The sequence below is a fragment of the Castanea sativa genome, chromosome 11, assembly GCF_040712315.1.
Source record: "Castanea sativa cultivar Marrone di Chiusa Pesio chromosome 11, ASM4071231v1".
NCBI classification, from domain to species: Eukaryota; Viridiplantae; Streptophyta; class Magnoliopsida; order Fagales; family Fagaceae; genus Castanea; species Castanea sativa.
This window is the reverse complement of record NC_134023.1, coordinates 62534796-62678974: the sequence shown is the minus strand read 5'-3', so window position 1 is coordinate 62678974 and position 144179 is coordinate 62534796. Positions and strand designations below refer to the sequence as shown.

Sequence of the window (144179 nt, the reverse complement as noted above, 5' to 3'; positions counted from 1 at the left end):
TGAACTAGCTGAGGGAAAATAAAACAACTAACATTGAGAGACATTTGAGAGGACTTTTGACATTTTTAAAGGCTGGAAAATAATTTAAAAAGTGAAAAAATCTAACATAAAAAAGTTGCTTTTAACTTTATGCATAAACTTTGAAAGCTGTCAACTTTATTGGTTGTTTAAAGAGGCTGAAAGTAAATCCATTGGCTGGCTTCAGTTGGACGCACCAAGAAAGAGGAAAGAGAGAGTTAATCAGAGAGAAAGAGAATGCTAGAGGAAAGAGAGAAAGAGAACGCCGGAGAAAAGAGAAAGTAAATTTGAAAGAGAGAAAGAGAACGCCAGTTTTGCAAGTGAAGATCATGCGAGTGACGCTGGTGAGTGGAGAGATGAGAGAGTCAGAATGTTTTTTTTTTCCTTCTTCTTTTTCTTGTTTCGGTCCGGTATGCATTTACCGGCCGAAATGCGGTATTTTTTCCGTTATGGCCGGAACGATACGGTATGGCTGGTATTTAAACCGGAACAAAACATCCATGTTTCTGTACCGGCAGAGCTATCAGAACAGTAAATATCGACTGTACCGGCTGGTACGGTATGAAATCAACTTCCTTGGTAGCAACTGGTGCTTACATATGCATCAATCTACAGCCGTGATAATATATATATATATATATATATATATGTATATAATAAATAAAAAGACTCCTTTTCAAAAAAGAAACAATATTTTGAAAAGATCCAGTGGCTCCAGGATTAATTATCAGGGTGTTCCTCGGTGGGCTTGCTCTGTTACAATTTTTTTTTTCAGATTCTCTGTTACAATTTTTTCTTTTTTAGATTTAAGTTCGAATTTTTTTTAGCTTTTTCTTTTTGCGTGAAAGCAATGTTATGAATACCGTTTTGGACCATGTTTCGGTTTGTTTAGTGGAACGGAATATTTCAATACAGATCTATTTCGACGTACCGTTTCAGGGTGTTTCGGGGTTTTTAAAAAAATTAAAAATAATATATATTTATATTTTCTTATACAACATAAAATTATTGATCTAAATAAATAAACCTCAAATAAAACAAATCATTTAGTTTTTCTTTTTTGACACTCAAATCATTTAGTTATTACATAACAATTACTGTTTTAGAATATTAAAACATAAATATGTAATTAAATAATGAAAAACAACAACAAAAAATAGTACAATAAGAGTGTATATATGTATATCATATTGGGAAGAGGCAAGACTCAATAAATAAGTTTGAAAGAATATTTTGTTAGCTTTTTGAGTTTTGTCACGTGGGTGGGGTTAGCAATCTAAAAGTCTAAAAAACAAACTAAAGAAAAAACTTGACAAAGCAAAAACTAGAGTAAAAAAAGAAAGAAGAGGTAGACTAGCAGAACGTCTGAGACGAAGCAAAGAAGACGAAAAGGAAGAAGAAGAAAGGGTGACCTTTGCAATAGCTGGATTTAGGCATTCAACGCAAGTAATGACATGTTGTGCTGACAAGTTTGTCAGTTTAAGAGTTTTTCTTTTTTTCTTCTAAAAACTGGTACCAGCCAAAATGTAACAAATAATCTACCAAAATTTAATTTTATTGGCATAAAAAATTTTTGAGAGTGTTCCTAATTTTTTTTGAGGGTGTTCCTAATTTTTTTTAAAGGTAGAAAAATAAATTTTTTTTATTATATATATATATATATATATATATATATATAAAATAAAAAAAAATAAAATTTAGGTCAGGGTGGTCCTGGGACCACCCTGACCTATATGTGGTGCCGCCAGTGAAAAGATCACAACAGATTGTAGCAACTTGTGTTTTGATATCAATCACTCTGCAGTCATGATTAAAAAAAAAAAGACTTTTCAAAAAAGAAACAATATAAACATTGCTAGTGCTGGCAGGGAAGTCAAATATGTAAACACATACAGTCCAGTACGTGAAGGGTCTAGAGTCATAATCTCCATAAAGACCTATTTCTCCAAACAAATATATTTGTAAAAAAATGGATATTATTAGTAATTCAATTTTTTGCATGCACCTAAAAGAAAAGGTGATGTTGAAATTATATATACCATCATGCCAGCTTCAATGTTATCTAGGTTTGCACCTGTTGGGAAATTTAGACCCCGGTTGATAGAATTAACAAGTTTTAAACCCAAGTTGTTAATTAGATTGATTATGAATAAACCTTGTTAAAACACATAAACATCAATATCATGTCAATATCATGTGTAGTGGAAAAGTAAATAAAACAAGATATGATGACCCAAGAAAACCAATAAAACAAACTAGTTTCACATTAAAAAACCTGGGGGGGGGGAAACCTTCTTGAAAAGCAATTCACTATAGTAAAGAAAAGTTTCAGATCTAGTACAAAACTTTTGTCCCTAGACTCTACAATCCCCGTAGATGAACTTACAGCAGAAACCTTCTACTGCTTCAGAACCTCTAAACTCTTCAATATATGAACGCCACACTTTTGATGCACGAATCCCAATACGTGACTAAGTTCTTTTCACGAATCCCAGTACATGACTCACTCACCAACTTGAGGAAGAAGAATGTTGGCTGCAAAGTTTTTCACTTCGTCAGCACTTGGTTACAAAACCCTAAGACACAAAGACGCAGTAGCTTCTTTCAGAGAGAATAAGGCATCGGTCACCTTTCAAAGAGAATAAGGCATCAGTCACCTTTTGCATATGTTCTCCTTGTATTCTCATATGTGACGGCCTTTAAAATAAGCCTTATATATACCTATGGTTGTGAGAAAAGAAACCCTATACATACATGTCAGCGCGGGCCGAAAATTAGATCTAAAAATTCTGATTTCGTAATTCTTGATAGATAGCTATCTGTCAATAGCTGTCAAGACCTCGATAGATAGTTATTTGTCGAGAGCTATCAAGACTCATTAAATCTCGATAAATAGCTATCTGTTGACAGCTGTCGAGCTATCTATCTAGCTTTAATGAACAACTTCTCTTCACTTGTTTCTTGGTCCAATCTTCATGGCTTTAATACTAGACTTGAACAACATGTTTCTTGAAGTACTAAACTCATCCTAGATCTACCCAATTACAAGTAAAGTGTGTTTTGTCAAAGGATTAGCCAATTACATAAAATATGTCCTTAATAGCATCTTTACTATCAAAACCTCTAATCCAGAATTGAGACAAGCTGAACTCGTTTGGCGCCTGGGTTTGGGGTTTCCACACGTTTATTTTTGCATTCATTCCATAATACCTATCTCCTTCTTCACTAAGTATTCCATACTAGAAACTCAACCAGGAAAATAAGGTTGTGAATGTCGATTTGAGTTCTTCATTATAGTAGATACCATTGAGCTCAAATCTATTAATTATATGGTTAAAAATTAATTTTACCTCATAGATACTTTGAACGATATCATTAGGGGTGGTATGGTGTTTTTTCCTTCCATAATTTGTTGCAGGGCTTGCCCTTAATAAATCTTCTTCTTTAGTTCTTCTTATGGGAATGGTTCCATCCGGGCACCTTCCATTCAAATGCCATAGCTGAGTAATTTGGGCTTGGAGTTTGAAGAGATGTTGTTGCTCACATCGAATGAAAGCCCTTTTGGGTAAAAATTGTTGGATATATTTCAACAATTTACTTTGTGATTAAGCAAAAGGGAATAACATATAAATCTAATAATAAGCAATAACACAAAAAGGATGTGATAGGAAAAACTAATAAATAGATACTGCTTATATAAAAAGAAATCTACAATATAATTAAAAACTCACAAACCAAATGCGTGAAGAATGAATGATTCAAATCAAGCTATGTGTTTGACACAATCTCCTTAAAGCAGATTTTGCCCCTCACACAATTACTGTAGTGCTTTGAAACTCATGAACATCTGCCTCCTAGGATAAAATGATCTACAGCACCAAAAAAAAAGAAAAAAAGCACACAAGTTCATGCTCTACAAACTACTCAATGTCTCTTTCTCTCTCTTTGACACAAAATGAAATGCACAAAATATTCTCTCTAGGAGATTTTTCTGGAAAAAAAAAAATCTATGAATGAAGGACTATGAAAAATTATACGTTACTGAACAGGCTTTCTATTTTAGTAATAACTGTTGTGCATAGACTAACTGATTCAAAAATTAAAATAATAAAATATTATTATCTAGACAAGTAGGCCCAGTCCACATATGCCAAAAGCCCAACCCAATGCCCAACTAATGAGCATATAAACTCATGTATTATCTCTTTCCTTTCCTATGTGGAACTCAAGATTTTTATCACTTTTAATAACATCTTCAAGTAAAAATAGAAAATATCAATTTCTTATTCACTCTATTGCTATTGTCCAACAAAAGCTTGGTCTCATCTATGGCATTTGGCATATATACCAACGCAAACCCAACCCAACCCATACCAAATGTACAATAAGTATCAAATTATTCGCGATACCAAATGAAATATAGTTAATTAAACTAGTCACTTGAAATATGCCACCAAGAGGTCCCTCACCTGCTCGGAATCTGCCACCCTCTCCTACTTCAAATCCAGGGTGGTCACACCCATAATATATGTTCCTTGTAATAGAAATCTTAAATGACCAGAAAAGCCTTATGTATACTTCGTGTTAAGTACAAAAATATGCTTTTAAAAATTAGGAAAATTATTTAAAGTGATACTACGCACTCTAGGAAACATCCCAAAATTGAGTAGGGATGTTTATTCTAACTTTTAAATCGAAACTTATAATATGAAAAATTTTACTATAATTAGTAAATTCAATAAATAGAGGCCTAAACGAAGGACTTTGGTTGAGACGTTGTAAAAGTCATTACCATGGTTCTATGAATGTTAAATATCCTTACGCCGATTCTTTTGAGAATACCAAGTTTCATGTGATTTGTTACCAATTTTGAGGATTTCTACTAATGTCTTTTTACCTTTTTTATTTCTTGAAATCGACTTAAGACATCTCTAAGGTCATGGAAAACCTGAGTTGTCCATTTTCATCAGTCATGAAAGCGTGAATATGGTGGTAAAATCCATATTTAGTTGACCATTAACGGTTTGATAATGAAAGCATCAACGTAGTGGCAAATTCCATTCATATTCTCAAGTATATGCGTTCACCCCAGTTTGGCAGGTATCAAAATGTACAAACCAAACTTTTTACTATTATCAGGGAAGGTCAATATGCCTGTTCTTAAAAAGAAAAAATAATAACAAAAAACAGAATTTCATCGGAATGACATACAAGTACACAACAAATCCAGTCTCTGAAAATGGACCCATTATGGCTAGATATATCAACTACAACAACTTGCTAGCAACAAAAAAAAAAATGTAAAGACACAAGCCTTGGTGTAGATATGAAAATATACATTTTTGTTACATTATGTTATTTTCTTGAGGATTATAATCTTGATGAATGATGAACATCAAGAACAGAATTTTGAGATCCAGAGAAACAGATAAATGTCTCACGAAATTACTTACTAAATTATAGATCCACTCTTAAATAGTAAAAAAATCTGAAACAATAATATACTAGAAGCGCACTAGATATTTTGGTCATCCATGCCTCGTGAACTTTTCAGTTGAAAGTAGCCAGTTTTTGCAACACTGAAGTAATCAGCATTGATCCATCTTTTGCGACTTCTTATTTTGGAATGAAAGATTCTTTACAGAAACAGCGACAGCATAAAATATCGAGGCTGCAAAGTAGGCAAAGAAGCCAAAAAAAAAATGAAGTAATAATGAAGTGGACAAATTAAGAAGAAAAGAAATTTGTGTTACTGATTTATTTCATTATTTATTTTACTTTTTTGTAGTGTCTTGAACTATTGGTTTTATTAGAAAAATTCGTGTTGATGATGAAAAAAAAAAAAGAGTAACCTTTTTTGGTGAATATTAAATTGAGATGATGATGATATAGTTCAATAAATAATAATCTTACCATTTCTCAGTTAAAGTTCTCTCATGTTCGCGGCCAAGGTTAACACTTTGCTTCGGCTCCCCTTTATTTTCTGTGACTTGACTTTCTGTTGGTTGTTTTTTGGTGGCATAATTTAGTACAAGAATACCAGGAAATCTTGTCTAGAACATAATATAATCAACTTAGTACTACATGAAAATGTGAATGTGTGTGTGTGTGTGTGTGTGAGAGAGAGAGAGAGAGAGAGACAAGGATGGACAAGACCTGATGACTGTGGCTGGTGCTTGTCACTTGCATCTTGCTGCTCTTTCTGCTGCTCCATTTTAAAGCAAAAGCAACACTAAAGCTTGTCAAAGATGTATTTCCACACAACTGAGTTTCTTCTTGACACTTTAGAGTGTATAAAATATATATGCATTCAAGTGGGTGAAGGAATTTCACTGTGGAGGGCTTGCTTTCCCTTTTGGCTATTGTTTCACAGCTAGCTAGCATTTTATTCTCTTTTTTCATCACGTTCTAGAATCAGAATCTAATGTTAATCTCAATTAGATTGGACATAATGCATATAAAATACATCTACAGAAAACAATATGGGGAATTATATTCTAGCCCTTATCATTTTGTCTAGCTATCAAACCCCTCAAAATTAATTAAGAGCACTTTCGTACATTTATGAATAATTGATAATTCTATGTTCACCTTTCTTCTTTTTCTTTCTTTTACTTTTACTACCAACAAGTTTGAGAGAGATATTTCATTTCTAATAAATTTGGATTTAGAATACATACCCTCAAGGCTCAACTCAAATGTCTTTTTCCATTTTTAAGTGCACCAAAATGGATCGAAGTGGACTGAAGTAGACCAAATGGACCAAATTAGAGTGAATGGACTGCTAACTGATATAGCTCAATAGGAGCATAACAATAATAAATGTTATATTTATGCTTTTAAATATTAAATAATATATATTTAATATTTTGCGTGCTAAAATATCCTCACACAAATTCTTAAACTCTCTAAAATACCTTTATCTTTTAGTTAGATAATTTTAAATTTAAAAACACAAACTAGTTGAAATAATAATTTACTATTTTTTAAAAGTTCCTAAGTTTTAGGCTTCCAAACTTTTATCAACTCTCACACAGAGAAAAGTCCTAAAAATTAAAACACTATCTCTATCTCACTTTTAAACATTATTTCACTAAATCCAAAATAATAAATAATAATAAAAAGTCTCATTGCACACGCAAAGCATGTATGATGAGGCTAGTGTGTGTATATGTGTGTGTGTGTGTGTGTGTGTGTGTGTGTGTGTGTATTGAAAGCTCAAATAGTGTAAAAAACTATAGTTTGTTTAGACCTCCAATTTTAAAAACAATGCTTAATTGCTTTTACTCTAACTTATCTAAGTGCATAACAAGAGTAAATGATACACAATAACCGAAACAACTCTCTAAGCCATAACCACAAGCAAACAACAATAAATATAAAGCTTAAAGAGTAAGGGAAGAGAGATGCAAATACAAGATAACACTGAGATGTGTTATCAAAAAGGAAATCAAAGTACTCAACAAAAAACCTCTCCGCGGCCCTTCAAGCCAAAATCAATCCACTAGTGAATAAAGCTGAAGTACATAAATATCAAAAAGACCCTCCAAGCCTAATCTACCTGTACAATACACCATTAAGGCATGGAAGAATGTATAAGTGGTTGGATCTAAACCTTACATGTGGAACAGCTGTGAGAAAGGGGAGAGGAAGCATTGGTTAAGAGATTTTGTCTTAGTTAGTGCTAAAGGCGTGACTGCCTTATGAAGGAAATGAGATTTGCACCTAACATGGTACTCAAGTATTCACCAAAAAGGGAGATAGTGACTTTCTAAGGTCAGTGGCTATAAGGATAGCACTTATTGGTTGAATGCATGATGGGCCACCTCAAAGACACATATATCAATCACAGTACTCCTAATGCCCCTCTCAATGTCCAAGACTTGTCTCCTAAGTAGTGGCAAAGTCACCTACCTACGGGCCCCAATGCCACGTTGGCACAGTTCTTATCCTTTAGGCAACAGATAATATCACAGCTGTGAAGAGGTCTAAAATAGAATATGATGACTTGACACATGTCTTTGTACTCAGCCAAATTCCTCGGAGTATAAGAGGAACATGCAATTGTGCTATTAAGGCAAGAACCCAAGAAGATATTTTGAGAAGAGAGTAGAGAGTTGGTAGGAAAGAAAGACAACCTGATTGTAAGAAATTGGTCTCTTTTTACACATAATACAAGCAGAACATAGCAAGAATGTTACTTTCTTGCTCAAATCGTGGTTTTTTATCCCTTTTTTAGGGTTTTACACATACATCCTGTGTTTCTTTAGTAATCAGTTTCTTCTTATTTAAATGTGTGTCTTTTTCATGTCCTACCATCACTTTCTTTTTCTTATTTGAATGTCATGTCAAAGCTAGCATCTTTTCAAGCTTTTTCATGTAGATGTACTATTAGATAACTTATTTCACTTCTCTATATAAGCTCAAATGTAACTTGCACATACACTACCCAATACTTGAACCCTCCAAATTCCAGCTACCAATGAGCTTCACCAAGCTATTTCTTCACTAGTTCTCTAGATCCCGCAATTAGCTCCAAATTGCATCCACCATTCAACGGCTTCTTCCAATGCTTCTCACACTACCAAATCTTCTCTCAACACTCAGAATGGGTGAGATAAGCATTTGAGCTTAGGACCTCTTAAGGATTTGTAATTGAAGAGGTAGGAATAGAATAAAACTTAAGAGAAATTGTGTAGATGATTGTGGGTTTATTATCTCTCACTCTCAAGTGTATTTCTAAGGTTTTCTCTCTCAAAAGCTCCTTACAATTTCGTGGGTAATGTGGGCTTATATAGTGTTGATAAAGAAATGAGAAAAACACATTTCAAAAAGGTTCAAGCAATGAGTTACGTGGGTCACTTGCAACTTGGCCTGAGTCGCGAAGGGACTTACAAAATACAGCCTGGCAGAAACTATTCAAATTTCAGCATGTGCTTCTCACGTAGTCTTTCGCGAGTTGTCCACTGGCAAACCAGTCACGAACTTCACTTTTTTCCATGATTTTAAAAACCAAACCGGAGGCAAAACTGAATTTGCCACCGGTTCCTAGTTTCACCAATTTTAGGCCTTTTTCTCAAACCGAACTAGCCTCCAGTTCCCAGTTCCCAATTCAACTGGTCAGACCAGCCGGTCTGGTCTAGTTTTTAAAACATAGCTTTTACACAAATTTTCACCAAACTCTCACACTCAACCCTTGCATTAAATCCCACAAAAATACAGGGAAATGATTGAACAAAATACAAACAAATTTGACACGGAATTAAAGTCAACAAAACATAGTTGTAAATCACAACTCCACATTTATTTTCTATTTTCAATGTCAGTGGTAAAGACGATGTATTATTAACACAAATAATGTGCAAACATAAGAATAATGTATCATTCTTGGAATATTATCAGTGCATGTAATCTTACACTTTACAATCTTTTCTTATATTTTGAAACTAGAACAAATTCAAACACAAACCACACCCAATCTAATAGCATAAGACTATATTAACACAATATGTTTTACAATTATTGAATCGTTATGTTTTTATTAATTTTTATTGGGACCCACCACTTAATTGTTCTAAATATTGTAAAGAAAGTTGTGCTATTATTATTATTATTATTATTATTATTATTATTATTATTATTAAGTTAACTTGCTTGTATTAGTATTGTTGCTTACTAGCTTATGAGCACAGCTTTTTTTTTTTTTTTTGAGAATCTTATTAGCACAACTTGAGATGATATGTTTCTCAAACAAAAAAAAAATTGAGATGAGATGACTTGAAAATAAAATGAAATAACTTCTTAACAATGACAATACAATTATTTATTATCATTAAAGGCCTTAATAATCCGCTAAAACAAGTCCTTTATAACGAGAATCTAGATTTGCCAGTTTCTAAGTTTCTGTGTAATTCTGAATTCTGATTCTTTTTCTTAGATATGAGATCAGAAGAGTGGCATGAAACAAGAAGTTCTTCCACTTTAAAAAAGATACATGCAAGGGAAGGAACCTTGGAATGGAATGTGAAACTCCACTTTAAAATTATCAAAATAGAAACATGAAACTCCAACCTACCCTATCGTTTATTCTGTTCTCTCTCATGATCAACTTGCTGACCTATTCATTGCTGACCTATTCACTGAGTCACAACCCTTGGTTGTACTACTTGTACTTTTGTTTATTCTATTCTCTATCATGCTCTAGTTAATGGAAAATTTTTACACTAATCATTGTTGCACATATTGAGCTATACACAATAATTGAAAACACAATTTCAGTTACAATTGTGAAATAGTATTTTCAGTTATGTCCCATACACGCAGTATGTAACTATCAGCATTCTATATATTATATAGATCTTCTCATACATAAATATGCATTTTTTTAATTTGTTATAAATACCACATAAATGCCCCTCCTCTTTCCCAAGACTCGAACTAGGTCCCCATGTTCCCCATGCGTTGTTGAGTTAGCGGAAGCTCTAAAACTAGATTGTTGAACAAAAGACTGAACAATAAACTTTTATTTAAAACTTGACTCTTTGAATTACAACACTTTACAAGCACTAATGCTTGATACCCATACACTAACACAAGTGCACTATAAATACGGCACTTACTCACCAAATACACTTGCACACACCTCACTTCTAGACACCTACACACACTAGCTCTTGACTCTATTTCACTCTACACACTTGCTACCTATGGCACACACTTCACCACCTCATACAACTTCACACATCTCTCACTTGGTGCTTTATGACACACTTCCCTTCACACCATTCCATCTATTTATACTAGATGTATGTCAGTTAGGAAACCGACTTGAAGCTTCTAGCATCTCCCTTTTTATTGGCATTAAATTAATTCCATTCTCCTACCTTCTAGACACCTTATAAATTTGTGGCTGAAATTCACTAGTGTAAGGAAGCTTTTAGAGAAATGTCTTGGAGAGAATTCCAGAAAGAGAGCAAGAGAGAAATGTTTGGAATTAGAGAGAAATTTCTAGAGAGAGATTGTGTGAGAAGTTCTAGAAGTTTCTAGAGAATTCCGGAGAGAAGCAAGTTGAGTGAAACTCTAGAAATTTCTAGAAACAAGAGAGTTAGTGTTGATTTCTAACATGCGTACCATCCAGCACAATAATATATTATTTGCATAATGTGAGACAAAAAATAGCATAAGCCATATCATGACTGTGGTTTTATAAATTCCCTTGAGGACACCAAAGTTCAGACAATTTTACTACTAGTAGCTTCAAGTATTCCCATTAATGTCTTTCACCCTTCCTAACTTCTAACATTGCGACTAATTAATATGATCTATGAAGTCATGGAAAATTTGACCTGTCCAATTTATATCAGTCATGAAAGCATAAATTTAATTAGTGGTAAAATCCATATTGAGTTGGCTCTTGTCCCTTAACTGTTTTGATAATAAAAGCATCAATGTAGTGCCAAATTCATATTCTTTCCTCTATTTGAAAGAGCCAGGAAGTCAATTGAGGGGACAAAGTAATGGACAAAAGAAATTCATGATAATTCAAAATAATTGTTAGGTTCTAAAAGTTTAGAACAATTGGCAAACCGTAAGCGCAAACTTGGTTAGGTATAGATCTTAGAGTCTATAGAGCTTATTAGACAATGCTCAAGATAGTACAAGTCAGAACACAAGAACATACAAACTGCAGAAAAAAGAATTCAAATTCAGTGAAATTCGACCGATCAAAAATTAGATCTAACCGATCGAAAATTGCAAACATAAAATTTCTACAGAATTTTATTTCAACCCAAACTCTGCTTAAACGTTTTGGGTTTCAAGTGAAACACTTCTAGTATATAAAAGAAAACTCTAACTACATTTTCAGAGCTTTTTGAGAGACTTTGGAGGTGCTCTTGTGAGATCCAAAAATCATTCTCATATCATTAGATCTGGTAGATCTGAAGCTGCTGCAACAAGTTCAACAACTGCTGATGAACTAAACCTTCAAGGGTGGTCTTGGAGTCACAAACTGGAGAGTTTGTGTTGCTAAATATTTGAGTAGAATCACAAAGTCATAAGCAAGGTGGCTTGTGTTGGTGTAAATCCAAGGAGAGAATGAGTCTGTGGATTCAGAACTTGCACGTGGTCGTGTCAGTAAGTTACTACTGGAGGTAGTAATAGATTTAGAGTTAACTATGATTGTAAAAACTCCAACTCTCTTATTGTGGATTTGTTTTACTTTAAGGATGGCTAGGTCAAATCATCTTCAAGTTTTTATCTCGAAATTGGTTTTCCTGGGTCATCATATCATGTGTTATTTACTTTTCCGCATCTTTGCATAATATGATATATTTGTGTTTAACCTAGATCTGAATAATTAATCTAAGTAATTACTTGGTTAATATATTAGGTTAAACAATCTGGTTTAAGGGATCTAAACGAACACACAATAATATTCATTTAGTATTAACAAATTCTACCAACAAATAAAAAGAAACTAAATGATTGTTTCTTATACATTACATTTTTTTTTTTTTTTTGTTGCTCAGATTAATTATGGTTACTAGCTGAAAAATTGTGTCCAAAAAACTTGGAGAAAGGAATATATCAGAGCATATCTTTATAGCGTGATTAGCCATGAGGGGTCCCTTAGAATATTTGAGTGCACTGTAGTCGGTTGCCTCATCCTGCCCTAACACCAACATATATATATAGGCTATGAATTATGAAACCAACATAAAGAAAAAGAAAAAAAAAAAAAAAGTTATTACATCTCAATCAGTCTTAGATTGTTTCGATTTTCAAAACAAAAAACTGATCTGAATTCAAACGAAAATTTTGGGTCGTTCAATTTTCTCGAGTATTTCTAATACAATATAAAAAGTCACAATTTTTTCTATAATTATTTGATAGACTATAATTAACTATCTATTATTTTCACATAAACTAATTATTTTTTCTCCATTCAGACTGTCACATAGACAATTGTGTCAAAAATTATGTGTTTTATTTCGTGGTTTTAGAATTTTTGTTTTCTCTCCTTTAACATGTGGGATTATAGAGGTCTATTTTCCAAGGTGTTCACAGCCTTCCTTTTTTTTTTTTTTTTTTTTTGAATACAGCCTTACTTTAGTTAGTCATTCATTTTTGAAACTTAGGAGCCGTTCGGTAGAATAATTTAACAAAATGTTTTCAATTTTTAAACAACATTACATGCATTTCCACACACTTTTTCACCCACACATATTTCCAAAAAATACAAACAATATTACTAAAATAACGTTATCAAACGGCCCATTAGAGCATTCACAGTGGGCCTTTCAAATGCCAAATGTAAGATACATTTGGCATTCAGGCCCACAATATGCCCAGCAACGGAAGGGTCCAAATGCCAAAGACCAAAATTTTTTTGGCATAGTGCTACAGTACCATCTTATTTGTGAGATGGTATTGTAGCTGAATGGTATAAAAAATAATAATTTTTTAATTCTCTCTCTCCCCTTTTTAACCCGAAATTTCTCTCTCCTCTCTCATTATTTCTCTTTCTTTTCTCTCTCTTCCCTCTCTCTTTCTCATCTGCTTTCTCTTCTCTTCAGATCCAAACACCATCCTCCTCCCAAATCCAAATTCACACATCAATGATCAAACCTAAACAAAACCACATCAGAGACACCATCAAGCATCATCCCTCTCCTCTCACGTGTTTTGTGTTCTGGGTTTGGGAGTTTCGAGTTTTGGGTTTTTTTTTTTTCTGTTGTGTCTGCTGCCTATAGAAGAGATGGGTATGGCTGAGATTGGTTCATTTTTTCTAGTGGGTTGCGATCCTCTCTCGTGTTTTGTGTTCTGGGTTTTGGAGTTCCGAGTTTTGGGTTCTGTGATTTTTTTTTTTTTTCCTGTTGTGACTGATGCCTATAGAAGAGGTGGGTATGGCTGAGATTGGTTCATTTTTTCTGGTGGGTTGCAATCCGAGTCGTGTTTTGGGTTTTCTGGTGGACGGTGTGATAGGTTTCCGACGTGGTTTGCCAGTGTAAATCTGGGATTTGCTTACCGTGGGTTTGGGTTTTGCTTGCAGTGGGTCTGCTCACCGTGGGTCTTTTTTTTTTTTCTTTGGTGGTGGGTTTGTGTGGGCCACGGTGGATCATGGTGTGGTTAAGGTGTGGGTCACGGTGGTTGTGGGTTGTGTCGTTTTGGTGGTGCTGGGTGGCGGTGGGTTGCTATGTTTTTTTTTTTTTTTTGTGGTGTTGATGGTCTGGGTGTTTTTTTTTTTTTTTTTTGGTGTTGACGGTAGAATATGGGTTGCTGGTGGTTTCAGGTGTGTGTAGTGCAGGCAGTGATGGTGTTGTGGGATATATTATTTTATTGTGTAGAAATATTATTTTGATAAAAAGGTAAAATAATATAATTTTGGGATGTTGGGTGTATTGTAAAATGGTATTGTATAATTGATAAAGTAGCTTTTTAGAATGGTAAAATATGATAGAATTTAGAATCTAGCTGGATGCTCTTAGCCTTCCATGAGAAGTCTAAAAGCTTCAAGGTGAAACAACCTTTTGACCGGTGACTATCATAGTTCATAATAATGCTGCATATATATATTAAAAAAGTGATAAAATTTTAGAAAATTTTCACTAATTTTCATCTAAGTTTATTATTGATATTATTTTTTTATTTACTATTACTGCTCCATGCCATCATTCCTTTTTTCCGATTAGAGATATCAAGCCCCATCTTTAGCGTGCAAGCAAGAATATTACTTGTACAAGTTTATCAACCATAATTTAATATATTATTTGTCTAAGGTTTAGTTAGCCTTTATAAATAGGCTATATTGGGGACATTGTACTATATAGTGTTAAAATCAAAGATGTATTCATCTAAGGTTAAATTTTGTAGAAGTAAGTTGTCAGGTCGAACCAAATAACTCGTGTTTTCTCTCTTTCCTTTCATATGCTCTCTCTACAATATTTTCAATTTTCCTTTAATTTTAACACACTTTCCCTATGAATAATATAAACAACCTTTAGACAAACAAAAATTATGATACTAACTTATGGATAGAATTCACCCTTGAAAACCGACTTGGAAGAGTGTTGTGAGCACCTAATACTGCTTAATTAGGTGGTAGTATTTGGGCTCCCAATTTATTTTTATGCGAGCTATATCACGATCCTATCAATTGGGCTCTAAACTTCGCCTGGTTTGTCTTCTCCAAGCCTTAATTCAAAACACTCTCTCTAGTTTCCCTCAGTTCTCCAGTGTTTCCCTGTGTTTTTCTCTCTGTATCTCACTCTCCAAAGATTTTCCAACCCCCTTCTACTCACCCTCTTTCAATTTTATAGTCTCTTGTTAGTGAGGTCATCATTATTATGCTCCAACTTCTCACGTATTGTCACGCCCCAAACCCGAAAGGGGCCCAAAGCATGAGGAAAAAAAAATCTCAAAGGTATCTGTAGATTTTGTTCCTTTGGCAATTCAATCCAGATAAAATCATATCAAGTTACCAACATCAAGAGTTATCATAATAATTTCATTAAATATACTCTCAAAGTAAGTCAGAGCTCTATGCAATAAATACAATGACCATTGGTCACAAAAGAATGGAGGTCTGAATAAATAATTACATATCATCAACTTGTCCCATTAGTGGAACTAAAGGCATAACCACTATTAGATACAAAAGAATTGGGTCAAGCCTACTCTAAGTTATACATTATCAATTATCTCCATCACAAAAGTCAGCCTCCATCAGCAGTTAGTCTAACTACTACTAGCCACCAAAAAGTTGTCTCAAACGATAGTTGCCTATTCTGAAAAAGTTTGTAAAATAAAGGAAATGAGACAGAGCCCAGTAAGTAGCATAATTAATGGAACTAAAGGCATAACTACTATTAGATACAAAAGAATTGGGTCAAGCCTACTCTAAGTTATACATCATCAATTATCTCCATCACAAAAGTCAGCCTCCATCAGCAGTTAGTCTAACTATTGCTAGCCACCAAAAAGTTGTCTCAAACAATAGTTGCCTATTCTGAAAAAGTTTGTAAAATAAAGGAAATGAGACAAAGCCGAGTAAGTAGCATAATTAATGGGGGAGGGAGAAATGCAAGTTTCATGATAATGAACATTTTACAGACATGCTATTTGGGAATTTCCATTTGAATTCTGCAAAATAAATTTCCTTAACATCATGACAAGAATGATAGGCATATTGTAGCACAAAGCTTCCCAAAGTAACTATGAAACTACATATTATTCATTGTGAGCCATAAAATATCCAATACCATTTCAAATCCAAAAACCTCACCCTAGGCCACATGACAAGCTCGTCACACAGACGGGGTAATCACCAATATCATGGCACAATGACAAAACCACATCAAAATCTCACAAGTTAAAGTATTTGATATACACAGTTCACTTCCAAGTAGTTTCATAAAATATTTCAATAACCAAATAGTCACAATATTCTGAAAGTCCTCTAAACTATTTCTTATCATAAATATTTTGCAAGAATTTCCCAAATAATACAAGCTAAGATAAAGCATCTTTAGAATTTGCAAATAATGTAATAAATTCATAAAACCCAAGAATTATATCAAGATGCTTATCTCTTCCATACCAACAAATCATGTATTTCCCCATATGCAATATTAAACATATGCGCTTTTCATATATAATAGGGTCACAACACAGTACTTTTTAAGAAAACATAGTTTCACAAATAATTTTTCAAAATGTGTTTGACCCAAAAATAACGTTTATGCAACATGGTTATTTTACAAAAATATCCCATTAAAAAGCTACTTACCTTGCAACCCACAAAAAGCTTAGTTCCAAAACTCCAGAGGAGATTAGGTAGGACCTAAACAATACCAAACAAACCTATCACGATAAGCATATGGCTTGACATTTTATCTAGTTACGAATTTTAAATCGCTAGATAAGAAATTAATTAGGCAAGCCTAAGTACTTAACCTCACAAATAATGTATTTCACTTCCAAAGTTTATCAACAATTTCATTTACAAGGCTTAGACTTCAATTTATAATCATGTCATTCAAAGCCTCTTCTTTACCATAAGAGATCCCAATACTTTATGAATTTCTTCCTCAATATAGACGTCATTTTCAAGAGACCCACAAAACAACAACATATATAACAATACCCACCATTACAAACCCTAAATGTAAATCCTCCACTAGCTCCAAATACACAATAAAAATTAGATTCATCAACCATATCACATTAGAAAGCCAAAACTTCCAAATCTTCACCACTTAGCTAACCACCATTGCAAAAATCATAAACCCACTCATCAAATACATCCACCAAGACTAAAACCCATACATAAAAACACATAAATATCACTTCTAATAATCAAAAATCACATGGGTATTATTATTAAAGCTTAGATAAACATAACCTCAAGCAAAAGCATATAAACCCACCAAAAATATTAGAAATTTTTACCTCAAATAGTAGAGATGAGTGAGCCTTACCTTTTTCCTATGGAGCTTTTCAATGATCTTGCTGAAAAATGGTGGTGGAAGTGGTGAGGAGTGGTACCAGCGGGAGAGTAAGGGAGTGAAGAGAGGAGAGTTTGTGAGGAAAAAGAAAAGAAAAGAAACTTGTTAAAGACCCCTAGGTTGACCTGCCAAATAAGGAGGGATTTTTGTGAGTGTGTGGTGTGTGGTTGGGAAATGAGGGGTAGGTGGGTCACGTGGCTCCTAAAAAAAAAATCTGATCTCCTTTTTTTTTTTGGCTAGGCCATTACACATATTCCCACGTTCATCAAAATCCGAAGGGATCCTCACAACTTTAAAAGATTCCCTTGGAACTTGTTCCAGATGCCAAATAGTATTCAGTAGTGAATTTCCCCAATGACACTACTAGCCCTCAGTTACCGACCTCACTATGTGCGCGTCCTATCTCGACTTCCCTCGTTACTGGTCAATGTTTAAGCCGACCACTTAAGACTTCCTCGAGAAGTTGTCCCTTTGACCTGTCATCCCAATTTTAGGGTTGGACTCACTGTGATAAGGCTCGGAGTTAACTCCCTCCAAGCGTACCATACTTAGTTCCTCTAATGGGCCTTGGGCCCTATTTTGGGTTCTGATTAAGTGGGCTTGCACAGGCCTTTTGGGCCCAATCCCCCACAAGTGTAAATGAACTCTAGGTTAAATTGCACCTTCTTCACTTATAAATTTTAGGTAAAACCATAAAAGTTGAATTCATGAATTCAAAACTCATTGAATAAGTGTATAACTTACCCTTTCTCAAAAAAAAAAAAAAAGTGTATAACTTACCCATAAAAAAATTACATGTCACATTTATTCTTTTATTTTCAAAATCAGTGGTAATGAGGTAGTAACACATTTAATGTTCAAACATGAGAACAATGTATCATTCTTGGATTAACAATGTACGTAATTTTATATTTTGCACAACCTTTTCTTATATTTTGAAACCATGACTAATTCAAACACAAACCCCACCCAATCTAATAGACTTATTAGACTATTAGATTGCATTGATAGACTTATTATTAGGACCAAAGTAATCCTGTAAGTACTCAATATTTTTTACAATTGTTGAGTTGTCATATTGTTATTGATTCTTATTGGGACCTACCATTAAAATTATTTTATAGTTTATCATTTACAACTTGACACCTTAATGATTCTAAAAATTGTGACTTTAGACTTATTGTTTTTTTTTTTTTATAATGAGTAATGCTATTATAGTCACAAATTATTTTATAACATTTTTACAAACTATTGTTGGACTCAAGATAGGAAACGTCTCAAAACTGAAAAGAGTTATTCTAACTCATAAATCAAGTTATAATAAAATGAAAAAAAAAATCACTATAAATAGTAAATTCATTAAAACGGTGGCCTAAACAAAGGATTTGGTTGAAAAGCGGCATAGGTCATGAAAGCATTGCAACTTAAGTCAACAATTAATGATTCTACTATATGCTCAGAGGATTTCTAGTAATGTCCTTTTACCTTTCAAACTTCTTACATTGCAACTTAAGACAACAATGACAATCTCTGAGGTAATGGAAAATTTGAGCTGTTCATTTTATATCAGTAAAATCCATATTGAATTGGCTTTTGTCGTCTTACTGGTTTGACAATAATAGCATCAATGTTGTGATAAATTCATATTCTTTTAGTATGTTCACCTCTGTTTGGCAGGTGTGTGTGTGTATATATATATATCAGAATTTACCAACCAAACTTTTATAATTAGCAGGGATGGTTAATGTGCCTGTACTGTTTAAGAAACCACCAATTCTTAGATATGAAAATACTTGTTTTTGTTACATTATAATGTTATTAAACTCTAGGTCATTGTTATTATTTGATTCAAGACTAATTTGAATATGTTGATTGTAGTCCAAGTAGTCTCTCCCCACCTTTTTTAAGAGGCTGTCTTAGGTTCAATGCATGAGTCAAAGTGGCTCAATGATGGGAATGCTTTTACTTATTCTACTGTTTTCCTTTAATCAAGTTTTCTGACTATATATAGTAGGAGCATATTTTAGTAAACCTAGGATCATCATAAATTTTGGATTCCTTAAACATAGTGGCATTTTCCCTTAATTGTTACTTTTGCAAAGTGGAGTTGATTATGATCCTTTGTCTTTGTCGGCCAGTGTAAGTAACTTTCAGCGAGTATGTGTTAACTAGCAAATGCAAGAGAATTTCAAAAATAAGCTAACAAGTTTCAGGAGACTTGGACATCTAAAAGCACAAATTAAGCCCCAAATTCGTTCTTCATTGCAAACATGTTTAGGGGATATTTGCTTGTGAAAAACTTTCAAGCTTGTGAGTGGCAGAATCTCATAAGATTTGAACGTACCCTATATATATATACATATCAATCTAATTGTTTAGTGGAAATCCTACCTCTAAGCTGTGTATTTCTACCATTTGCCTTTAATAAGTACGTCAAAATACTGGGGGCATGTTTTAGAAAACCAGTTTCTCCATCAAATCCTTGTAAATTCTGCTCCATATATTATGCAATACGATTCAATTTATGCATTTCTTGAAAGGGGTTTGCACTTTACAGTCATGGTGCCCAAATCGAATGTCCCATTTATTTAATTTTTTTTTTTTAATCTTGTTATAATAAATGGGAATGTCCAAGAGACAATGTTTCTCTCCCTCAACAGGGGAATTCAAGAGAGTGTTCGTTCCATTTTTCTGGCTCCCTAGGAAACACCCTCCACAAGTGATGTCCTATCCTACTGAATCGTTGGAAAACTCTACGGTGGCAGTGTTGATCAATGAGACCACACGGCAATGGAATGAGGAGCTGATCGATGGAGTTTTTGCTTGTAATGAAGCCGCCTTGATCAAAAAAATCTCACTTGGACGTGTAGCTTCAGAGGACGTGGTGATATGGCCATGCACTCATGATGGTAGGTACACTTGTAAATCGGGGTATGGATTATTGAAATATGAAGCCGAGCTGCAATCCTCCCAACACCTCACAAAGCTGGATTCAACACTTTGGAATGGCATTTGGTTTTAGGAAGATGGGTGCAGATTCGGGTTAGGGCGAGGATGCAGTGTGACAACTCGACAATTTTTGAAAAAGTAAGGTACGGGATAGCAAGATACGTTTATTAATAAATTATTAAATATATTTTTAATTTTATTTTCTATATATTACTAAACATATTTTTTCATATAAAGGAAAACATATATCAATTTAAAAACAATAATAGATTAAAATAACCTTTGGGATCAATTTAATATTTATAACTAATATTTAGGGGGTAAATTTAGCAAATTATTATTATTTTTTAATGATAAGTAATTATTTAAATTGATACAATTACTCAATTTTTTGGCTATTATTAAGCTAAATGATATAAATTGTTGAATTTAATATAGTATTTAAAAAATCATAATAAAAATATTTAAATGTGGAGGTTTTATTATAAATAAACAAATGTGTTAGGTATTTATAAATAAGGCAGCTTCCAAGAACCTCCATTGCCAAGTCCCACCACTACCCACATGCATTGCTTTATTAATATCACATTCCAAGGCTCTATTTGAAAGTCTACATATCTGACACCTCCCTGTCTTCTTCTTCTTCTTCTTCATTTTTTTTTTCTTCTTCTTGCCTCACAAATCATTTGGTAACAGATCTTTCTTCTTCTCCTTCCCTTTTTTTTTTCCTCACAAATCTTTTGGTAGCAGATCTTTCCTTTTCCTTTTCTTATTCGTACAGAATCAGACCGAATTGGGGTTGTTTTTCGGCAGATTTTGGCGGATTTCAGCCGGTTTCAGCCCAAATCGGTGCGAACTGGGGGCCCAAAAAAAACAAAGAAAGGAAAAGAAGTGGCGAATCAGCACGTCGAGTGCGAATAGGCGCATTGAAACGAGTCGGGTGCGGGTGCGGCAGCCCTGGAGCCACACCCGTGCTTCCCAGATTTGGTCTCTCCCAAGTGCCAAACAAAGTGAAGAAGTTGATGTGGCGTGCCTGCCGAAACGCTTTGCCAACAAAAGTAAGCCTAGTGCGAAGGACAATCATTGATGACCATCTTTGTGACCGCTACCATGAAGAACATGAAACTCTATTTCATGCTCTCTAGCTGTGCAAGGAGGCCGACGTGGTCTAGGCTGATCTCGAGTTTATATATGGTCTTGTAGGAGGCATGTTCATTTCCTTAACTTCAAAGAACTATTATCTTAGATGATTGTGCAACAAAAGAGTGCTGAGCTCTTTGCTATGACTGCATGGTCGTTTTGGACTCAAAGAAATCAAGTCCAGCTAAACCAAGCAGCCAGTGTTGTCCACCATATTGCCCAACTGTCCAAGGATAAGCATCCCGAGTTCCTAGCCTGCCAGTCAACTTCAACAGCTTCATCAATTGAGAGACACGCACGAAGTAGAAGCAGAAATTTTTGGGAAGCTCCTCCGGCGGACATGGTGAAGATTAACTTAGACGGGGCTGTCTTCTCCGGTGAGAACAAGTCTGGTATCGGCGTGGTGATAAGTGACTGCTTGGGCTTGGTAATTGCTTCTTGCTCTAAGATAGTCCAACAAGCCTATAACAACTCTGAAATTGAAGCACTAGCTGCAACTACGGCTTTGTCTTTCACTGCTAACATTGGCATAAACAAAGCGATCTTCAAGGGCAACTTCTTGGTGGTTATGAAAGAACTAAATGAACATGATGCTCTGCTATCCTCTATAGGCCCTTGGATTAAAGATGCAAAGACCTACGCCAATAGTTTTTTTCAATTACTATACTCTCATACAAGGAGAGAATGTAATAGTTAAGCTCATAATCTAGCAAAATATGCGATTGATATTCTAAATTTTTGTTGTGGATAGAAGATGTTTCACCATATGTTATGACTTTTAATTTATAGGCTGATTTAGCCGGGCTAGTTGGGTGCATTTCACCTCTTTCCCCACAAACAAACAAAAAAAAAATTGTCCTTGAGTAGCCTAAAAGCTTTAAGGCCAACCCTTTTGACCGGCCGATGACTATTATGAGATTGCTTTGCTTTTCTTGACTAAAGATGGTGGTTGAAACTGCACAAAAACAACCAATTAAGCGTGGCCATCATACATACATACATACATACATATATATATATACACACACATATTGTGATATATATTCACGCGTCTCCGGCCCACATGGAACCATGACATTTGAGGCGATCAAGAGATGCATCCTCCTTAGTTTTCTTCTACTTACTGACCCTATTTCTTGCATGGAGCTTGTTTTTCACCGGTGAGAGTAGCGCCTTTTTCTTCCAAATTTTATATTGTTTGACATGTATATATCTAGAGGTTGTAGCCTGTAGTTTCACATTTATTTTGTTTATGTTTTCTGTGTGAACTATAGAAAGGGAGGTTGGTTTATTTTAGGAGGGGGGGAGGGGGGGTACCATATGACTCAAATTGTGAGAATTAATTAGCTCTCATTTTGGATGGATAGAGTTCTAAACATTCTTTGATGGTTCTCAAAATTTACAAATTAAGTTTTTTTATTGTTCTTGGTGTTTCAAATCAACGATTTTAATTAGACCTTAAAGTCTCAAAAACAAGTTCTATTAGTCCTTCTGCCTAATTTCATTAATTTCTATGTGGACGTTGCTAATATATTAATGGAGTAATAAGATGGCCTATTTTTAATGAGAGGACATCTAGGGGCCGTTTGGTAACGTTGTTCTAATAACGTTGTTTGTATTTTTTGGAAATACGTGTAGATAAAAAAGTATGTGAAAATACATGTAATGTTATTTAAAAACTGAAAACATGTGTTTAAACATATATGCCACTATTTTTTTCATTTCCAATTTTTATTTGAAAATAGGAGGAATAAACACACACACAAACAAACTACACAGTACACAATTGATGGACCCAACTGGCCAACCCCAGAGGTGGCTCTAAGTGTTGGTGAGGGTGGTCCTCACTTGAAAAAATATATATACCTTAAAAAGAGATTAATTTAATGAAAGTGACAAATTGTAGGTAATAAATTGTAAATTACATTTGAGTTAATTGTCAAGAAAATAAATAATCTGATGTGATGCCCCAAATTGTTCGGATTTGATTAGATTGTGTGCATGTGTTGTATTGCATGAGCGTGTATTAAATCCCACATCAAGCAAGCCTTAATGTCTACTCTCTCTCTTTTTCTTTTTCTTTTTCTTTTTTTAGATAGTTTTAACCTATAGCGTCGGCTCCTGATAATAGCCATTTTATTATCAAACCAAGACACCAATTAGTTTTTGATATAGGTGGGGTAGCGGGAATTGAACCCCAGATCTCTTATTCAACCATCAGAGATTTTACCAGTTGAGTTAATTAGAATCCACCTTTAATTTCTACTTGATTAATGCTTTTAGTATAAAACTTAGATAGTTGTACTTTTCAAGTACTAGCGTTACACCTACCCTAGCCTTTCCCATAAGGGGGAATATCAACGATGTTTCTTAATTAACAACAACAACAACAACAACAACAACAACAACAACAACAACAACAAAAAAAAAAAAAAAAAAAAAAAAAACTCCTTCACCCCCAAAAACAAAAATAAAAATAAACACTTTATTGGATAAAATTTAGTTACAAAATTGGTTGTAGCCTTTGTGGGGAGTAAAATGACTCAAGCGGGCATTTAGGCCTTTGGGTTCTAGCAAGGAAGGCCGATCTGTTCTTGAGCTAAGAATTTGTTAGTACTGCGAATCGGCCCATACGCCGAGGGTCCCAGGATACAGCCGAGGGTGAGTTTCTTCTCGGACAGACCCAAGAGAACTCGGAGATTCACTACGAAGGTCAAGGCAGAATTCTAGAAAGACTGTTGGTTAAAAGGGGGAAACCCTGAACCTTCTAGATACACCGGTGTTAGAAAAATATCAAGAGCAAAGGTTGCCACCTCCACATTAAAGACTCTGCACCTACCTCCCTGGCCGCATTAATGGGGAAGTGACCCCTGAACAGTAGAGCTAAAACTTCTGGTCACTATTCAAATGCACTAAGAAAAGAAATATCTAAGGGGGAGGGGGTTTGAGCAACACGTAGATAAAATATCAGGAAAAGAAGTATTTAAGGGGGGTGAAGGCCAAAGAAAAAGGTGCCAGTCTGTAACCAAGAAAGAAATTAAGAATTGTAATTTTTAAGAAAGAAAGAGAAATAATACAGAAGTGGTCCTCGGCTCACGTCCGAGGAGGTCCATCGGCAATTATCATTTATTATTTACAAGTGTTTGCACACTATATCCTGTTATTAAGTTCTCAGTACCTCTAATCTAGATTTCAAGCCAACGCTCTACAAATTTCATTGTTTAAGGCTCATTGGGCCTGAGCCCATAATTGTCTTTGGGTCCAAGTGTAATTGTGCACTTACAATTGGCGCCGTATGTGAGAAATCTAGTCTGGAAGGAGCTGGGATACTATGGCAGGCCTAGGTTCTCACCATGCAAAATCACAGGGATCACAACCGGAGGATCTTTTCAAGCGTCTTGAGCGTCGAATGGATCGAGAGGGAAGCGTCCATACAGAATACCCTAGGGCTAGCCATACTCATGGCGGGGGTAGCACCACCCACGAGGATGGTGCTAAAGCCATGCAGAAAGAGATTAATTGTTTGAAAAGAAAGCTGCGCCGCGCCAAACGTAAGCCTTCACCGTCCTCACCTAATCCTTCTTCAGTGGAGGTCCGGGGAGGTAGTTACAGCTCGAGGTCATACTCACCCCCCAGCGTAATGTCCTCTTGTGAGGAGGACCACCCGCCAGCTCGCAGACGTAAGAAACTTCCTTCCAGGGGCTTGGGGAACGATGCTATGAGTCGAGCGTTGCACCAACTCTCCAAATCTCCATTCTCACGGAGGATTGAGAAGGGGAGGCTCTCCAAGAGGTTCACCCAGCCCACCTTTACCATCTACAATGGCCGAACTGATCCGGTGGAGCACGTGAGTCACTTTAACCAGAGGATGGCGGTGCACTCTCATAACGAGACCCTGATGTGTAAAGTTTTCCCCTCTAGCTTGGGACCTGTTGCTATGAGGTGGTTCAACGGCCTTAAATCGGGGTCTGTAGGTTCGTTTGGGGAGCTTACTAGAGCATTCGCTTCACGGTTTATTACATGTTGTAGAGTGCCTCGGCCATTGAACTCGTTGTTATCCATGACCATGAGGGAAGGGGAGACGTTGAAAGCATACTCCGACCGGTACTGGGAGATGTTTAACAAGATAGATGGTGATTTTGATGAGGTGGCGCTCAATACCTTTAAGGTAGGTCTTCCTACTGATCACGATTTGAGGAAGTCCTTGACCAAAAAGCCCGTCCGCAGCGTACGTCGCCTCATGAATCGTATTGATGAATACAAAAGGGTAGAGGAAGACCAACAGCAAGGAAAGGGTAAGGAGAAGGTTATCCCGCAGGAGAGAAGGGATTTCAGATCGGACAGATACCATAACAACAAGCCAAGGAGAGATTACATCGGGCAGTCCAGCTCGGCAACACCTCAGGCCGTGAACACTGTGTTCCGAGAACCAGTACACCAATTACTGGAGAAAGTTCGTAAGGAACCCTTCTTCAGGTGGCCTAGTAAGATGGCAGGAGACCCCGCGAAGAGGAATCAAAACCTCTTTTATCAGTACCATCAGGACGTGGGCCACACTACCAAGAATTGTCGGACCCTTTGGAACCACTTGGAGCAGCTTGTCAGTGAAGGAAAACTGAAGCAGCACTTGTGTCAACCTAGTGGGCAGGGCAGTCAATCCGGCTCGAACAATCAGAAGAATAATCCATCTCGGCCGGCATTGGGAACAATTAACGTTATCTTCGCTGCACCTGGCAGGACCGGCTCAGGCCCCACTAGGGTGATGGTGGTTTCCCATTCCCAAGCCGAAGAGGCAGGCTGCAGGCCGAAGAGGCAGGCTGCAGGCCGAAGAGGTTGAAGGTGACTTTACCGGTCTTGGGATTTTCAGAGGAGGATAAGGTTGGTACCATTCAACCCCATGACGATGCTCTTGTGGTCACTCTCAGGATAGGGAATTATGATATGAAGAAGGTGTTAATTGATCAGGGCAGTGGTGTAGATATCATGTACCCTGATTTATTTAAGGGGCTAAGATTGAAGCTGGAAGATCTTACTCCTTATGACTCGCCACTCATAAGCTTTGAAGGAAGGGCCGTTGTGCTGAAGGGACAGATTCGTTTGCCCGTTCAATCTGGCTCAGAAACGGTTGAGGTGAATTTCATTATGGTCGACGCGTACTCCCCATATACAGCCATCCTCGCCAGGCCATGGCTGCACGCTCTGGGAGCCGTCTCCTCTACCTTGCATGTTAAGGTTAAGTTCCCCTCTGGGGAATATGTTGAAGAGATCCTCGGCAGCCAATCGGTGGCCAGACAATGCATATCGGCCGCAGTGCTTCATCAGACAGAAGTCGAGTCATCGGCTTTACTCATCAAGGACTCATAGCAATTAACAGCTCCGGATGCCCCTGGAGCGGTGACAGGAGAGGAGACTCTTTGTGAGGAGTTAGAGAAGTTTTTGATAGCGGATGACCCAGAGAGGTTCTTCCAAGTTAGCATACGTTTGCCACACCAGGAGAAGATGGAGTTGTTGGAATTTCTGAAAGGCAATATTGATATTTTTGCGTGGGACCCTTATAAGGCTCCAGGCGTAGATCCGAACTTCATTTGTCATCATTTAAATGTCAACCCCGCCATTGTTCCGAGAAGGCAGCCATCTCGGCGTTCTTCCAAGGAACATTCCGAGGCTGTCAAGGAGGAGGTGCTCAAACTCAAGAGGGTTGGGGCTATTAAAGAAGTTTTCTACCCCGAATGGTTGGCGCATACGGTTGTGGTCAAAAAGAAGAATGGAACGTGGAGAGTATGTGTGGATTTCACAGATTTGAATAAGGCCTGCCCCAAGGATTCATTCTCAATGTCGCGTATTCATCAACTTGTGGATGCCACTATCGGACATCCTCATATGAGTTTTTTGGATGCCTTCCAGGGTTACCATCAGATTCCATTGGCATTGGAAAATCAAGAGAAGACTGCTTTCATTACTCCAACAGGGAACTACCACTATAAGGTCATGCCGTTTGGGTTGAAGAATGCTGGGGCTACCTACCAAAGGATGATGACCAGAATGTTCGAACAAAAGCTAGGGAAGACGATTGAGGTATATATGGATGATATGGTGGTGAAGAGTAAAACAATACCTTCACACGTGAAAGATCTGGCCGACACCTTCCAGGTGCTAAGAAAGTACAAGTTGCGCCTTAACGCCTCAAAGTGCTCTTTTGGCATGGGATCTGGAAAGTTCTTGGGATATATGATTACTCATAGAGGCATAGAGGTAAACCCAGCGCAGGTCAAGGCTATTCAGGATTTGCAGCCGCCTCAGAACCCAAAAGAAATCCAGAAATTGACCGGAATGATTGCCGCACTGAGCAGATTTATCTCTCGGTCAGCTGACCGGTGCCGTCCTTTCTTCCAATTATTGAATAAATGGAAAGGGTTTCAATGGACCGAGGACTGCGTGTTAGCCTTCCAACAGCTTAAGCAATATCTTTCTCGGCCACCCATTTTGTCTCGCCCCGAGGCGGACAAGGTCTTGTTTGCTTATCTGGCAGTGACCGTCCACGCGGTCAGCCTGGTCCTCATAAGGGATGAAAGCGGGGTGCAAAGACTGGTCTACTACGTTAGTAAGTCTTTGAATAAGGCTGAGGTGCGCTATCTACTCTTGGAGAAAACACTTTTGGCCATAGTTCATGCTACGCGAAAACTTCCTCATTATTTCCAGTCCCACACTGTGGTGGTTCTGACCCAATTGCCTCTCAAGGCGGTGTTACGCAGCACCGATTACTCTGGCAGGGTGGCAAAGTGGGGAACCATTTTGGGAGCCTTTGACGTTAAATACAGGCCTCGCACCTCGGTGAAGGGCCAGGTCCTTGCTGACTTGGTGGTAGAGTTTACCGAACCATTGCTAGAAAAACTCTAAAAGAAGCACACATGGATGAAAAATCAGTTGGTGTGATCACAGCCGCAGCACCTCCGACTTGGAAAGTGTATGTGGATGGGGCAGCTAATTAGAGAGGGTCTGGTGTTGGACTTATCCTGATATCCCCTGAGGGAATTGTCTTCGAAAAATCTTTGAGATTGGCGTTCTCGGCTACTAATAATGAGGCCGAGTACGAAGCAGTCTTGGTGGGCATGAGTATGGTATATAGGATGGGTGGAAAGGAAGTTTATGTGTTCTCGGATTCTCAATTAGTGGTCGGCCAGGTCACGGGGACCATGGAGGCTAGGGACCCAAGAATGCAAGAATACTTGGCCCAAGTCAAACGTCAGCAAGCTAAATTCGATTCCTTTGTCTTGTCTCACATCTCTAGGAGTGGAAACACCCATGCAGATTCTTTGGCCACGTTAGCAACGTCTTCGGCTCAGAGTTTGCCCAGGATTATCCTCATAGAGGATTTGCTAGAGCCAACTCTTATTGCTGCCAACGCAGCTCGCATCCATCTGATAAGGCCTGGACCCAGTTGGATTGACCCGGTCATATCTTTTCTTAAAAACGACATCCTTCCTAAGGACAAGTTTGAAACAGATAAGATACGTCGAAAGGCGCCACGTTTCTAGTTGTCCGAAGATCAGAAACTGTATAAACGATCCTTCTCGGGACCGTACTTGTTATGTGTACACCCGGAATCAACGGAAGCACTTTTGGAAGAACTGCATGAAGGGATTTATGGAAGCCACACTAGGGGAAGATCCTTAGCCCACAGAGCTCTGACTCAGAGCTATTGGTGGCCCAATATGCAGAGGGAGGCTCAGGATTATGCTCGAAAATGTGATCAATGCCAGAGGTTCGCCCCTAATATTTATCAACCTGAAGGGGTTCTCAACCCTCTCTCCAGTCCTTGGCCTTTTGTACAATGGGGGTTGGACATAGTGGGGTCATTTCCGAGGGCTGCAGGAAACAAAAGATGGCTTCTCGTGGGGACAGACTACTTCACTAAATGGGTTGAGGCCGAGCCCTTAGCAAATATCAAAGACGTTGATTCCAAGAAGTTTGTCTGGAAAAACATCGTCACTAGATTCGGTATACCACACACACTTATCTCAGACAATGGCGTTCAATTCAACAGCAAGGCTTTTAGGAAATATTGTGGTGATATGGGCATCATAAATAGATACTCCACCCCAGCTTATCCTCAGGGAAATGGGCAAGCCGAGGCCGTTAACAAGGTCATAGTCAATGGGCTCAAGAAAAGGTTGGACGATGCGAAAGGCAGATGGGTAGAAGAACTCCCACATGTTCTGTGGACGTATCGGACTACACCGCGCAGGTCCACAGGAGAAACGCCATTCTCTATGACTTATGGAGTCGAGGCGGTGATACCTCTAGAATCTGGTTTTCCCACCCTGAAGACGAGTTCTTTTAGCCCGGAGAATAACGATGGCCTCTTGGAGAAAGGTCTTGATTTAGTTGAGGAACGGCGTGAGGCAGCTATGGTCCAATGGCTTATTATCAACAGAAGCTTAAATGGGAATATGATGCCCACGTGAAGCTAAGGCCACTCGCACCTGGAGATCTTGTACTAAGAAAAGTTGTGGGTACTTCTAAGAACCCAGCTTGGGGTAAGCTAGGACCAAACTGGGAGGGCCCCTATTGCATTGTTTCAGTAGCAGGCATAAGGTCGTATCGGCTAGCTGACCTAGATGAAAGAATTGTACCACGCCCATGGAATGTAAATAACCTTCGAAGGTATTATTATTAATAAAATATGCTTTTGTTAGTTAACAGTTCAAAGTTATAAATACCTCAGGGGCTTGCAGTTACTATTCTTAAGTGTCAAACAGAAACTTGGTTAAGTATGGTCCTCGGACCACAAACCTTGTGGAAATTAATATCTTGTCATTTGTTAAACAGAACCTTAGTTATGCCGGGTCCTCGGACCTCCTACTTTGGGAAAATTAACATTTGAAGTTACTATTCTTAAGTGTCAAACAGAAACTTGGTTAAGTATGGTCCTCGGACCACAAACCTTGTGGAAATTGATATCTTGTCATTTGTTAAACAGAACCTTAGTTATGCTGAGTCCTCGGACCTCCTACTTTGGGGAAATTAACATTTGAAGTTACTATTCTTAAGTGTCAAACAGAAACTTGGTTAAGTATGGTCCTCGGACCACAAACCTTGTGGAAATTGATATCTTATCATTTGTTAAACAGAACCTTAGTTATGCCGGGTCCTCGGACCTCCTACTTTGGGGAAATTAACATTTGAAGTTACTATTCTTAAGTGTCAAACAGAAACTTGGTTAAGTACGGTCCTCGGACCACAAACCTTGTGAAAATTGATACCTTATCATTTGTTAAACAGAGCTTTGATATCTTATTATTTAGACATTGTTCTTATTCTTATCACATATTTTGTGGAAGTCAAATACTTTACCATCTCTTAAATTGAATCTTAAGGTAAGCAGTTGTAAATATCGAAACAAAGACTCTGTAAGGTATGATCTTCGAACCTTACACTCTACTAAAATTGATATCTCGGATTACAAAGTTTAACTATTATGTGGGCTTTCTAAGTAAGGCACTGCATACATCTAAGCTAAGTTAGTTTTTGCCAGATTCTTGAATGATATACTTTGCAAAGCAAGTGTGCATACGGCTGTTTAGAAGTTATAATTGTTTGACTGAGTGGAGTTAGACTTATTTATTCCATTCTTTCTTTAGCTACGTGCTAGTAAGAACTTTCATGACAAGCATAAACAGGATAAAGTCAAGTCAATACAACATGAATGAAAGTTGAATAAAAATTGTTCTTCATTAATTATAAGCATAATACATCACTATATAAAGAAACTGCAAGTACAAAAAAAAAATCCTATGCTAGGCCCTAAGCTTTGGGAGAGGGGTCTTGGAGGGAGCTGCTGCCAGCCTCTATGCTCTTCAGCTCCAACTCAAAGGCAGACAAGACTTGTTTCCCTTTGTCCGTTGGAGGAAGGATAGGCTCCACATTCTGGCTTTGCTCCTGCTCGGCAGCTTCACACCCGTCCTTCTCTTTGTGGAAACCTTCAGGTTCTGTAGGATCAGGAACGAGTTTTAGCACCACGGAAGGAGGGGCAGGAGAGGCAACAACAGGAAGGTCTTCTATCTCCTGTATGTCTAGGGGAAGCCAAACGTTCTCGGGCTTTCTCAGCTCGGAAGCTTGAGGAACCCCTGCTGGGTTCAAGGCCTCTCCCCAGACCTGTTGACAGTACTCTCGGCACAAGGCTGCAAAGGCTTCTGTCAACAACTCCTGCGTTGCAGTTACTCCCTCCTGATAGCTGGCCTGCTTAGTGGCCTCCAATGAGCGCTTGTGGGTGCGAGCCTCCTCCTTCATCCACGTAAGCTCCTTCTCCAAGTCAGAGCGTGCCCATTGGACTTGGGAGAGCTCGTCGTCCTTTTGGCGAAGAAGCTTACGCTGCCCCTCCACTTGGTTATCCATCGTCCTTAAGCTGGCCTCGGCACCATCTTTCTCTCTTTTTAGATCGGCCAGCTGCGATGTGATCTTCCCATTTTCTGCTAGGGCCTGGCGTAGGGACATTTCTATCTCTTGCCGTAGCTCTTGCTCCATTCCAGCTCGCTTCCGAGAATCCTCCACGAACTTCTCAGCCGCGAAAACTTCTTGGATGGCCTGCAAAAATGTCAGGGGGTTAAATGTGATAAAGTGTTTACAAATGAACCTAAAGTATAAGTGTGAGGTGGAACTTACCAGAGCTAAATCCCTTTTCAATGAAAGGAACAGCTGCGGCTGGCTCATCTTCTCCAAGGCTTCCATGTCCTTGGGCAGCAAAAGAGGACGCTCCAACGCCTCGGCCAGGTGGAGGGAATGGCCTTGTTGGAACAACCGGATGTTAGACTGGAGGGGAATTGGCGCTCCATCCAGTCTCAGTTCGGGAGACCACATAGCTGGTGCTCGGCACACCTCGGCCATGTCTCTGATCTCCCCGCTTTCAACTGAACAGGCGCGCCCTTTGCCCTTGTCCAGCTTTCGCTGCTGAGCCGGCGATGGTTGCTGTTTCAGCTTCTTTTGCTTCTCGCCACCAGCCCCCTCGACCTCCACCTTCCTTTTCTTCTTCGGATCGTCGGCAGGAGGCTTGGGGTCGGCAGGAGGAGGGGGTGGTGGCAAGGCAGGGGGAGCTTAGGATCCCCTCGTCCCCTTTCTGGCAACTTTCTCTCCTCTCGCGGTCAGGAGGTCCTTAAGCACGTCCATGTCCTCTTCAATAGAGCTGTCGTCTAGACGTGCTATCACTAGACCGGCTATCCCAGAGGTCTCGGCGGCTTCCTCTTCCTCGTCGAAAAGGACGACAAATGGGCTTCTACGAGGCCTTTGGGCGTCTTCAAGTTGAAACTTATCTATCTCCTCGTCCAACGTGTTCGACGAAGACACTTGCTCCTCTAGGACAACTGTTGCCTAAGAGTGCGTGGCAAGGGGGATTGCCGCAATGGTCTGTGTGTACAGTATAGTGTGGGGGTCGTCAGGAATGTCGTGGTCGGCTAAGAAGTGCGGTCTGGCCACTTGAATCCTTCTTCGCCTCCGGTCACCCGCAACGATGGCGTTCTCAATCTCCTGGAAGTCCGAGGAGATAGGGTCGTACCCTAATATCAAATGCGCCGCTCTCTGTTGCAAGTCTTCACTCACGAACACCTCTGAGCGTAGCACTCGATTCAAATCGGCAACGTTGCAATGGCTCAGGCGCAGGCGGACGTATTGTTTATCTGCAAAGAAAGACACCAAAACAGACAAACGTGGTCAAATTTGTAGGAAATGTAATAAGTTAAAATGCTTAGTAAATGTAAATGGACATTTTAAGATGTTTAGATGGAGCTATAGGGCGGGAAGTTAGATCCTAAGGAGTCACACCTGGATCTCCCCACTCGACTGGGCAGTGGGGGCCGTCGTGCCAGTTGCCTGAGGCGATGAGGTAGTCATCCTTCATGCCTTTATTGGACTTAGGCAAACAAGAAATCAACCTAACTACGCTAGAGCGGGATTTTATGTAATAGCCTACCCCTGTAAGTTTATGGCATTCGTAGATAAAGGCGACGTCATGCCAGGTAAGGTTCAGACCCATCTACTCGTTTAGAGCGTCAACGCTTCCTAAGACTTTAAAGACGTTGGGAGCACACTGGTCGGGGCACAACCGGTGGTTGCGGAGGTATTCCCTGGTCACACTTTTCATAGGGAGGGTCATCCCACCTTCTATGAAGGCAATCATGGGAATGATAACCTCTCCCGTTTTCCTAGACCCAGTCACGGCTTCCGCCGGACAGTATTTTAAACCTACGCCGCTGGGAATGTGGTATTTGGCTCTGAAACCTTCCATCCCAGCGGCGGTGTCAACTAAACACTTAAATCTACCCATCAGAAAGGAACGAAAGACTAAGTTTTAAGGGAAAGAATGGTTAAGATGGGAGCCGAGGACAGGATCCGAGGAGAATAGGTTAAAGAAAAAGAATAGGAACTTACAAGTTTGAAGTTGTGCGAGTTTCCACGGATTTCTGCAGAGAAAAGGTGATTACTGATGTTTTGATGGGATTAGCCCCTGAAGAATTAAATGAAGGCGCAGGTTCCCAAAGCGTCACGACGTGCAGAAAGCGGCCTCGAAATTGCATTCGTCCCACCCAAATTTTCAGGGGGTAACAAAGGTCGTTAGATGCTCATCTCACCGTTGAACGTGGGGGACAAGGTGTAACTTACGGTAATAAATGCGCGCGATTTTGAAAATAAAACCGCCAAATGGCATCCTCTGGAACACAAAGCGATCTCCACACGCGCAGTTATTTACAAAACGTGTGGGGTAAGTTCTCGTTGGATCAAAACCCTATTTTTCTCCTCGGATGCTGAAAAATAGAGTTTTGAGGGGCTATTGTGGGGAGTAAAAGGACCCAAGCGGGCATTTGGGCCTTTGGGCTCTAGCAAGGAGGGCCGATTTGTTCTTAAGCTAAGAATTTGTTAGTACTGCGAATCGGCCCATACGCCGAAGGTCCGAGGATACAGCCGAGAGTGAGTTTCTCCTCGGACAGACCCAAGAGAACTCGGAGATTCACTACGAAGGTCAAGGCAGAATTCTGGAAAGACTGTTGGTTAAAAGGGGGAAACCTTGAACCTTCTAGATACACCGGTGTTAGAAAAATATCAAGAGCAAAGGCTGCCACCTCCATATTAAAGACTCTGCACCTACCTCCCTGGCCGCATTAATGGGGAAGTGGCCCCTGAACAGTAGAGCTGAAACTTCTGGTCACTATTCAAAGGCACTAAGAAAAGAAATATCTAAGGGGGAGGGGGTTTGAGCAACACGTGGATAAAACATCAGGAAAAGAAGTATTTAAGGGGGTTGAAGGCCAAAGAAAAAGGGGCCAGTTTGTAACCAAGAAAGAAATTAAGAATTGTAATCTTTAAGAAAGAAAGAGAAATAATACAGAAGTGGTCATCGGCTCACGTCCGAGGAGGTCCATCAGCAATTATCATTTATTATTTACAAGTGTTTGCACACTATATCCTGTTATTAAGTTCTCAGTACCTCTAATCTAGATTTCAAGCCCACGCTCTACAAATTTCATTGTTTAAGGCTCATTGGACCTGAGCCCATAATTGTCTTTGGGTCCAGGTGCAATTGTGCACTTACAGCCTTAAGCTACGACCTTATTTAATAAAATAAAAATTAATATATATTTTGAAAATCTAACCGTTAAATTGCATGTTCTTTATGCTCTTAATACACATGTTAAATTTCGTGTCAATCAGATATTATTTACTATATGATTTATAAACATATATTTTATGCATAATTCTAAACTATAAAAACTTGCAATTAAACAGTTTATTGATGAAATAGTTATTAATCTTTAATTTTCTAGAAATTTTGTAAACATGAAAAATATAAGAAAAATATGTAATCCAATAATGAATTTGTCAAAATTCACCTCCAATAACAAATAAATATTGAGTAATGTTGTAACCTTAGGCTACAATTAATTTTTTTGGTAAACTTTGTCCCAATTTATTTACCTGAAAAAAAAAACAAAAACAAAAAAAAAACAACTAAACCATAATTAATTTATTGATTGACTCTTATGACTAATTAATATTTATTTATTTTGGTTGAGGATTTTATCAAATGAATATAATTAAAGTTTTTTAGGATACAGATATAACATGACATCATTTTATTAGACAAACTAAATACGTGTGACAAGCTTACGTGGTACTTAAACAAAAATAACATGACATCATTTTAGGGATAAAATCTAAATTCTGAAAGATAAGGATGGAAAATCCAAAAATTTCAAACTTTAAGAGCATTGTTTATACTTAAGCCTACCATAAATATTGTTTTTGTAATATGACTTGTTATGCTATAAATAGTATACGATCATGAGATGCCATGTCTTGGCCTACTTCAAAAAATTTATTGGTATCTTGGCCTGACGATGAGAGCAATATTATCATGGAACAGGCATTATAAATGGAAATTTTATGATTTCTATAATAAATAATAAATAAAAATAGACGCAATAAGGAATGATACTCATAAAACCATCATTAAATCATATTGGCGGGCACCTGAATCTTTGCTATGTGGAAGCTCATTTTATGTTATAGTACTTTAATCGTTCTTCTACAAGCATAACAAAATCTCACAAAATTTTAATTTTATACTATATGTCTATCCATTATAGATCAAAATTAAATTAAATAAAAAATATATATGATACCGAAAACCACCATAACTCAAAACAAGGATGTTATGAAAATGTTGTGAAATTTTGTTGTATACTTAGACTTTCAAATAGAGATGAGATTGAAAATAATAATGTTTACAAACAATTGTGTTACCAATCATCTAAAAAAATTTCTGCTTATTAAGTGGTTGAAATTCTTTAATTATATTTATTGCTACCTCAATTTGTAAGTTTCATATAGAAATTGTTTTCGTAGATTTAACATTTTCCTAAATATAATATAGAACAACGTGAAACATGAAAGTCCGCTACTCATGATTTAATTATTCCAAAGGCCTAAAAAGGTATCCACTACTAAGATGCTAAGAGAGATTGACAATGGAAAATGCAACTATAAGAAAAGTTATGAGAAACTTTTTCTAGAATAATTTTTATAATTTCAGTATATTATACTATAAAAAAAAAATCATTAGAAGAACATTAAATTTTTTTCCTAAAAAATAGTCAAAAAAACAAAATGATGAGATCATGATAATATCTTTTTAGATGATTTCACATGCCATGCATGCGTGGCGTAAAATTAAAGTAAATAATTAAATAAATCCAGCCCTTGAAATTGTAAAATCTCTTGGCTAAAATTTATAATAAGAAAAAAAAAATCATCAGAAGACACTATTACAGGCAGTAAGCAGCTGAATTTTGAGACCATAAGAAACAGATAAATGTCCCAAAAAACCTACTCAATCTTAGATCCACTTCGGCAAAGTGGATATATACTCTCAAATAATAGAATACTAGCTATAGCTTAATATATATGTCTCATTCATGCGCCTTCTGAACTTTCTGTTGAAAGTTGCAAGTTTGTGCAAACCCAAAGTTTATTTTAGCTTAACATCTCAGCAATCTTTACAGCAATCTTTACAGAGACAGCAACAGAATAAATAAAAGAGGCTGCAAAGTGGACAACAGAGAATAAAAAAAAAATTGAAGTAATAGCAAATTATGATATAAATGCCCTATGTTAACTGATAAGACTAAATAGGTATGGTACATACCCCAAAAAAATGTGTATAATAAAGATCTTCTATATAATCATACAGTGAAGTAAGAAATAGTTGTATATTGAAAGGTCTTATACAAGGAGTCCCTCGAAAAAGAGTTCAAATCTTCTATCTCACTTTTCCTGCTCCACTCTATACTCCATCAATAAAAATTTGCTACGTGTTCATTTAATTAATTAAATACTATCATTATTGACTTATTAATGCTACCGTTATTAATTAATAGTAGTATTTAATTAATTAGATGAATACGTGGCAAGTTTTTATTGGTGAAGTATAGAATGGAGCAGAAAAAGTGAAACAGAAGATTTGGACTCCTCGAAAAATTGTGTGTTAATTAAGGAAGAAAGAAATTAAAGAGAGAGTAACATTAGTTTTGGATGTTAAATTGAAATGATCATGATTCTATAGCTATGATGGTGGCTTGCCATTTCTTAATAAAACTTCTGTTGTGATCTTCACAACCAGTCTGTCCTTCACTTCCTGTTGGTGTTTTTAAGGCATAGTTCAGCAGTCCAAGCAATTCAGGAAATTATTTATTCAAAAATATAAAATATTTATACAGAAATAGAAATATAGAAAAAGAGAGAAAGATGGACAAGACCTTGTTGAGGGAATTGTAGCGGTCTTCTGGATTTTGGCTCCATTAGTCCTATCTTGAAAGAACCGGGGGTGCTATGCTTTAGCCAGAAGGGGATCAATACAAGTGCAAGAACCGGTTGGAAAGCTTTTGTTGTTATTTATAAATTTTCTTCCAGAGAACTTTATTCTGCTCTTCAGTTTTGATGTACCAGCAAGCACAAATGTAGGGGAGTGAGTACAAGTTACCCACTTTAAAAATATCCTTTATCACTAAAAGAATAAAATTTAAGCTTTATTTGTGAACTTACTTTGTTAATTAGGGTCAAAACTTTATTTTGATGGTTTGGTATTACTTATTTTTATGGTTTATTATTTTGCTTAAAAATAAATAAAATGAAGGTTTTTGTTAACTAAGAGCACATTCATGTTGGTGAGCTATATTTTTTAGTTTTTAACAACTCAAAAAACTACTTTATTTATTTTAACATCTCATTTTAAAATTCACTCAATTTTATTTCAGTAACCACTTCATTTAAATAATCTTCCCTTTTATTCTTTCTGAGCAATATTCATTAGTTTTTTCTCTTGCACAATTTTTAGCCTCCATTCACTTGGTTTTCTAGGCGTACCTGTACAGGTTTGTGTGTGCATTACCTTTATATATATATATATATATATATATATATATATATATATATATATATATATATATATATATATATATATACACACTTTTAGGTGAACTTGTACTGGTTTGCCTTTGAGAGAATGAGAAATGCATTCCGGGAAGAAATACGTATTTTTATATGTGAGTTCGGTTTTGTTTAGGTGGTTTTATATGTATTTTTCTGATCTGTTAACGGGAAGATATACGAAAAAAAAAAAAAAAAAAAAAAGAAGAAGGAAAGAAAACAATATTATAATTGATGATGCCATTAAAATAGTATATTTTGGTTTTACTCTTAAGCTACAGTGCGCTGCATAGATGGCAATTCACTGTAGCTTAAAAAGTTATATATTTTAGTAATAGCTTTACTAATGCAATCTCATTTTTGAGATGGTTGTTAAAAATAGTAATTTGACAATTTGGCACCACTAACACTAATGTTTGGACCAAAGAGCAGAGGTTTTAAGGTGTATTTAATATTTATTAAATGATGTTTTATACATTTATGTATATATTCAGAAAAAATACATAAAATCCAATTGTTGGCATTTTTTTTATTAAAGAGCCCAAATAAAGGAATAATTGACAAGTGCATTGCAATATTATTCCTTAACATTTACCCTTAAAAAATTATTTATAAATAAAATAAAATAATATACTTATAAAATTTTGAAGAAGACCTAATTGTGGGTGGTGTGTGTCACTTGCATGCTATTGCACCAGTCATTTTAGAGTAGTTTTGAAATCCAAGAAAATTAATTATATTAGGCTCCGAAGAGCATAGAGACTTTAGTACTAACTCATTCCTTTCACAATAATGATGATTCCATCGTGAACATAATTACCTGGACTTTTATATATAAGGCTTTTGACTAATGGGACACATTCTAACCCTATATATATAATTTGTTCAGTGATTTTTTTTTTTTTTTTTTGTGATCAGTTTTTATAAATAAATAATATATCAAAAATACTATGGTGTATTGAAGGAATTTCAGCAAGGAGGTAGCTGCTTTATTCTATGGTGTTGGCTAATGTTCACAGCTATAGCTTTATCTCATCTTTCCTCTAATTAGAGAATCAGAATCTAATATTGTTAAATTCTCAATCAGATTAGACATAACATACATAAAATACATCTTTAATTACATGATATTAAGAATCATATTCTAGCGATATCAGGGCTGCGCTACATGCTTCTCATGGGGTTCAAATATATATAATATTTTTTTTTACTATTTAACTTATCTTTAAAAATATTTTTCACATCCTAATCACATATCAACTTAGTTTAAAACTAAATAACACAAATCATTCAATCCTAAAACCAAACAACAACACATATCACAACCAATCCTTCAAAATTAATAGCAAAACTTGTTGAATATAGTTTTTTTACATAACTCATCTAGTCATCTGAACGTACGTTTACTGTCAAATATATATATATAGTTGTCACATTTTTTTTTAATTTCCAAATGGAGTGAAAAGATGAGGTATTAACTATAAACTCAAATAATGTGCAAATGTGAAAATAGCATATTATTCTTGGATTGCCGATATACTCTTGCTCTTACATCTTTCTTTTTTTCTTTTTTTCTTTTTTCTTTTCTTTTTTTTTTTCTTTTTTAAATTTTTTGGTGGAATAAGGATAAATTTTATTCAAAAGAAATAGAGGAGTGATCAAGAAAACCTGTCTAACAGCATACAAGGACCTAAAAAGAAGGCCAATAGACAAAATTATAGGCCAGCCCATTAAGGGAGTTGGGGGCAAGAGAAAGATTAATGTTCCATATATACTTCCATGCACAAATTGAAATTGGGGCAAGGTGTACTATTAAATTTTCCATGCACAACCTTTCCTTTTATTTTTTATTTACCCAAGCCATCCGATGTCATGATATATATTATCCGCTTTGGAAGTGACACAAAGCCTCATTCCTCACGTTTTTAAAATGTCATCTCTCTCCAATTAGAGTCCAAGGTCTTCCATATATAAGGCTAAGGACATCTCCAATCCCCCTTGACCTAGGCAACGAATAACTTAATCAAGATTTGGTTCCCTCTCACCTCATCTCACATAAGGGATCTTTTGACTTTTTGGGTCTCCACTATTAGTACTACTCAAACAACAAAATGAATGTTTGAATTTCTTTTTTTCTTTTTCTTTTTTATTAATAACACGTATTAGTTTTAAAGAAAATGTTATTTTGTTATATTTCAGTGGAGAGGACAATTTAGAAATTGTGTGCAAAACTTCCAAAAGTTAAAGGAAAAATATATTACACACTTGTGTAATAAACTCTCCCCAAAGCTAAAACCTGTAAGAAAGTTGCTTGTAGCTTATATGATCAGAACATGATACGCCATACAAATAAAATAAAATAACATCGATCTTATACGGCATCGTTATTATTAGCATTTTACACGTGCCATGCTAAGAAGCCATAGTTAAAATATATAATGTATCTTAATTTTAAAGAACCTAAACTTTTTTATTACTTTTACTTTTATAAACTTTTTAATTCAATTTTTTGTTTTGAAAATGTGGTCTTTTATGTGGGCACCACATTGTGTGATGCATTTTTATGATAAGAAAACCGTACAAAACCACACCACACTGCACCCATATATATTTATTTATTTTATATTAAATATATATTAATAAATTACTATTATATGAAGTAAGTGACCAACCTAGTGTTAGTACATTCTAGTTTCACGTCAAAACGACTTTGTTTCGGTTAAATACAAAATCAAATGTTCAAAATATCATTCACTTCTCCATCTCTCACTCTCACAAAATCAAAAGTTCAAAAGTTTAATATTATTTTGTTGTTTTGTATATACTATATATATTTGTGGTACTTTTAGTTTACTATCAATTTGTAATGGATTTCTTTTTTGTTTTGTATATATTTGTGTTACTTTCATAATTATTAATAGTAAATTAGACATTGTTCATGACATCCTGACAAATATATCATCCTAAAACTAACCAAACTGCATCTTATACACCGCATCGACCCGCACTACACCGCACATGTAACCTCAAAATAGGTATAGTATGGTTATGGTTCTGGTCAGACTGCAATGCAAAGTGCAGTATTTAAAATGGCTCAAAACCACACCAAACTACAATGTGAACACCCCTATTTGTAATGGTTCTATAGTTCTAATTCTTTTTTATGCATAGATGAGATTAAAAGAAATAATGGCGAGAGAGACAAATTCCAAATTTAGAAACAAGTAGTTGTTAACTTGTGCATAATGTACGGGAAATTTGTACAACAAAAAATATATATATATATATATATATATATATATATATATGTATATATATATATATATGTATGTATGTATGTATGTATGTATGTATGCATGCATGTGTAAATTGGGAGCTCAGAATAAAATGTGAAACTCCAATATACTCATTCATAAAACCATTATTCTTTCATAGTGGATGAGTGCCTAAGCAATTGAATCAAATTTTGCCATTTGGAAGCTTGGTTTTTTAAGTTCTGATAATTATTTGTGATGAGATTGAATATAATAACAATAAAATGACAGATAAAGGCATGAAACATGAAATTCCACTACTCTTGGTCTTAATTAAACCGAAAAAAGTTTGCAATACTCAAAAGATATTAGGAGAGAACGAGAAATGCAAAACGCAACTATAAGAAAAGTTATGAGAATAGTTTTAGAATAAACACTATAATATCATTAAATACTGTTTCAATACTAGTGGAACAATTTTATAAAGAAGAGAATGAAAAAAATAAAATGATGAGATCATGAGAATGTTTTTGGATGATTTCGTATGTCATGACGTAAACTTAAAATAAATAACTACTTATTAGGGCCTTCGTAATGAGTTCCCTATGGGCACATCTGTAGTTATATATAATTATATGTTGGATCTTACAGGATTTAAGCGTCCTATTACCTCTGCTATTCCCACCTATTGTGACAAGAAAAGTGTCATCTTCCACAAACGGGCCAAGTATATCATCGTCCTTAGGGCTCTATAGTCTATAGATTTTATTTTGTTTTCTCTCGTGATCAACTTGCTACTTATTCGCGGATTCAGTTAATTCAACTAGTAAAATTTCTTATGGTTAAATAAAAGATCTGGAGTTCAATCCCTAACTACATCAAAAATCATTTGATGTCATGGTTCAATAATAAATAACTATCATCAAAAGTGGACGCTGCTTATTCACTGAATGACAACCAATTCCTTCCCTAACTCAGGCAGGCAAGTTATGAGGAGGCACCATCCAACTCAACTCACTTTGATGGTGTACTTTCTATTTTACTATAACTAGTAGTACCCCCACGTTGTACTGCTACTGGATGCTCTGGACTCTTTATAGATATTCTCCTACAGTATTATGTATTCTACAATATATAAAATCACATTCTCTCAGCTCCAACCAGTCAAGAAAGCACGGATATAGGAAGCATCAACGTGCTGATAAATTCATATCCTTTCAGTACGTACATTGGTTCACCTCAAGCGGGCAGGTGTCAAAATTTACACGCCAAATAAACTTTTACATTTAACAGAGAAGGTTAATGTGCCAGTTCTTTCAGAAAAGGGATGGCCCATTTCCTCAAACAACATACTGATTACTGAAAATCTAGTTCTCTGAAAATGGATCCAATATGGCTAGAGATATCAGCTACAACACTAGCAAAAAAAATAAAAACGCAACACTTTTAATTAAAAATACATATGTTAATTTCAGAAGGAATATAATTAACCTTGATGATGATCAAGAACAGAACTTTGAGAACAAAGAAACAGAGATAAATATCCCACAAAATTACTTACTAAATTATAAATACACTCGTGCAAAGTGAATACTCTCTTACACGATAAAATACTAGTAGCACCCTAGATATGGCTCATGCATGCCTTGTGAACTCTTCAGTTGAAAAACTTGAAAGTAGCAAGTTTATGCAACCCTGAAGTAATCAGCAGCCACCTTTGCGCGCGATTTCTTATTTTTCAACAACGGATTGTTTACGGAAACAGCCACAGTATAAAAGATGGCTGCAAATTGGACAGAGAAGAAACAAAAAAATGAAGTAATATACAGTAAAGTTACTAAAGTATATATAACATGATATACTGAAATAAATATTTTTATTAAGTACTGAAAGATCTTGTTCTTTTTTTTTCTTTTCTTCTTTTTTGTAGTATCTTGAATTATTGGATTTAATAAAAGAGTGTGTTCGTGATGTAAAAATAAAATAGTTTAATGGTGAATTAATCTTAAATTGAAAGAATTATGGTGATGTTGATGATGATGATGATGATGATGATGATATAATTTTAATAATAATAAGCTTACCATTTTTTAGTAAAAGTTTTGCCATGGCCATGTTCAAGCTTCACGTTTTGCCTCTCTTTCTTTTGTGTAACTTTACTTCCTGTTGGGTGTTTATTGGGGCATAATACAACTTTAGTCCAAGCAGTCCATGAAATCATTTATGCAAAGCATAAAATATTCAACTTAGTACTGCATGTGCATGAACATGTGTGTGTGTGTGTGTGTGTGTGTGTGAGTTAGTGAGTGAGGGAGAGAGGCAAGACCTGGTTTGTGCTTGTCACTTGCATCTTGCTGCTCTTTCTGCTGTGCCATTTTAAAGCAAAAGCAAACACTAATGCTTGTGAAAGATGTATTAAATCTTACACAACTGAGTTTCTTCTTGCCATTTGGAGTGTGTATATATATGCATTCAAATGGGTGAAGGAATTTCACTGTGGAGGAGCTAATGTTTCACAGCTAGCTAGATTTGTTCTCATCTTCTGACGTTCTAGAATCAGAATCTAAAGTTGGTCTCAATTAGATTAGACATAATGCATATAAAATACTTCTTTAGGAAACAATATGGGAATTATGTTATACCTCAAAACTATGTGCACAACTAATTGGTTAGAGATATGTATAATTGATAATTCTATGTTCATTTTTCTTATTTTCTTTTATTGTCAATTGTTACAGATTCTGTTAGTTCAACTAATACCTCCTTTATAAGTTTTAAGTAGAGGGTAAAGTCATGGGTCCAAGATCCATTGACAAAAAAAAAAAAAAAATTAGAGTCATCACATTTATTTTCTATTTTCAAAACCAGTGATAAAGATGAGGTATTAACACAAATAAGGATAGTGCCACTGAAATCATAAGGTTATAATAATAAAATGGTTAACTTTTAATTGCTTGAATAGTAGCTCATGAGCACAACATGAGATACCTTAAAAAAAATTATAAGATAACTTCTTAACAAAGATAGCATAATTAGAATAGTATTGAAGGCCTTAAGAGAATCCAGATACGCCAGTTTCTAAGTTTGCTCTATAGTTCTGAAGCTTTTTAAACAAGAGATGAGATAACAAGAATGAATGGCATGAAACACAAGATTCCACTACTTAGAAGAAGATATGGAAGAGAGATTGGGACCTTGGAATGGAATGTGAAACTCCACTTCAAAATTATTAAAATAGGCACATGAAACCTCATGGTTTAGAATATATACTGCTTGCATTATCATCCGAAGAATATATTTTTACAAAAAGAAAACACTAAAATCTTGATGAGAATCTCATTAATTACTCCATAATACTTTTTCTAGCAAGTAATTACTACATAATACATGACATGACAAGCCAAACCGGGAAAAAATAAGAGGACAAGTAGGGTTTGATCCTTCTTGCCTTGACCATATAGTTGACTGATTGTTGAAATTGATTTCTTTTACATGAACCTATTGTTTTCCCACTTAATTTTGTGTAGGTTCCGAAGTTGGAATTTGATAATAATTCTCCATCAAGTCGTAACACAAACTTTTTTAGCTCCCTTTTAGAGTGAAACCAAACAGAAAAACAAGCTATTTCTCTAGAAATGTTTTATGCCTAAACAAACTATATCAACCTTATCTTCAATGTTTCCATCTATTTTTTGTGCTAGTACATTTATTGCAAATAAGAAACAAGTTTTAGGCCCCCAAGACCAGCAAAGCTCTCTCGATTAATGTAACTTTAAAATACAGGAGAACTAGAGCACTGAAACTAAACCTTTTAAACCATACTAGATGATGTCCCACGCAATGCGTGAATACTTTATAATTTTATTTTCAAATAATTTGTAACTAATTTTTATGACGCATATAAAATGTCTAATCTTGTGGTATAATATTTACACAATTAGCTTCAATTATCTTATTTATTAAAAAAGAGGAAAATAAAAAAGAAACATAAATTACTATGCATAACATAATCTATAGCCAAATGCTCTAAGAAATTATCCTTTGGCACCAAGACCAAGTCTTCTACTTGGAACTCTCATCGTGTATTTCTCCAGAATTTATAGAATACATACCAAGACCTAATACCCTAAAAATGTCCCACGCATAAGGGACATTTTTGCCACTATGAATTTTCAATCCAAGTGTTGCAAATATGTCTTCAGTTATAAAAGCATTGCCTATGTAGTAATCAAACACCATAGTTAAGGCCTAAAAGAAAATTCAAAAAAGGAGGCGGTGAATTTTCATTCATAGATCAACTTTATTGCAATCATGATCCAAGTTGGAGTACTAATAGATTCATAAAGAATTTCACATGGTCAAGAAAAGCAGCGGTAGTGATAAAATTTGATAGTAATTTTTTCAAAAATACTCAAAAGAATGTCATATGCTAAGTTGCAACTATTGGAATTGGTTCATAGTCTAGAACTATAATAATAATAATAATAATAATAATAATAATAATATAAAAATTAAAGAATCAGTAGTTACACTAACTTTTTAGGTTGCTTGACAAAACTTAAGAGGATAAAAAAATAATTGAAGTGAGATAGGCATGCCAAGAGGATAAAAAATTAATTTTATAACCTTCTGTGGATAGGCATGCCAACCCTCCATCTTGAGCAACACTTGATGCACAACTGATTGAAGTGAGATAGGTGCAAACAATGCAATCTTTGGGAATTTGTTTGAGTCTTTGGGGACCATGATCCAACCAAGGTAAAATAAATAATAAACAAAAAAGTTCAAAGATTGAAAGGATAAGAGCTAAGATTAATCATTTCAGTTTATAAAATATTTATGGCCCTTTTGGTAAAAGATTTCTAGTAACATTGTTTAAGTTTTGTGAAAATGTGTGGGTGAAAAAGTGTTTGAAAATACGTGTTATGGTGTTTAAACAACAGTTTTCATTGTTTAAACACCGTTACCAAACGGGGCCTTAAAGAGCGTAAGTATTAATGACAAAATTGATAATATGAATCTAGCAAGCTCTAACATACCTCAAACAAAAAATTATGATAATTTCTAAGGCAACTGTAAAACACATGAAAATTTTGAGTAGGGAAAAGAATAGGCAGTAAAAAATAGATAAAAGGCATAAAACATAAGGATTTTTTTTTTTTATGGTGAAGGGCTCCAGAAATTTGGCTAAGAGATGAAATTTTTTTACTTAAGACCAACTATAACATTATTTATGTTGGGTTCTACTTCTTGCAAAATAATGACCAACTGTTAATAACTTAATACACTACTTAACCTCACCTACAGTAGCGATACATAATAAGAAGCTTGACACTTAGCTTGGGGTTTTTTGGCAGTTATGGTGTGTAGTTATATATGATTTTGTAGTATTAGTTCTTACTCCATTGTCCTACGCCTCTGCATATGTTGTATTAAATACACTACCTTAGACTTCTAGTTATGTACCTACACTTATCTTACATGACTAATGTCATGGACCCAAGATCATTGCCAATTACCTAGAGCCTGGGACAACTCTACCTGCACAAAAAAAAATAATAATAAAAATTAAAAATAAAAAAATAACTTGAGCCTTTACTTTCTTCTTAACACTGAAGTATTTGTTCCTCAAATTTTATATGTCATGAGTAGATTATGTGTTTGGCTTTAATCCTTGATCTGTGGGATCCATTTGTATTTACAAAAATCTGGATATGGATTAACAGAAATTATGTTTCTTTGTTTCAAAAAAAAAAAAGTTTCTTTTTGATTTCTTTTTTAAAGAATTTAACTACACCATAAAAAATTTATAAAATAAAAAACCCAAACCGTTTTCTTAAAGAATTTAACTACACAATAAAAAATTTATGAAATAAAAAAACCCCAAATGCAAGTTCTCTTACTACCTTGACGGGTCAACCGTTTGGCTTGAGGTTGATCTTATGGGTCGGACCTATATTCCTGGAATCATTCCAAATATTAAAAGACCACATAGAAACCCAAAATTCAAAATCATTTAATTTTGAAAATTTGCAGCAAAAATTTTTAAGATGCTACAAGTAATAATCATTTTTTTTCTAAAAAAGGAGATGAGAAAGAGAAAGAGCATAACAATTTAGTTTTAGAGAAACAGAGTGAGAGATTTAGGGACCTGTTGAAATTGATGTCATGCCAAGCATGGAGAACATCTCCGTAGTGGAATTGTGGACCTTTGAAGTCATACACGAAATCCTTTAAGATTGAGATTCAACCACATAATTCTGGAAAGATTGGTTTTTTAGTTGTCTGACCAAATGTATGGGAAATAGAGGAGATTGAGACAGAAATGAGAAGGGTCAAAACTCAAAATTGCAAGAGGTAAAAATAATTGAGCTTGTGTAATTAAGGAGATGTTTGGATTTCATAAGACACATACTTGAAATGTTATTTTGAGTTTAAACGTTATTTTGTAATCAATTGAGAAACTTTAAACGTGATTTTGATCTTTTATTGTCAATTGAGAGAGAGGGGTAAGGAGTAATAACAGATAAGGTACAATAAATTTTAACCAAAAAAAAAAAACTAGATGGCTTAAATAAAAGAGCTAACCATAGAAAGCGTCACTTGGCAGAACCTCATGCGGGAGAGCATGAGGTCTTTGCTTATATATATATATATATATATATATATATATATATATATATATATTGATTGAACCCTGTAAGTCGGGTGCAAGGCCTCCCAACAGTCGACTCCCCTAGCATAACCATGCAATGTGGAATCAATGAGAAATCAATCAATTAGATAGAGTTCAAGATATCAAACACAACAGTTTCCCTGAGTGAAATGGCTAGCTTATAAAAAATATACATTGACATTTCAACAATTTCTATAGATAAGTCACAGATTTCCAGTTGTAACCAAGTTGCCAACTGAAGGCTTGACCACAAAATCTCTCTCGAACTTGTATACTAGACTACTAGTGCTTGGATGGCGATCGGGAAGAAACAACGGAACCAAAAACACATGAACCTCAGTAACAAGCCCACTTGCTCATTCTTTTTCCCTCCTGATTAATTCTTCCCTTACATTAGTGAATAAACAAGATTACAAAGCATCTGAACAGGAAGAAGAAGAGGCAATCACGCAAGGAGGTGTATCACACTTCAATGATAAGGCGGTCATCATTCATTCCAGGGGGTGACAACGGTGGAACAGCCGCTTCATAAAAGGCAGCAGATTCAATTTCCAAGACCCTCCTAGCAGTGGCCTGATGCTCTCTACTTCTACCAATCCTTCTTGAGGGCAGGGATTCAGAGGCAGCAGCTCTGGATGAGTTACTACTAACAATGGACGATAAAAATTTGTCCTTTGAAATAGCTGTTGGGGCAGATGCAATAACAGAGCTGAAGACACCAGACTCCCTTAATCCTTGTATTATGACCTGAAAAATATAGCAAGAGACAATTGAAAAAATGTATGTATATATATATATATATGGACAAATAAGAGAAACCAGCACAGCAAAATAGCAATAACAGTATAGAAATAGTAATAGTAATATAAATGGTTTAATAAAGAGGTGGATGCTGGAGCAGGGGGCCAGAGTGGGGAAAATCAGCAATGGTGTGCAGCAGTACTGGCATCAAATGGAAGAAAATTGATCTATTTCATTTATTAAGTAGGATCAATTTATATTTCAAAGAGTCAAAATATTTTTTACTATTAATTTTAAACAAATGACCCAGTTACTCCTTTTTTATAACTTGCTAGTAACAACAATGGGGAAGGGGGGATTTGAGCCTTGGTTGTCTCCGATTGAAACGCCCAAAGATGGCAATTGAGCTACAAGGCTCTTGGCTCAAATGACCTGATTTCTATTATTATATTTTGGACGACAAATTTCATCATCCAATTCAAATCATGGAACCAGTTGATTACTAATCATATCCAAATGCAACCCCCCCCCCCCCCCCCCTTCCCAACCAAAAAAAAAATTGTAGAATCATGCTTACCATTGGAGCATATATGCGAGTTAAAACGCCCTTCCTCAGTAGTTTCATTTTTACATCTTTGTCACCCCACACAATGTGTTCCCGGTACCTAGTAGAACAGAATGGCCAAAATATATATGAATTTATGAAAAGCAAGGAAAAAGTTATGCTCATGTCAAGAGTTCTTTTAGAGATCTCAGATTTGAATTTAAGGGATTGCAATGGGTTCAAAGTGAAAACAGATCATGAAGATGGGGCAAAGAAAATGAATTTCTCCATTTAAAAATTTACCAGTTCAGCATCTCCTCCTCTGTTGCAGTAGAAGCAATTATGAATGCCTGCAATGCATTATGTTCTCTCAGTATAATGAAGGTTTCATCAAAACGAAATGCAATCCAAAAAAAAAAAACAAAATCAAGTACTGGCAACAAGGATTCTTCTTACAAATCAACCCCTAATTTGGCATTGACCTGAGTTTCAAGAGATTAAAACAAGCCTACAGATTTCCAGGATGCAGGCCCCCAATTGTTAACATTCAAATGGCAAACACTCATCAAAACCAATAAAGATAAATGCCTTGTCCAATAGTAACATTCAAAACCTCCTTTTCCAGGATTTTATAATTAATTAACAACTATGCATATAAGCAACCACTAATTCACAGGTCAATCCAACATTTCCACACAAATTGTTTCACATTAAATTATCATGAGTCTTAACATTCAGTTATATACTTATATCTTGTTAGTTGTTACATCATCAAGGTCCTTTTCCTTACAACAACTTCTGGTAGGCTTCAAAAATTTCCCAGCTACTTCAATTCATGTAGTTTGTCCTCCCTTTCTATATTAAGTCCTTCCAAAATGCTAATTAGCACCTCCTAGTGGAACATTACTGCTTTACATTGCACATGGACTATCTAGATCAGTTACAAAGTATTACACACCTAAAATACTGATTTCATGTTCCCATATCCTGTTGTTTCTACTTTTTACTTATTATGATTGTTTAATAGTACTATTAATGAACAAAAAAAATTGAATAAGAGAAATCACTGGACTCACAGCTCTATCAAATTCCAACATAAAGCATCTTTTGACATCCTCCTTTGTAGGCTTGCAGCCACACCGATCACGCCTAGAGGTCAAGTCTGAAAATTTGGAATACGTGTAGTGTAGAACAGCAGCCTCCTCCAATTTTATCTCACTAGTAGTAGCCATTGCATGCATAAAGTATTGACATCAGAAATCCAATAATAAAGATTGTTAGGGTCATGATACTGATTTTTTTTTTTTCCTCCAGTATGAAATTAACATACTTTGGGGTTTTCATATAATTATGCCATCTGTGTGCACCATTAGGACGAAGATGATCTTGAATCCGAGCAGCTGATTTCCCATTTCCATAAGTCAAAAAGTAGTTTGGATTACCACGAGTAGCATCCTTGTACATGCCAAAATATGTGTCCTTTGGAAGATGGTCATAATTTCTCTTGAACATCGATATCTGTTTGCATAGATACAAGAACAAGACAAACATCAAATACTATACAGGTATCCTCAAAGACAAGCAAACATAATGCCACAATATTTTCCTAGACAACAAAATAAACCTCCAACACATCTGTTACCTAACTATGGTATAGAATAAATTTAGGTGAACACCTAGTTACTAAAAAACCTCGTTCTATTTAATTGGAAGCTGCACATTATAAATTTCTTACCATGTGCTCATTTCCCTAACCAAACCCCACCCACCATCTATCCACCAATATGCCCTCCAATCAACAAATGTCATGATTCGTCTCTTTTGAAGCTTAAGCATTGCATTTGTATATCATAAACTTATCAAAGTGTCTCTCTAATAAAGATTATCACATTAACTGCATTACTTTACCAGTGGAGCTCAATGCAAAAATTGCACATAGATAAATATAGAGATAAATCAATATCAAAAAACATAATAAAAAGTCACAAGGTATAATGATTATCAAATCCAGTGTTCCCTTTCTGGAGCCTTCAAAACAAAAAATATTCACAATCAAACTTCCCCATGTGTCAAGCTGAAACCTGCAGAGAACCCAATTGAAAATACCAAACGTGCAAAAATTTCACAAGATATCATTTTTGCAACATGAGTAATGGTAATGGATCATACACCTAGTTGGAGCTACACACGCAACCAAATAAGAGTAAAGTTTTTTTGATAAGTAAAAATACTAAGTAAACCAAATAAGAGTAAACTACTTTGACGTTTGTGATTTTGTGATTCTGGAATACATGTCAATTGCTAAGGTCTTTGAAATTTGACATAAGAAACACATCTTTATGGTTACATAACAAGCAACTATATTGAAGAAGACCAAACTTTGGTCAAATAATAAATTATCACTTAATGGTTTTTCACCTAACTCTGATATACTAGCCAAAGTATTGAATGTTTAAAGAACCATCATCTCCAAACAAGCTTTGTCCCAGATTGAATTCATTACATAATCACGTATGGATGATCCACTGCCTTCACCTATCTTTTGACAACCATAGTATCTTCACCTTCAACTGCCTAATATTTTAAAGCACTTTAACTAGCTTATACAATCCAATCTGATACAAAATATCGTGCCCATGCACTCCACATAAAATATTTTACCAAACCAGAGAACTAGTTTCTAAGAAATGATGCAACTAACAAACTCTAATGTCAACAGGCTCTATGGAAAGAAGGGTTAGTAGTTCTTTAGGCACAAAGGTAAGTCCACGTCAAAATTCTAAAACTTGTGACATTCCAAAGTCCCTTGGTATATTCAATAGAAAAATGGGTTTACTATCGTAAACACAATGTACTTTCTTATCAATAAAACTTCGATTACCAATCAAATATATATATATATATATATATATATATATATATATATATATTCAATAGAAAAATGGATCGTCAACTCCATCAAGTTAGATATAAAATTATGTAATTAAATATAAATGTGATAACCATGTTCCTGTGCAGGTCAATTGATCAAGAAAACATTATTGGCTTCTAGGCATTCTAACTGTCACATAGTCCACAAATTTATGACTTTGTCATGACAATGGACATGGAAACATTATATATTTGAGTCTAATTCACTAAAGGAAACAAACAATAACAAACATGAAACGCTATTTATAAAGGCCAAGATTTTCATTATGAATAAACAGGAAATTTTATCTTGGCCAAGATATCCCATTCCCTTCAGACATCTACAATCAAACTTAATGAACCAAGTGAATGAAAGGACAGTGAATGATAAGGGAAGTTTACCTCACTAAAAGGGTCCTTGATATCCTCTCGTTCAACGCTGCTCTCCTAAAGAAACAAATACCACAATCAGTTGTAATTCAAGTAATGAATGCCACAGCTCATTGTTGAAGGGAGTACAGAAGAATGACAAGACCAGAATATGCTACCATCTTCAACAAGGCCCCTAACTATAAGTTATCACTAATATATCATTATAACAAATCTAAATACTTCACTCACATAGTTAGGAAATATAACCATATCCACATTCCCAGGCACATCAAGCAGCAGCTGCCTCAGTGAATACTCCCGAGCATCAGCTGGGTGTAATAACTCATCAGTGTCAAGATGAATTATCCAGTCCATGCCAGCATCCTGATATTTTAATACGCAAGAGACTATATTGAGAAAAATTAACTCGGGACAGACTTGTCAAAACAAAGAGGAATGAGATACAGGAGAATATTATCTTTCATACCCGGGCCATTACAATAGCCATCTCCATATTGAGAGATTGCTTCACAAACAGCTCATAATTGCAAGGCTTGTAAAAGAAACTTGAAAGCCATGTCTCATTCCAAATCCGGCTGATGGTCCCCGAAAAAAACAGGAAAATAAATGAATAATTAAGACACATTATACACACACACACACACACATGCGTGTGTGTGGATATATATATAATTAAAAGAAATCATGTAAACAATTAAAGAGAGGTGATAGAAGATATACTTCAATGTTTAATAATTAAGGAAGTTAATTGTATCAAATGCCGGAACATTTAAAGTTGCTTACATCAAATACAGAAATAATGTTCCAGCAAAAAGAAAGAAACATAGGGGGAAGCAAAAATGTGAATGGTCTAAAGTGTCTAGAAAACTAATGAAACATAGAAGAAAGACTACTAAATATTCATATGATTAATACTAGGAGAAAACTGTAACTCTCTATCTTTTTCTTTATAAGTAATGAATATTTTATTGAAAACAAAACAAACCCCAGTACAATGGAAATGTACTATGGGAGCAATACAATCAAGAACCCAAATCACAATGATCCAGCAAATCAGGAATAGAAAAACATGAAAAAGTTGTCTAATGCTTTAAGAACAACATACTAGTGAGGAAAAAACTATGAAACGATAGCCTACAGTAAGCTTCAATTCAATCATATGTGATTTGAAAGTAACAGTGATCAAACCTCTTAGCCTGTTGTTCCTCCAGCTCTCTTGTTCTATATATCACTTTTACTCCCTGAGAAAACAATATGAAAATCATGCTCAAAGAGGCTCAAAGAAAAAACATAATATAAACCAAAGTAGAACAACTTCATTTTGAAAAGTTAGCAAACCAAAAGGTCAACTTAAATGAATGTCAAGCAGTCAGAGCAGAGGATATATATCAACTTACTGGGATAGATTCCAGAACTTTAGATACAGCCGGAGATGCAGCCTTTCCCTCCACAAAAAGAAAAAAGGTTGAGACTCCAATAACCTTATGAAAAAACATCCATGGCAAGATCTGCTCTAAACCAGCTGAAGTACTTGTCGTAATACATATCTGCAAGTTTAGAAGCAAACTGCACAAAGTTATAACCAATCATTTAATTCAGTGTTAACTGTACAGATATAAGAAAGTTATTTGCATTGACTTCAACAAAAAAATCCATCGTCCAATAATTTGCTTTATTGAATCCATAATATGACCATAAGAAGTAGAAATAGTAACTTGGAACCGTTTTTTTATATAAATAATAGTAACTTTGAACAATCGGACGCAAATACCAATTTCCAAAAAGCAAAGTCCTAGATTAGATCAATCCAACCATCAATATTAGACCTCTTAACAAATTCTCTATCTCCTACTATCACAGCAATCAAAACATTTAATGGTTAACACTGAAGTTATCATATTTACCAAAGGCCACCAAATAATCATTTTAAAACAGATCCCAGAGTCAGAATTTTTCCATTGTTCACAGACCAGAACCAATTAGACAAGCTGCCACTCAAACAAGCATTAATACACTAATAACCTCCGTTAGTTTTTACAACCAAGAGAAAATAAAGCAAAATCAACACTTTGTTTCCATTTTCTTACAGTCGATGTTCTCAGACACTCATCAACCAGACAAACAGTTTCCTGTCAGTCAAAGATCCTTGTAGCTCAACTAGCACCTCCTAGTGTTTTTGACATAATGTATAGGGTTCAAATCCCCTTCCCCATTGTAACTATTGGGGGAAAAAATCTAGCAGTATTCACTAAAATCCAGTCCACAAAATGCAAAACCCAGAATCAGACAAAATTGTCTTGCAAAGTTTAATACCAAAGTGCTAAGACCAAGTCCAAGTTCAATACTAATTCACAAATCCCACTACCAAATAGTCTACCAAATCACTAGAATCTCCAATGTATGACTTCACATTCACAAATCCAAATTCTTTTCTCAATATACATTCAAAAACCCCAAGCCACATTAAATCAGACCAAAATTCACTGAACCCACAATTTATTATCCATGCTAAATCACAAAGAAAACTCCCAAACTTGAATCCCAATGCACAAACCCACCACAAATGAACCATAAAAAATCACACCCACTTCTCAGTTTCTACTTTCTAGTAAACTTTTAAAATCTCAAAGAACAATGTGATTCAATTCTAAAAGAGGGAAAATTCTCCAATTTGGATTAATTAGAACTCAAAAAGAATTAGAATCCAAATCTTTTTTCAAATTTCAAATCTATCTCCAAAATTCAAAGGCTCACTAAGCAATGCCTACTCAGAAACTAAGATAAATAGAATAATACATGATTTAAACCCAAACAAATGCAATCTCTCACAAAAGGCTAGCACACAACACGGCATATGTGACAGACAAAACTATGGCCAGACTACATAAATAACATAGAAGCAAACAAAATTGTTAAGTAGGAAATGCACCTATTAGTCAAAGATTCTATGTAATTTACTCCAAATTATATCAAACCAACATTGGCTGGCAGATTGTAGCAGAGGTTGCAGTGACATGACATCATTTGTTAGTAGCATGACCCTAAGAGCCCAAAACACAGTTTCTCATTCTGATCACAAGCTATGTAAAACTCTGTGATTCTTTTTCTTTTTCTTTTTTTTAATAACATTAACAATGCTTCAACCATTGTTAATGACAAGGTTGAATTTACTTTTTTATTAGTCTTAACATAATTTAAATCTAGGATTTATTTAACATTTGCCATAGCAGGATGCAGATGCTTCAAGGACAGGGTAGAAGTTTTCTCTCCTGTATTTATGCATCTCATAATGACATTGAAAGAAGGGCTTCGTGGAATAGTTTGGGCCCAAGAGATGTGAGGAAACCGCTGCATAAGACTGTCTCACAAGATACTTTTCCATTCTAGGGATGAAGAAATCATGTTGCACTCAATTAAAATAAGAAATCAAAAACAGAGTTAAATGCAGAAATGGGTTTAAAAGATCAGTTGATAGTGCAGCATTATGCAGAGTATGGGGGTTTCCCGAAAGTATGCTCGAAGGAAAGGCACAATGAGTAAATAGTGCTGAGATTTCAGTTTTGTATTGATAGAGTTTCAGATTGTAAACAGTAGAGCAGATTTTGTTTGTTTGGTTACTTATCTGTTTCTGGTGTATTCAGTTGAGTGGATTTTGTTTTGAACAGTGTTTCTTCAGGCACTTTAAGGCTGTATAGTGTACATGTTCTGATTGGTTTTTAAGTCAATAAATATCATCTCATTCATCAAAAAGAGAGATCCCCAGAAAATCAATCCAAAATATCACTAAGAACCGAACTTTATTTCTGTTTGAACCAGTACAAACCCGATTCACAGAAAGAAAACCCCTGAAACAGATTAACCCCAAAACCAAAACATAACTGCAAGTCAAAGTTTTGGTCTTTGATAGGAGCAGCAGTTAAAACTTCCAAGCACAATACTGAATCCCTAGAAAAATGCATCATAAAAAGCAAAACCCAGAAACAGATCAAAGCCCAAAACCAATCCCATACCCCCCCTAAAATCCAATCCACAAAATCCAAAACCCAGAAACACATCAACCTCAAAAACCAAACTTTCAAAATGAGTCAAAACTTTTTTCCCTAAATTGTTGCAGCACCCAACATTTCCAAGCACAATACCAAAACCCCACTAAAATTCAATCCATAAAAAGCAAAACCCAGAAACAGATCAGCCCCAAAACCAAAATTTTAACAAGAGTCAAACTGTTAGTCTTAGATTGAAGCAGCACTCAAAATTTCTAAGCACAATACCAATCCACCAATAAACTTTTATCCATAAAAAGTAAATCCCAGAACCAAAATATTAAACTTTTTGGTCTAAAATTGAAGCAGCACTCAAAATTCCCAAGCACAATACTAAAACACCACCAAAATCCAATCCACAAAATAAATAAAACAAAGCAAACCCAATAACAAATCAACCACAAAACCATAAAATTTCACATAAAAACCGAACCTTAGGCTTGAGACTGGACAAGTCATCGAACTCCCATCCATGGTAGTAAGGAAACGAAGGAGTCAAGCCTTGACGAAGACTGGCACAGTCAGAGGAGGAGGAGGACTGGTGCTGGTGAGCGGTGGGAGAGAGAGGAGAAGGGTCCATCCCAGGGAACAAGTGTTGGGACCCTGGTGGGGCCCAGCGAGTGGTGGGGTCGGTGATGCCTCCACGCCATTGGAGGACGAAAGCCAAGGCGGCGAGAGTGAGAGGAAGAACCGTGAGGAGGAGGAGGAGCTTGGAGGAGATCGAAGATGATGGTGTTGAACGCAGCAACAATTGCTGGTGGCTATTGTTGGCCATCTTTTCAAAACATACAAACACAGAGAGAGAGAGAGAGAAGTCAAGTTTCAGTTTGAGGAGCTAAACGAAAGTTTAAAACTTGGAAGTGAAGGGACAGACACGAGTAGAAAGTGACATGTGAATGTGAATGTAGGCTGTACCTTTTTGTTGCTCTTTGTTGTTGTCGTTGAGGTTGGTTGTTTTTTTTTTTCTTTTCTTTTCTTTTCTTTTTTTTTTTTCTTTTTTTAGGAAACTGTTGAAAGATTATAATCATAAATTCAGTATCTGGGGAGTAATCAGTAGTTAATTAATTACTAAATTTGTTCATATGGCATTATTATTATGATTTTTTTTTTTGTAAAATACAAACCCTGAGATCTTGATTAATGTCAGTCAATTAAGTCTAAAACTTTTTTAAACTATTGGGGTTCGGGAGTCCTAATCACTCTTCAAGAAATGATGAGTAAAATTTAAGGATCAAGTTGAGTTTAGGGATCAAATTAGTCAATTTTGAAAAATAACCCAAATTTCAGAAGTATTAATGGTATTTTACCCTTTTTTAAATTATTATTCAATAGTTGCAAGCATAGTTTTAAACACCAAATTAGTCGGTTCAATTAGGAACCAAACCTTAATTAAAAACAATGGAAAATTCAAGTAAAAATCAATCGGAACCCAAGAATTGGTTTTTAAAACCATAGTTACAAGTTATAAAATCGGTGAAGATTTGAAACCTAATTCTCCTTTTAGCCGATAAAGAAGAGCATATTGTGCATGTAGAGCTTCTAAATAGAAAAAGCTATGCACGTAGAGAGGAAAATTTGAATTAAGACCAAAGTTCACTTATTTAGTTGTTAAAAAACAGCCAACAGCAAGGTATTATGTGTTATTTAGTGGGAACCATTGTTGCTATTAAGAGATAAATGAAAATTTGTCAAATGTTACTAAATGGAAATTACATGGAATATTCAAGAGCTAATTACATGTCGAAATTTTTTTTTTTTTTTAATTTTAAGTGATACAAGCTATGTAAGTAAATATTGTCGGATGTTACCTAAATTAAAATATTTTTGGCAAGTTGAATGATGTCATATGTCTCTTTTAAAACAAGACTTTGAGTTTATCCATTTATTTATTTATTTATTTTATACAAGATAGAATTCTACTCTAACCTAATCTAAGTGTATATGTGTGTAAAGCTCCCTCCTGGAGACTTGAACTCCGGTTCTTACCTCCCATACCCCACAAGCACTTATAGTTGTGGAGTGACCATCGCACCAAGGGGATGCGGTGGTTATCCATTTAAATTATGACAAGTGTAGATAATAAAAAAAACAATTATGTGTCATTAAGCCTCTTCATGACTTCTTTCAATAGGTACTTATTGATCTTATGAGGCATTTATCAATTTCAATTGTTTAGGGGGTGTTTGGTAAAGTAGTTTGAGATTAAATTTTTGTAATTTTTTGAAATATGTATGGGTAAAAAAATGTGTGTAATGTTGTTTAAAATGTGAAAATATGAGTTTGGGATTACTCACCAAACAAGGCCTTAATTTCCAAATTTGAAATTTTGTGTTTACAATGTTACTAACTTACAAGAGACATTGAATTATATGTTTGTTAATTAAATTTATGATGAGATTTAATGGTGTATTGAATTAATTTCTTATATGATAGGTGATCTATTATTAATGTAAGAGAAATGAACATTTTTAAGAGTATTGAATATTTTCATGGGGAAAAAAAGTATAGGTTGATCTATTATTTTGTTTGGTTTGAATTTGATGGCCACAACAAATATATGCCCATCAATCAGGATTAAATGTTTTGTTACTGAAAATTTAAAGATTGATGTAGCATTTTAAATGGATGGTACACCAAGAAGCCTGTAACTCAAATGGTTGACATTTTTTGTTAATTCTATGAAATTCAATATTTAAATCCTTCCTCTCCCATTGTAATTATCAATTTTTTTAAAAAAAAAAATTGGTATATCAAGTTATCAACTAATTAAAAATTGGGGCAAAAAAAAAAAAGAGCTTTGGGGTAAAGCTTTTGTGCAATGATTTCCGGACCAAACTAAACCCTTCAATCTTCTTTTCTTTTTTTTTGAAACAGAAACATTTCATTCAATTAATTAGAAAAATTAGCATCTTGGTACAAAGTTTCCCTAGCTATTGGAGGTACATCTTCCATCCAATACATATCATCACTAATATTCCTTGCAAATTGAGCTAACACATGAGCCACCCTAGTCCCCCCTCTCCTAGTACATTCAATCCTTGCCCATTGCAAATTTCTAATCAAATGATGAATATCCCCAATTATATTCCCAAGCATTGACTGATCATCCTTCAGAACTGAAATAGCTTTCATGACAGAGCTATTATCTCCTTCAGTGACTAATTCAAAGAAGCCAACATCCACGACAAACTCAATGGCTTTTCTACATGCAAGTAATTCAACCTCCTCACTGCAAAATACCTCAAGTCCCTTAACTGCCATGGCTGCCATAACCTCACCTTTTTCATTCTGAATGACTGCTCCAAATCTAGAACTGTTGAGGGTCGAAAACAATGCTGCATCAAAATTAATCTTGAAGATCGACTGTGGAGGGGGCTACCAGGTATCCCAATTAGGCTACATTACTTGTTCAGTTCCCATAAGGTCTATTGCAGTCCAAAAATCCTCAAGAAACTCTCTTGCACGATTGTTCAACCACCCCAGATCATGAAACTTACCGCCATGCACAACCCTATTCCTTTGATTCCAAATCAACCATGCTTGGACTATCACTACCTCCATTTCTTGTGACTTAACCCGATCCAGCAAGTAGTTCATTAATTGAAGCATATCAGCCATGTTCGAACCTCCTTTCTGCAGAATTTTCAAGTTTCCAGCCCACACATCCTTAGCTGCATCACATTCCCAAAGAGCATGGACAGCTGATTCTGAAATTCTCAGACAAATTGGGCACATTGCATCATCAATTATTCTTCTCTTTGACAGATTCAACTTTGTTGGCAAAATATGTTGGATAATTTTATAAAAAAATATAATATTTATTCTAATACTCATTTATGTTAATTGAGAAAATCAATTATTCCTTAATGTCAAATACGTTGATTGTTAAATTTTGAAATTTAAATATAATTCAAAATTTGAATAGCTTTTGTCAAAGGTTTTAATTAGGAAATTTCTGAAAATTAATGTGAATTTTAATACCATATATTGCCATCTTTTAGTATACTTTCCTTTATAAACTTTTGCTTTAAAGCATTTCTTTTAATATATTTAATGGTAACGTTATAGATAGAAAGTATCAGATATTGTACAACTATATATTTATATAAATTATTATTGATGGGTTATAGCATTATATATTGCTTTATATTCTTGGTTGTAATTATTGTGTAGAGTCAAGGTTTCAAAGGAAATAATTATTTGATATCTAAATGACAGCCACGTTAAGGGCTGTTATTTTGTTTTTAATGGTATTATGACACTAAAAGACAAACTTGATTTTGTCTATTAACTTACCTTACCTCAACTTATATACTTTGGCAAAAGGTTTTGACTGGTTTATATATATATATATATATATATATATATAGGAATAGTCCATTTTTTGAAATTAGGGTACTCACTTTCATCTATAGGGGAGACTTGGTATATATCATTACATGTTGGCCTTTGTGCTTAGCCGGACTAGAAGAAACAGCATCTTTGAAAGTGAATACTTTTACCCTTGAGTAAATACTTGAGTGAATGGTGCTTTGGTGTATTGAGCCAAAGAAATCAAAAAGTGATACAATTACCTTGTATCAATGATAGAATGTTTTTTGGGAAAATAAGAGTAAATATATATATATATATATATATATATATATAAAGAAAGCTATTGATCACACATTGATTTCAATAATTTTATGACCATTTAAAATTTTAAAGATAGCAAACATATTTTTTTTTTTTGGCTAAGGACAAGCAACATGTGTAGATATATATTAGGACTGTCCACCTAACTCGTATACTCGACCAACTTGAGCAACCCGCCCGAGCCCGAATTGGAAATCGCCAGAACCGACACTTCGACAGTCGGTGGCGGGTGGCCGCCCACAGAACCCGACACCTTCGGGTCGATTGGCGGGTTTCCTTTCCCAAAACCCGAGCAACCCGACCCGATCATAAACCCAAAAACCTCCAGCGATATTCAAAGGATTTTCGACGAAAATTTTCAAAGACTGGCGGTATTGGAGTTCTCTGGCGAAGGTTACTTGAAATCCCATCAGATCCGGCGAGATCTCGTCGAGATCCGGTGCAATCTTGACATGATTTGGTCAGATCTCGTTGAGATCCAACACAATCTTGTCGTGATTTGGTCAGATCTCGACGAATCTGGCCAAAATAACATCACCGGCGATACAACCCGAAACCCGATCGTTCAACCCAAAACCTGACGAGACCCAAACCGCTAGATCCGACTAGCTTTCCGAGTCGGTTTCGGTTTCCGATTTCACTCACCCGTAAGTATCAGGTCAAGTCCGGGTTGGGCACAAACCCGACCCGGCCCAACCCGTGGACACCCCTAATATATATATGGAAAGAAATAAAAGTTTGAGACACACATATTTTTATTTTTGAATTACAAAGCTGCAAACTTTTCAAAAACAACTTTTTTTTTTCTTAAGCACTTGTCATCTATTGCTTCTTACTACTCACAAAAATATTTTATCTTTTACAAAATTTTTTGGGAAAAGAAAGTACTATAGAGAGTTTATATCCTACAAGCAGTGTAAGCTCACAAGGATAATCAGCAAAGGTAGCTGGACTGTTGTATCCTGAAAACAATTTGCATAAACTATTTGTTTAATTACATCGGATATACCGTAGACGACACGATTTATCTCAAAACAGTGACTAGATCCACACCTCATCTCTGCCACTTTTTTTTGGTAAAATCAAATTGTGTAATTTCAAAGGAAAATTTAGGTATTATCTCTCCTTTATTTCCAATAAAATATCATTGCAAGCTCTCCGCCCAAACACTTGAATCTTATTTGGAATTCGAAGCTTCCAAAGTGCAGGCCAAATTCCCTTCAAAATTCAATTGCCCATATACATAATTTATTAGCCAAAATGTATTTTATAATTTGTGAGTTTGGGATTTCAATGCATCCCTTTCAAAATAACAATATTTTCGCGTTGATTAACTTCAATATTCTAATGCATACGGACATAAGGATAAGTTAAAACTATAAAACTTACGTGGTATAATTTGCAAGTTCTTGTTTTTTTTTTTTTTTTTTTTTCTCATTAAAAATTTGCCTAATACCTTAAAACACACACACACACAATTTGCTTGAAAAGTCAATAGGTAATGTATATAAGTTTTGATTGGATGGATTTATGGATTCTAGATTCATTTAGTAATATGGTATTGAAGAGATAAATAAATACTTTAAGAAGACCAGAGACCTTTAAGTAGTTAATATAATATATAAAGACACTTTTAACTCATAATGCCTAAGCCCAATGAGTATAAACTCAATTATGTTATATTAACATAAAAAAAGAACTATTCATTATTCTTGTCATTATTCAATGTGAGACTTCACTCATGTTTGTGCACTCAGCATGCATGATGCATGACTTTATTGTAATTTTGATATTTGGGTGATGGTTGAGGGTAAATATTATGGATATGATTCTATGAATGTTACAATTGAGAGGGATTAGGGAGCAGTATGAGCGAGATGAGGGACTCTACACCAAACTAATGAGAAAATAGGACTCAGTCAAATCTTTGATAGGATTTCATTACAGATTGGTTTGAATGAAATTCGTTCAATCTTCAAATTCAATCCACAATGTAAAGGTTTAGAAGATCCTACGTGTGTGCCATTGATTATATGACACATTAGTATTCACATGACCAATAGAAATAACTTTCATATGATAAAAAATACACCAAAGTTATCATCTAAATCAGCACGTATTGAGGTGAAGGAATTTTCTTAACTTAATTTGTCCTTTGATCTATACCTATGGATAGAGAAAGAAGGAGAAAGAGGGCTTCAAATTCAGATACCCACTTTATTTTTAATAGTCTCATTCTTTGTCGTGTACTCTTTATCGAACATGGCCAACCAATCCAAATCCTCAAACTCAAAGCCACGAACCCAATTTCCAGATCCCCATTATTCTTATTGTTCCTTAGGTTATGTACAAAATCCAGTTACTTTTAATGGGTATAATATGATTGTGATTATTGTTTTTTCTTTTGTTGGAATGTTCCTGGATTTTTCGTTCAGGGAAGGAAGAAGGACTTCAGCATGCCAATATAGCTAATCAATCATCTTGTTGGTATTCAAGAGAGTTAGATGTTCCTATCTCAGAAGAAGAAGAAGAAGAAGAAAAAGAAATGACAATTTTTTTTTTATTTTTTTTAGAATTAAATAAACATAATATAATAAAAGGGTCTTGTCAATGGACATTTGTTGATGGACCATTTTATGAATTTTTTTATTCTTTTTTTATGAGGAATATAAAAAGTTGTAAATAAAAATAGTTACACATATTTAGGGCATCTGTTAACTTTTCTCTATAATAAAATATTCATAACACAAGAGAATCACATATGAGTATGGATTTTGAAGTCCAATGTAGTATGGAGAGAGAGAGAGAGAGAGATGAACACCATTCATCATTACAGGTTGGATTGGATTGGATCAGGTTTATTGCATATTCGTCATCTCATCTAGTCACTCTTAGGTGTTGGGAGTGTTGATCCGCTGCCATTCAAAACAGGCCGCATTAATGAGAAAGAATACTCTTCCAATCATTGAGTAGATTGCTTGTTTTTGCACCAAATATAGTGGCAAGTGGTGACAACAAGGCCAAATCTTATGATGTGAACATGATTTAGCAAAGAGATAAGGGTTCCGAGGAAGGGCAAGGCACAACATACAAGAGGGATTTCATTCAAATTGGTCTTCTTGGTTGTGTGTATTTCCATTCAAAATCGAATGGATCTAATCTAAAAGGGCAAGGCAAGGCACATCATAGAAACCGATATCTAATCTATATCTCATTGGACATGTGATTTCCCAATCGGCATCCAATCTATATCCATTCAAAATCGAATGGATCTTTATTAGAATCAGTACGTCATTTGAGCCCTATTAATTAATTATTATCGACAAACATGGAAAAAGCCTACTAAGAAAATAAACAGAGGAATCAATCTGAAATTATTATTGGTTCACTACTTTATAAATTGCACAATGAGTGCTCTGTTTCATATAATGAGTGTGAGTAAAAGAGGTTTAAAGTTTGTGTTGTGTATCCAAGAGTTATGCCTTTTTGGATATACATCACTGTAAGTTTATTTAAAAAACTTTTTGTCATTCTTCCCGTGTGTGTTAAAAATACTTAGTATTTTTTTTTAAAAAAAAAACTAGCTTCTAATCTAACTAACTATCCATTATAATTAATGCGCATAACGTAACTAACAACACTAACACTAATATTCGAGTGACCTAGTTGGTAAGATACTAAGCCAACAAGTCTTAAGTCTTGGTTTAAAGCCTCAAATAACTAGTTGTGTGTTGGTGCTCTTTATATTCCATCTCCATCACAAACGGTTGACCAAAAAAATAAGCGAGTTCTTCACATAAACTGGGAGTATGAGGTCTTGCTTGGTAACAAGTAAGTTGTTACTATGGTCACGCCCAAGTAAGGAAGCCATAGTAGTTACCCTCCTCTACCCATTTTTTTATTACCCAAAAAAAAAAAAAACTAACAACACTAACCAATCCATATCTTTAATAGCAGGTTGATTACACCTACAACTAAAATACTCTAATCTAAATGTATATGTGTGTGAAGTTCCTTCCTCGAAATTTGAACCCTAGTCCTTATCTCCCACACCTCACAAGTACTTATATTTGTGGAGTGACCATTACAATAAGGGCATGCGGTAGTATTTACCTCTTAACTCAATCATACACACATGTGACACCGCTTAAACTGCACGTGATGATGCACGCAACTTGTAGTATTACAAATGGATGGAAACACGACATTACACAATAAGAGTGATATGAAACTTTAAGATAAGAAAGCTGTAAATTGTAAGTTTTCATGATTGTAAAGCTTGTGCATCTCCTCTCGCTTGCGTTTTTTTCGATGAACAATCTCTTGCTTGTGTTTAATAATAATTGTTCGCCATATATATAAACTATTATTTGGTTAAAAGATGAATGTTTGTTGCCACATATTATAACATTGTTGAGGGCAACATTAAAACAACCTCGTAAGTACAAGAATACACAAAAAAACAACCTCGAAAAAGTGAAAATTGCTTTCTATTATAAAAAAAATGGGAGTAAAAAATAATCTTAGGGTCCGTTTGGATGCAGCTGAAAATTGAAAAATATTATAGCAAAATAATTTTTTACTGTGTGAAAAACACTGTTCACTGGCCTAAATTCACTTTTTATGGCCAATGAAGAGTGAACGGTACGCGTCCCAGCAAAAAAAAAAAAAAAAAAAAGCTAAAACGCAGACGTGCGCGTTTCAACTATATCCAAACCCTCTCTTAATATCATGTTTCATTATTTTTATCATTACTAATAAAATTGAAGGCCACTTACAAAAACTCATGTTAGTGTAGCTTATAATTTTGAAACTCCATCATTCAGACATTCAATACAATAGAGGATAATTTTGAAAATGCATAATAATAATGAAATTTATTTATTTATTATTTTTAATCATCTTCAAAATCATGCAGCACATGAACTTTTGATAAGTTATCTTAATAGAATCTTAGATAAGTTATTAGTACAATGAAGTACTCAAACCTATTCACAAATAGAGTGGCTTCATTTTATTTTTTATTGATGAAATATATAGAGTTGCTTCATGGTGTTGCAATAACCTTTTAATATATAGGAGATTACAAATTTAAAAGGGTATATTTAGAGTGGAAGAAAATAAGACGAAGAAAAATAGTATATTCACTTTATTTTGAGAAAATAAGTAGTATATTTACTCCAACATGTGTATGTGATACCTAATCTCATCCTCTCCTCTTTTCATGCATTGCTTATAGTATAGTATACCCCATAAAAAGAAAAAAAAACAATAAAAAAGACAACTCCTTGTTTTTGTCATGAAATCCTATAATTCTTTTTTTTTTTTTTGAGAAACGAAGTCCTATAATTCTTGACAAAAAAAAAAAAAACCCAAAAGACCAAAAAGAAAATAAAAGTAATTTTTTTTAATTTTTTGTTTCAACTGTTGTAAACTTGTAATAAGTATTAACTTGTGTTGTGTCTATGCGGTATCCAAACACAGACCAAACTCTCGCTCTCTCTCTCTCTCTCTCTCTCTCTCTCTCTCAAAGTATATAAATAAATATGTATAATAGAAAGACTCAACCCTAACCCACCAAACAAACCACAAAAATTTCCCATCTTCTCTCTCTCTCTTTTGGTCTCTGTTTGCAAACATTGCAGTGTAATGCTTGAACTTGTGGAAGGAAGAAGAGAGGGTTCTTTTGTTAAATGCTCTCTCTCTCTAACCACAATTCCTCACTCTTCTCTCTTCTTTTCATGTCTTCAATCGACGCTTCTCTCTCCTCTGTTCCCTCAGGGTCTCCTTGTTTCAATACCCTTTTAGACTTTTGCCCTTGTTCTCTCTCCTCCTCTTCTTCTATAGAAAGCTCCTACTTTGCTCTCAAATCCACTTTTCATATCACAATTTTGGGTTCTGATTTCTGTGTTTCCGCCCCACAAAGATGACTGACTCTAAGGTGAGTTTTTCTTGTTTTGTTTGGTGGGTTTTGCTTTTTATTTATTTATTTATTTAAAGTGTGGATTTTCATGTGGGGTTTGTGTTTTTGCTATGTGGGTGTCTTTGTTTTTGTTGGTTTCTGGTTGAATTAAGAAGTTTTAGATTGTGGGCTGTTGTGTCTTTGAGGTTTAGTTGGAAGAAAGATTGGATTTTTATATGTTGTTTTCAATGTTTGAATTGTGGATTAGCTCATGCATGATAGGAAATATGATGTGTCTCTAAGGTTTTGCTCTTGGTAAGTTTTGTTTGGTAAGAAAAAGAGTAGAAACATTGTAGTTTTTATGTTATGGAGTAGTTATTGTATGAATTGAAACTATGTGCGTGTGTTTGGTTTAGCTGTTGCTTGAGTTTTGTTGATTAAAAAGTTCTGAAATTTACTAATTTTGGTTGTTGGTTGCCTCTATGATGAGATGCAATTGTTCACAAGTCTATAGAAATTTTGATTGAGTTTATGTTTAATGGTGTAATGGCACTATGTTTTAATCAAGAGAGAAAGCTCTAGTTGTTTTTTGTGATGTTTTCTTGGCCCGGTTTTTTTTTTTTACATGGATGCTTAAATTGTGAATTAAAATTGTGTAGAGGTCAGAAAAATGCAATCTGTTGCTCTGAAGTTCTCAGTTATTGATACGTGTTAAAAATAAGGCCGAGCTTTCAATGTACTTATATGTGAACGTTGATACTTCAAATTATAGTAAATCTGAAGTGGTTTTGGAGATTAAATTTGAAGAAGTGTTTCTTTTGTTTAGGGAGCTTTTTTGTTTACATTTGTTATGCCATAGAGCCTGCAAATTTACATTTGGTTCACCCATTGAGAAAAGAAACAAACAAAAATTGTAAAGCAACCTCTTTTACTAGTATTTAGGCATTAGCTTCTATTATATTTGTATGTAGTAATGGAAGTTAGTGGCAAGATGAAAGCTATGCATGTGGTATCTTTCAATCTTTGTGCATTGCAAATAAACTGATTGGTGTAAAATGCAATTCTGTTCTGAGACACTGTATGTTTAAGAATTAGTGTCAGATGTGCAAGTGGAAAATCAGTTGATTTCTTGGGTGAATTCATCCTGCTTGGGTAATGATTCAGAGAATTATAGTTAGGATTTTAATGTTTATTACCTGCTGGAATTTTTCCTCCTTGTAATGCAACTCTCCTGCTTCATTTTTTCTTAAAATATTATGCATCAGGCATGAGTAAACAGTTGTTACAAGAAGTAGGTCTTGAATGCAGATTTAGTTTATAGCTTCACCTACCTATTTGAATTTTCCATGATATGAATACTTTGCAATATTGCTGGCAACTGATTATGTGATGCATGTTTGAATGCTGATTTTTTTGTGCGGTTTGTGAAGTTATCATGGTTATGTGACACATGTTTGAATACTGATTATGTGACGCATGTTTCTAATGTTGTTTTTCTGGTGGCTTTTGCTGTCTGTAGAAGGTACTAGTGTTTGGATCATTCACTGAAGATGAAACCAGGTCATTGCTGCTAAAGCCGTCATCTGGCAAAGCTGAAAAGCCGGTGCAGAAGAAAGAATTACGATTTGGATCAGTGGATTTTATTGCTGGAAAACCTTTGGGTGGTCTTCATGGTGAATCAAGCAGACAACTGGATTCCTCAAAAGGGTCAAATGGTCTTCTGTCCTCACCTATGCTGAAGAAGGACAATGAACCGAAGAGTGTTAAAATACTAACCAATCATTTTCCAGGAGTTCTTGGAACTCCAAAAGAAAATGGAAGCGTTGACAGTTCCACCCACGGCTCCTCTCATATTAATGGTGTGGATGAAGTAAAAGCTGATGGTACTGATTTGATTTCGATGCATACATCCCAGAATGAAGATGGTCTCTTGAATCAATTTTCGAGTTTGAAATTGCAGAACCCAGAGGAAAATGGAGTTCTCAGTGATTCATCTGTAGTTGTGGATGACAATGACTTACAGAAGGCATCTAATGGACCTGTTAATTCTTGCAGAGACATATCACCTAGAGGTTTAATTAACTCAGGGAATTTATGTTTTCTTAATGCGACTCTGCAGGCTCTCCTAGCCTGTTCTCCTTTTATTCAGCTTTTGCAGGAATTGAGAACTCGTAAAATCCCCAAGGTCTATTATCTTGATGCAATGTGTTTTATTACTTCTTTCTGCCTCTAAAACATATTATGTGAATCAATCTTGTTTTTGTCATTATGATCAAAATATACTAAACCAACATAACTAATCTGTTCTCATTTTGTACTTTGATTTTTTAGGTTGGCTATCCAACATTAACTGCGTTTGCAGAGTTCATTGCTGATTTTGACATGCCAAATGATTCAAGCTTAAAGAAAGATGCCAAAAGGCCTACCATGTTTGAAGGGGTTCTTAAAATTTTTACTCCAGATGTGCCGAGTAGCATCTCCGGCAGAGCAAGGTATGTGCATGTTCTGTGTCAGTACTTGTTCCTTCTATCTAATAATCTTAAGCCTTGCTTGGTTACTGTATATTAAGACTGGATTGGATAAAATTATCTATATTCAATTTTTGTCACGACAATTCGGATTGGATATGAAAATTCTTTTGGATATTTTAATCCTCCACATGGCATATACATCGATACTATAGGGATGTAGTCTTATTAAATACAGCTGGTGGGGATACTATAGATTCCTTATTAGTTTGTCTTAAAGCTGCAATTGGTCAAACTTGAGGTCACTGCTGACGGGTCAAGATTGCCGCTGGCCTCTAAATTTTTCCACTGGTGGTCAATCATTGGCCACTTGAGTTCACTGTTGATGACCAACTGCTGCCTGACAGCCAACCACCAGTAAGTTCTTTTCTTGCCCCTCCCTTCTTTTAAATCCTTTCCGCCACCAATAACTAATCATTTGAGTTTAATTTAACTGAACCTTAGCCCAATCCAGCAAATACAGCACGCCACAATTCAAATGCAAGCCTTTATAAACTGCGTGCGAAACACAAGATTAATCTTGTTTGTGATTGAGAACTGTTTAGCTAGCCAAAAATACAAAAAACAACAAAGTGGTGTCATTTATGTTGCACCATGTATGGACTTGGATTGTCTAACGGCAACTTTTTCTAATTAAGATAGGATAATAGGGCATGGAAATACTCCCTCTGTTTGTTGGTGCTCTATTCCATTTTGGGTTGACCCAAAATGTTGTCCGTTTTGAAAAGTCAATAAATGAAATTCCTAACTTGCCCTTTACGTTTTATTTAAAAAATTAATACCATTCTTTCTCTAAACTTTAAATTAATGAGTGTAGTTTTGGAAACTCTTACCTTTTTTACTAAATGACAGCGCAATTAATTGAGTTCCCTACAAAATTGGATTTTCTAAATAGAACCAACAATATGGGACAAAGGTAGTAATGTTTTTATAAATTTATGACAAAAATAGATAATTGGACACTTGGATTAACTTTGTTGTCATTCTAAGGGAGTTCTTTTCTCGCCTGCCCTCATCTTCTTTTCTATTGTAATTTTTTCCTTCGGTCATATCTTGCACTGAGTTGTCATATTTAAATTAATAGAATAACCAAGTGACATATCTGCCATCTTTTTGTCCCTTTTGGCATGCTTACTGTTAAAATGTGGGGCTTTCTCAAGGTGGGCCTATTACATGGTCACTGGTAAGTTTGTTGGAGAATTATCATGATTGATGTGACACGACTCATTTTACAGGTTCCCATGCTAGTTAGGATTCTCTGTCTCTTTTCTTCTACTTTTTACTTGAGCACCTTTACTAGTTAAAAAACTTGTCGAAATATTGCTTCTCTGAGTGGTTTATTGTTATTAAGCTGTCATTTCCAAATATAGTCACTTTGAGTTGTTTATTGCTGTTATCTAGCTTTCTTTCTAGAGAATAAGAGATTAGATACAGATTATTGAGAAGCCAAAGAGCTTTAGAAAAAGTAGCACCCCCCCTCCCTCAAGAATGGGTGGAAGTTGAGGTTGTAGGTTCACAACCCACCAAGTATATATCTTAACAATAAAAAAACGATGCACAAGTTGAGAAAAATAGAAGTTAATAGGCCACTGGTAGGTAATCTTAATTTTCATCTGGCTGATTTAGTGTACATTGGTATGAACCCAGGGAAGAAAGAAAAAAGGCTATATAACATTCAGTTGTTACAAAATAGAATTTGAAATTGTATCTTAAATTTTGCATGCTTAGCATCTTTCATTCCTGGTATCTATCTGTTGCTATCATATGCAATTTTATTGTGTTTTGATATTTGTGATTGATTTAAGTTGGTCTCTGGTGTTGTCTTTTTAGGCAGGAAGATGCTCAGGAGTTTCTTAGCTTCATCATGGATCGTATGCATGATGAGTTACTTAAACTTGAAGGACAGTCTTCAAGCATTAATGGGAATAAATCATCTGTAGTTTCTTCTGCTGAAGATGATGAATGGGAGACAGTTGGTCGAAAGAACAAATCGGCTGTGACAAGAACTCAAAGTTTTGTTCCTTCAGAACTAAGTGATATATTTGGAGGACAGTTGAGAAGTTTGGTGAAGGCATCAGGTAGGGCATCATCATTTATGCAACTACAATTGAATATTTCTTTTTCTTCTAGCTTACTCTGCTCTAATGCTATAAATACTCTCTCATTTTTCTCATTTATATTTTGTGTGTTAAATTATAGCCGACATTATATATATAAAAAAAAAAAAAAAGGAAAAAAAAGTTATGTGGAACACAAAGATCATTTAATACAATGTGTTTCCACTCAAAAAATCATTTGTATGAAGTGAGCTAAAGTGAACGCAAAATTCTGCATGCTATATAACTTTACTATAACTATGCCAAATGCAATGGTCTCTAACATGTGTGTCTATTGTATTCAACTGGTTGATCTTAGATAACTAGGTGGTTTTGCTTCATCAAGTTCAGATGATTAGTTAACATATGATTTTTCAATTATATTTACAAAGGTTTTGAACTATAATTTTCTTCATCTATGTTGAATGTCTCACTCCTAGTCTCTTAATAGCTTGATCACAAAAGAAGTGATCTCTTTACCGGCGAAGTAAATATCTATGATCGTTTTATTTTTGCCAACTTTCCTCTTATTATTGTGGAAAAGAATTAGTTCTCTTTTAATGGTTTACAAACATTCCAAACCCCCCACCCAAAAAAAAAAGACGAAAGGAATTAAGAAATGCTTTAGCCTTACCACGAGGAATGTACTCCATCTTGTGCATATATCATATATGACAGATTACTTTTAAATTTTTGTGTGGAACTTGGGAGTCAAATACCTTGCTCTATTTTTTGTATTGAGTTTTGATGCATACTTTTCATGATGTGTGGAGCAGGAAAAAAACCTTCTGCTACTGTACAACCATTTCTCTTGCTGCACCTTGATATTTATCCTGAAGCAGTTCGAACTATTGAGGATGCACTTCATTCATTTTCTGTGCCAGAATCTCTTGAGGGGTACCGAGCATCAGCAACTGGGAAGGTAACTTTTTTTCTTCCCCCTAAGATCCTTTTTGATTGCTACTGGGTGGTTAACATCATGGTATGGGTCTGTGAAAGCAATGTCTGCATAAAGGAGGAAGAAGAGAAAATATTCTTCTCTCTCTCTCTTGCATTCTCATGACGCACACATGTGATCTCTCTGCACATGTGCAGTTTTGTCTCTGATAATTTCATGTATATAAGTCATATGCTTTATGTTACTTATGTTGACATGGTTGTTTAATGTTGATCATTTTCAGGCTGGGACTGCTAGCAAATCTGTTCAGATACAGAAACTTTCAAAGATAATGATTCTGCACCTGAAGCGTTTTAGTTATGGAAATCAAGGAAGTGCAAAGGTGCATAAGCCTGTGCACTTTCCTCTTGAATTGGTTTTGGGTCGTGATCTGCTTGTTTCTCCATCTGTTGAGGTGATTATCCTAATGTTATGATTACTGTTACTCTCCCTTGTAATAATGTTCATTGTTTTTGTTCTTGTGAACAAGTTATGTTCTTTTTGCGATAATAGTGAGATAGAGGGTGTGGTCATGGATTCATGACCCACTGACTACTTGTGTAACTTGCAAAAAAAAAATATGGTGGCAATTAGCAAAGGCTTTATTGTTCTTGTTGTAATCAGTAAATGCGTATATGGAGTTAAAAATGTTTACTGTGTCTGTGTCTCTGTCAAACACTTTATATCTATGGAGACATAAATTATTCCCCTTTTTATCAACTTTTCCGTGATTTAGCTGGGTTTTCCCCATGTTTATCTTTTTAGGAGCAAAGAGAGTGTAGATTCATTTGGTATTGGTCCAATCTACTGCTATTTGGGTTCTTATGTTGTTTTGACTGATGGGAATTGTAATGCAAGTTAATGTGGTTGCTCTCTTATTAGAAGAGCTATTGATTTTCCGCCTGTGCCTTGGTACAGGCTGTGGAGTGGTGTGTTGGGGTTGTTATAGGCCTTAGGTTTGAATGACCTGGAAACAGAGCTATAAGTCCTGAGACTGATCAAAATACTATGCTTCGCTCATGTAGTGTGTTGATGCAGGCTGTGGAGTGGTGTGTTGATGCATATGATTTTATTTATCTTTTGCCATACTGAAGCTCTTTCTTTCTCTCTCTATTTTGGCCAAATGACCTCTGGCCTCATCCCTGTCTTTATTACCTCAGTTGTGCCAAAAAGTTAGTATTTTTTAGAAGAGCCGAAAGTTGGTTGGTGAGCAATTGCGCATGTGGTTTTGCTTTGCCGTTTCATGTTGAATGCGTTTGATTTGTGCCTGTATACTTACGTGTGCTAGAGTTTTTGTTGGATGATTAGGTGTTAACAAGTTCTAATAAAATATTTACTTGTGCTCTGTAGAACTTCAGATGTCACATTGATTTGAATGTTATCATGCAGTATCTACCATCCACATTCTTTCTTAATGTCTCAATCAAGTTTTAATTTAGTTTGACTGACAAATTGGCTGTGTACAGGGTCGGAAATATGAACTTGTTGCTACAATTACTCACCATGGGAGGGAGCCATCAAAGGGGCATTATACAGCCGATGCTCGCTATCCTAATGGTCAGTGGCTACGGTTTAATGATAATTCAGTTATTCCCATTGATGCAAATCAGGTGTTGCATGAACCTGCATATGTGCTCTTCTACAAGCAAGTATAGTAAGGTCATCAAAGAGTTTCCTCACTAAACTGATACCCTTTGAGACGCTTGTCTCATTCGTGTAATTTATAGAAAAATATTTGACATGTCACAACTTATAGATGTTTTTGAAACTTTTAGTTTGGTTCTTGATCGTTTACTATTATTAATTGTGGTTGTGATGCAATGAGCTGGTAGTTGAGTTTCAGATTAAGGTGGTGATTACATTTACAGTTTCTATCATTCAACATAAATGTCGGTCCCATTTGTGGGATCGACACATGCGGTCTAACCTTTATATGAGAGGGTGTAATCCACTGAGTGCATTGAATAATTTTCACCAAGATCCTTGGATATTCTCATTGTATATATGTGATTAATTATTAACCCATGGGATGGTATTTTTCCTTTTGGTTGCCAAAATATTGTGTTGACTGTTAAGGTTCTTGTATTACAATGAGGAAGTGGAGATGTGAATGTTTTCTAAAAACGTGTCCTTTAGAACCAGTAAAGATCCATAACATTTGTGGTGTTAAGTGAGGTGAGGTGGGGGATCTATGTCCCCTCATGCGCAGAAGATAATTACCATTGCCAACAGAAAAAAAGCACAATTGAATTTTGTTTATAATGTAAGGTGATGTCTAAGTTAGTCTTTGGTGGTCAAAGAACCTATCCTTAATCAATATTAAAGTGGAAGGTATTTTCCATTTTAATTATCCACTCTTCAAATGCTATCTACATCTCTTATGCATCCCATTAAAGTATTCGCTATAAATTCTTTTTAATCTTTTTGGACAATAGAGAGTTTGAATAGAAAAAGAATAGAAAAGTAAAAAATGGGAAATGTTTTCCAAACTTGTTGATTATTGTAACGTTTTGCAAAAAAATAAAAAATAAAAAAATAGTGATAGGAAATTATTTTTGGGTGAATCTTTGGTTAAAATGCACTCTGGCTAAGAAAATGTTCTGAAGAGTCTGATACTAATGCTGTAATGTTGTAGACATTGCTCTTTGACGTTTCTAATGATGTAATCATTCCATACAACATGCTAAATGCTTATTAAAACATGAATTTAATTCATGAAATGCCTTGGAAAGTAACTCTTTTTTGAGAAACAAACACACACAAGAGAGAGGGAAAAAGGTTTTAATATAAAGGCATACCACAACTCCATTTAAAAATCATGGTAACTTTGATTACAAAAAGTGAACCCTGATTAATCTCTTGGATACTCTTCAATGAATAGTTTAAACTTCTTATAAATAGTGAAATTTTTGTTTTTACTATGCAGATTTTGTCGTGCTTTTTTCCTATCATTTTATCTTCTTTTTATCCTTATCTTTTCTTCTTGCAATTATAAGGTTTTGCTGTAGATGTTTCTTTTTTCTTTCTATCTTTTTTATGTTTTTATTTTGTTTTCTTGCAATTATAAGGCTTTGTCGTAGATGTTTCCTTCCTATCTTTCTTCTTTTTATCCTTATTCTTTTTGTAGGTGGCTATATTTCTTCATAGTATCTTCCTTCCGTCCTTGTGAATGTTATTCATCTGAATAAGTTTTGATCAAGAAAATGTTGCCTCTCTCTTTCCCTTATATATTTAAATAAATAATTTTATAATATTTTCTGTTTTTGTTTTTCATTGTGTGATTGTGCATGTGTTTCTATGTAATGGTAATATATAGAGAAATAACAATGCTTATAGACAGTCCTAATGGGAGTAACTTCAATTGAAAATCTTATAACTAAAGAACTTATCTGTGTTAACCACCTGTTCTTTTATGATTACTGTCTTCACTATAGGTATATTTCTAAACTCCTAATAACCGTCTTTCTTCGCAATTCTTTGTTGATAATAGGATGCTTGTTTTATCGGTTGAGGTTGCTAAAAGTTTGAAGTTTGGCATGTAGAATGAGTGAGTGAGAGCGGAAGATTTAGAATGGTCTTGTTGATTGATATCATAGAGAAGAAACTCTAAGGTAGATGAAGGCTAGCTTTACTCTTTTAAGTGGCTTTTATAAGTTAGATTTTTCTTAGTGTTTTCACTTTTCAGTTTATATTGCTAATTGGTAAGAAACATAGCTGGGTTAGCTAAGCTTAGACAAATAAATTTGATAAAAAGAAGCCCAATACCTCTTTTAACTTTTGTTGCACAAGTAATAATGAAAATTAGGACAAGTTGACTTTAGGCATGCTACACTACACATAATAAAATTGTTCTTATTTATTACTGTTACTTGTCCATTCTTTCTGTTATTATCATTTATCATCTCTATTATTGTATTCCCTTGCCACATGATTTAGTTTTAGGCCACTATGTTATAAAATTCACTATTTGTTTGAGTTATAATAATAATTTCAGATAAATATTTTGTGTTAATTAAATAATTAATTGTAGACAAGTAACTCTTATTTAGTAGACTAAAAAACTTTATTGGTATCCATGAGTCACACCTTCCCATAGCATAATTAGATATCCAAACTTGTCTAGATTGAATTTCTTATCCATTGACTTAATTAAATAAAAATGGATTTTAATTTATTTTTTATTTTCTTTTTAAAAATATTAAAAATAATTTTTTAGGATAATTACTTCCCTTTCCTTGAGATTTGGAGAAATGACACTCTACCCCAAACTTGAAGGAAAAAAAAAAAAAAAAAACCACTTTCTCCCCCTTAACATTCAATTGACCAAACTTTGTTAAATTAATATTAAATATTTGTTGTTGTTGCTGTAGAAATATTAAAAAAATGTTTTAATATTAACCTACCCATTGCTTAAGGACACATTTCTAAAATGATCTTATTTCATAATTAAAATTCATTATTTTAAAATTTTAATTAAAGAGCATTTTAAAATATTAAGTGTGAATTGTGCCTTTTCTTTTTTCAACGGGTTATAAAGAGATTTCCATTGCAAGTGCTTTTGGTGCTTGATAAAATTTTCATTTTATTCTAAATTTTTTGGTTATTTTTTTACTAACCATGATTTAAGGATCGTCAATGGGCCGGGTCGGGCCGGCCCATTTTCACTTGTCCCATGAGCACAATGGGCTAGGCATAATGGGCTATTAACTAGTTAATGAGCCGGGTCGGGCTGGACCGAAAGAGAAAACCTCAGCCCATGACCCTGCCCATGGACAATGCTCATTTTGTCTTTAGTGAGCTAGGCTATCGGGTTGGGCCTAATGGGCTACCCATGAACTTATGTTAGCATATTATTTTATTATTTTTATAAGGAAAGAATCAATTTTTTATAAAGGAATAATCAATCTATTTTTTTTAAAGGAAAGAATTAAAGAATTTAATACTTAATTACAAATTTTTTTACATTCAAATCTATTTAATTTTTTGTTTTGTTGATGGAAACCTATATAATTTTTTTTATTAAGGCTTTAAATAGTTTTTTATTTTATCTTTAATAATAAAAAATGTCAAATGGTTAATTCAAATTTGCTAGACTACTAGAAAAATATATATATTTAGTAAACTAAGTTTTGCACAATTACTTTGAGTATCTTAGTGGTTGAGGGAGTTCTCTTAAGAAATTTCTTTATAATATCTCAAGATCAATCCTTTATACACTTCCTATATATTTTTGTTATGAATTATAAGTTATTGAGCTGGGCCAATGGGCTGGGCAACGGGTTGGGCTACTGGGCTAGCCCACCGGGTACCCATGGGTATAAAAACTAGCCCACAGCCTGACTCACTGGGCTAGTGGGCTACCCATGAGCCTTAATAACAACGGGTCGGGCCGTCCATTAGTTCGGTGGGCCATCGGGTTTCTGGGTTGGGTTATGGGCCGTGAGCTATTTGATGACCCTTGCCATGATTAAATTTTTTTAAGGAGATTCTTACAAATTTTATGCCATTATTAATATAAATAAGGGCGGGGGGGGGGTTTAACTTCAAGGAGGGGAGTGTTTTTTCCCTTTAGGTTTTGGGGCGGAGTGTTATTCTCCCAAACCTTAAGGGAGGTAAGTGTAATTACCTCTAATTTTTTTAACAAAAATTTCAAATTAATCCATTTTCTAAATTCTCTAGGTGGCATTTAGTTTTTATAATGGTTTTTTTTTTTCAAAAAAAAGCTTGTTTTGGTGGGTCTTAAAAGAAAATTTCCTTTATTTTTCTAGTGTACTTTTAGCATAAATAATTAGTTGGGAAATTATCTTTTTATATTGTAGACACAAAAATGGCAAATGTGTATAACAAAAAATATCGAATGTGGTATGTCTACAATGTAAAATGTAAATATATAAAAGTCCTAATCAGTTTATTGAATCCTGCAAATCGGAAAACTATAGGTATTTAAAATGACGAAGACAACAATAAAAAAAAAAAAAAAAAATCATATTCTATCCCTATGTGATGTTGTTTGAATGGATGAGCATGAACATGAGCACTAATGAAGCTGCTAACACAGAATCTTAAAAATATATAGATTAGTTTTTTTTTTTTTTTTTTTGAGAAACACACACACACAAATATATAAACTAGTTAGTTAGTTTGTTTTGTTTTTGTTTTTGTTTTGTTTTTTGTGTTTTTTTTTTAAAGGAAAACAGATAGACTAATTGACTAAAACATGATCCAGCGACAAAAATAGAGGTATGACTTATAGGGAGGCTTTATTAAGGGCTTATTATTGGGTTGGGTTTTCTTTATACTAATTAGTAGGATAGGCTTTGTTTAAAATAATTGGTCCATGACTTAGTTAATAGAGACGTGGCAAAACGGGCGAGTCGGGTTAATTGGATTTGTGGGTAAAAGCAAGTTATTTTTGAATGGGTCAATTGGGTTGCAGGTTGACCTATATTTTTCAAACGAGTTTTTTTTTTTTTTTTCAATTACAAAACCAAATCAATGACAGCCTATTTAGAAAGATTGAATAAAATCAATTAAAAAAATTGAAAACAATTTTGACATTTTGAGCATGACAAAAATTCTTTATAGTCATAAATTCATGATGGAAAAAGTCTTTAATGTTAATAATTCACTGTCAAAATACTTTTTTTTTTAGGGGACACTGTCAAAATACATGTAATTACAAGTTTATCATTAATAATATCATTTCCACAATAGTAGAGGCACAAGAGTCTTATCTGAAAGACTGAAATTGTGAAAGGTGTTAAGCAGAAAAAAAAAAAAATTTTGTGAAAGGCTGAAAGATTTTACCTCTTAGTGGTTTGTGCCTTTTAGCCTTTGTGGACCACAACTACTACAAGTTCCTTTTTTTTTTTTTTTAAAAGAATTAACTATAAGCTCTTAAGTCTAGCCATTTACCGTGTTAGTAAATAGTGAGTAGGTTAGTGTACTAGACTACTAGACTACATTTGATTGAAATTGTGAGACAACATTTGATTGAAATTGTGGGTCAAGTGTGTGAGCTCAAAGCTGTGAAGTGTCGTATCAAATTGAATGGGTAATTTTTTTTTAATAAATGAGTTGTCTTATCTTGTCTCATGTTTGTCAAGTGTGAACATCTATCTATAATCTATTGGTTTTGGTGATTTGTGCTTTATGCACCTAGCATCAGGACATTGTCTAAATATTTTTTTAGCGAATTTTTTTAACGGGTTAGCTCACGAGTTATTCGGGTCGAATCGGATTAATCCGCAAAAAATTAGGATGGGTCACGGGTCAACCCGTTTTTGTTTTGAGTCAAAAAAATTCTGGTTTAAGTCAGATATTTTTCAAGTCGAGTCGAGTTAAGTCAAAAAAATTTAACCCGTTTTACCATGTCTATAATAGACCCACAAATTAGGCTCAACCCTATGTCAAACCACATGCTCTTGCTTTGATGCTTAGGCTAGTTATTGTTTAAAATACTTAGTCCATGACTTTAGTTAATAGGCTCACTCCTATATCAAACCAAAATGCTCTTAGAGCATTGACAGAGAGGGGTCATAATTTTAGCTACTTAGCTCATTTAAAAATTATTTTATCTATTATACCTTATCATTTTATAGAAAACCCAGCATCAATAGTTTCATTTTAGTTTTCAACATAATAAAATAATATAAAGAAATTAATAAAATAATATATTCCCTCCGTTTTACTTAGTTTGTCCTCTATTCTATTTTGGGATGTTCTAAAATATTGTCTTGTTTCTAATAATAAAAGTCATTAATTTATTAATGTTCCTATTATACTCCTATTTAATTTTCAAAACTACTCCATTTGAAAAGAAAATTAACAAATTTATTTAAGGGTAGTTTTGAAAACTAATACATTTTTAAAAGTTAGATAACATAATAAATTATATTCCCTTACAAAATTTAACTTTTCAAACGTGAAAAATTAAATGGGATTGAGGGAGTATCGTTTAAGGAACAAAACACAAACACAACCACAACAACCATCAAAGAGAAACATGAGCAACCAGAAAAACCAGAAAAATATGAGCAAGATCGAAACCATGAAATCATGAAATTCTCTTTAATTTGGCTTTTCATGGGCAAAAATCAAGTCTGAATAAAATGAGATATCACTGTGAAATTCCCATTTTGTATTTTAACTGTGAAAATAGTTCATAATTTTCTATATGATGTGGGCTAAATTGTTAGTATTAATTTCATGGAATATTGGTACCATTTTGGGACTTTTTAATCAAGCTCAAGATTAAAAATCACGCGCCAAAATTGATTAAAAAATTTAATTGATTTTCATAAGCTATATCTTTAGTTTTCATTCAGGTCCACCGTCCACTTACTTTGTTGGTCCATTTATTTTTATCACGTCATGCATGTGATTTATTTAAAAAATCAAGTTAATTTCTTTTAATTAATAGACTTGGCAAGATTATATTGTGAATTATTAACCGCATATTGTTTAAGTGCATTTGCAATCCAATTTTTAGTCTTTTACGGGTTATGTAATTTATTCCTATCCAATCCCACATAAACCCTAGAGAGTCCCACATAAATGTCTTTATTCTCCTATTCACAAAGACCGAACAATGAGCAGCTCCTTGGAGACACAAACCCACCCTCTAGTCCTAGGAATCCCCCCTACCCCACTCCCACGGCTGTCCTTTACCCTTCCCATTTTTCCTTAGTTTTTATCCTAAAGCAAATAAAAATCCCTCCTTCCTACCATCAAGCAGAAAAAAAAACCAGTAAAGATCACACCTTTTTCATAAGCCCGAACTCCTCAACAACAAAACTCCAACACAAAGCCAGCTCTCAGCAGTAGCCATTCCACTCTAAAGAGGCCCCAAAACCCAGAAAAATAGTCCCAAAAAGTCACTGAAAGCTCCCTCCCAACAGCAGCAAAAAAAAGTTAAAAAACCTCCAAAACAAAACCAAAAACACATAAAAGCTCCATCCTTTCTATCATCAAGCCAAAGAACTCAACAGATGCCTCTCTTTTCTCAACCACAACAAAAACGGCCCAGTAATATTTTCTCACTTTCTCTTTTTTCTTCTCTGTGTTATTTTTGGCCTGAAATCTAATTCAAAGTTTGTTCCTTTTTTTCAGCCTCAAAGACAAATGGCAAATGGCAAAAACACAGAACCAAAATGAGTAACATCTATTCCCTTCTCACCTTTCATAGAATGTCTTCAATACATGTTGGTTTTTATGCTTATGATCATATACAGTTAGATCACATGCTAAAACAGAACACACACACATTCAGCCATAGCAAAAAACCAGAACCCCACAAATCCCAGGTCAAAACACAAGAGACATCCAAGTTCATTTCAACAGCAAACTTAGAGTCTAGACCGTATCAAGAATACACTCTTCAAAACCCATTTGTCTTAGTCTCTACCAAAAACCCACAGCCAAAAATCCCATCTTTTGAAACCTCAAACCCAAAAAATCAGAAAATGGAGAAATAAAAATTAATTAGAGTAAAAGGAGAGAGCTTCTTTTAGCAGAAAAATAAAAGAAAATAAGATTTTTTTTAATTTAAAAAAAGGATAGTTTTTTCATAATAGAATGAAGGTAATAAGAGTTTGATGATAGAATGTGAGGTGTCACAGGGCTGGTTTGGATCCAGCTTATAAGTGCGCGTCTGCGTTTTGTTTTGTTTTTTTTTTCTTTTGCTGTGGGGACAAGTGTGCAGTGTGTGTGCACTATTTATGTACGTTTTTAGCAATTTTTTATTAAAAATGGGTCTCGCAGTATTATTTACACATTTAAAAATTATTTTGCTACAGTTTTTTTAGTTTTCAATTTTCAATTTTTAGCAATAAGTTCTATCCAAACGGACCCACAATTTCATTGAAGCACGGGATATCCCTTAGGCTCTGATTGGTGGAGATAGATTTCCTTAGGATAAGGTGGGTCAGGCAAATTCAATTTTAGGCCCAGGTATGAATTTTGCTAATACCAAACCTGAATCCAAGGCCCGAAATTCTCTTAAGACTAAATTAAACCCAAGCCCAAATTCAATAAATCCAAACAAAACAAGCCTTAGCATAGGTCCGAAAATACATAAGCCCATTCACATTAAAAAGTAAAACCCATTGGCCATCAGCGCCAAAGCTTTTCCAAAATACTCTTTGACCCCAAAACTCTCCGAAATTTCATTTGATACCACAAATTTTGCAAGTTTCCCTTTTAGCCTTCCAATTCTACAAAATTATATTTTGAACCCCAAAATTTTCCCAAATTACCTTTCAACCCCAAAGTTCCCAAAATTTCAATTTTCAACCCCAAAACTTCCTAAAATTGCATTTTAACCCTAAATCCTAAAAAAATAACACAAAGAAGCCTAAGGCCACAAAAATGATTTTCCTACTTTGCCAATAATAAAAAATTTTTATTCAAGATCAATAATTTGTCAAATGACATTATTTTCACGTCTTTTATAAGTATTTAACATTTGTGTTTTTTGTAGTTTCCTTGTGTCCCGTTTTGCATGAGGTGAAATATTTTGGAGAAAAAGAATTGCAAAATTGCATTTGGTATGCTATGCTAAGGAGTGAAGTAAGTTTTAAACATTTTACTTTCTTAGTAAATGTCACGGAGTCACATGCTTAGCAATGCTATTTAATCTTGTTTTCTAGAATAAATTGTGTCCATGCATACACATGTCACCATAGGGTAGATTATACATGTCATGCATTCACATGTCATGTTAGGATAGATTACATATCATTCTTTTGCATGTCATCCTAGGATAAGCTTGATGATTGTTTTATTTCACATGTACATGGATATCATTCTTTTCAAAAGCCAAATACCAAGTATTTTAGTTGTTATATAAATGGAGAGTTTGAAGATTAAAATCGAAACGAGATACTATCCTTTTGGATAGGTTTTGTGGGGTGTCTAGCATCTTTCCCACACGTAACTGAGCTTTCGGATCTGTCTACTAGTGTGAGACATAGTGTTTTATTTTCTATTTTAGCTTAGGAGCCCTAGGGTTCTCTTAGCTAAGATTAGGAAATAAAATTAATTAGAATTAGGTTACCAATCAAACCTTAGATTTCTAATGGTTGATGGCGACTCCTAAAAATGAATATAAGTAAGGAAGTTTACTTGCACACACCCCACTATAGTGCACACGTGCATACACTTTTTGCATTTTGTGCTAAACAAGTGTCAACGAGTGAAAACCCTCAACGGTTGGGGGAAAATGTTGAGTGCGAGCTGAAATCCGAGTACCCCTTCTCACAAACCATATATATATATATATATATATATATATATATATTTCATTTCCCCTTTATTCTGGACACTCCACATAAAGTTCTTCAACATAAAAAATTTTCGAAACAATTTCAATAAATTTGTTTTCAGTCATGACTTTTAGAAATTATGTCAGCATCTTGGACCATGTGAGAAAGGTACTTCGATATTTAACCATGACACGGTTCAATACTTCTTAGACCACCCTCTCATAGTTAATGTCTAGTGCATTGGTAACTTTATCTATTAATAATATCTTTGGGTTTCTTATTATTGTATGTGCAATGGTCCTTTGTTGTTTCTGCTCTTTGCACAATTGGAACTCACGATCTCCTATTACTGTACCTAGCATTTTGTTTGTAGAAAGAAAAAATAATAGTTTACTTGAAAGAGTAAAAAATATAAGGAAATTAATATTGAAAATACTTTGCTTTGTTCTAACCTTTTGTAAGCCACTAATGAACATGTGACTGATGTGAGCATCTGCCAACTTAGTTGCTTTTTGATTTTCTCCAAAATTGCATGATTTCTTCCCTTTCCATATGCAGTATTGGCAAAAATAATTTTATTGAATAAAACCAGTTCTTGATTCACAAGACCCATCTGTTATCTTAATTACTTTACATTGGATTTCATAATATCAATTCCATCAAATTTAATAACACCAATATTAGGATCATAAAACTTTTGCAAATAATGCTATCACGATATCCCACTCGTGCTTTCTCCAAGCAGGAAATTTACTAAAAAAATTGGGGAAAAAAAAAATTTCAAATGACAAATAATTTTGATATGAAATCAATCTTGGTTTATATTTTATTTTATTTTTAATAAGTTGACCTTGTTGGAAAAAGGGCGGGTGGGATAGCCACATTATTGCAAATGTTTTATGATCTTGATTATAATGTTATTAACTTTAATGCAAATGAAATTAATAAATTTAATGTAAAGTGGTTGAGACAACATATAGATCTTGTGTATCAAGAACAGATTTTATTCAATGAAACTATTGCATATGAAAATGGAGGAAATGCTCACATGTAACTTTGGTATAAATAAAAAATGCAGCTGGGTTGGTATATGCTCACATGTTCATTAGTGGTTAACAAAAATTTAAAACAAAATAAATTATTAACTTTATAAAATAAGATTATAAATCATTTTTAACTTTATAAGAAAAACTAATATATTTTCTTCCTAAAATGCAAAATGATGGGTTATTGATACGATAGTAGGAGATTATGGAGTCTAATTGTTTAGAAAGCAGAAGTAACAGATGACCATTGCATATGCAATAGCTAGAAGTCAAAAGATATTACTAATACATAAAGCTAGCGGTGCACTAGATATTGACTACTAGTGCACTAGACACATGTCACGATTAGCCAAACTACAGTTACGGTGGCACATGAATTATCCACAATCAAGAATGCAGATTTAAAGAAAGGAAAACATGATACTGTAATTAAAAACAAGGACTTCTATGCCTTCTTAGTAGGGGCGCTTCACACAAGTGCAAGTTCAACTAGCTGAGGTTATAGTATTTTAATTTTAATTTTAATTTTTCTAACTTGTAATCTTTTGTATTGCTGCAAGCCAAACATTAAGAACATTATGTAAGTGACAATTTGTTGCATATGACTTTGGACCTAATTTATAAATAATATAAAACCAAAGTTTTTGACCTTATTTGAGCTCATGAGAGTTTGCCGGTGCATTAGACGCTGACTATGAGATGGTGGTGCAAGAAGTATTGGACCGTATCATGGTTAACTGAACTACATGGTTAACTGAACGACAATTATGGTGTCACGTGGATTATCCGCAATGTAGAGAAAGGAAAACATAATACTTTGATTGAAAGCAAGTGCCACTTCCATGCCTCCTTAGTAGGGGCACTTCACACAAGTGCTAATTCAATTGACTGATAGTGATTTTATTACTATTTACGTTTCAAGTTACGGGCTTGCTTTAAGAACATTATGGAAGCGACAATTTGTATTTGTAAGCTTTTGTATTGCTGCAAGCCAAATATTAAGAACATTATTTAAGTGACCATATGAAATTTGCTGCAAGAAGTCATTTCGTATCGTACTGGCATGTACAGCTGGGATTTTACGTACCGGTGGTTTGGACGGTACCAAAATGTTGTTATTTCTTACTGGTATAAATATCGGTTATACTGGAGCTGTTTTGGCCATACCGAGTTACATACTGGATTTCGGCCAGTAAATAGATTCCGGGCTGAAATAAAAACTCTTGGTTTCTCATACAAAATATTGAAAATATATACTCATAATCCATTATAAAGCTCACAAAGCAGATATAGATCAATAATGGAGGTGAGGAGGTGTTGTGCTGGGTAGCGGCTTGAGAGAGGAGCATGGAGGTGCTATTTGGGATGAATGATCAGTGCCGGTTCAATGGGTGAGCCAAGTAGGCAACCGCCTAAGGGCTCCAAGGAAAAAAGACCCCTAAATTTTTACCAATAGAGATGTTCTTGTACTTGTGAAAATATTAATTAAGCCCTAAATATTCACTAATAAATAAAAAGTAGTTTTTTATCAAAGAAAAATCAGTTAAAGAAAATGTTTTCATTGGATGAGTCAATCATTTAATCTCTCACACATAAATGTTAAAAGAACTCATTAATCTTACACTAGTAAACAAATTTTTACTCAAATTTTATTTATAGATATCAATTATATAACTTTATTAAAATTTTCAATCATAATTTTTTAGTATTTGGTTACTTTATTCAATAAATAGTGTTTATTTTAGTTGTATAGTTATTGAGTAATGCAATGGGTTTGTTTTAATTTGTAATTTTTTTTCTAAACAAATAGATTTTAAATGAAAAAAAAAACCAAAAATTAAATAAATATTCTATTAATATTGAAAATATAAGGATAGACTTCACTTAAGGTAGTTGCTTTAGGCCCCACAATACCTTGAGCCGGCCCTATGAAAGATGCTTGTAGAGAGAAGCATGGTCGTGGTGTAAAACGATGCTTGAGGAGAACATTGGGAGAGAAGAAAATCTGTGACTAAAGAAATAAGGACGAAGGAAGAAAAGAGGAAAGTAGATATGAGGAAAAATCTAGAAGAGAAAGGATATAGATAAGATGTAAAACCATAAAGATAAGATGTAAAACACATGTGAAGGAGAGATAAAAGGTTAAAACAAAAATGACACATAAGCTAAAATAAGACTTGATGGAGAAAATAAAGGAAAAGGAAAAAAAAGTTATTAAAAAAAAAAATTAAACAGTGGGCCTGGGTTTATGGTTTGGGTTATGACATAGGTACAATTTAAGTCTTGGTTTCATAACTTGATTGACCCACTCAACTTTTTATTACATATACATATTAATCACACATACACATAAATATTTGCAATATATATATAGCGGTAATCTCGATACGATACATTGGTATTAACTGGTATCAAAATATTTCGTTTCTTTGATCTAACCGAAACAATCTTCGGTATGGTATTGACTTCCATGAGTTTGTCACGTAAACTTTCTTCAAACTCCCTTTATTTCCCTCATTACTTTTCTATTTCTGTTTTATTGTTGTGTTTGGCTCAGTAGAAAATCTCAGAAATTAGGGTAGGGAAATTTACCCTTGCATTGTCCCTGTCTATGAGCGGTGAACAACTAATTTTTCAATCAGACTGATAGCTATGCGGCTTTCAAGGTACTACGCTAAGGGTTCATTTGATTGGATGAATTTTAGGGAAGATGAGAAAAAGATGAGAGATATATATATATATATATATATATATTTTTTTTTTTTTGGGTTTTTGGTTGGAGAGAGGAGAGAGTGGAAAATTGGCGGGGTCAGGGTGTTTTTTTTCGCGGATTCATCAAAATGTTTTTTCTTCAAAATGAGGAGAAAATTGGAGAGGAAACCAAGAAAAAAAAATTGACCAAAAAATCCCCTCTGTTGGCTTTTTAATTTTTTTTTGAAGTTTTCTTTAGTTTCTTACTCATTTTCTGTACTTTTTTTGCTCATTTGTTTTGGATCCTTGGGCTTGTGCACTTCTCTCTCTCTCTCTCTCTCTCTCTCTTATTATTATTATTATTTTAATTGTCCATACATAATTTTTAATAAAAAAAAATTACTTTTTGTTATTATTTAATTAGGACATAATTGTTTATTTATACTAGCTTTATTTTCCATTCTCTCTCTCTCTCTCTGTAAACCAAACAAATGAGTTTTTTATCTCTTCACTTTTTTATCCTTTTAACTAAACATAAAAGAGAAAATGAAATCACTTCTATCATTTCACTTCATAATTCATTTTTAATTTTTTTAAAATGCATTTTGTGGTTTTCGAAGTTGGATTTTTGTTATTTGTGCTCTGGGTATTTGTAATATTTGATTTGTGTGAAAATTGGATATGGGTTTGTTTTATACATAGGTCAAGACTACTAATCCAAAGGAATACTGTGAGAGACCCAATACTGAAATTGTATTGGCCAGGTCTTCTTGTGATGTCATTGCAAACTAGGTATTTGGATTATTGGTTTGACTAGGTATTTGGGTTATTACAGGTCCCACTTTACTCTTTTCTTCTCTTTTTTTGTGAAGCACTTTAAGCAAAAAATTAATTAATTTATGTTTTCTTTTTTAGTTTTTATTTACAGTATTTTTAGCAAAAAAAAAAAAACTAGATTAGTTGTAACGAGGAAAAAAAGAAAAACCAAATAAGTTGTTCTCAAAATTAAAGTAACTTGTTTTTGAAGTAAAAGGTTTAATTTGGATTACTCCTATATTATAGGATTTAAAATAGAATTTGTCCAACTTTGTAATTTTTTTTTAATCCAACTTTAGAAATTTATTTGTCAACTTATATGTGTCAACTTTATAAATTTATGTGTATAACTTTAAGTAATGTTACACTTACACCACTCAATATTTTTTTAATTGTACTTCAATGGTGAATTTGTCAAAATTCATATCCAATAAAAAGATATTGAGTGAGGTTGTAGTTTTAAGTTGCAACTAAGTTTGAAGTCAAACTTAGCTCATCTTTTTGTTGTTGTTGTTGTTGATAACATAGCCCATCTTTATATTCATAAGTGGAATTTAACTTTAAAAAAATTGAAGATGGGGATTATTCAAGTGAAAAAATTCTAATAGATAAACATAATAGAATGAAGATGTTATTTTTTGTGGGTTTTCTTATATTAAAATATCAATGATTTTTTAAGTGAATTCTTTAATTGTATATATTATATATAGGCGCATGCATCATGCATGTATATATGTGTGTCATATATATATCCCCCCTCAAGTCAAATCCGTGGCTCTGCTATTGCTTTCAGATAACTCTACTATGAATGACTTCTGATGAAAATCTGAAGCTGAAGAACTCTGTTCATTGGAAACATGTCAAAAAACTATTGTATTTTAACCACTTATTCTTTCCTAGATGGTTCCTGAATTGAAAAGTTCTTTGAGTTTTATCCATGTTAACATATTTTAAATGAGTTCTACATTTTATTGTGTGTGAACCATTTTTTTAATTATTAATTATTACAAGTTACAACATTTCCTAGATGTTCCTGAATTGTAAAGCTTTGAGTTTACAAACATTTTAAGTGAGTTAAACAAGCAGTTTGGTCAGCTTAATTCAAGGAATTTATAAATGTTTCTTCCCCAGAAATAGCTCAGCCTAGTTAACTTCTGGAGGGTCCCTCATAGTCCCCAAAGAGGCTACACAAAAGAGAGAGGGTGTAGATTGGCTGTATCCTCATTGAAGCTTTCTTCTTGTTACTTGGGATGGCTGCTTTGATTTCATTTAAATATTGGCCTAAGGAATGTTTCCCCACAAAAAGCAAAGGGTGGTCCAATTTAAAGGGCAGTTGGTCTCTCTATTGAGAAATAAAAAATAGTTTCAGGGTTCCACAAACAAATTATTATATGCATCAACTTCAAAATACTGCTGCTTTAGATGGTACCTTGCTTGCTTGCTTGCATTCACATGAATTGTGCATGACCTTATTTGTGTTCTCTTCTCTACCTCTTTAATGGGCCTTTTGTGGTCCAATACAAACAGTTCATGGTTCACTGTTGCAACAACAACTATAGGATGAAACAGTGCTATTGAATTCTGACCAGTTGTTGAACCAAGAATACTGTTAGTTAACCGCTTGCTGGTTGAACAAGCTTAATGGTTGCTTTAAAGATGTGTTAAGGAACAGTCTCTCTCTTTTATTAAAGGCTTTGTATGTACCGATCCAAGGGAAAAAAAATGTATTTACTATTTAGCTTTACACTTTCTATACCTAAACCAAACCGACAATTGTAAATTCAACAAAGGGGGTCAGTCAATGATGTTACAGTTTGATTTTGCACCATTAGAAAGTTCTTAACTAAGGATGGACATTACTAAGAAAAAGGGGGGAAGATTAAAAGTTGAAGATGCTTTGCTCTTTGGAAAAGTAAAAGTCAGCTGAGCCAAGAGCCTCATTGGTGCAGGTTGTTGCTTTTCTACGGTTACTAGCTATTATAGGTATCAGATTCAATACTTGACAAGGGAAAAACCCATATTAAATCTTTTAACATCTACCTTTTCAAGTTGCTGATTGTTAGGGAATTTTCAAATTTTCTATATTCTAAATTGAATGGTTACACTCAGGGTTTTAAACTCAAAATTTTAGATCTTAGTGGGTTTGGCAAGTGCGAATAAAAAGTCAAAGTAGAGGACCATAGAAGTTTAGAATGGGGAAGAAAGCAAATTGAAAAAAAAAAAAAAAATCACATTATGATTAAATTATATTATATGGGGCACTAAATCTTCACAGGGGAAAAAGTGAAGAATATATCAATGAAAATTAAGAATAGGAAAAAAATAAAAATAGAAACATATGATGGAGGAAAGATTCCTTCGCTAAAAATTGTTCTCTGGTTGGTAAAGCTTTTGTGATTTCTTAATAAAATCATAATATTCTTTCCTGAAAATTGGTGTGGGGTATCAGTGCCATGTTCTAGGGTCCTTTATCCTAATGCTTGTCCGGTTTAGCTTAAGTTTTGTCCTAAGCAGGCACAAGTTTCCAATAAGACTTGATTATTCCTCACTAACTACAATAAACTGCGACATAATATTAATCATGCAACCAACAAAGAATATATTTGATTCCCAATTGAATGATTCCTTAGAATTCTAATTACATTTGACAACAAGTTTACACATTGTAAAGAGACTGAAAAAAAAAAGGAAAAAACAAAAACACAAATAAATATAACCCCAGTTTATCATATCCCCTAGATTATATCCTATGAACACAATAAAATCTCAAACCAAAAAAACAGACTCTGACACAAGTTAGGCTTCAACTCTGCCTCTTCTTTTTGCACTTGATTCTCCGCCAAATCTGATATTTGTATGACTATGGACAATATGCAACTACAAGGACCACTTTTGGAAGCACTGCAGACACTGAAAAAAGGGAACCAGTGCTTCGTTACTCAAACCATGAAATTTTTTTTCCTAACATAACATGATACTTGAACTTTTCACTGCACTTTCCATTGAAGAGGTATCATGATCATCTCTAGTAGCAGTATTCTTGGGAACCCACCAAACTCTTATGCTTTTATCAAGGCTTCCACTATAGAGCAAGAATCCACCACCAATATTACTTGGTGATGCCTGCAAGCACTTGACTGGACCTTCATGGCCACTTATGACTACAACTTTACTAAGCTTACCATAAGCCTCTCTTTTCCATATACCAATGCTCTTATCCGCAGAGCCACTGCACAAAAACTCCCCCATTTGACACATACATAGGACAGCCATTTGATGAGCTTTTGTCTCATTAATTAATTTCCAACTCTCAAAATTCATGCTCCCCTCCCACCCCATCACAAACCCATCTGACCCTCCTCCGTAAACCCATTTTCCATCCTCGGAAACTATAACCGAATTAATCGAAACCTCCTTATGACCCTCCAAAATTCCTTTTAAAGCATGTGAATTCTTCCCCTCCTTGCCCCAAGCTTTAATCTTCCCATCAGCTGAAGCAGAATACACAATTCCTTTGCTTGCCACCAACCCATTGATTGCATCATCATGTGCCTTAATTGATTCCAAGCACTTCAAATCTGATAGCCTCCACACCTTGAGGGTCTTATCCCATGACCCTGAATAAATCAACCCATTATGGACTGTCAAGCAAGAAATACTATCAGCATGTTCAATCCACAGCTTCTTGTGGTGCCTCCTAGTTTGGACATAATTGCTTTGCTTCATGAACCTCCCCAAATAGTCCTTAGTAGTTGGAAGAGTGTCAGAAAGTTTGAACACATTCTCTGAGCTTCTTGACACCTTCCAAACTCTAATTCTACTATCTTGGTGTGCTGTGAAGACCTTGTTTCCAACAGTTACAAGGGCTTTCACAGAGCCATCCCCTTGTCCAAACTTTGTGAACAGCCTCAAATCAGGCTGTTGCCAAACTATAATATCCTTGCCTTGTGAAGCACTCAATATGAATTCACCACATAAGGCCAGGCAAGAAACTGAGCCAATATGGCCCGAAAGAACTGCCAATGATCGATACGAGTAAGACCCAGATGAGGGTTTGCAAGACAACTGATACTTAACATCCCGGGGCTCAAAACGAAGGGATGTTACAGGGCTCTCATCGGTCTCACTGCTGTTACTGCTGTTGCTGCTGCTACTGCTTGTTGCTGCAGACAATAATGGGGTCGAAGGCTTGGTTTCTGAGACTGGAAAATCCATCACAAAAACTTTTTTCTCTCTTTCTGTTTCTGTTTCTCTCTTTGAGTATACGATGGCAAAGAATATGTGAGAAAGAGAGAGATAGAATACGTGAGAAAGAGAGAGATAAAGCTGGTGGGAAATAAAGAAAGAAAGAGAGAGAGCTAAGAAAACAGAAAAAGAGAGATGGGAGAGTGAGGAGGGGAGCGTAGTTGTAAAGAGGGAGGAAATAAAGAGGGACATGGATTTCTTGCTGGAAAAGGATTCGTTGGTAACTGTAATATTTAAAAACAGTGGGGTGCAACGGCTACTTTGACAAACAGTATATACATTGAAAAGTCGGTTTATTACTGGGTCCACACTTTTCTTTTTTATCAATGGAGGATTGGATTTGGAGCTGTTGGGTTCTTCTATCATGATGTTCAGTTGACCAATTATAGCATGCCATATAGGATCCGAGGATGTTTTTCTATGGCTGGCAATAATTTGCCGCATATGAAATTGAAGAACAATGCAAGATTTTATTTAACACAAAAAATAAATAGGTAATCAAACGTCTATCTTCAAGCTGGTATCTTACGTATTATGCGTATGTAACATCTCTTTCATAGTGTGTAAACACATCAAAAATTTGAAACTTTGAAGAACAAAAAAAAAAAAAAAAAAAAAAAAAAAAAATATATATATATATATATATATAAATATATATCCCTAAAATCTTAAAGTGGTGTTAGGTATGTTGTGATGTGCCTTTAATGTGATGTACATTATTTCATGATGTGAGATTAATATTTTTGGTTTATTTTATTTTTTCTAACATTACTATAATTTAAAATTACAAAATATATCATATTACCTTAATCTTATCACGGCAATATAATGTTGTATTCTTGTATTAAAATTATATTAATTTAAGATTATAATAATGTAATATTATGGTGTAATGTATCATCACGGCAAATCAAATACCCCCTAAGAGTGGAATTTTTAATTTATTCTTAGTGTTATAATTATACTTTTATATGGGATTTTGGGTAGTTGGAAATAGGAAACCAATAACCATTTCTTTATAATAATAAATTATTTTAAACAAAATTTTATATCTACCTTCTAAATAATTTTTCTTTTTTGTACAAACATGTCTCAATATTTAAACTTGTTCATGTCTTGAATGAGTTTATTATGACATTGCGATTAGCTGTATATTATTATAATTTTCAATTATGAGTGATACAATTTTTTTTGGAGAAAAATTTCTCGAAGCTCAAGAGAGACAGTTGGCCCTGGTGGTGGATCCACCCCCACAATTTAACGATAATATATAATGATGTGATTTGTATGTTGTATGCATTTACCAAAATGCTTACCTATACCTAAAATAAAATAAAAACCTTGGCAAAAAAAGATGTGTATAGGTGTATACAGCTGAAAATGTTTGAACTGGACTTGTGCTATCTAAGTAAATCTAATCCAAGTTGACTATGAACTATGAAATAAATAATAATTTCTTATTTGTTTTCTTTCCAGACTCAATTAGCCCGCTACAGATATTCGTTGACTAAAAAAATGAAGTTTTTTTGTTTTCTTTTGGTTTTTTGGTTGCTGATTGGACTAATAGGATGGTTGCTTACAAAAGCCAAATAGGATTTATATACAAACTACATTAGCTCAATATTTTTTCATATTTGAAATCCAACTTCTAAAACTAAATTAAATCTATTATCAAAAAATAATTAAATCAGATCATAGTTTGATAAAAAAAAAAAATCAACTACACTTCTTTTAGCCAATATATATAACAAATTTAGGGGTTCAAGTGATATATAGTCCAATTGTTTCTCAGAATATTAAAAAAAGGTGATATAGTCCAATTGTAATAGCATCTTTAATGGTGCTTTGTGTTTGTCTTCAAACCTAACCTCCTCTTCCCCCACTATATACCTATCTCATGTTTATAATAGAGCATAATCATTGGATAATAATTTAGTATTTTCGAAATACAGTGATATGATATTCTCTTCTCTTACATTATAATAGGTCAATCTCACTAGATAAATTCATAGTAAAATCTATCATTCATGTGAAAGAATGGACTATCATATCGCTATACTCCAAGACTATTGAATACATTTCTAGAACGATTATGTAGTGGTTGTTATAATGATTCAGTACTCTCGGAATATAATGATATAGGTCTAATTAATTAAATTCATAATTGGAACATATTGCTGTACTTTTTTTTTTTTTTTGTTGTTGATACAATCATATTGCTATACTCCAAAAGTAATAGATAATTTTCTACAATAATAATGTAGCGAATGTCATAATTAAAAGTATCTAGGCTTCAATCTCATGTGGTAGAGCACAATTATTATCATAACTGGAACATTTCGACTTCAAATTTTGAGCATTAGGCAATACAATGCAATGTCTTATTTAAAATTTATTATTATTTTAAATGGTTTGGTTTTTATGTGTATATAATTTGAATGCCAGGCAAGATTCAAGTTCAACCAAAGAACCATCTCAGTCCAACTCCACCCAAGCTTAGGCCATAATGCAGTAGTGCTTATTTCTTATAATAATAAATTTCAAAAGCAAACATTCTTTATCAAAGTTATAGATTTATTAAGAAATAAATTCTTTGCTTCTATTATATGCAATACATTATTGACAAAAAAAAAATTAAGAAGCCCTCTTTTCGAATATATATATTTTTTGTATTTTAATCATCACCAGAAAGCTTTAGCTCATTGAACAAATGTGATAAGCATCAATTTTTTTTTTTTTAAAAGGAAAAAGAGTGCCATAGTTAAATAGGATTTGGTAGAGCGTTAGTTTTCATTAGCTCACATGCATCTCGTTAACACGCCAATCACAAACTTATTTTTAACCTAATCATTGTCTCCTCCCACTTTGGTCACAAATTTATGTTAATTATCTTTTCCACACAAAAAAAATTACATCTTGACAGAGGCAAATTTAAGCTTTATTATTGTTTTCATATTTTATAATCTCTAAATTAAGCTATAGGTTCTATTCATAGAACCACCAGCTTTGATTATTGAAACCACTATGTAAGATCAATATAATACTAATCTTGATTAATATACTAGTAATCTTGTTGTTTTGCTCCAAAAAAATAAAAAATTATAACACGTTTGTCCTGAAAGATTGAAAATGGTCGGCTAAAAGTATATCATTTTTTTAAAAAAATTTGTTATGACAAGTAACATTAGCTCCTTTAACTCTTTAAGCCCCACCTTTTTCTTTCATTATACCTCCCTTTACTTTAAACATGGAACAAATGTGCCTCCCAAGAAATTGGAGGTAGAACTACCATAGAAGTCACCCGGAAAAAGCACCCAAATAAAAATAGAAAAGAAAGACTACTCTTTGTTTTCTTTTTTAATGACAAAGGGTCATTATAAAATAAACTACGCGTCGGTTCTAGTTACCTCAACACACATAGTATATTGTCCTCAAATAAAATATTTGAAATTCAAACTCTGTTTACATCAAACATCAATTGGATTAATGTTTTGTCCTTATTGGTAAAAATCAATCATTATGAAAACAGAAATAAACTATTTGTCCTAAAAAAAAAAAAAAATTAAATAAACTACTCAAAAGTTAATAAAACTCTTACACCTATTAATTAATAAGTTGATCACATTCCTGTATAGTCCAGAATTCAACTAGTATAAAAGTTTGCAGAACAGTCGAATCTTGTATATGTCTTAAGGTGCAATACAAGCCATGATCTGTGCACACTGCATGGCGGTGTGGTTGTCAGCTTGTTGATGTCTGTTGCAATTTTAATTTGATGCGAAGATTGCGCTGCCAAGGTCGGTTGTAGCTTGCAGATTTAAATTTGTGGTATGAAATATATTAAGAATGTTGGTAACACGTAGTAGTTTATTTTTTTCTTTGACGTGAGAGCCTTGATTAAACGTAAAGATAGACATATTATTTTCTTAATTACAATTGATAGGGAAAAAAAAAAAATTATGTTCCCACAAATCTCATACTCATGGTGAGTCAAATCTTAAACTTAACTTCATCCACGAGTGAGAGAAACATGGATGGTAGTGGTACTATAGACATGCTTCATGCTTGGGAAGTCATGAACTCTCAAAACTTTATGAAATTTCAAGTTTTACCCTAATAATTGATAGAAGATTTGATGTTAAAAACTACTTAAAATACTATTTGCATTCTCTAAGTGAGAGATTGTTGGAATATTATACTATGTTAACCTATAGAAAAAGCAAAGTAATTTTGAACAGAAAAATAGAAAATCAACATGTTTTTTGTTTTTTTAAGTGGGTTAACATCATTATAATAGGCAATGATGCAAATTTTAAGTCCTGAAAGTCAAGCGACTAATTTAGAAGCGATTCTGAAGTGTAAAATGAATTTTCGCCATAATCTTACCAATATCCTATTTATGATCGCTCGAATTTTAATACTACTCTATGAAGGAGGGGAAATAAATAAATTAAAAATTTTGTACAATACATAAGGCAAATAAATTTGAAGATCACAAAAGTTCAGACATATTTTCTCATAAAAGAGAGAGAGACTATTAATCCCATGGCAACAAAGATATACACATTGATGCATTTGATTGTTTCTGAGAATTTCTAAGCGGGGTAAACTAATTCAAATTCAGTTTTTTTTTTTTTTTTAAATTTTTTTTTACAGTTTGTGACATTTGAAACCGCGAGAATTATGTTGTTTGGTGGCGTAGGAATTTACTTTGCCATATAGTCTTCTTAGCTTTCAAGATGTCACTTGGAAAATGATTGAAAGCTAAACTTGGGTTTGCGTTATCCTCTAGCATGTGTGTAGTTGGTGGGTTTGGTGAGTTTTTTTTAGTAGTATTTAACAAGGCATGCAAATGTGGACTTGTATTGGACTAAGGTCTCATGTTGCGCTGAGGATATAGAAATAAGGTCAAGCCAAACTTAGCTAACTTGCACTTTGAAAAAACTATTTCAAAACAATGGGCTTTATATGACTAAGGAGTTGAGTGTTGCATGGTGCTCTTGTAGCCCACAACAATTCAAGCTTCACATGTTAAACCAGAACATAGCTGAAGCTGAAGTAGACTTAAGTTTCCTTTACGTGGGAGTGTGGTGGAATTGTAAAAATAAGGTAGTAAAAGGCGGCTTTGAATGATTTGGATGAGCCAAAAGCAATTTATGCAACTGATTCTATAAAAGTAACACAAAGCTTGGCCTCCCAATCCCCTTGAGTAGTTTGTACACAATTTTTAACAAATTCACTTATAGCCAAAAATAAAAACATATAGGAAAATACTAAAATTGCCTAGTTTTTACTACAAATGTTTACAAATTGACGTAATAATAATGTTACAGTGCCACATCAACAATTTTTTAATTACATTTTGTATTGTATTTTAAAAACTGATGGCCTTGGTGCTTTGACAAGCAAGTTCGAGTCTAAAAATCAACATTTTTAAAAAATTGTAGGTAAAACTGTATACCATGACCTTTAACCGACCAAGTAAAAGTTGGAGTTTTGTATACTAAGTATAACTTATACTCTTATTTTATTTTTAAAATTGACACATCAATTTATAATACCTATATAGTAAAAGTTTTATAGTACAAAAAAAACCACATAATGGATTAGTTTTAGGGATTTTCCGAAGCACATCAAGCTGGGTTCAGTATTAACACTGGTTTAAGTTCAAATCTCTTCAGGTGTGGTTTCTGAACGATCGAGAGAGGAGGTTTCCATATACTTAAACCAATCAACTCATTCTTAGCCAATCAAGTTTTAGGCTCATCCAAAATAGCCTTACAATTATCATTAGCCACAATAAGGATACCAACTACGTATACTGCGATTAGGTTACCATTTTAGCCCAAACTATTGGCTAGTAAAACATATGCATGCCACTGCTCAGTTCTAGAGGAAAGCTTTAGATGGTAGTTACAATTTCCCCCAGAAAATCAAGCAATCAAACTTACCAATATCAAGCAAGGGCTGCATTTCACACAATGTTTTGCCAATACTGAAGTAACTGAACATACTGAAGATGGGGTGCTTAAGATATTTACAAACTTCTCAACATTTGGACCATTATTTCTGCACGGTTTCAGTCAATTTTTCAACTTGGCAAAACGAAAAACACGAAAACCGACAACAAAAGATACAGAAAGTTGCAACCACATGTACAAAGATTTAACTTAAAGTGAGACTACTAGTGTCGGTGCCATTGCAAGAGACAAGCTGAAATTTCGTGTGGAACATTTCAGCGAGGCTGATGAATTAGTCGGGGAGTGCATTTGGGGCTCACATACCGGACTGCCTTCTGTTGGTACTTTGCAGGCCCTACTGGAGACTTGGGACCTCTTTCTTTCGGAGATTTTGAAACACTCAACTTCTTCAAAAAAGCTTTGGCGTCCTCTTCAACACCTGGATACAAAATCAGAAATTAAGGTTTGGATCCAAGTTAAAAATGAGATACTCTTCTAGAATGCACTCACATCACTGAAAGTGAGATAATGCTTATAGTGCCATTAAAACTAATACTCGGGAATGCCAAGATTCAAATGTCATTTGAGTGACCAATGGAAGTAGAAAGACATGGCATATGAATAAAAACCTTAAAAAGTCACAAGCGCCTGGGAGATTGCCAATGTGTGAAATGGAGACAACAATCCAGAGATCACAAAAAAAGAAAAAAGAAAGGAAATACTTTTATCATATCATACTAGAGAGAACAAGCATACCATTAAGAGGTGCACTTTCATTTTTAGGAGCAGTGGGGGGCAATTCTGTGTTTCCAATATCTTTGTACGACAGATATATTTCCTCAAGCTGAGACAATACGGTCTGGTGTGCTTCATAGTCAATGCTGACATCATCATTATCCTCAGCATCAGCAGCATCAACGTCTATATTGCCTTCAAAATCATCATCTTGGTGCTGACTCAGCCAATAGTCGCGAAACCATGTTGAAGTTTTCACTAGTTCCCACCATTCTGATGAGAAATCCTCCACTTGATAGAAAGTGGCAGGAATGAAGGGTGGGGCATTGGGGTTCAGAGTTGATCTTTCTCCAGATACTAATGCCATCCCTATTCGTAAATTTAACGGTCTGTTCTATTAGTTCTCCAATCTATCCAAAATACAAGTTGTGGCATAGTTAGAATTTTAGAATAATGATAACAATTCCATCTTCAGCTAGTCAATTGGGCCAATGCTTTCCAAAATCAGACTGAAAAGATAACATAAATTGATTTTCCAATTATGTATGCATTAGGCAATAAACATGTCCAACTTTGCAGCTAACTGAGTCAAATAAAGCATGTAGTAGTATTTTGTGTGTTGTGGAGAATTTGGCAAAGACAGAAACAATAGAACTTTTGATGCACAAATCAGATTCTTAAGCAATCTATTTTAAGATCTTTGTATAATTGGATGACTACCTTGAATAGTATCACTGCATCATCTTATCTAGAGTTCTTAGATCTTTTCTATCTCAGATAGTGATTACTTAGAAGTGGTTCAAAGCACAAATTGTGTATTCGAACTAACTCCTCTTTCGGCTAAAATTATTTTTTCTTACTAAAAAAAGTCCAAGAAAAGCTAACTCAATCATTTCCCATATAATATCACCCCACACATTAGGCATGACTCGGATCAAAAGGGATCTCACTGAATCCTTTGAAGTGAATCCCAAACATTTACCAGTTACCACCACAGAAGAAACCTAGTAAATACCCAAAGAGATTATCCATCCTAAAACACATGATTACACATCAAAACACAAGCACCAAACACCCACTAGCCAATCTACAGGATATTGTTTACACACACTATCATCCATAAGTACATAAACCCATTATAGAATATTGCTCATGGAACAATCCTAGTCAATAAAAAACCAATTTTGAACCAAAATATTTGAGCTTGATTCCATTTCTGCTCAGTAATAATACAGATAGACAAAGGCACATCCAAAAAAAATTAGAAATTTAATCAAACACACAAAAAATGAGAAACCCCAATAATTTGTTATCCAAAAATACATTCAGCATACAAAAAAATCTAAAGGAAAACCATGTAACAGAATCTAAAACCAAATAATACCATGATCAAAAAACATTCTAGAAAGATCAAACATTTTTCAGTACCCAACAACCTCGGAACTAAGACAAACAAAATGACAAAACAGAATAGGACAACACAATCAAAATAACATTTGCAAAACACTAAAACCAAACGAAACAAGGATTCTATGAAGCATTTTATTACATACCAGGTCAAAGTATGAGTCGAAGATCTTCTCAGCTTCAGAGTGTGAGATCCAGTGAGTAGATAAAATGATTGAAAATAAAGTAGATAAAAGAGACCAAGACTTCTTTGCTTCGGGATTCCGAACCTAAGGTTTGGTGGCGCTTTTTTAGGCCGTGTGAACGTGGCAAGATGATATTGGACCCAGACACTTTTATATTGGGATTTTTTTTTTGGGTATTCCGATTTTTTTTTAGGGCCGGTATTCTCATTAAATGTTAAGTTATTTGGACATTTTAAATTTTTAATATATATTAAAAATATCCTTACATTATTCTATATATTTCTTTATATTTTTGGTTGAGAAACAAGTACACACAAGGAGAGGAAAATGAGTTCTAACATAAAAGTACACTAGAACTTCATTCAAAAATACCTTTATTAAAGAATGGTAACTTTATTTAGAAATATGGTCATAAATATTAAATAACAAATTTCATTTTGAATTAAAAAAAGAACTCCTAAAATTTAGGATTTTGTTTTCCATTCATGTTCGAAAAAGAAATTACAGTTACTACTTATCTCTAAAGTTTATTATTTTTATTTGTTTGAAAAATGAAAAAAATATTTTTAAATTATAATAGATACAAATTATTAATCTTTACTAAAAAAAATAAAAGAGCTTTTAAGTATGCGCATGAGCATATGCTTAGAAGCTACCAGTACATACATAAAATCATTACCTTAATAGGAGAAGTAAAAAAAAAAAGAAAAACAAAATATTGCATGAAAAAATATTTCTGAAACAAAATTAAAAAATTGAGCGGTTGCAATTTGTTTTATTAGATCTTGTTCATGTCATGTTAATATAAGAGTGTTTAGATATATGACCTAGCCTTAATACCACTCATTTCTGTTTAAAAAAATTAAAAAAACCCACCCATTTAATAGTTGTATTAAAATATTTCAATCTTAACCAAATTATTTATTAAGCACGTTGACAAGACTTGAATTACATAAAATATTAGTATACAAGTAGGGGTGTCAATGTTCAATTCAATTCGCGAACACGATATGAACTTGACACGGATTTTTGCGAGTTAGGGTTGGGTCTTAGCGAGTTTGGGTCATAAACAGGTCGACTTGAACGCGACACGATAAGAAACGTGTCATAAGCAAGTCAACCTGCGTGACCCGCAATAGATACGTTTGACACGTTAATTTATTCATGTCATCCCGAAATTAGGACTGTGCAAAGCAGCACTAGAGCCGACAAGACCGACCAGCACCGACCTTCCCGCACCACCACTGCCATTGACCAACGGAGCCGATGCTAGCGATTGGAATGCGAATGAAGTTCTAATGCCAGTGCGGTGCAGACATCGGAGAAGGAAATCTGAAACCGATTCTTGCCGAAACGAACTGTTGAATGTATATAGTTTTCAAATCCAATGGATACGACGTTGTTTACCGAGTATTTATTTTAATTTTTTTTTTACTAAAACGTCGTTGTATTGGGTATTATCAAAAAAAAAAAAAAAAGCACAAAACGACACCGTTTTATGCTAAGTTTTCAGATTTCCCTAAGTATAAATTCACTTTATTCTCTCTCATAACCCTTAACGCTCTCTCTCTGTGGCTTTCGCCTCTAGCCTCTCGTTGGCCTAACGCCTCGCCTCTGAGCTCTCGTCGCTCGGCTCGGCTAGCCTTTGTAGCAGCAACAGGCGCTCACAGTCACCTGCTCACTGCGGGCTTGCAGCAAACCACTGGTAAGCCATAAGCCCCTTTCCTCCCTCACCTCTCTTTTTTGGATATTGTCTGGCGGAAACAGAACAATAGTGGTTATTTGGAGCTTGAAATTTTGGATATTGAAAGACTCGAATTATGTTCTACTTAAAAATTTTATTAGTTGATATCTTGAGTTGGTTTTTCACTGTGTTTTATTGGTTGATACCTTGAGTTGGTTCTTCGATTTTTCAGCACTTGTGTGTCACAATCTACTAAGTAGTAAGTACTAACCTTTTTTTTTTTTCTTCAGCATTTTAATTTTTGAAGGAGACGAGATTGAGAGAGTTCTTGCTTTCAATCCTTCATTGAGAGGTAACCACTAAACACTAATCACTCATTATATTCAGCATTTTCATTTAAATTTTTAGTACACAGTAACAACTGCTTTAAGTTTATATATATATATATATATATATATATATATATATATAATTAACTTTTATTTTTATATTTATATTGAGAATAATATGATGAATTCCTTGTTAATATCAGTGACATGAATTGTTGAGTAATGACTAATGATTGTTAGTTTATTATTGTTGCCTTGTTGTAACTAAACTGATTAGTTATTGTTATTATTGGATCTGGTTGTGACATTCAGTGATTTAGAGTGAGCTATTTGATATTATATTTACTGGAAAAATTATAATTTGCCATTATTGTGGAAACTTTGTTTTTTTGTTAGTTGGAAATTTTTTTATTAGATGGATGTCGATACTCCGCTTGGATTTGGTGCCCCTAGGGACCCTAACCCACCTCCTCCTGACCCTAATCCACCTAAACCTGTAGCACCAATTGGTCTTGGTGCATCACTTCCCCATTGTCACCTAAACAAGGTGGTAAGAACCCATCTATAGTCTGACAACACTTCATTAAGTTAGTTGGTCTTGATCCCAAGAAGCCTAGGTTTGAATGCAAGTATTGTAAAAATCAATATAATTGTCATGGTAAGACAAATGGTACTTCGAGCATGTTGCAACACATGAAGGTGTGTAAAAAGTGGCCTTTTCCCCGTAATGATAAGCAAAAAACTTTGTCTTTCCAAGCTAAGAGAGAAGATGAAAGTGGTTCAAATATGTTAGTGATTGCAAATTATAGTGAAGAGAGGATAAGGTTAGCATTGGCAAGGATGATCATAGTAAACTTTGTCTTTCCCCATCGCACTACCATTGCAAGGGCTTGTATGAAGATTTATTCTAGTAAGGTGGATATTTTAAGAAGGGCTTTTGTTGGGCAACAAGTTTGTGTAACAACGGATACTTGGACGTCCATACAAAACTTGAACTATATGGTAGTCATTGCACACTTCATTGATGGGGATTGGACTTACTAAAAGAAAATCTTGAACTTTTGCCCTAACTAATCATAAAGGGGACACCATAGGTAGAGCGGTTGAGTCATGTTTGTTGAAGTGCAGTATAGACCGGTTGTTTACAATTACTGCGAATAATGCTAGCTTTAATGATGTGGCAATTGATTATGTGAAGAAAAAAACAAAAGAAAGAGATTGTAGCATATTGGGTGGTGAGTTCATGCATATGCGTTGTTGTGTGCATATCTTGAATTTAGTAATGCAAAGTGGGTTAAAGTCCATTCATGAATCAATTGCCAAGGTTCAGAATGTGGTGCGATATGTGAGAGCTTCTCCCGCAAGGTTTGAGAAGTTTCAAGAATGTGTTGAAAATGAGAAAATTCAAGCCAAATGTTTGTTGTCCCTTGATGTGCCAACAAGGTGGAATTCGACTTATCTCATGTTAGATTGTGCTTTGAAATTTGTGAGAGCATTTGATAGGTTGAAAGAGGAGGATGGACATTACAAACTTTATTTTTGTGAAGTGGTTGGAAATGGGAAAAAGCCCATTGGTCCTCCTAACTATCTTGATTGGGAAAATGTCAAGACCTTGGTAAAATTTCTTGGCATATTTTATGAGGCAACACTTAGATTTTCTGGGTCCTTGTTTGTCACTTCTAATACATACTTCTATGAGCTAATTAGCATTGAAGATCAATTGCAATAGTTGTGTAGTGTTGATGGAGATCCATTTTTAAGGAGTATGGCGGTAGAGATGAAAAAAAAAAATATGATAAGTATTGGGGAAGTACAAATAATATAAACTTGATGCTTTTTGTTTTTGTTGTTCTTGACCCAAGGTATAGATTGGTTTGAGAAGTTTCAAGAATGTGTTGTAAATGAGAAAATTCAAGCCAAATGTTTGTTGTCCCTTGATGTGCCAACAAGGTGGAATTCGACTTATCTCATGTTAGATTGTGCTTTGAAATTTGTGAGAGTATTTGATAGGTTGAAAGAGGAGGATGGACATTACAAACTTTATTTTTGTGAAGTGGTTGGAAATGGGAAAAAGCCCATTGGTCCTCCTAACTATCTTGATTGGGAAAATGTTAAGACCTTGGTAAAATTTCTTGGCATATTTTATGAGGCAACACTTAGATTTTCTGGGTCCTTGTTTGTCACCTCTAATACATACTTCTATGAGCTAATTAGCATTGAAGATCAATTGCAATAGTTGTGTAGTGTTGATGGAGATCCATTTTTGAGGAGTATGGCGGTAGAGATGAAAAAAAAAATATGATAAGTATTGGGGAAGTACAAATAATATAAACTTGATGCTTTTTGTTTTTGTTGTTCTTGACCCAAGGTATAGATTGAAGTATGTCAAGTTTTGGTTTTAGGAGTGGTATGGAAAGGAAAAGGGGGATGCGATGAGCTCTAAGGTTTGGGACGCATAGAAGACGTTGTATGTGGGGAGAGTAGGTCAAAATGGATCTTCAAGTTCTAGTGGTAGTGGTAGTGGTGCTTCATTGTCTATGGACTCTAGGCCAAGAGTTGGTAATGCTTCATTGTTTAATTGCATTAAAAGCTATAATAATAGGTTTAACCAACACTCGGCGGATGAGGATAGTGTGGAAAGTAAATCTGAGTTGGATAGGTATTTGTTGGAATCTTCTGAGGACCCTGATGTGGAAGATTTTGACATCTTGATGTGGTGGAAAATGAATTCTTCTAGATATCAAGTCATTTCCCAAATTGCCCGTGATGTGTTGGCTATTCATGTCTTTACAATTAAATCCGAGTCTGCTTTTAGTACAAGGGGCGTGTTTTGGATTCATTCCGTAGTTCACTATCTCCTAATACAGTTGAAACCCTTATTTGTACCCAAAATTGGTTGAAGGATGCAAAGAAAAAAAAGACCAATAAAGTTTCGGGAGTGCATGGGTGATGTGGAGGATATGGATGAATTTGAGATTGACACTGGTAAAAATATATATATGTTCATTTTTTTTGTATGTATCAATTCTTTATTTATTTGCTCAATGCTTAAGAATCATTTTGTTTAGAATGAGATTGTAGAAATTGCATCGGTTTGCCCATTACCTATGGAGGAGGATCCAAGCACCATTGTGTTAGATGATGATGAGTGATGTGTTGTTCTTTGCTTGGAGTTAGTTAGTAGTTAGTATTATGTAAGTATACTTGCTATTATCATTCGTTTGTGCTAATTATAACAATTTTATTGTTACTAACATGTGTTTATTTTGTTTTGTTTAGTATCTTGTAAGAGTTCTAGAATGATGCATAGTGCACAGATTTACTGGACAAAGTACTTACATGAATTATCATTTTTTTGCCTATATGCTGATTATATTTGTACATGTTATTGTTAGTGGACTTTTCACTAATGGTAGTTATTTAGGTATTCATGGGTGTGATTATCATTGATGATACAAGCAATTAGCATTCTTTTGCCTAAATGCTAATTTAATTTGTATATATTTCTTTTGACATTTGTGGACAACGACGAATGGTTCTGTAATACGTTATTAAGTAGATACATTAACACTTATTGTTATTGACACTGATACACACAGTGACATTAATGATATTATATACTACATGATAGTATTTTGAGAGTTGAACTCTTATTGAGGTAATTTCAAAATATTTTTGCATGGTGAATGAAAGGAAAAAATTTGGATTGTTTGTCATGTGTGAAATTGTTTGGACAGTTTGCTGTGTAAAAACTTTGCATTTGGATCAATATTGTTTGCCTAGAGTTTTTGCTCAGATTTTTGTTGTGAAATTTTAAAGAACTCATAAGTGTACGAATCGTATCGAAGTATAGTTTAACAAGAACGAGGTCGAACCTACAGGGACTTGAATGAACGTAGGAAAATTAATTAAACCTTAACCAAATTATTCATAATCCAGTTTAATAAAATTGGTTTTTTTGAGATTAAATAAACTAAGCAAATAATAAAATTAAGCAAATGGTTAAACTAAGCAAAAGATATAAAGTAATAAAAAGATGTAAACAATCAAAGGGAATGAATTAAGGTTTTGGAATTCACCTTGTAAGTCATATTAGCATATATTTATGATCATTAATTTTTCCCAACCATTACATGATAATCTAGAAATCAATCTTGTTATCATGGAAAATATCATCATTAAAACTTATGTTTAAAAATCTAAAACATGTTCTTCTTCGCTTCTTAAGTATAAAATCAAATCATCAATTGTATTCGTACCCAAACAAATCACAAGATATATCAAATTCTAAAAATCAAATAATAAATTGTATCCATTGACAGACAAATCACAAGCGATATCCAATTTTATAATCAAGAATTAATAAATCAAGAATTCAATTAATTAAGATAAATCCTAAATCATGAGAAAAAACATGATTGAACTCATATCTAGAATCTCATCTTAGTCAATTGATATGAAGCAAGAACAATTTAAATCATTAAAGAACAACTATTGTGAAAAAAATCAAATCACATAAATATTACCGATAATCCTTAACAAGGTTTCATTCTCAGCCCCAATTATAAATTTAGTTACTCATAGTAATTGAAAGAAAACACAAAAATAAAATACTAAACATTAAACTAGAAAAATAATTAAAACTAACTGTCATGGAAGAGTAGCCGCACTCTCTATGTTCAACCCCCAGTCCTAGCACTAGCCTCTATGAATTTTGCCCTAAAGAGCTTTTAAATAGGTCAAGGAATCCTATTACAAGTTGAATTTTCATTTGGAGAAAATCCCAGATTTTTAGGCTTCACTTAATCGACAATTTTGTCCCATTTAACGTCATAATTCGGACTTTTAGTAAACTACAAAGGTGTAGCCCTTTAAGTTAACTTTCCAGCCCAACTTAAAAAATCTCCATTGGATATTTGAGTCGAAAGTTATGTCAAATATACTAATTGATGTGTAGGCTGGAATCCTAATCCGAATTGGACTGGGATTTGGTGCAAATTTCCTTTGATTCCTTACTCTAATTGGACTTAAATTTAATTGAGTTGGCATTCTTTAACTTCATCATGGACTTAAAGTTTATTAGCATTCTTCTTTGTATAAATCCACTTACTTAAGTCCATTCTCCTATAAAAGACAGATTCACGCAAGAAATGGTGAATTTGGTTCAGCTTTTTAAAACTAGACTTTTTGAAAAAGTGGGGTTTTCAAAAAGTGTGGAATGAAAAAATGCTTTTTGAAAAAGTTGAGTGTTTAGTTAGCACTTATAAAAGTGGTGGTTTGAGTGGTAAATTACTAAAAAGGACAATGTATTGTGAAAGTATTGTGAAAATACTTTCTAAAAAATTATTCTAAAAAGAACTTTCAAAGTTTCCAAAAAATTATTTTTTTCTTACCAATATTAACTAATAATAACCTACCACTTAAGATTTATTCTGAAAATATTGTGATAGCATTTTTCAATTTTAATTTCTCATTCTTTATTTTATTTTTCCCTTATTTCTTTACTTTTTTTTTTCATCCATATTTCCTTCTTTTTTTCTTTTTTTTTTCCCCTCTTTTTTTCTCCTCCACACACGTACCCTTCTCTTTTCCTTTTTCTTTTTTCATTTTTTCATTTTTTCCCCTTTTTCCCTACCACTTTCTCCAGAACATTCCAGTTTTTTTTCCCCCTTTTTCCCTACCACTTCCTCCAGAACATTCTAGTTTTCTTTTTCTTTCTTTCCCCTTTTTCCCCTACACTTCCTCCAGAATGTTCCAGTTGTTGCAAAGCTCTCTCTCTCTCTCTCTCTCTCTTTTATTTTTTTTTCTCTTACTACTTCGTCTACAAGTTTCTTTCCCTCTATCTCATCAAAACATACAAACTTAAAGGTCACACACACCACACCATTTGATTCTCATCAAACGAAGATAGAGGGGGAAATCCAAAAGGGAGGAATGGGTCAGATCGGTGCTTGATCTCTGCCTTCACCACCACCTGTCTTCCTCAACATGCCTTCGTCGTTTGCTGATCTACTTTGCCTTCACCATCGCCTGTCTTCCTCCCCATTGTTGCTTGATCTCTTCCCCACTGCCAACGACATGTGGCATAAATGGGTCAGATCGTTTTTTTTTATGGTTCTGATTTCATTATTGGGTTCCTTTGTAAAATTGTGTTATAAACAAATGGATAAAATTGGGTTTTTGGGAAATTTGTGCAATGGTAACATGAAACGCACTAGCATTTTTTTACAATGGAGCTCAGGGCTGCTTTCACGAAACGTGCTTTTTATTTACAAATGAAAACGTAACTTTTTTAGAAAACGCAACTTTTAAAATTTACCAAACGCACATTTTATTTATTTGGTTTCAAAAAGCGCGTTTTAGCTTCTAAAAGCTGAAACAAACGGGCACAAAATCCAATTAAGTATAAAATTAATTATTTAGCATTATTTCAAAACCAAATATAAAATTCATGAATTACCTCAAAATAAGTATGATAATGCTTTCTAACAATGATATAAATATGCAAAATTAAGCTATTATCAATGCACATTAATTTTTGCACAAGTTTTGGGTGAACAGATTGTTTATGTGAGCCAATTTGGATCATTACTGTTTGCATTGATTTTTTATGAATTTTCTGGGAAATTTGAACAGATTTGTTTCTATTTTTCAAGCAGATTGAATAGATTTTGTGTGAATAGGTTGAACAGATTTTTTTTATGAAGTTTCTGTGAAATTTGAGCAAATTTTGTTGCTGTTTTTTTGAACAAGTTTAACCGATTTTGTGTGAACAAGTTGAACAAAATTTTTTATGAAGTTTCTGTGAAATTTTGTTGTTTTTTGAACAGATTGAACAAATTTTGTGTAAACAAGTTGAACAGATTTTTTTTTTTATAAAGTTTCTGTTGAACATATTTTTTTTATAGGTTGAACATATTTTTTTTTATATATAAAAAAAACAAATAGAATTTTTAATGTTTCAAACCGACCAAACCAATTAAACTGAGCCGATCGAACCGCACTGCTATAAGTCGAAAAACTGACCCTAATCGGTATGTATCGGTTTTAATTATGACAAAATCGATCCCTATCAGTTCGGTAACAAATTTGAGAAAAAACCGAGCCGATCAAACTGCACACACCCTTACCTGAAATGAGACATTTAACACAACCCGTTTAACTCATATAATAAATAAATATTCATTTTATTTTAGATTTGTCAAATGACTTTTATATCCAACCTATATTTTAAACTTAAAAAGAAAAGTGAGTAATTATAAAAAGCTACGAGGGACATAATTGGAAATTGAAATGGATTGAAGACTTGAAGTATATGCAAAATTTTTTTTTAGATGGATGTTATATTTAATATTAAGCAAGTTGAAATGGGTTGTGTCACATTTGCTTCAACCTAACACAACCTGTTTATTAAGCGTGTTTAATGAGTTGGGTTAGGTTAATTTGTCTTATTAACAAGTTGGGTTAGAGTTAAAGAATCACGACACGATTATTAAATTGGCTGAGTTTAGGTTGAGCCATTTAGTTAAATACCTCTACCTCTGCACGACACGAACCCTACAAGTTGTATTGGATCGAAAGTTCTTATTTCAACTCAATGAAATTCTACCCAAATTTATAAATACGCAATATAAGAAAAATTAGGTGAAAAGTTAATTATTTTCCTGTTTTTAAATTAAATGATTTGAAGTTTATAATTTGAATAAAGAATTTATTTAATTAGCTATTAAATTCTTGTAATTACTCAATATTTATATTTAAAATTAAAATTTATATAAGATAAAATTAATATTCATTTGTATGAATCAAGTCATTTCACATGACAACATGGAATAGACTCATTTGTTAATAATGTCGACCCAGCATGATCCAACAGCCACAAAAAAAAAAAAAAAAAAAAAAAAAAAAAAAAAAAAAAAAAAACCGTATCCAATGTCATAATTTGGTTTGTAAGGAGGGTTTCCTCTTGCTTAACTCTTAAACCCCACTTACATTGTCCACTAAGTCTAAGTGAACTAATTCATGTAACTTTACAGAGTACTACTATTCATGTAAACTAATCAATGAGTCCACTGGTTGGACTGGACTGAACCGAACAGTAACTACAATAATTTTAATATTTTGTATTAAAAAAACCCAATCTCTCTCTCTCTCTCTCTCTCTCTCTCTGGTATATGTATTGTTGTTGGTCAAATTACTACTGGCTTTGTTTTGCATACTTTAAATGGCTATTGGGTTATGCAGTGCTAGTGGACATAGTGGCAGTGGCAGTGGCAGTGACAAAGATATGGATGTTGTTGATGATGCTACAAAGGTGAAGTTGGCCAAGCATTAGAGGTGGCAAATGCACTTAGTGGGGATGAAGCCAGTCAGCTAGCTAGAGGTATGTAATAGCTAAACATTGCCTGTTGGTTTGGATATATGAGGTATCTGATGATGGTGATCCAAACATGTATTATGTTCAGCATGATATCAACATTTCAGAAAATCCACTTTGTACTGATTGTACACTTAAAAGATGAAAAAAAGGGTGTGAGGCACTTAATTATTTTGTTTTTGAAGTATATATGCAGTTTATCCAAGAGCACTGATGCACTTGAATTTCACTTTTGTATTTCATTAACTTAATTTGTTTTTCTTCTTTTCTATTGTAATAAAGATATAGTTGTCAATGGGATTGCTCAGTATTCAAATCTGATTGAAATTTAATCTACTATCTGTTAGTTTTTTTTAATTTTTTTTTTTTTTTTTTTAATATGACCCGAAATTGATTGGGCAAAAGCTGAAAATTGTAAGCCCAATAGTGTGGACCTAAACTGGTAATCCAAATTGATACTAACTTAATTGATTTCAGGTGAACCAGCTTGTCCACTCTACCTTTTTAGTCAATTTTGGTCTAGGTTTTTGACAAACAAAAAACAAAAGGCCCAATTGGACTGAAATTATTTTATGTTATGATGATAATCGAATCTCTCGTAAGGGAATGAGTCTGACACGATAATATATTAAATTTCTCTCACAAGAGAGTGGATCATTCCCTCCTAGAGATATTTGATATTCACTAGGTATACGTGCAAACTTAAAGTATCCATAAGAGAATGTAGATTTATTAAACATTGAAGCATATGATCATATCCAAACTTATGCCATTTTTTTTTCATCCATAACATTACACAAGCTACAGTTCATAGATTTGCAGATAGTCTCTTCATCCAATATACGCTGCAGGTGGGACATTGAAAGCTGCAATAGATGTAACCAAAGATTAGCAAAACATGTAATACCAAAATGCAATCCACATGACTATAAGAAAGCAACTTCTTTTGTAATTTTTATTTTTGTATTTTTGGGTTCAAGAAAAGCGAAAGCAACTTAAGCCATAGATCAAAATGACTTCAGTGAACCATTACAAACCAATACTACAAAAACAAAAATCGTATTTTCCTTTTTATACAAGTCAAAATAAGTTAAGTTATGTGTGTTTGGATTAAGTTTTTGTTGAAAACTTATTTGTATATTTGTTAAAGGTTGTAAAAAGTATGGTTATACTTTGGTTAAAAATTAATCCAAACTCATGCTAATCTATCAACTCGTCACTAGAAAATACACAAAACACAAAATTCATTTTGAAATACCATATGGAGCAAAAGGGACACATAAATTGTGGAGGCACTATATATAAAGAGTTTTATGGCGCAAAAGAGTTTCTTACCTCCACACTTAGAACCAGGGACCAATGGCTTGCCACAAGTATTTGCTACAAAGACCACTTTGTCCATGTTAATCGCCTTTTCAATCTCCGCGGTCAGTCGCTTGCACACGCATGGAATGTCTGCTTTCTTGATAACATCGCAGCACTGTGGAGATGGTTTTATCTTTGGACCATCCTTTTTAACGTAAGAAGAACATTGAGACATCAAACCCTGCATATCACCTTGACAATCTTGGCCAACAACATTGTTACTAGAGGACAGAATCACAATAATGGCGAAGAAAGCCAAAAGGAAGATGTTAGTATTGAAGTACATAGCCATATCTATTTCTCTTTGAAAGTTTGAATGTATGTGTATATGTAGGTTGCTCCATTGGGTGGTGAGAATTGGTTTTTATAGGGGTTTGGATTGAAAGATTAGGATGAAGCTTAGCATTTGAGCCTTGAAAATTGGGCTCAAGTTGTGCAGAGAAACGTGCGTTACTTCTGGTGCAAATGGGTTGATGCATGTGAACCAGATTATTCTTCATGCTAAAATACAAGGAAAGAGCTAGCTTGCTTTGGTTATTTTATTTTGGAAGTTGAGCCTTTGGCATGCAATGCATGTGAGGTCTGAACATAACCTTCATGGGCCAATGATGTAAAAAGTTATTGTAACGGCTAGCTTAAACTTGTTTCAACTACAATTTTATCCCTAGCATTGTTCAGCCCTTTTTATTTTTTTCGTTTACGAGTTATCAAATGATTTTTATTTTCCTTTCTACTTCTTTTTTTTTTTTAATGAAAAATCTGAAATATACTTTTTTTATAAGAATCTGAAATATACTAGATAAATTGCTCAACACTTTTTTTTTTTTTTTTTTTTTTTCATATCTAACAATGTATTAATGAAGATGCACGTAACACTAATTACATATAAATAATACAAGAAGTAAAAGTCAAACACTAAACTTTGGATTTTAAGTTTAAATGTTCTTATTAGGTACCTTTTATTATATATTGTTCTTATCAAATTTTCCTTTAAATTCCTTCATCAATTGTTTGGATAAAGACAAAAGCTTAATTACTGATGATATCAAATTTATCAACAACTCAATCTTTTTTTTTCTTTTTTTTCAAATTTTGATTTCCACGTTTGTTATATCAACTTTAAAAAAAAAAAAAAACTCTCATATTTCCTTACGGTCATAATTTAGGTTCTTATCCTCTTTTCTTTTTTTTTTTTTTTTCTTTAAAAAAAATCTATTTTTGTTTTGTCAATATTAATTTCTTTTTTTCTTAATAACTTTTCCTCCATTGCTTTATCAATTGTTTGAATAAAGATAAAAGCTTAATTATTGATATCAACAAATCAAACTTTTTATTTTATTTTTTCTTTTTCCATTTTTTTTTATTTCCACGTTTGATATATCAACTTTTTTTTTTTTTGTTTAAACTGTCATATTTCTGTAGATGCTTATTTTTTTTAGAAGCCCAGCAGGAGGAAAAACCAAAGACGTGGGTAGAAGAGAGTGGGATGGAAATAGCATTAAGCCCAAGTGGCAGGAATAATAGATCATGGGTCCATAAAGCAAACAAATGGACTCTAAAGAAGTAAATAGGCCTAAGAAGGTCTGGAAGAGAGAAATAGCAAACCCATGGGCATTATGGATGTAGCAAAGTAAGAATGGGCCACGGTTGTCACAGTAGGCCCAAAACAATGTAAGTAAAGAGAGTAAGGGCAATGGAGAATCCATGAGCCCCAAGGATGAAGTATGAAGCACTTGAGCTAGGGAAGCTCAAGGAGTTAGTAAAAGCCCATGGGAAGTATAGAATCGGAAAGGGCTGAGGATGCCCAAAGAAAGTAAACGGGCTAAGGATGCCCAAAGGAAAGTAGGTGGGACGAGGGAGCCTGCAAGTAGTAAAGGGCCCAATGAGTTTATTGGGCCACCAAAGAAGAAATAAATAGAAAAGCTCGAAGAGGTTCAGCAGGCCTGGGTCAAGCAAACTTCACGGTAGGCATAACAGAATGTTGTGGCAGGAAGCAAATAACAAGGCTGAGAATAAAGCACGGAACAGTCCACAATCGGGCAAGGCCTAGTCCCCTAAAGAAGCAAGCCATAAATGAGAAGTCAGGGAAAGCAGCCCACGCCATAAGAAGTCAAAGATGAACGGTAGACTAGGTAGATAGACTTTCAGACCGCGGCAGACACATGAGCAGCGGGCAGAATTTGAACGAGCATGGAGGTAAGGCACGAGCAAGGTCCAGACATCACCAGCCTGTCCCTAGCCAATACAGGAGGTGGTGAGGTCATGGGTCAGAGGTAAGAGGGCATGGTCTGGTGGTAGGGAGGGGGAAAAACCCATTTTTGTGTTTCTTGCTCAAGCTCTTTTGGAGGCAACGTCCTGCTGGGATGACATACCACCCAAAAGAGGCAAAGCTGAGTTGGAACCACTAGGTGCATGCCATGAGGGACGGAGAGAAAGAGAGTATTTACACTGTGGCTGATAAGAATGTCACAGCAAGTAAGCAAACAAAAAAACATTCTTTGTCTGGTGAGGTGGAGTGGCGCGGCCAGTGCAGGCAAGTGGCGCTGGCTGGGTGACTGATCAATCAGTAATGGTTAGAAAGGACATCCGCACCGGACAAAAACGGTTGAAGACTAAAATGGTAAAAGCCAAGTACGATTGGTATTATATAAGGAGCCTTTGCTGTGCACGGCAAGGAGTAACCTCGGGGTGGATAATCGCAAGAATTAAAAAAAGACCATAAGAGTAAAAATCAAGGAAAAAGAGAGAAATAATTAGAGAGAATAGAAAGAAGAGTAAGAATGAAGAAAAAGAAAGGAAAGAACTAAGGAATAGAGAGAAGAGTAAAGAAAACAGAGAGAACAGAGCGGTAGGCATGCACCGAATGGGTCGATCTCCCTCTCCCTCTCCCTCTCCCTTTCCCTCTCCAACCCATGTTCTTTGGTAACGGAGAAGGACCTCACTGAACAGAAGTCATTCAGGCCCACCCCTTCAAAGCAGTTAATTTCTCCTTCAAAGAGGTTAATCGCGTTGAAGAGGTGATTCCCCTTCTTGACTTAGACTTGGCAACGTAGCTTATGTGGCAGACTGACATTTATTTCTTTTAATAAGCTTGTTGTTCATTCAATACCTACCCTTTTGTTATTATTTCATAAAATGGGCATTCCTTATCAAAGCCCATTATTCACTTCTGTCTAAATCGTAAAGAAATTTTCATTATTGTCTTTATTGTATTTGCCTGCCGTAGTTAATGTAACAGTTCTGTCTGCAATGGGCATGTGATCAAAGCCTGATTAATAGGGGCATCGTTTGCACACAAGCAGGACCAAGGAGGGTCGCTCTTGGACCAGTCCCAACTCCTTGATCCAGAAATCTTTGGGCCTAGTGTAGTAGCAGGCGGCCCAGCCCAACATTTGCAAAAAAAAAAGAGGCCCACACAATTTCCTTACGGTAGAATTTATGTTCTATTTCTTTTTTCTTTTTTTCTTCCAAAAAAAAAAAAAATCTATGTTTTGTTTTGTTGATATTAACTCTTTTTATTTTTTGGCATTCTATTGGATTTTGTTCTCTCAAGCTCTTAAAGGTAACTTGCTCCAAATCAGTTACTTTTTTTTTCTTCACTTTTTTTATTCTATCCTAAAATCTATAACTACATTGAAGAAATTTAAAATTCTACTTCAACAAAAATTACACTACCAAAATTTTCAAGCAATTTAAAATAAAATCTAACATTGATCATCAAAATCATATCTCTAAGCACCATGCAATAAGATGTCCTCCTAAAATTAAAATTTACTCCTCTTTAGTTTAGTTTTATCACAATTTAATCAATCTACAAACTTTAAATTGTTTTATTTGACCCCTTAATGTTTAAATTAGAATGAAAAATGTTAGGGTTTTTGTCCAAATTAATAGATTTTGAAGTTGTGGATAAAAGATTTCCCAATCACAATTTAGTCTAACAAGTTTTCTCAATTGCTACATGTTGACCCTTTAAATTTTGGATTTTTTTTTTTTTAATATTCAATACTTACAACAATACTAAAAGAGATTTGAACATAATTTTCCTAATAGGCTAATAAAGAAGAACATACTATGTTATTGAGCTACAAGGCTCTTGGCCCTAAAGCTTGGATTAAAATGAAATTGTTAAGGATACTTTGGATGAAACTTTAATGATTTCATTTTAGTCTAAACCTTGGAGTCAAATGTAATAATTAAATATTTTGTATACTAAATTGTGTTAGTGCCAAATCACAGGGAAATAATTTTTTTAGTTATCTTGAACTTTTATTTTCGTGATCATGCTTGTTTTAGCCTAAAGTAATTAGTGAGATGAGTTTTTTTTAAAAAAAAAAAAAAAAAATAGATATGATGAAATTTCAACCTATGACGTCTGTTTTATAATGAATACTTTTTAAGTTTTTATCATAAAAAACAATATGCCTTTGGAACCAAAACTAAGGCTCCCAACAACAATGTATATACTCAGCTCAACAGTGCTATTCCTTATGGTGTTTTATGCCAACCCCAACTCGCAAAAACTCATATTAATTAAGCACTTACATGCCATTGTCATTGATAGCTGGGTATGGCTTATTTTGTCCGTTTGCTTGTCAAGGTTGTTCATGAATTTTATCCACAACTCGTCTCCTCGGCTAGACAACGGTTGGTCTGGGTCACTAAGGAGATGATTTATGTTTTGGCAATAGGGGTTGATGGTTTTTGTGTGTGCCTATTGAGACAAACTGTTGGTCGAGATTTCAGTGAGTGGAGAATTTGTGGTTACGTTTTGAGTTGGTGAGTGTTTTTATGGACAAATTAAATGGGATTTCTTATTTGAATTTACATTGACGAGAATGTGATTAGAATTTTCTTATTTGGGTCAGTTTTGTATATATAATTATAGTTCGATCCACTTGGTCATTTGATATAGTTCGGTCCATTGGGGTTCAGCTCAGTCTATTCGGTCGATATCAATCCATTCAGTTTATTTCGGTGTATTTTTTTTCCCATTTCCCTTCTTGGTCAGATCTTTTAAATTGTTAACTTCCTAGGTGTAACTTTCTGTTATGATGGGTTCTTCTACGGCTTCTTGCAACTGGATCCGAGGATATAAAATGGTATCTTTCATAATTGTTGTTATTATATATATGGAGGTTAATGTTGTAAGTCTAAGCATAGAAATTTTTAAGTTTTCTTGTGTTCTTCAGTAAGACACCATTAGATTTAAAAAAAAAATGTAGGTAGAATACAATCTTAAGTCTCTTATTCAACTTCAAGAGACATTAAGTTATACTTTCCATCGATTTGATAGCTTTAATTCATTAATTATAATTGTTCAAAATTGGTTTACTTTTATTTTTTATAATTAAAAAAAAAAAAGATTGGAAAGAAAGCCCAAACTGCCGTTGAACTTGTATTTGGGCTTTCATTTTATTTCTTAAAGTCCAAAATATAATGATTCTAATGGTTACAAATTTGTTATAAAAAAAAACCAAAAATTGATTGGGTAAAAGCCCAATAGTGCAGGCCCATTCAGTATTCCACGTTGAAATTAACCAATATTTCTCGATAAATGATATGTTCACAATATTTTCACAACATTTTTACAACAAATTCTAAGTGGCAAGTTGTTACTGATTGTTGTTGTTGGGGCAAAAGAATAATTTTGGTATTAGGTTCAAATTTGAACCAATAACAATTAACCACCTGTGATTTGTTGTGAAAATGTTGTAAAAATATTGTGGACGTAACATCTCATATTTCTTTGATAATATATTAAATTTCTCTCACAAGAGAGTGGATCATTCCCTTGTAGAGATATTTGATATTTCACTTCGTATACGTGCAAACTTAAAATATCCATTGGAGAATATAGGTTTATTACTTTTTCAATAATTCTTATTTGTCATTATAGAAATTTGTAGTGATACAGCATTGAAGCATATGATATCCAAATTTATGCCATATTTTTTTCATCCGTAACATTACACAAGCCACATTTCATAGATTTGCAGGCAGTCACTTCATCCAATATACGCTACTGGTGGGACATTGAAATCTGCATCAGATATTCAGATGTAACCAAAGATTAGTAAAATATGTAATACCATATGCGATCTGCATGACTATAAGAAATGCAACTCTTTTGTTATTTTTTATTTTTATTGGGTTCAATAAAAGCAAAAGCAACCATAGATCAAAATGACTTCCAGTGAACCATTACAAATCAAAACTACAAAAAAAAAAAAAAAAAAAAAAATCGAGTATTTTTCTTTTTATTCAAGTCAAAATAAGTTGAGTTATGTGCGTTTGGATTAAGTTTTTGTTGAAAACTTATTTGAATAACTGCTCAAAGTAGTAAGAAGTATGGTTTTGCTTTGTTTAAAAATTAATCCAAACTCATGCTAGTCTACCAACTCATCACTAAAAAATACACACAAAATTCATTTTGAAATACCATATGGAGTAAACGGGACACACAAATTGTGGAGGCTATATGTATAAAGGGTTTTATGACCTGAAGAGTTTCTTACCTCCACACTTAGACCCAGGGGCCAGTGGCTTGTTACACATCTTTGCTACATAGACCACTTTATTCATGTCAATCTTCTTCTCCATCTCTGAGGTCAATTGCTTGCATATGCATGGAATGTCTGCTTTCTGGATAGCACCGCAGCATGTTGGATGTGGATATGCCTTTGGACCATCCTTTTTAACGAAAGCAGCACATTGAGACATCAAATCCTGCTCACCTTGACAACCTCGGCCAACAACCATGTTACTAGAGAACAAAATCACAGTAATGGCAAAGAAAGCCAAAAGGAAGATGTTAGTACGGATGTACATTGCCATATCTCTATTTTCTCTTTGAAGTTTGATTAATGTATGTGTATGTTGGCTGGTCTATCGGAGGTGGTGAGAGTTGGTTTTTATAGGGGTTTAGATGGAAAGATTAGGATGAAACTTAGTATTTGAGCCTTGAAAATTGGGCTCATTTTGTGCAAAAACAAGTGTTTCTTCTGGGGCAAATGAGTTGATGCATGTGAACCAGCTAATTCTTCCTGGTAAAACACAAGGAAAGAGTTACTTCTTGGGAAGTTAAGCTTTTGGCATGCAATGCATGTGAGCCTTGGGCGTTATTTTAACGGCTAGCTTAAACTCTTTTGTTTCCTTTTTTTTTTTTTTTTATGATTTAGATAAGAACCAGTATTATTTATTCTTATTAATTTTTCAACTTATCTATTTATTTTTTAAAAAAGTTATCAATTTTTTTTTTGAATGTATTTGATTCATACGCAAACTACAATTTTATCTCCAGCATTGTTTAGCACTTTTTCTTTCGTTTATAAATAATCAATAATTTTTATTTTCCTTTTTATCTCCAAGTTTATCAACAACTTTAGATTAGATCATAAAAAATCGTTTGATGGAGGCTTACTAATCTGAAAAATAATGCTGGTCTCAAATTTTTTTTTTGGAAATATAATTTTTTTTTTTAATTCATATCTAACAATGTATTAATGAAGATGCCCGTAACACTAATTACATCTAAATAATACAACAAGTAAGAATCAAACACTAAACTTTTGATTTTCATTTATTCTATAATTTGATTAATTTTTTGATCAAAACATTCATTACTCATGTACTCCTCTAAATTATATTTTTACTATTTAAGTTATTTGTTCTTATCAATTATTTTCTTAAATTGTTCTCATTACCTTAATTTTATTATGTGTTGTTCTTATCAACTTTTCCTATAATGCTTTATCAATTGTTTGGATAAAGACAAAAACTTAATTATTGACGATATCAACAGCTCTCTCTTTTTCTTCCCATTTTTTGATTTCCACGTTTGTTCAACTTTATATATATAAAAAAAATTTCATATTCCTTACTGGCATAATTTAGGTTCTATTTCTTTTATTTTTTTATAAAAAAATCTATGTTTCTTTTTTGTTGATATTAACTTTTTTTTTTTTTTTTCCCATTCTATCAGATTTTTTTTCTTCTTTTCTCTCAAGTAAAGACAACTTGCTCTAAGTCAGTTACTTTTTTTTTTTTTTTTTTTTCCTTCACTTCTTTATTCTATCCTAAAATCTATAACTAGATTAAAGAAATTTAAAATTCTACTTCAACTAAAATTTGACTCCCAAAAAATTTCAAGCAATTTAAAATAAAATTTAATATTTATCATCAAAATCATATCACTAATGTGGCGTTTGATACGAGGTAATATTTTAGGATTTCCAGAAATGTTTAAAGATTCCCATGTTTGGTTACAAATTACGCTTGGAATCAGATGCCAGAGGAATTTGGATTCCCCCCTTAAACCTCTCTCAGTAGGAATGTGGATTCCCTTTAAAACAGGTGGGAATCCAGATTCCCAAACTTAAAAGAAATTATATTTTTTATAAATTGATAATTTTAACCATTTTTCTTTATCATTTAAGCAATTAAGATAAACTATAAACAAATTATCAATATCTTCTCTCTTGTCTTTATCTTTTTCCGCCAAAACAACATAAATAGGATAAACAACTCTGTTAATATATTTTTTAACAAAGTTATATTTAGATTTTACGTGTGGAAAAAAAAGTTTGAAGGAGACACTCCATTATTGCCAGGTATTCAGTTTTACTTTTTTTTTTTTTTTTGGGAGAAATCACTTTTATTGTTGTGTGTATTGTTCAACAAAACTTTAATGAATTTATTTTCATGAGAATTTGTTAATGTATCTATCTGTATCTCAGATCTTAGTTTTGTTTAGTTTCTAGAAATATAGATCTAATTAGTAGCTTCATGTAGTCTTTTTTTTTTTTTTTGGGGTGGATTTATAGCTTTGTTTCTAGATTCATATGTTACAGTACATGTCAATAATTTGTATCCTCTCTAGTGCTTTTGATTTTTATTTTACAATGATACAGAATGCATAAATTTTTAACAACCCATGGTATTTGTATGCAATGATGGTGCCAAAGTTAAAAATCTTTAGACTCTTGTTGCAGTAATGGTTGTGTACAGCATAGCTTAAAGCTGGTGGTATTTTACTACTTTTTTTTTTTTTTTAATCCCACTCTCATTAACATAATATTTCTTTCTACAAGGATTAACAATATTTTTTTTTTACAAACTTATGTAAGTTGGAAGAGCATCTATGTTAGGACTGTGACTGATGTGTACTGTGTACATATCATCATTTTCCATATGCATATATATATATATATATATATATATATATATATATATATATATATTATTAAATTTGAAACAAAGAGGTACCATTAATTAATTCAAATTAAATGACACGCTTGTATACCTGTCGATCGAGCAAATTACAATATCATTGATTAAAAACGTCAATTTCACATTAATTCTAATTTTTTTTATCTATCTATTTAGAGGAAGATATTTTTTTTTAAAGACTAATTAATAGTTTATATATATATATATATATATATTTCATTATTTATTTAAATGAAGTTTTTTTTTTTATAAAATTGTTTGGTAGTTCACATTCAAATCTAAGGACAAAATGGGAAACACAAATAATTCATTTAAGATTCCTGGTAATACACCAAACATTATTGTGTGGGGCAAAAGGATCCTGGTGGGAACGTGGGCCTTTTGGGCCTTGTTAAGGAAGGCCGACCTGACCCTGGGGTTAGAGATTGTTGGTGCTATGGGTCGGCCTATACGCCGAGGATCCGAGGATCCAGCCGAGGATGGTTTTCCCCTCGGACTGATATCAAAGAACCTGAGACTTCATGGTAAAGGTTAGGGAATGACACGGTCAAGACCAATGGTTAAAGGGAGAGAACCCTTGAATGTCCTAGAAGCGCCGATGTTGGAAGAATATCAAAGGTAAAGGCTGCTACCTCCACATTAAAGACCCTGCACCTACCACCCTGGCCGCATTAATGAGGAAGTGACACTTAAACAGTGGAAGGGAAACTTCTAGTTACTGTTCAAAGGCACTAAGAAAAGAAATATCTAGGCTAAGGGAGGAATTGGGGGCAACACGTGGAGAAAGTATTAAAAAGAGGAGTATTTAAGGAGGGACCTAGGACAGAAACGGGACGGAACTTTTTGTAACCTAAAAAGAAAAAGAAAAAGAGAGAGAGATATAATATAAGAACAGCTCTCGGCTTACGTCCGAGGAGGCCTATTTACATTACTCCTTTTTGTTTCCAAGTACTTGCAATCTTTAGTTTGTCATTTCATCCTCATACACTTCTAACCTGGGTTTCAAGCCCACACTCTACAAATTCATATTGTTTAAGGCTCATTGGGCCTGAGCCCATAACTGTTCTTGGGTCCAGGTGCAATTGTGCACTTACAATTGGCGCCGTCTGTGGGAATCTAGTCTAGAAGTAGTAGGGATATTATGGCAGGCTTAGGCTCTCATCATGCAGAGTCACAAGGATCACAACCGGAAGATCATTTCGAACGTCTTGAACAACGTAGGGATCGTGAGGGAAGCGTCCATACAGAATATCCAGGGGCTAGCCATACTCGTGGAGGGGGTAGCACTACCCACGATGAGGGTTCTAAATCCATGCAGAAAGAAATCAATCGTTTAAAGAGGAAGTTACGCCGTGCTAAACGTAAGGCTTCCCCGTCCTCGTCTAGTTCTTCCTCAGAGAAGGATAGGAGAGTTGGCTACAGTTCGAGGTCATATTCCCCCACCAGCGCAACATCCTCTGGTGAGGATAATGACCAGCCAATCCGCAGACGTAAGAAGCTTCGTTCTAGGGGCTTAGGCAACGATACCATGAGTAGGGCGTTGCACCAACTCTCTAAGTCTCCGTTTTCACGGAGGATCGAGAGAGGGAGGCTTCCCAGGAGGTTCACCCAGCCCACCTTTACTATCTATAATGGCCGGACTGATCCGGTGGAACACGTGAGTCACTTCAACCAAAGGATGGCAGTGCACTCTCATAACGAGACTTTGATGTGTAAAGTCTTCCCCTCCAGCTTGGGACCTGTGGCTATGAGATGGTTTAACGGTCTCAAATCGGGGTCTGTAGGCTCGTTTGGGGAACTAACTAGGGCATTTGCTTCGCGGTTCATTACTTGTAGCAGAGTCCCTCGGCCATTGGACTCGTTGCTATCCATGGTCATGAAGGAAGGGGAGACACTAAAAGCATACTCCGACAGATACTGGGAGATGTTTAATGAAATAGACGGCGACTTTGATGAGGTGGCGCTTAATACCTTTAAGGTGGGCCTCCCTACTGATCACGACCTACGCAAGTCTTTGACGAAAAAGCCCGTCCGCAGCGTACGCCATCTTATGGATCGTATTGATGAATATAAAAGGGTAGAGGAAGATCAGCAGCAGGGAAAAGGAAAGGAGAAGGTTATCCCGCAGGAGAGAAGGGATTTCAGGTCGGACAGATACCACAACAACAAGCCAAGGAGGGATTACTTCGGACAATCCGGCTCGGCAGTACCCCAGGCTGTAAATACTGTGTTCCGAGAACCAGTGCATCAGTTATTAGAAAAAGTTCGTAAAGAGCCCTTCTTCAGATGGCCCGGCAAAATGGCAGGTGACCCTGCGAGAAGAAATCAAAACCTTTTCTGTCAGTACCATCAGGATGTGGGCCACACTACCGAGAAATGTCGGACCCTGTGGAACCATTTAGAACAGCTCGTCAGTGAGGGAAAGTTAAAGCAGCACTTGTGTCAGCCCACTGGGCAGGTCAGTCAAGTTGGTTCAAACAACCAGAGGAATAGTTCATCTCGGCCAGCATTGGGGACAATTAATGTTATCTTCGCTGCACCTGGTAGGACCGGCTCAGGTCCTACTAGGGTTATGGCGGTTTCCCATTCGCAGGCCGAAGAGATTAAAGAGCACTTTACCTGTCTTGGGTTTCTCCGAGGAGGATAAAGTAGGGACTATCCAGCCCCATGACGATGCTCTTGTGGTTACCCTCAGGATAGGGAATTATGATGTGAGAAGGGTGATGATAGATCAAGGCAGCGGTGCAGATATTATGTACCCTGATCTATTTAAAGGGCTGAGGTTGGAGTTGGAAGATTTAACTCCTTATGACTCCCCACTTATAAGCTTTGAGGGAAGGGCCGTTGTGCCGAAGGGGCAGATCCGTTTACCCGTTCAATCCGGCTCAGAAACGGTTGACGTAGATTTCATTGTGGTTGACGCGTACTCTCCATATACAGCCATCCTCGCCAGGCCATGGCTGCACGCTTTGGGAGCTGTCTCTTCTACCTTACATGTTAAAGTAAAATTCCCCTCGGGGGAGCATGTTGAGGAAATCCTCGGCAGCTAGGTAGTAGCTAGGCAATGCATATCGGCTGCGGTGCTTCGTCAGTCAGAAATTGAGTCATCAACCTTGCCCATCCAGGAGTCATAGCAGTTAACAGCTCCGGAGGCACCTGGAGCGATGATAGAAGATGAAGCTGTTTGTGAGGAGTTAGAGAAGTTTGTAATAGCCGATGATCCGGAGAGGTTCTTTCAAGTTGGCATACGATTGCCACACCAAGAGAAGATGGAGTTGTTGAAATTTCTGAAGGATAATCTAGATGTCTTTGCATGGGACCCCTATGAGGCTCCAGGTGTAGATCCGAACTTTATTTGTCATCATTTAAACGTCAATCCGGCCATTGTTCCGAGGAGGCAGCCACCTCGGCGATCTTCCCGAGAACATTCTGAGGCTGTGAAGGAAGAGGTTCTTAAACTCAAAAGGGCGGGGGCTATCAAAGAAGTTTTCTACCCTGAATGGTTGGCTCATACTGTTGTCGTTAAGAAGAAGAACGACAAGTGGAGAGTATGTGTAGACTTTACTGATCTGAACAAGGCCTGTCCTAAAGATTCATTCCCAATGCCACGGATTGATCAACTGGTAGATGCTACTGTCGGATATCCTCGGATGAGTTTTTTGGATGCCTTCCAGGGTTACCACCAAATTCCCTTGGCGTTAGAAGATCAGGAGAAGACTGCTTTCATTACACCAACCGGGAACTATCATTATAAGGTCATGCCATTCGGGTTAAAAAATGCGGGGGCTACTTACCAAAGAATGATGACCCGAATGTTTGAGCAGCAACTGGGGAAAAACATAGAAGTATACGTGGATGATATGGTGGTGAAGAGTAAGACGGTACCTTCGCACCTGACAGATTTGGCCAACACCTTCCAGATGCTGAGGAAGTATAAGTTGCGCCTTAACGCCGCCAAGTGTTCTTTTGGCGTGGGATCTGGAAAGTTCCTAGGATATATGATCACTCATAGGGGCATAGAGGTGAACCCAGTGCAGGTTAAGGCTGTTCAGAATTTGCAGCCGCCTCGGAACCCAAAGGAGATTCAGAAATTGACCGGAATGATTGCTGCGTTGAATAGATTTATTTCTCGGTCAGCTGACCGGTGCCGTCCTTTCTTTCAGTTGTTGAACAAGTGGAAAGGATTTCAATGGACTGAGGATTGTGAGTCAGCTTTCCAACAGCTTAAGCAATATCTTTCTCGGCCACCCATTTTATCTCGCCCTGAGGTGGACGAGGTTTTATTCGCTTATCTGGCCGTGGCTATTCATGCGGTGAGTCTAGTTCTTATAAGGAATGAAAATGGAGTGCAGAGGCCGATCTACTATGTTAGTAAGTCCTTGAATGAGGCCGAGGTGCGCTATCTGCCCTTGGAAAAAGCGCTTCTGGCAGTAGTCCACGCCACGCGTAAACTCCCTCACTATTTCCAGTCTCATACTGTGGTTGTTTTGACCCAGTTGCCTCTCAAGGCTGTGTTGCGCAGTGCTGATTATTCTGGCAGAGTGGCAAAGTGGGGAACCATTTTGGGAGCCTTTGATGTTAAATACAAGCCTCGCACCTCGGTGAAAGGTCAGGTCCTCGCTGATTTGGTGGCAGATTTTGCTGAACCATTGTTAGAAGAAACTTCAAAGGAAGCACACATGGGTGAAAAATCAGTTGGTGTGATCACAGCCGTATCGCCCTCGGCTTGGAAAGTTTATGTGGATGGGGGTGCTAATCATAAAGGGTCTGGCGTTGGACTTGTTCTAATGTCCCCTGAAGGAATTGTCTTTGAAAAATCTTTGAGATTGGCCTTCTCGGCTACTAATAATGAGGCCGAGTATGAAGCGGTCTTGGTAGGCATGCAAATGGTACGTAAGATGGGTGGCAAGGAAATCCATTTGTTCTCGGACTCTCAGTTAGTAGTCGGCCAAGTCATGGGTACCATGGAAGCTAGAGATTCCAGAATGCAGGAATATTTGGCCCAGGTCAAGTGTCAACAGGCTGAATTCGACTCCTTTGCCTTAGCTCATGTCTCTAGGAGTGGAAATACTCATGCAGATTCTTTGGCTACGCTGGCAACATCCTCGGCTCAAGGTCTACCAAGGGTTATTCTCGTTGAGGATTTGGTAGAACCTTCTCTTGTAGCTGCTAACGCACCTCGCGTCCATCTAATAAGGCCTGGTCCTAGTTGGATGGATTCGATCATATCTTTTCTCAAAAATGACATCCTTCCCGAAGACAAAATTGAAGCAGAAAAGGTACGTCGAAAGGCGCCGCGTTTCTGGTTGTCCGAGGACCAGAAGCTATACAAACGATCATTTTCAGGACCGTATTTGTTGTGTGTACACCCTGAATCAACAGAATCATTACTGGAGGAATTGCATGAAGGAATTTGTGGGAGTCACACTGGGGGAAGGTCCTTAGCTCATAGAGCCCTTACTCAGGGTTATTGGTGGCCCAATATGCAGAGGGAGGCTCAGGACTATGCCAGAAAGTGTGATCAATGTCAGAGGTTCGCCCCTAATATCCACCAACCTAGAGGGGTTCTTAACCCTCTGTCTAGCCCTTGGCCTTTCGCACAATGGGGCCTGGACATTGTCGGGCCATTTCCGAGAGCTGTTGGCAACAAAAGATGGTTGCTCGTGGGAACAGACTATTTCACTAAATGGGTTGAAGCTGAGCCATTAGCCAATATCCGAGATGTTGATTCCAAGAAATTTATATGGAAAAATATTGTTACTAGATTTGGTATACCGCACACACTTGTCTCAGACAATGGCGTTCAATTTGACAGCAACGCCTTTAGGCAATATTGTGGTGACATGGGTATCACAAATAGATATTCTACCCGCCTTATCCTCGAGGGAATGGGCAGGCCGAGGCCGTTAACAAGGTCATAGTCAATGGGCTCAAGAAGAGGTTGGATGATGCGAAAGGCGGATGGGTAGAAGAGCTCCCTCATGTTACGTGGACATATCGGACCACACCGCGCAGGTCCACTGGAGAAACACCATTTTCTATGACTTATGGAGCCGAGGCGGTGATACCACTAGAATCTGGTTTTCCTACTCTAAAGACAAGTTCTTTTAGCCCCGAGAATAACCAGGGACTTCTGGAGAAAGATCTTGATTTACTTGAGGAACGGCGTGAGGCAGCTATGGTCCAATTGGCTTATTATCAGCAGAAGCTAAAACGAGGATATGATGCCCACGTGAAGCTAAGGCCACTTTCACCTGGTGATCTTGTATTAAGGAAAGTTGTAGGCACTTCTAAGAACCCAGCATGGGGTAAACTAGGACCTAACTGGGAAGGCCCCTATCGCATTGTTTCAATAGCAGGCATAGGGTCGTATAGGCTAGCTGACCTAGATGAACGAGTTGTACCACGTCCATGGAATGTAAATAATCTTAGAAGGTATTATTATTAATCAAATAAGCTTTTGTCAATTAATATTTCAAAGTTATGGCTAGCTCTCATATTTGAAGTTACAATTTCTAAGAATCAAACAGAAACTTGGTTAAGTGCAGTCCTCGGACCATAAACCTTGTGGAAATTGATGTCTTGTCATTTGTTAAACAAAACCTTAGTTATGCCGGGTCTTCGGACCTCCTACTTTGGGAAAATGAACATTTGGAGTTACAATTATTAAGAATCAAACAGAAACTTGGTTAAGTGCAGTCCTCGGACCACAAACCTTGTGGAAATTGATGTCTTGTCATTTGTTAAACAGAACCTTAGTTATGCCGGGTCTTCGGACCTCCTACTTTGGGAAAATTAACATTTGAAGTTACAATTTCTAAGAATCAAACAGAAACTTGGTTAAGTGTAGTCCTCGGACCATAAACCTTGTGGAAATTGATGTCTTGTCATTTGTTAAACAGAACCTTAGTTATGCCGGGTCTTCGGACCTCCTACTTTGGGAAAATTAACATTTGAAGTTACAATTTCTAAGAATCAAACAGAAACTTGGTTAAGTGCAGTCCTCGGACCACAAACCTTGTGGAAATTGATGTCTTGTCATTTGTTAAACAGAACCTTAGTTATGCCGGGTCTTCGGACCTCCTACTTTGGGAAAATTAACATTTGAAGTTACAATTTCTAAGAATCAAACAGAAACTTGGTTAAGTGTAGTCCTCGGACCATAAACCTTGTGGAAATTGATGTCTTTTCATTTGTTAAACAGAACCTTAGTTATGCCGGGTCTTCGGACCTCCTACTTTGGGAAAATTAACATTTGAAGTTACTGTTTTAAAGAATCAAACAGAAATTTGGTTAAGTGTAGTCCTCGGACCACAAACCTTGTGGAAATTGATGTCTTATCATTTACAGTTACAATTTTGAAGAATTAAACGAAAGATTGTTTAAGATTTATCTTCGGACTATGACTTTGATTAAACTTAACTTCTGATTGTGTTTGGATGTTAATACCTTACTGTTTATTAACTTGGATCTTAAGTTTTATATCTTTAAGTATTGAGTAAATTTGTGTAAGGAATGGTCCTCGGATCTTACATCCTACTAGAAACAGTGTTGTGCACTATAAGGGCTTAACCGTTATATGAAGTCCTCTTTCCTTTTTTAATCAAGGCATTGTTCAAACGTATTAACTATGTCACCTTGTATTAAATCTTTAGTAATATACGCATGATGATGTGGAAGTTATGATTGTGCAATCCTTGGAGTTAGATTTTTATACTCTGAGAAACTTTTGATATGACTTAATGGGAAACTTTTGTAATAAGTACAAAAAAAGAGTAAAGTAGAAACAGAGACAATCCAAGTGAAAAGTAAACGAAATCGTTCTTCATTAATCAATTGAGTATGCATTACATATAATTCAAAAAAAAAAAGAAAGGAAAAAGAGAAGCCCTAAGCTAAGTCCTAAGCTGTTGGAGGAGGATCTTGCTGAGAGGTACTAGTGCCCTCGGTCTTTCTCAACTCCAGCTCAAAAGGAGTCATAATCTGCTTTCCTTTATCCACTGTCGCTGTTGAAAGGACGATGGGTTCCACTGTTTGGCTCAAGTCCTTCTCTGCATCCACTCCTTCTTCCTTCTCTTTATTGGAACCAGAAGGTTCTGTAGGATCAGGAATTTGATGTGGGACCATCGGAGGTAGGGCAGGAAGAGTTGTCTCAGGGGTAGGAGTAGCAGCAGGAGCCTCTTCAATCTCCTGTATTTCTAGGGGAAGCCAAACGTTCTCGGACTTCCTCAAATCCGAAGATTGAGGAACTCCTGCTACGTTTAAAGCTTCCCCCCATACTTTTTGACAGTATTCGCGGCATAAAGCCGCGAACTCCTCTGTCAGCTGCTCCTCGGTAGTGGCTACCCCTTCATCAAAACTTGCCTGCTTGGCAGCTTGAAGAGAGAGTTGGAAGGAACTGGCTTCTTCCTTCATCAGCGCCAACTGCTTCTTCAGATCCGAGCACTCCTTTTGAGCTTGGGAGAGCTCTTCATCTCTTGTATGAAGGAGCTTGCGCTGTCCTTCTATCTGGGTCTTCATGGTCTTCAAGTTTGACTCGACCCCATTCTTCTCTCTCCTCAGCTCTGCTACCTCCGAGGTCAGCTTCTCGTTCTCGGCAAGGGCTGTACCCAAGGTTTTCTCAGTCTCCACCCTAATTTCGAGCTCAGTTCTGGCTATTTTCCGAGTGTCTTCAATAAACTTTTCAGCTACAAAGACCTCCTGAATAGCCTGTAACAAAGTATGATGGAGTTAGGAGTACCAAAAACAAACTTACTTACGAATATTGTTAAAAGGAGAAACACTTACCAGCGCTAAGTCTCTTTTTAGGGAGAGGAATAGTTGTGGCTGGCCCATTTTCTCCAAGGTCTCCATGTCCTTGGGCAGTAGAAGGGGACGTTCCAAGACCTCGGCCAGGTGGTGGGCATGGCCTTGTTGAACCGCCCTTATACTGGACTGGCAGGAGATGGGAGCGCCGTCCAGCCTTAGATCGGGGGACCAGGTGGTCGGTGCTCGGCGCACTACAGCCTCATTCCTGATTTCCCCGAGTTCAACTGAACGGGCTCTACCCTTGCCCTTGTCCAGCTTCTGCTGCTGGGCCGGTGGGAGTTGTTGGCGTGGTTTCTTGGGGTCTTTAGTAATCGTCCCCTCATTATCCCAATTTCTCTTCTTCTTGGGGTCCTCGGCTGGCAATTTTGGCTCAACTAGAGGAGGAGGAGGAGGTAAAGCTGGGGGAACTTGGGACGTTCCCGCTTTCTTCTTCTCTGCAACCTTAGCAGCCCTACTAGTGAGAAGACCCTCCATTCGTCCCATGTCTTCTTCAAATTCGTTCTCGGGAAGGGCAACTACAAGCCCTGCAATTCCAGAAGCCTCGGTGGTTTCTTCTTCCTCGTCGGAAAGTACCACAAACTGGTTCCCACGAGGTCTCTCGGTGTCTTCGAGATGGAATTGATCTATCTCGTCGTCGAGTGTGTGTGAAGAAGACACCTGCTCTTCCGGAATGACAGTTGTTTGTGAGTGCACGGCAAGGGGGACTGCTGCTATCGCCCGGTTGTACAGAATGGTGTTAGGAGCGTCTGGGAGGTCACGGTCGTCCAAAAAATGGGGCCGAGCTACGTTTATCCTCTTTCGTCTTCGGTCGCCTGCAATAATGGCGTCCTCTATCTCCTGGAAGTCTTTGGAAAGGGGGGTGTACCCTAGAATAAGATGAGCAGCTCGGAGTTGCAGGTCTTCACTAATGAACACCTCGGAGCGAAGTACCCTGTTTAGATCTGCGACGTTACAGTGACTTAGACGAGGATGCACGTGTTGCTTATCTGCAAAAAAGACATCAAACAAACAAACTTGGTCAGATTTATATAGAAGTTTAATAAATTTAAGCAAGTGTGAATACGCATTTCTGTGTGTATGTGTTAAGAGAAGTTGAGTTGTGGGGAGATTAATCCTACGGCGTCGCACCTGGATCCCCCCACTCAACTGGGCAGTGGAAGCCGTCGTGCCAGTTCCCGGACACGATCAAGTAGTCGTCCTTCATGCCTTTGTTTGATTTGGGCAGACAGGAGATTAGTCTAACGGTGCTAGACCGAGATTTAATGTAATAACCTACCTTAGAAAGTTTATGGGACTCATATAGGAACACGACATCGTGCCATGTGAGATTTAAACCCATCTGCTCGTTTAGAGCATCTACACTACCTAGAACTCTAAAAACGTTTGGGAGGCATTGATCGGGACACAACCGATGGTTGCGGAGGTATTCCCTAGTTACAGGTTTCATTGGTATGGTCATCCCACCCTCTATAAAGGCTATCATAGGAATGACAACCTCTCCCTCTGTCCTAGAACCGGCCACGGCTGTTGCCGGCATTTTAACCCTACGTCGCTGGGAATACGGTATTTGGCTCTAAAGCCTTCCATCCCAGCGGCGGTATCAACTAGACACTTGAATTTTCCCATTACAGAAGGACGATAGACTAGACTTTAGAAGAGAGAGTGTTTGTAGTGATAGCCGAGGACAAATATCGAGGAGAAAAGGTTAAGAATAGGAGCAAGAACTTACAAGGTTGAAGGTGTGCAAATCTCCACGGTTTTACGCAAAGTAAGGTATGATGGCTGATGTCTTGATGGGATTACCCCCTGAGGAATTAAATGAAGGCGCGGGTTCCCGAAGCGTCACGACGTGCGAAAAGGCGGCCTCGAAATTATGTCTGTCCCGCCTAAAATTTCGTGGAGTAATGAGAACCGTTGGATGCCCATCTCACCGTTGAACGTGGCAGAGAAAGAGTAACTTACAGTAATAAATGCGCGCGTTTTTGAAAATAAAACCGCCAAGTGTCATTTTCTGGGACGCGAAACGATTTCCACACGTGCTATCACTTATAAAGTGTGTAGAGGGGATCCTCGTCAGATCAAAACCCTATTTTTCTCCTCGGATGTCGAAAATTAGAGTTTTGAGGGGCTATTGTGTGGGGCAAAAGGATCCTGGTGGGAACGTGGGCCTTTTGGGCCTTGTTAAGGAAGGCCGACCTGACCCTGGGGTTAGAGATTGTTGGTGCTATGGGTCGGCCTATACGCCGAGGATCCGAGGATCCAGCCGAGGATGGTTTTCCCCTCGGACTGATATCAAAGAACCTGAGACTTCATGGTAAAGGTTAGGGAATGACACGGTCAAGACCAATGGTTAAAGGGAGAGAACCCTTGAATGTCCTAGAAGCGCCGATGTTGGAAGAATATCAAAGGTAAAGGCTGCTACCTCCACATTAAAGACCCTGCACCTACCACCCTGGCCGCATTAATGAGGAAGTGACACTTAAACAGTGGAAGGGAAACTTCTAGTTACTGTTCAAAGGCACTAAGAAAAGAAATATCTAGGCTAAGGGAGGAATTGGGGGCAACAAGTGGAGAAAGTATTAAAAAGAGGAGTATTTAAGGAGGGACCTAGGATAGAAACGGGACGGAACTTTTTGTAACCTAAAAAGAAAAAGAAAAAGAGAGAGAGATATAATATAAGAACAGCTCTCGGCTTACGTCCGAGGAGGCCTATTTACATTACTCCTTTTTGTTTCCAAGTACTTGCAATCTTTAGTTTGTCATTTCATCCTCATACACTTCTAACCTGGGTTTCAAGCCCACACTCTACAAATTCATATTGTTTAAGGCTCATTGGGCCTGAGCCCATAACTGTTCTTGGGTCCAGGTGCAATTGTGCACTTACAATTATCATCTCACATTCCTGTGAATCTCCCAATGAAACCAAATATAGGAATAACTACATTCCTAGGAATTTAGATGCCAAAAGTAATGTGGATTCTCCCGTACCAAATGCCACTTAAGAACCATGCACTAAGATACCCTCCTAATCCACATCCATATGGTTATTCACTATAAATCCACTTCTCTCATCTTTAAAAAACCTCCACTTCTCTCCTGCGGATTTCATTGATACAAAATATGATTACTACTATTAATTGACTTTTAGATATTACTATTAAAGTTTCAAGTTACTCACTAATTATTAATGTAATTTTAAATTATTTACATCTAATTTTTAGTTAAGCCATGTATCAGACATGTATAATACTAGTTATTTCGTAAAACGAAACAAAGAATATAAAAAGGATTTATAGGTAGTCTTTATAAGAGGCATAAACATATTTATAATTTGTCAAGAGTCTTATAGTTTTGTGACATTACATAGTTTTTTCATAAGGAGCACAAGGTTCCAATTTCTCTTTCACTTATTGTAACATGTAATTAATCTTATTCTTTTATTATATAGTTGCTCTTAGGAAAATGTTTCTCTTGATAAATTAGCAAAATGTTTATTTTACAATAAATTTTAGGAAAAATTATAATATACTCCTTTGTAGTTTAGTTTTATCACAATTTAATCGGTCCATGCACAAACTTTCAATTGTTATATTTGACCCCTTAATGTATGAATTATAATGGTAAATGTTAGGATTTTGTCCAGATTAATACATTTTGTAGTTGTGGATAAAAGATTTCTCAATCACAATTTAGTCTCAAGTTTTCTCAATTGCTACTTTTTGACCTCTAAAGTTTGGAATTTTTTTATTTGATAGTTACAATAATAAGGAGATGATTTCTTTTTGAGAGAAATAATAAGGAGATGATTTGAACCTTGGCTTTCCTAATAAAAAGAAACTGCTAATACTATGTTATTGAGCTACAAAATTCTTGACCCTAAAATTAGATTCAAATAAAATTGTTCAGGATACTTTGGAAGAAATTTCCATGATTTGATTTTTGTCTAAACCTTGAGGGTCAAATGTAATAAATAAATATTTGTGCACTAAGTTGTGTAGTGCCAAATCACATGGAAATAATTTTTGTTATCCTGAAATTTAGTTTTCATGATCACACTTGTTTTTAACCTAAAGTAATTAGTGAGGCGACTTGGTATTCTTTGATAGATATGGTAGAATTTCAGCCTATGACATCCGCTTTATAATGATTACTTTTTATTATCTGGTCAAGACATCAATTGCTTTTTTGTTTTAAGCCAGATTCGAACCTCATATATATATATATATCTTATTCGACCACAAGAGAGTTGAGTTCATTGAAACCCACAATGCAATTTGGTGTTGTACCTCATATCACTTTTTCTTTCGGATTCACTCTTTAACAAATTATTGAAAAAGTGCATGCGCACACTGTAGGGACATTGGGCCCAGTAATTTATAAAGGATGGCCCAAAAAATCTCTTGGGCTAAAAACCCAATCCGAGGACATCAAATGAGCTAGGGGTACATGAATGTACCTCGTAAAGAAAAGGCTAGGTGAAGATGTGATGACGTGTGGACAAATTATGTCCGAGGAAAGCTTTGTCCTCGGATAGTAAAGCCGAGGTCATATGAAGAGAGGTTTAATATCCCCAGAGCATGTTATAGAAATTCCTATAGGTACGAGAATACACGGTACACGTGGAGGACAATAGGGAGGGCGGTGGGATATCTAAGGTAAAGCTGCTACCACCACCCATATATTAAAAACTTTGCGATTGATATACTGACTACATTAATGGAGAAATGGGACTTGAACATGAGGTTTGGAACTTGGTCCCTGATCCTAGAGGACTTCAGGGAAATTTGATGGGACAAGTATCTAACACTAGCATGATGACCATGAGGTGGAAAATGAGAATGGACGAGGGAAGAAGTATAAATAAGGGAAGAAGTATAAATAAGGGAAGAGACCTTCGGAAGAGGGGAGGGCTTTTCTTTGAGAAGAGAAAGAATAGTATAAACCATTGTAATCAACCTTAAAAAGCAAGATTATAAACTATCCTCGGATTGTGTTCGAGGAGGAGCTTTCATTCATATTATTTCATATAACTCCTTATTTGTGTCATTGGGCTCAAGACCCTTTCTTCCTTTGTTGTTTAAACCACATTCGAAATCTAAATATCAAACCCACTCTTTACAAATTTATTGTAAAAAGGCCTTTCAAGCCCTTTCCCTTTAGATTGTGGATTGAGAGTTCGAATTGTATCCTTACACACACAGATACACCAAAGAAGAAGAAGAAGATAATAATCAAAGGCAACTATGAAAGACAATCACGTAGCTTTCGAATCCAAAAACAATATGCTTTTGGAAACAAAACTAAGACCCCCATTTGACTTCACAATCCCGGACCAACAACAATATGCTCAGCTCAACAGTGCAATTCTTTGTGGTGTTTTATGCGAACCCCATTTTGCAAAAACTCATAAGAAGAACTTAAATGCTATTGTCATTGATGGCTGGGTATGGCTTAGTTGTCCTTTTAGTTGTCAAGTTTATTCATGAATTGTATCCAAAAGTCGTCTCCTTCGCTAGAAAACAGTTGGTTTGGGTTTCTAAGGAGATGATTTATGTTTTGGCAGTAGGGGTTGATGACTTGTTGGTGTGTCTATTGAGGCAAATTGTTGGTGTGGGATTTCAGTGAGGGGAGAATTTGTCGTTGTGTTTATGAATTGGTGAGTGTTTTTATGGACAAATGGGATTATTTACTTGGATTCACATTGACGTGAATGTGAATTAGAATTTTTTTTTGAAGAAGAAAATGTGATTAGAAATTAGAAGAGGATTGAAACGGTCAGTTTTGAAGACATGTTTGGTCCATTTGGTTTAATTCAGTCCAGTTCAGTTTATTTTGGTACAATTCGATTTAATTCAGTTCATTTGGTCCATTTCATTGTAACTTTTTTTTTTTTTTAATTTTAAATTTCGCTCTGGTCTGATTTAATAGATTATTAACTTCCTAGGTGAAAATTATTTTATTTTATTTATAAATGTAGGCGGAATACGAACACAAGTCTCTTATTCTACAACAAGAGACATTAACTAATACTTCCATTCATTTTATCCCTCATTCATTAATAATAATTGTTCCAAATTGGTTTATTTATATATATATATATATATATATATATATATATTTTTTTTTTTTTTTTTCTCTTACAAAAACCTCAAAACTAATTGGGAAAAAAGCACAAACTCCATTGAGCTTTTTTTTTTGAGTAAAAAAACATCCGCTGAACTTATATTTGGGCTTTTCATCTTATTTGTTGAAGTCCAAAACATAATAAATCTAACGGTTACAAATTTGTTTTTTTATTAAAAGAAACCCAAAATTTATTGGGCAAAAGCCCAATTGTGCAACCGCATACCAGTAATATGTAACACACATTGAAACTGACTGAGCCAAACTCAATTAGACCAATTCTTCCACCCCACTTTTCTGATCAGTTCTAGCCCAAACCGACCAACCAGTCTGGTTGTAAAACCTTAAAAAACTGGTCGAATTGAACTAAAGCAAGCACCACTAAAGTTTAATTATTCATTCCATTGGCAAATTTTAATTTCAATAGCAAAATGTTGATTTATTACTTTTTCAATAATTCTCATTAGTCACGGTACAGATTTTTAGTGATACAATATTGAAGCATATTATATCCAAATTTAAGCCATTTTTGTTCATCCGTAACATTACATGAGTCAGAGTTCATAGATTTTCAAGTCTCTTCATCCAACATATGCTATTGATGGTGGGACGATGAAGTAATCTGCAATATATGTAACCAGTGATAAGTAAAACATATATAATCCAAATTGCAATAATGACTAGTAAAGAACTTTTTTTATTTTTTGTCTTCAAAAAGGCAAAGCAACTTAATAAACCATAGATCTTTTAGCCAAAAAAGAAAAGAAAAAAGAAACTTGCAAGTTTCTTTAAAGCGACTTCAATTCCAAGGAACCATATTAAATATCAAAATTAAAAAACAAAAGGAATAATTTCATTTTTACCTAATTCAAAATATATTTGAGTATGTGCGCTTGGATAAACTTTTTGTTAAAAGTTTGTTTGTTTGTTTATTTGTTAAAAGTTTAAAAAGTATGGTTATACATTGAAAATTTCTTTAAAAAAAAAAAAAGCTTGAAAAAGCTATCATAAACAGCTTAGTTATACTAACTCCTTACCATTAAAAGAGACACATAAATTGTGGAGAAAAGACTAATATAGAAAGAGTTTCTTACCTCCACACTTAGTCCCGGGCCGGGCCTGTTGGGCCATGGCCATGGCTGGGCCTGCAACAGGACTTTGTTACAAAGTCCACTTTGTCCACGTCAATCATCTCCAAAATCTCCTTGGGCAATTGCTTGCTTAGGCATGGAAGGTCGACCTTACTGACAACAGCGCAGCAATGTGAAGATGGATTTGTCTTTGGCACATTCTTTTTAAGGTGATCAGTGCATTGTGATATCAAACCCTGCAAGTACTCAGAACAGAATCACAGCAATGGCAAAGAAAGCCAAAAGGAAAATGTTGGCATTGAAGTACATTGCCATGTCTCTCTCTGAAAGTATGTGTATGTTGGTTTGGTTTGGTTCATTGGGGTGGTGAGAGGTGGTTTTTATAGGGGTTTGGAGTGAAAGATTAGGATGAAACTTACCATTTGAACCTTGAAAATTTGGGCTCATTTTGTGCAGAAACATGCTTCACCTTTGGTACCAATGGGTTGGTGCATGTGAACAGACTTATTTCTTCCTGCTAAAATACAAGAAATGAGCTCACTTGTTTGGTAATTTTTTGGAACTTGGAGCCATTTGCATGCAATGCATGAGGTCTAATCATAACTTTCAAACCAGAAACATACGTTACTTTTGATACCAATGGGTTGAGGCATGTGAACAGACTTATTTTTTTATGCTAAAATATAAGCAAAGAGCTCACCTGTTTGGTAATTTTTTGGAAGTTGGAGCTATTGACATGCAATGCATGAGGTCTGAACATAAAATTCAAAAACTGTGCCATGAACGACCTTTTCTTGCTATGGAAATAAAGTAACTTGATGTATTTTATCATGTTTGTGCATTGCAGAAGGATGGAAAAATGCCAGAGCATTCTGGTTATAAATGTTTAGTCACAGCTGATGTAGAAAGCTTGGCATGGGATTCACACATGAGTACTCATTTGTAGTGAGTACTGTATCTTCTTACCTGAATTCATCTTCCAATAGGTGAAATTTTATTTTTTATACAGTTTTTTCCGTTTTAATTTGGGTTTTCATTCTGAAGAAGAAAATTTTATTTTTTCCTTTTGAAGAAAAAAATGGTATTTTTTTCCCCATATTTGTTGTTATTGACTAATTTTTATTATTATCTCCCATAGACAATTCATGAACCCTGCAAATTGTTAATGTAATGTATTTTTTCATTGGCTGCCTGGTCCTCATTTGGTGCAGGTAAAGCTTTGGGATCTATCAAACAACCAACCTTCATGTGTTGCATCCATAAATCCTAAAGCAGTAAGTTATTATTATAATTTTTCTTATATCTGATGTAATGAAGTAAATAAGCATTCATAAGTAAACATATTTTTTTAGCTCTAATATTCTATATAAATTCTCATGCCCTGTTTTGGAAGTAAGTGGAATTTTTTTTAATATTTTGTTTACCTAGTTGAGTTTTGTTTTTCTGGAAGTTGTGTGATTGATGATGATTAATATCAATGAGAATTGGCAGGTATGGGACAAATGTATATTATCTGATCCTGGTGTCCATCAATGATTTGGAAATTATATCAAGCAAAAGACTTCTCAAACCATCTCTTGATGTTATTAGATCGGAAGATGAATGAGGTTTTTGTTTCTTTTTAAGCAAGAGGTTTCTGTTTTTGACATGAAGAGTCTGTATCTTTAAGATAAAAGGGGCATTGCCTTGCGAGTAATGTTCTCAAAATATGGGAATTTATATGGTGGTGTATGTATTTTTTTTTAGATATTTAACTAGTACCCTTTTATCTCTAGAGCTTCAGGCACTTTGTGCATAGGGAGTTATTGATTAATCTACAAGACTCTTAGTTGGTGGTACTTGTTGTTACTTGTAAGTCTAAAGCATAGAAGTCTTTTAGTTTTGTTATATTATTGGGTAAGAGTAAAACATGTAAACCAATAGTTATTATTTATTTATTTACTTATTTTTATGTAGAGGAAATGTGATTCTAGATCTTCTTCGATAATAAGAGATATATAATAATATTACCATTGATTTGATATTTATAATTAGTTCATTAATAATAATATTTCGAATTGGTTAATTTTTATTTTTATTTAAAAAAAATAAAACTAATTGGAAGAAAACTCCAAATTGCCATTGAATTTATATTGGTTACAAATTTGATAATTCAAATACTTACAAATTCGTTGATTTTTTTCGTAAAAATGATTCAAATTTGAGTGGGCAAAAGCCCAAAACTACAAGCCCAATAGTGCGCCCAAATTGGTAATCCAAACAAAAATTGATTGAACCGAATTCAATCGGACCAACTTGTCCACTCTACCTTTTCGGTCTATTATAGTCTAGAGAGCCCAATAACCGAAATTACCACCTAAATCATTAGTTTTATTTGGCCAAAATACAAAACTCACCTTCTAAATTTCATATTTTTTCATTTTAGTTCTTTAAGTTTGAGTTTTGTCATTTCAGTAATCTAAGTTTCATTTATTTCCAAGTGAGTCATCGGTTGGTATTCTGTTAGTTGCTGTCGTCCATTAACCAAAATAACGCCGTTTTGGATTTTCTTTGTAATTTCTTAATTTCAAAAAAAAAAAAATGAAAAATGTTAATTAAAAACAAGAAAGGTAAAGGGCTCATGGGAACAAAGTCATTCCTAACCCACTGAATATATTAAAAAAAAAAAAATTATAGTAGAGCTTTTCTAGGAAAAAAAAAATAGAACTTTTTGGTTCTAACCTTTGAGACAATCGCTTGTAGCAACTCATGGTGATTTCTGAGAAAATTACGCTTATTTAGTACCGGGTAGCTCTCAGTTATGTATCTCTGATATTGTTCTCAACATCACTTTAATTTCTTTTTAAATTTATTTTCTTTGGTGATATTTGGCTGAGTATATGAGAATAGAGAGCTATGCTGAGAAATAGATCAAGAGCAGTGACCGGCAAGCAATCTTATTCAAAGCTCTTATAGCAAAAGGTATCTTAGTGGGCTAGGAACGACATCGTTCCCTGAGCCTTTTAGTTTATGTTTTGTTTTTGTTTTTGAATTAAGATTTTTTTTTTCAGTTTTTTTTTTGAAATTAAGAAATTAAAAAAAAAAAATCCAAAACGGCATCATTTTGGTTAATGGATAGCAGCAGTTAATAGAACACTAATGGAGGACTTAATTGAAAATGAATGGAACTTTGAGGACTGAAATAACAACACTCAAACTTAAAGAATTGAAATGAAAAAAAAAAAAAAAATTAAGGGGTAGTTTTGCATTTTGGCCTTTTTATTCTATGTCATAGTGATATATCAAATCTCTCACAAGAGATTGGCCTTACACGGTGATATATTAAATCCCTCACAAAAGAGTGGGTTATTCCCTTCTAGTTGTAGAGAAATTTGATTTATCAATGCCCGTAAACTTAAAGTATTCATAGCCCCAAAGAAGTTAAGTCCGTGGAAAAGTCTACAATTGGAAGCCCAAAAGCAATGAGGAATTGGAAGAGGCTTACCACAAGACCTCATACTCTTATTAATTCTTCAATTGTTGACGTGGAACTTGGGCAAAAAAGGAAGCAAGCAGAAAACATGAATAAGGAGACTATGGGTGTTAAGGGAGAAAAGAAACATAGAACTGTAGAGAATGAGCAATCTATTGTGTCAACTATGGGATTGATGGAGGTTGCAGGGCAACCATGCCGGGCATGAAGACACTCCTAAGATGGGAAAAAAAAAAAAAAAAAAAAAAAAACTCATCACTTTGATGTCCATGTAAATCAAGAAGGTGTCGTTTGCCATTTTTTCAAGTTTTCGGGGCATTCAAGTGAAAATTTGCTTTTCTTACAGTAATTTGGATTTTGAAATTTTTTCTTTGTTTCTTTACGTTTTTATTTTTTTATTTTTTTTAATGATGCAATCGTGCTACTCTAGCGTGTGCTAGTGTTGCGAAAAAAGAAAAAGGGGTCATATGTCCCTCTTTCTCTTCCCCATTGTATATCATATTTCTCAATTAATAAAGTCTACTATCATTTCCTCTAAAAAAAAAAAAAAAGTATTCATAGGAAAATGTAGATTTATTACTTTTTTTCAACATTTCTTATTAGTCACAGTAGAAAATTTTAATGATACAACGTTGAAGCATATGATATCCAAATTTATGCCATTTTTTCATCCGTAACTTACTAAAGTTGCAATTCATAGATTTGCAAGCAATCTCTTCATCCAAGATATGCTGCTGGTGGGACAAGGTACGCTGCAATAGATGTAATTAGAGATAAGCAAAACAAGTATAAATCCAAATTACGATTCATAAAATGACTGTAAGCAAAACAACTTTTATCTCATTTTTCAGAAATGTGAAAGCAACTTAAGCCATAGATCAAAGTGACCTCCAGTGAACCATTACAAATCAAAACTACAAAAACAAAAATGAATAATTTCCTTTTTATTTAAGTCAAATATAAGTTGAACTATGTATGTTTGGATTTACTTTTGTAGAAAACTTATTTGTTTATTTGTTAAAGCTGAAAAAAGTATGGTTATACATAAATAACTTTTGCTAATCTACCAATTCATTACCAGAAAAGGCTTCACATATATAGAGTTTCTTACCTCCACACGACCCAGGGGTCAATGGCCTGCCACAGAACTTTGCTACGAAGACCACTTTGTCCATGTCAAGCTGCTTCACAGTCTCATTGGTCACATGGCTGCATGCACATCGAATGTTTGCTTTATGGACAGCATTGCAGCATTGTGGAGATGGAGCTATCATTGGCATATTCCTTTGAACGAGCCTACCACAGTTGTTTACCAAATTCACCACATCAGCTTCACAACCTTGGCCAACAACCATGTTGTTGTCACTGGGAAAGAGAATCCCAGTAATGGCAAAGAAAGCCAAAAGGAAGATGTTGGAATTGAAGTGCATTGCCATATCTCTCACTTTGAATGTATGTGTAAGCTGGTTTGGTCCATTGAGTTGGTGAGAGGTGGTTTTTATAGGGAATTGGAGGGAAAGATTAGCATGAAACTTACCATTTGAGGAGTTGAGTCTTTCCAGGAACACAACAAAAAAATCATAAAAATTTCACAACATTTCCAAATTAGAATACTACCTCACACATGGATTATTGAAAATAAATCAATCAATTGCACCTTGTGATGTACCATATGTGAGGCGGTAGGCTAATTTAAAATTTTTGTGAATTTGTAATAAGCCTTCATTGTGTCCCTAGCTTTATTGCATTGAAATTGGAATCATTTTGTCCCGAAATATGTATTACTTATCATTTGTGGAGAGAGTCTATCGAGGAACGCAACAAAAAATCATAATGATTCCACAACATTTTCAAATTAGAATACTACCTCACATAGAGGTTATAGAAAACAATTAAATTAATTGCACATTGCAATGGATCATGTGTGAAGCGGGAGGCTAATTTTAAAATGTCATGAATTTGTAATAGAAATTTCATTGTGTCCTTAGCTTTATTACATTGAAATTGAAATAATTTTGTGGAGAAACCTATGTTACTTACATTAGGAATTATTTTGTGCAGAAACCTGTGTTACTTATCATTTGAGGAGCAAGTAGCATTGAAATT

The 144179-nt window shown here is 34.9% G+C and overlaps 9 protein-coding genes and 4 long non-coding RNA genes across 15 annotated transcripts; 3 read left to right on the top strand and 10 right to left on the bottom strand.

Annotated features, from left to right (window-relative positions):
* Positions 1 to 5343: 5343 nt before the first annotated feature.
* LOC142614481 (uncharacterized) lies at positions 5344 to 6296 on the bottom strand. The gene is made up of 3 exons (XR_012840458.1): positions 6175 to 6296; positions 5932 to 6016; positions 5344 to 5689 (listed from the first exon to the last, which is right to left on the bottom strand). It is a non-coding gene; the product is annotated as an uncharacterized LOC142614481 (long non-coding RNA).
* Positions 6297 to 15892: 9596 nt separating this feature from the next.
* LOC142615367 (uncharacterized) lies at positions 15893 to 17538 on the bottom strand. The gene is made up of 3 exons (XR_012840727.1): positions 17499 to 17538; positions 16808 to 16861; positions 15893 to 16027 (listed from the first exon to the last, which is right to left on the bottom strand). It is a non-coding gene; the product is annotated as an uncharacterized LOC142615367 (long non-coding RNA).
* Positions 17539 to 21720: 4182 nt separating this feature from the next.
* LOC142616895 (uncharacterized) lies at positions 21721 to 22311 on the top strand. Its single transcript, XM_075789650.1, has one exon. The coding sequence runs from the start codon at positions 21721 to 21723 to the stop codon at positions 22309 to 22311; it is 591 nt and encodes a 196-aa protein (XP_075645765.1).
* Positions 22312 to 43078: 20767 nt separating this feature from the next.
* Positions 43079 to 44265, bottom strand: LOC142614428 (uncharacterized). Of its 2 annotated transcripts, XR_012840436.1 has the most exons (4): positions 44166 to 44265; positions 43924 to 44002; positions 43442 to 43622; positions 43079 to 43256 (listed from the first exon to the last, which is right to left on the bottom strand). It is a non-coding gene; the product is annotated as an uncharacterized LOC142614428 (long non-coding RNA). The 2 variants fall into 2 exon arrangements; XR_012840435.1 differs by lacking the exon at positions 43079 to 43256 and having other exon boundaries at positions 43267 to 43622.
* A 4329-nt stretch (positions 44266 to 48594) lies between these two features.
* LOC142617578 (glycosyltransferase-like KOBITO 1) lies at positions 48595 to 58043 on the bottom strand. The gene is made up of 11 exons (XM_075790478.1): positions 57580 to 58043; positions 54501 to 54650; positions 54292 to 54344; positions 53570 to 53678; positions 53332 to 53466; positions 53113 to 53157; positions 51131 to 51318; positions 50877 to 51018; positions 50104 to 50150; positions 49834 to 49921; positions 48595 to 49262 (listed from the first exon to the last, which is right to left on the bottom strand). Exons 1-11 carry the CDS (start codon positions 57919 to 57921, stop codon positions 48978 to 48980), a joined length of 1584 nt encoding a protein of 527 aa, XP_075646593.1. The 5' UTR covers positions 57922 to 58043; the 3' UTR covers positions 48595 to 48977.
* A 1992-nt stretch (positions 58044 to 60035) lies between these two features.
* Positions 60036 to 60881, bottom strand: LOC142616894 (uncharacterized). Its single transcript, XM_075789649.1, has 2 exons — positions 60552 to 60881; positions 60036 to 60509 (listed from the first exon to the last, which is right to left on the bottom strand). Exons 1-2 carry the CDS (start codon positions 60879 to 60881, stop codon positions 60036 to 60038), a joined length of 804 nt encoding a protein of 267 aa, XP_075645764.1.
* Positions 60882 to 67309: 6428 nt separating this feature from the next.
* On the top strand, positions 67310 to 75065 carry LOC142615817 (ubiquitin carboxyl-terminal hydrolase 24). Its single transcript, XM_075788663.1, has 7 exons — positions 67310 to 67722; positions 69203 to 69868; positions 70015 to 70175; positions 72042 to 72289; positions 73084 to 73229; positions 73489 to 73659; positions 74711 to 75065. The coding sequence occupies exons 1-7, from the start codon at positions 67708 to 67710 to the stop codon at positions 74897 to 74899; spliced, it is 1596 nt and encodes a 531-aa protein (XP_075644778.1). The 5' UTR covers positions 67310 to 67707; the 3' UTR covers positions 74900 to 75065.
* A 6777-nt stretch (positions 75066 to 81842) lies between these two features.
* Positions 81843 to 86505, top strand: LOC142617599 (uncharacterized). The gene is made up of 4 exons (XR_012840999.1): positions 81843 to 82271; positions 82356 to 82400; positions 83725 to 83813; positions 86240 to 86505. It is a non-coding gene; the product is annotated as an uncharacterized LOC142617599 (long non-coding RNA).
* Positions 86506 to 91647: 5142 nt separating this feature from the next.
* LOC142617512 (protein JINGUBANG) lies at positions 91648 to 93498 on the bottom strand. Its single transcript, XM_075790401.1, has one exon. It carries the CDS (start codon positions 93496 to 93498, stop codon positions 92023 to 92025), a length of 1476 nt encoding a protein of 491 aa, XP_075646516.1. The 3' UTR covers positions 91648 to 92022.
* A 5760-nt stretch (positions 93499 to 99258) lies between these two features.
* LOC142615865 (protein EARLY RESPONSIVE TO DEHYDRATION 15-like) lies at positions 99259 to 101673 on the bottom strand. 2 transcript variants are annotated; one of them, XM_075788776.1, is made up of 3 exons: positions 101555 to 101673; positions 100023 to 100411; positions 99259 to 99705 (listed from the first exon to the last, which is right to left on the bottom strand). In XM_075788776.1, the coding sequence occupies exons 2-3, from the start codon at positions 100366 to 100368 to the stop codon at positions 99542 to 99544; spliced, it is 510 nt and encodes a 169-aa protein (XP_075644891.1). In that variant the 5' UTR covers positions 100369 to 100411; positions 101555 to 101673; the 3' UTR covers positions 99259 to 99541. The 2 variants fall into 2 exon arrangements, with proteins under 2 accessions (XP_075644891.1, XP_075644892.1); XM_075788777.1 differs by having other exon boundaries at positions 100023 to 100370; positions 101555 to 101611.
* Positions 101674 to 112759: 11086 nt separating this feature from the next.
* LOC142615273 (male-cone protein 1-like) lies at positions 112760 to 113684 on the bottom strand. Its single transcript, XM_075788008.1, has 2 exons — positions 113319 to 113684; positions 112760 to 112849 (listed from the first exon to the last, which is right to left on the bottom strand). Exons 1-2 carry the CDS (start codon positions 113638 to 113640, stop codon positions 112815 to 112817), a joined length of 357 nt encoding a protein of 118 aa, XP_075644123.1. The 5' UTR covers positions 113641 to 113684; the 3' UTR covers positions 112760 to 112814.
* Positions 113685 to 119356: 5672 nt separating this feature from the next.
* LOC142616893 (uncharacterized) lies at positions 119357 to 120185 on the bottom strand. The gene is made up of 2 exons (XM_075789648.1): positions 119867 to 120185; positions 119357 to 119391 (listed from the first exon to the last, which is right to left on the bottom strand). Exons 1-2 carry the CDS (start codon positions 120183 to 120185, stop codon positions 119357 to 119359), a joined length of 354 nt encoding a protein of 117 aa, XP_075645763.1.
* Positions 120186 to 142790: 22605 nt separating this feature from the next.
* LOC142616892 (uncharacterized) lies at positions 142791 to 143509 on the bottom strand. Its single transcript, XM_075789647.1, has 2 exons — positions 143185 to 143509; positions 142791 to 142825 (listed from the first exon to the last, which is right to left on the bottom strand). The coding sequence occupies exons 1-2, from the start codon at positions 143507 to 143509 to the stop codon at positions 142791 to 142793; spliced, it is 360 nt and encodes a 119-aa protein (XP_075645762.1).
* Between the last annotated feature and the right edge of the window lie 670 nt (positions 143510 to 144179).

Bases quoted from the DNA above. Each gene is read 5' to 3' on its own strand.
- LOC142616895 (XM_075789650.1), top strand. From the start codon at position 21,721: ATGATTGTGCAACAAAAGAGTGCTGAGCTCTTTGCTATGACTGCATGG.
- LOC142617578 (XM_075790478.1), bottom strand. From the start codon at position 57,921: ATGGCCAACAATAGCCACCAGCAATTGTTGCTGCGTTCAACACCATCA. The intron at 54,651-57,579 runs GTTCGGTTTTTA...CTAAACTTGCAG, and splicing joins TGTCCAGTCTCAAGCCTAAG to ATATGTATTACGACAAGTAC. The intron at 54,345-54,500 runs GTAAGTTGATAT...TTGTTTTCTCAG, and splicing joins AAGTTCTGGAATCTATCCCA to GGAGTAAAAGTGATATATAG.
- LOC142616894 (XM_075789649.1), bottom strand. From the start codon at position 60,881: ATGTGCCCAATTTGTCTGAGAATTTCAGAATCAGCTGTCCATGCTCTT. The intron at 60,510-60,551 runs GTAATGTAGCCT...CCCCCTCCACAG, and splicing joins ACCTTATGGGAACTGAACAA to TCGATCTTCAAGATTAATTT.
- LOC142615817 (XM_075788663.1), top strand. The intron at 69,869-70,014 runs GTCTATTATCTT...TTGATTTTTTAG, and splicing joins GAACTCGTAAAATCCCCAAG to GTTGGCTATCCAACATTAAC. The intron at 72,290-73,083 runs GTAGGGCATCAT...TGTGTGGAGCAG, and splicing joins AAGTTTGGTGAAGGCATCAG to GAAAAAAACCTTCTGCTACT.
- LOC142617512 (XM_075790401.1), bottom strand. From the start codon at position 93,498: ATGTCCCTCTTTATTTCCTCCCTCTTTACAACTACGCTCCCCTCCTCA.
- LOC142615865 (XM_075788776.1), bottom strand. From the start codon at position 100,368: ATGGCATTAGTATCTGGAGAAAGATCAACTCTGAACCCCAATGCCCCA. The intron at 99,706-100,022 runs GTATGCTTGTTC...TTTTGTATCCAG, and splicing joins TGAAAGTGCACCTCTTAATG to GTGTTGAAGAGGACGCCAAA.
- LOC142615273 (XM_075788008.1), bottom strand. From the start codon at position 113,640: ATGGCTATGTACTTCAATACTAACATCTTCCTTTTGGCTTTCTTCGCC. The intron at 112,850-113,318 runs GTAAGAAACTCT...CATCTATTGCAG, and splicing joins CCCTGGTTCTAAGTGTGGAG to CTTTCAATGTCCCACCTGCA.
- LOC142616893 (XM_075789648.1), bottom strand. From the start codon at position 120,185: ATGGCAATGTACATCCGTACTAACATCTTCCTTTTGGCTTTCTTTGCC. The intron at 119,392-119,866 runs GTAAGAAACTCT...TATCTGATGCAG, and splicing joins CCCTGGGTCTAAGTGTGGAG to ATTTCAATGTCCCACCAGTA.
- LOC142616892 (XM_075789647.1), bottom strand. From the start codon at position 143,509: ATGGCAATGCACTTCAATTCCAACATCTTCCTTTTGGCTTTCTTTGCC. The intron at 142,826-143,184 runs GTAAGAAACTCT...CATCTATTGCAG, and splicing joins GACCCCTGGGTCGTGTGGAG to CGTACCTTGTCCCACCAGCA.